This window comes from Fistularia commersonii, chromosome 30, assembly GCF_037954325.1.
Source record: "Fistularia commersonii isolate RoL2024-O1a breed Wild chromosome 30, RoL_Fcom_v1.0, whole genome shotgun sequence".
Lineage (NCBI taxonomy): Eukaryota > Metazoa > Chordata > Actinopteri > Syngnathiformes > Fistulariidae > Fistularia > Fistularia commersonii.
In genome coordinates this window covers 11641647-11784301 of record NC_141313.1, presented here as the reverse complement: position 1 = coordinate 11784301, position 142655 = coordinate 11641647, and the positions used below count along the sequence as shown (strand labels likewise).

General features: G+C 46.9%; 5 protein-coding genes and 2 long non-coding RNA genes across 12 annotated transcripts in view; 3 read left to right on the top strand and 4 right to left on the bottom strand.

Annotated features, from left to right (window-relative positions):
• anln (anillin, actin binding protein) overlaps positions 1-10076 on the bottom strand; it is a 14060-nt gene extending 3984 nt beyond the window's left edge. The window contains exons 1-17 of one of the 2 annotated variants that reach the window (XM_086177768.1): positions 9968-10076; positions 7990-8140; positions 7503-7910; positions 7047-7312; positions 6538-6679; positions 5418-5581; positions 5222-5317; positions 5041-5149; positions 4446-4756; positions 3543-3679; positions 3318-3459; positions 3096-3231; positions 2445-2630; positions 2175-2301; positions 1590-1638; positions 1284-1331; positions 439-471 (exon numbers count right to left, since the gene is read on the bottom strand). In XM_086177768.1, the coding sequence (XP_086033894.1) occupies positions 439-471; positions 1284-1331; positions 1590-1638; positions 2175-2301; positions 2445-2630; positions 3096-3231; positions 3318-3459; positions 3543-3679; positions 4446-4756; positions 5041-5149; positions 5222-5317; positions 5418-5581; positions 6538-6679; positions 7047-7312; positions 7503-7910; positions 7990-8140; positions 9968-9985 (2523 nt within the window). In that variant the 5' untranslated portion in view covers positions 9986-10076. The remainder of the gene's footprint in view (positions 1-438; positions 472-1283; positions 1332-1589; positions 1639-2174; positions 2302-2444; positions 2631-3095; positions 3232-3317; positions 3460-3542; positions 3680-4445; positions 4757-5040; positions 5150-5221; positions 5318-5417; positions 5582-6537; positions 6680-7046; positions 7313-7502; positions 7911-7989; positions 8141-9967) is intronic. The other variant, XM_086177769.1, reaches the window with a different exon arrangement.
• Positions 10077-28340: 18264 nt separating this feature from the next.
• On the bottom strand, positions 28341-41304 carry lrrc3b (leucine rich repeat containing 3B). Its single transcript, XM_086178136.1, has 2 exons — positions 41167-41304; positions 28341-32138 (listed from the first exon to the last, which is right to left on the bottom strand). The coding sequence occupies exon 2, from the start codon at positions 31995-31997 to the stop codon at positions 31215-31217; it is 783 nt and encodes a 260-aa protein (XP_086034262.1). The 5' UTR covers positions 31998-32138; positions 41167-41304; the 3' UTR covers positions 28341-31214.
• Positions 41305-52983: 11679 nt separating this feature from the next.
• On the bottom strand, positions 52984-63229 carry LOC147216437 (uncharacterized). The gene is made up of 3 exons (XR_015109149.1): positions 63208-63229; positions 60761-60921; positions 52984-53274 (listed from the first exon to the last, which is right to left on the bottom strand). It is a non-coding gene; the product is annotated as an uncharacterized LOC147216437 (long non-coding RNA).
• On the bottom strand, positions 60948-63267 carry oxsm (3-oxoacyl-ACP synthase, mitochondrial). Its single transcript, XM_086178075.1, has 2 exons — positions 62137-63267; positions 60948-61609 (listed from the first exon to the last, which is right to left on the bottom strand). The coding sequence occupies exons 1-2, from the start codon at positions 63105-63107 to the stop codon at positions 61207-61209; spliced, it is 1374 nt and encodes a 457-aa protein (XP_086034201.1). The 5' UTR covers positions 63108-63267; the 3' UTR covers positions 60948-61206.
• A 233-nt stretch (positions 63268-63500) lies between these two features.
• On the top strand, positions 63501-76285 carry ngly1 (N-glycanase 1). 2 transcript variants are annotated; one of them, XM_086177885.1, is made up of 12 exons: positions 63501-63647; positions 65373-65487; positions 68087-68287; positions 68860-69022; positions 69758-69977; positions 70248-70369; positions 70688-70833; positions 72040-72150; positions 72227-72412; positions 73319-73504; positions 74369-74546; positions 74626-76285. In XM_086177885.1, exons 1-12 carry the CDS (start codon positions 63547-63549, stop codon positions 74799-74801), a joined length of 1905 nt encoding a protein of 634 aa, XP_086034011.1. In that variant the 5' UTR covers positions 63501-63546; the 3' UTR covers positions 74802-76285. The 2 variants fall into 2 exon arrangements, with proteins under 2 accessions (XP_086034011.1, XP_086034012.1); XM_086177886.1 differs by having other exon boundaries at positions 63509-63647; positions 72233-72412.
• A 492-nt stretch (positions 76286-76777) lies between these two features.
• top2b (DNA topoisomerase II beta) lies at positions 76778-105185 on the top strand. 4 transcript variants are annotated; one of them, XM_086177884.1, is made up of 36 exons: positions 76778-77312; positions 79853-80017; positions 82320-82410; positions 82771-82834; positions 84289-84434; positions 84509-84606; positions 86393-86605; positions 87448-87621; positions 89136-89237; positions 89429-89566; positions 89664-89802; positions 91519-91676; positions 92181-92306; positions 92451-92561; positions 93030-93135; positions 93228-93337; positions 93598-93690; positions 93780-93894; positions 94147-94268; positions 94531-94679; positions 94797-95028; positions 95136-95270; positions 95355-95555; positions 95814-96009; positions 96101-96192; positions 96411-96566; positions 98890-98973; positions 99069-99263; positions 99340-99472; positions 100108-100266; positions 100723-100933; positions 101363-101445; positions 101700-101804; positions 102572-102700; positions 102788-102876; positions 104709-105185. In XM_086177884.1, the coding sequence occupies exons 1-36, from the start codon at positions 77268-77270 to the stop codon at positions 104874-104876; spliced, it is 4833 nt and encodes a 1610-aa protein (XP_086034010.1). In that variant the 5' UTR covers positions 76778-77267; the 3' UTR covers positions 104877-105185. The 4 variants fall into 4 exon arrangements, with proteins under 4 accessions (XP_086034010.1, XP_086034008.1, XP_086034009.1 ...); XM_086177882.1 differs by having other exon boundaries at positions 102788-102921; XM_086177883.1 differs by having other exon boundaries at positions 102569-102700.
• A 97-nt stretch (positions 105186-105282) lies between these two features.
• On the top strand, positions 105283-105781 carry LOC147216433 (uncharacterized). Its single transcript, XR_015109148.1, has 3 exons — positions 105283-105455; positions 105600-105660; positions 105746-105781. It is a non-coding gene; the product is annotated as an uncharacterized LOC147216433 (long non-coding RNA).
• Positions 105782-142655: the final 36874 nt, after the last annotated feature.

The following is a 142655-nucleotide window of genomic DNA, read 5'->3' as shown; positions in this document are numbered from 1 at the left end:
GATTTGTATTTATTTTTAATGAATGAATGGTTGGCTCCCACATTTTCACCTCACCAAATTTGGGCCTCTTTGCAAAATGTTTGGACACCCCTGGCTTGCGGCAAATATTGCATTACGTCCCACAGTGGGAATGGAAGTCTGGCATTAGTGGAGGAATGGCTGTGCGGCCTGTTTAGTCTGGAGACACTGTCCTGGAATGTCCCAGAGACACGTCTCGGTAAGTAATTGAGCTGCCACCGGTTCTGGCAGCCGGAGCAGACACGGGGAACAAACAGGCCCGTGGAGGAAAAGGGGGATGGAGCTGGTGTTAACGAAAATACTCCAATTAAGCGTGTTCATTAGGAGATGTGTGGGAGAAGTTTGACTTCTGTGAACCCACAGCAGCTTTGGGACACCGTTAAATCAATGCAACCTGCGTCCTCAGAAGGCCATACTTACAGCGGTGGCGAAGAACCTCTTTGGGGTGATGGCCTGAGGAGGAAGGAGGGGGATAACAATGACAATGCAGAATAACAAAAAGAAACAAAGTATTTTTCAGAATAAAGTTTCAGCCCAGACAAAATGGGCTTTCTGTTGGATGTAACTTGTTTCCGGCAGGTGAACGGGATCCATTAACACAAATTAATATGACTTATATCTTGGCAAGTACCTATGGTCTGATGCTAAGACGCTAACTCCAATGATGGTTGGACTGGGCCGACATTAATCTGCAAATCGATCACAATTTTTTTTTTACTTGATGCTTTACTTGAGACTTAAAGTGCCAGAGTAGTTGGATTACTTGTTTAAAATGTCTATTTGTCTATCATCCTGTGCTGGTGTCCTTCAGGACAAAGACTGTCAGAGTCAGATGTCAGAGTCATAGGTTGTTTAGATGTGATCAGCGCAGGAAACATTGTGTTGTCATTGCCAATTAACAATTCATGGTATTTTCTGATTACCAGAATGACTGAGCTGAGAAAGAGATGGTGTATATTCTGAATGGGTTGATTTAAAAAGTCCTCCACTTTTCAAATGTAGAGCAAAACCTTGGTAAATAATTCCAGTGAACACGCATTCAAAGATATAATTTGAGAACACTTAAGTGACAGCAGCTTATGAGATCTGTCGGTTTTCAGCTGCGGATAAGGGCAGAGGAGAATATCTTCAACCTTCTGTGAAGATGCTCAAAAGTACAGTGAATTTACAAGTAATGGCACCTCATTTGGTTGCAATGCAATCTCAAACCTCCTTCAGCCATCATCTAAACTTCTCAATGAGGAGCAGAGTAATCGGAAATGTACCTTTGACTTGCTGGGTTTCTTTTTCTTGTCCACCTCACACTTTTGAACCTGAGAAGAGGTCAGTCAACACACAGGATGAGAACAGAGGATATAATCGGAGATGAACATCATCTTCTGTGCGCTGCTCCCTTCAGGGATCTCCACAGCCAATCACCTGCCTCTACCCAACTCTCTCCTCTCAAAGTAGCTACCATCCAGTCCTCTCTCTGCATCCACAAATCTCCTCTCTAGTCTTCTTCTTGTTGTCCAAAACAAACTACTGAAAGCTCAGAGGTGGATTCTACAGATCTCCTGTGAAGCACTCACCAGGCCATAGACGTCGACACAAATCTCAAAGTCACTGGCGACGTCATTTCTGAGAGAGGAAAAAAAAAAAAACAGTGTTAAGACTGATCAAACTAAAGTCCTTCTGCAGATTGCTCTGCTGCCTCCAGCAGCAGTATGGAAATCAGTCAAGATACGTGTGAGTGGTGCAGGCTGTGGAGCAGCTTTGCTTCTCGCTTCTCCATCAAGACGTCAATCATTACTTTTAAATATTTTTTTTTTATTTATTTTTTTAAGTTTTTTAATTCAGGACCAGAATCTGCACATCTGACAGAACAAAATGGATTTTGCAAGATTATTTATGGCATTTGAGATGAAAATAACTCATGACATCAAACTTGAACATACACACATATCAACCATGAAGGTGTCAAAAATACTGCATGCTCCACCCTGAGCTACAGAGTAGCAGTGAGTGGAATCCACTGCAGCAGCTTGAACAGCAGCGGAGAGTATGTTGAGTATAGAGCGTGTTTTGAGTGTGTGGAGCGCGCAGAGTGTGTGCTCAGTGTCTGTTGAGTGCGCATTGAGTGTGTGTGTGTGTGTGTGTGTGTGTGTGAGCCTCACAGGGAGAAGGTGGTGGGGAAGGTGAGTGTGTCGCCCCTGAGGCCGTGGTGTGTGCTTGCCAAGGGCGTGGCCACCAACATGTCCGCTCCAGCGCGGATCGTGATGAAGAAGGAATGTTTGCTCGATTCTGAAGGGACCAGAGAAAGACACAGAAAAAAAAAACATTGGTAATTCAAAGAGAAATAATTCATGAATACATATAATTAATTTGGTGGATTCTGAGTCCATGCCGGGTAGAACCCTCAAAGAGTGTGTGTTGAGGACATTTACCTGGCTTGGTGCCCAGCGAGCAGACAAACTCAGCTTTGAGCGGAAGCCGCAACTCGTTCATCTCCACCGAGCCCAAAGATGCCGAGAGGCCAGTGGCGTCTGGAGCCGGGGGAGGTTTCTTCGCGTCCCCCTGGCTGTCCGCTTTTAGCCGGTCCAGCTTGTCCTTCAGGGCCTCCCTCCTCGCCGCTGGACACGGGACACCGGTTAGTCAGCAGGCCGAGAGCCAGGAACATCAGCAAGAATGTAAAATGTCTTCTCGGTCAATGCCGGACCGGTGGATCCCAGCGGAATGGGAACACTTCCCGGAGTAAAGGCTAATTTACACATCTCCCATGCACACCATCAACCCGCAGCTAGTATTTGAAAAGGCAATTTATTTCCCAGAGTGCTTGGTCTCAGTGCCCCTCTAAGCCCACTCCATCGACTCTGCGCTGTGCTTTTCAAGCTGCTTCTTATTCTGCCTCATCAAAGTTTGCAGCTGCAGAGTACTGAACTGACATGGGCAAATACTACTGTCATTTTAAGACATACTATTCCCAGGCAGAGGTTTCTAATCCTTCTCCAGTTTCTCCAGTCTGGTTAAAACAAAAATGAGCCACTATGATGACTGAATGTCAGAGGTGCTCGGGCTTCTGGTCTAAGCAGCCTCACTTGCTACCAGCAGCAGCCTCTCGGCCTCGGCCTCCACAAGAGACCCCTTGCCGTGCTCTTCGTCCGTGCAGCAGTTGATCGCCCGACTGGCCTGGTGGATGATGGTCTGCTGCAGGTTCAAATCATTCGTCAGCATCTGCGGAGGAGATTTTTTTTTTTGTCAAAACTGGTGTTTAGCAGACTTTGTTTGAGAAGTTATGAAAGTGACGATGAATCCCAGACCTTCATCTGCTGTTTGATGTTCAACGGCCTGGAGCGCTGCCCTTCCTCCATCCTGCGGGAAATGTCCTCCTTTCTCACAATGGCTGCTTTCATGTTGGGCTTCACCGCCTCCGGAAGTCTGGTTGACCTGTACGCATCGATGCTAAAACATACGCAGCCAGATTTATTTCCTGGGACACAGAGGACCAGCAGCTGAGGTGCATCTGCTCACGCTGGACCGCGAACCTGTAAGGAAGTTTGTGGTCCTCTTCGGGGGCCTCGCCGTCACCAGAGGGAGCCGTCTGCACCACACTGATCCCATGGAACTGGCAATTGTCTGGAGAGCTTCTTGTCATAACGAAGGAGCATTCTGGGGTGGACGTCTGCAAAAACACACACCAGGCTGTCAAGCACTGCATCAGATACTCCTGAGTTACCCTAATTTCCAGACTAAAAGCTGCTACTTTTTTCACATGCCTTGAACATTGCAGCTTAAAAAAACGATGTGGCTAATTTATGGATTTTTTGGGGCTAACGAGCTTCACGCCGCGAGAACATTTAACCCTCGGACAACAATAAGATCAATGAAATAGGGGTGAAATTCTGAGGCCGGTCAATTCCGATACCGAAGAAGACGAATTTAATGGTTTTAGTTTGCAGGAGGAAGAGCAAGAGTAATAAAAAGCGGGAATAGAAAATGGATGGACTTTTCCTTGTGTTATTTATTATTAATCTTTTTAATCAAACGTGTTACAGGCACTGTCGGAAAAAAAAAAAAAAAAAACGTATTTGTGTATGTTACGGGTATGTTCTTAATTAAAAGCCAAAAAAAAGTTTCTCTGTAAATATCTCGGGCTACAATGTGGACACCGGCAGCTTACAGACAATTGTGGCCTATGTACACCTGTATTTGAGTTACAGTTAGCTGGTGCGACTTATATTCAGGTGCGCTCAATAGTCTGGAAAATATGATCAATAGGCTCGATTGCAAATGGAGTTAATATAGAATGATAGCACTAAAAGGTTTTGGTGGACACCAAACAGAACCAGGCATAAGTTAGAGTTGGAGGGAGAAAGGGTGCGTCTGGGTTGATTGGAGGTCCACAGATGTGGGACCTTTTAAAGTAATGGGGTTGTGTGGATGCTCACCACCATGCTTCTCTCTGGGGTCTGAACAACTGCAGCCAGAGGAGCGAGCAGGGACATGGAAGAGATATTCAAGGCATCTTCTTCATCACCCTCCTCCTCCTCCTGACTATCACTCTGCTCCAGAGCTTTGTCAAACAGCTCCGTGATCACGGCAGAGGTGACGGACTGATTGACTTTCGCCTCGGCCTCCTTGGCGTCGCCCTGCCTTTCTCCAGCGGTGCTGTTGTTGCTTGTTTTCTTGGCTGCCTGCGTTTCCCTCGCAGAATCGCTGGACGGGGAATCTGCGGGGAGAGCGGATGGGCCGGGACCTGCTGCGGGAATAATAACTGTCACCAACAGATACAGGCATCTTCCGACATTACTCTCACTGAATGTCAAACATTTGCATCCAGCTGTGATACTAATTTCATCAGTTGTCTTTTTTAAATACAAAAACAAACACTCTTTAATAAGCATTCTTGTTTGTAGTATCAACACATGTTCACCACAGATGGAGGTAAAAACAGTGCTTTTAGGTTATAAATGTTAAAATTGTCTTTACAAATCAGTGAAACACGTGCAGGCTATCAATGGATGCCCTTCTGCAGAGGCCTACCTGGAGTGTGTTTGACAGGGCTGTTGCTGTGACCTGTAGACGGTGCTTTAAGTTTCTCCAGAGGCTCACTCGGGGGAACTTTGACCTCAGCAGGTTTATTAAGGGGCTCCTGAGAAGCACATTAAATTTGTGATGTGGAAACTTTCTATCAGATGGATTAAGGTCAGTTTTGTGGAGCTACCTTAACTTCTGGCTCTTTGGTGATCTTGCCAGTTTTGAAGATGTTTTGCTGCTTCTGGCAATGACTTCGTATCTGGGCCAGCTCAGCCTCCCGCTCCTGGAGTGAACAGGTGGAGTTAAAGTGGTTTCTTTTTTTGGGCTTTAAATGACATGCATGCACAGCAGGAAGACAGACAGGATCTGTGAAATCAGCCTACCTTCTTTTTTCTCTCCATGAAATCACTCATGAGGTTGTCCTTTGCAAATATTGCCTTGGTTGGAGATGCCTGTGTCGCTGCGAGGCCACGGCCCCCTGCAGCCGGGCTTCGGCTCAATGACTCTTGGCATCTTTCTCCAACTCGCTCCTGGAAAGACTTTATGCCTGATGGAAGATAAAGAATGCATTAAAATGACCTGCTTGCAAGAGAAAGATAAAAACATCAGGATGGCCCCTTTATAATTAATCCTTTATTAATCCCTCTTGGGGAAATTAGTTTACTGCAATTAACCCCTCATGGATGAACCATGAGCAGTTGGCTGCCGTCCACCAGTGGCAGGGGAGCAGTTAGGGGATCAATGTCTTGCTCATTAACACTTAAACACAATAGGAAGAGCCAGCAATTGAACCAGGAATGTTCGGTTCCAAAGACGGTTAGTCTACCTCCTGCGCCATCCCCCCCCCACCTTTTTTTTTTAAATAATTGAATTTTTTATCATTTCTGATAGCTCATAATCAGTAAAGACATGTCTTAAATGTTCCATGATGCTAACAGGATGCTATCTATTATTTTCAATGATCCAACCTTAAAGAAATGTATTGGGTTTGTATGTATTTTCTCCGTCAAGTCTTTTAATTGAGAAAAAGCTTGATATATCTGAAGTATATATAACCCCAGTGTGGTTAGTCTGCCAATTAAGTTGAGTCATTCTTCCTTGATGAACTGCAGAAGTCCCTCTGAGATACGGTGGTTTTGTTAAATGTCCTCTCTGGCTGTTTGTTTATTCATATTCAGAATTCGGGGTGAACACGGGTGGCCAATGTGAATTTGCTGATTCGGTTTGGAAGCTGAAAGTTTCAACTTTTTTTTTTCCTCTTGTTCACAATCAAACAAAACAAAATTCATGCACAAATCATGTACTTTACACATCCGTATCACCAGCACAGCAGACCTTGTGCAGGTGGAGGGAAGTTAGCCCAGTACCACTCACCCCCCACCCCCAAACTAATACTGAAAATGTAGTTATTACTTCAAGTGGTTTGAGTCCTGGCAGGGTGCAAATTATTTGACCCATCACTCTATATTGAGTTTCATGAAAACAAAGAGCAGAAAGTCTTACTGGAGGCTCCAGCAGGAGTCTTGTCTTGTGAGTGAGCGTGGCCGGCAGCACTGACTCCTGCCAGCTGTCTGGGCGGAGAGGGTTTCACGGTGCGAGGACTTGAAGAAACCACTCTGCTTGACACTGGAGAGCACATGGCCTTCTACAAAAGACAAACAATGGCTTTACGTACTTTAAGTAAATCAAACCATGCACACAAGTGGGGGAGCGGTCAATGAATCCAGACCTAACGAGCCGTGAACCCCTGCATTCTCCCTTTTTATGATGACTGCCCAACACCTAACAGTAGAAGCCGACAAGACTGTTGCTATGCTAATGGCTCAACATGGGCTTTCTCTGAAAAAGACCCTCAAACACATAGCTTTCCAGAACTACGCCAATGCCGGATGACAACTTATGGATCCACGACTTTTCCACAGCAAGTCAAGCAGAGTTTGAAAAGGAACAGAAACGTATATTTTTATGCACATCCAGACTAAAACAAGGATGTTAATTGGCATAAAATCCACCTGAGTAGAGCTGGGTGTCGCGTTGGTTTGAGGACGGGGATCACTCGGCGCAGACGACAAGCCAGGCTTCTCCTCTACCCTCTTCTGGTCCACACTAACTTGGACTGAGTCATCTTCCCAAGATCTGATGGTGGCCGCCAGGTTGGCCAGCCTGCCTCTCCTCTCCAGATACTCGGGGCCCTTAGGGGGATCCGCTGCTTTGGGGATATCTTCATGTTTCTTCACCAGGGGTGAAGGGGTGCTGTCTGGAACGGCCGTGAAGGATCCTGAACACGCAGGGAATTAAGACACAACTTAGGCACTCTGTCAACAATTATTCATTGAAGTTGTCCCTGGAGTTGTTTCTTGTTGTTATCTGGAGCATTCTCAACCACGACCAATGAAAATAATATGAACGTGTGGATTTAAGCAGTGCTCCTTATTTTTCACAGCAGGAGACTCCAAAAAGCTCCTCACCATTGCTATCCCAACACTTCCTCTTGTCAGCCAGTCTCTGCAGACGAGACTTCATGCCAGTGGCAGAAGCCGGGAGACGCCCAGAGGTCTCCACGCTGCTCGATTCCATTGCCTCCACTTTGTCTGAAGTGTCAGTGGCAGGCGTGATCTTTGGCTCCTGTCTTCCAGTCGTCGGCAGCACCATCTGAGACGGGCCGACAGACCTGCCCGCGCTCATTTCCACAGAGGCGGCCGTTCTGATGGAAGCGGGGCCAACCGGGGGTTTCTTGTCTGTGATGGGATCTGGATGTGAAGGGCCCGTGGGCTGTGACGGACTCTGGTCATGGTTCTCTTGTCCCCCTTCATGCTGAAAGTTTTCATCGGAGCACCTGCGTTTGGACGGAGAGGGCTTGGAAGACGCCTGAGTGACTGGAACAAAAGTTTAAACTGAGTGTGAAATCAACGACAAGTCAAACAAGAGACTGTCGAGACGTTAAAATGTTCATACCTTTGTCGAGCACCGGCTCATTGATCACGTTGTTGGTGTCAGCCAGTGGTTCTCTGGAACGCTTGAACATCTGTTGGCCGCTTGCATTTGCTCTCTCGGCTATTTTCCTTTGCAGGTTCTCTCTGCGAGCCCGCGTCCGCTCCAATAGTTTCTGTGGACAGAAGCCACTGACTGTTACTTGAATGATTTATCATAATCAGTCCCCCTCAGTCCCCATTCATGTATCTCAAAGTGTTTATCTGTTCTGTACAATAAATCAAATAAAGACTCCAATCTTGCCTCCAGTGATATCCGATGCCTAAATCAGTAAACATATTTTGAAATCCAGAGAGCCACATCGTTACACATGAACACTTTGATTCTTCACATGGCCTAAAGAGCAGTGTGGAGATCTGCTGACATTTACTTTGGCAATTTGAAAAGAGTTTGGCAGCGACAGCAACATTGGCACAAACAAGAAAAAAATATTCCAGTGATAGTCAAGTCTTCTAGTTTTTCCTCTTTTAAAACACTCCAGTGACCATCAATCAGGACACACTCAGATAGGTCAAAGTGATAAACCAATAGCATGCTGGTGAGTTTTGGGCACCACACTTTAATAACCTTTATGTGGAGACACTGTTCACTATTTATACAGACATTGCCTTATTTTTATTGCAAGAAATTCTGCTGATGTGCCCATTCCCTCCAACACCATAATCCAAATTCAGAGCTATAAACTTGAAACTCTAAAAGCTGCGTTCAGCATCCATTTCATTGCGAGTGCTTGTTTCGCGTCTCATAAACCCTGTACTCACCTAAAAGCTGTGTGACATGGGTTTAAAGCCTTTTTGTCAGACTTCCCGGATAACACTTTGTCTGCATCACACTGTCATAGCATGACACAACTCAAAGAGCAAAGAGCGCATGGAGCAGGACAGTCAGCTTATGGTTATCAGATGCTGCGACGAGATGCATGACAGAGCAAAACAGAGGAGCCCCTTGTACCAGAGATACTGAGAAAAAAATATGGGAAGTGCACCAGTTTGGTTTTTATCTATTTGCGAAAATAGACTCTCTTAATCCAACGTAGCTTGGCTGCATTCCTCGTACAGTGATCTGTATGGCTGGAGCAGCAAGGCAGATTTATAGCACCGAACGTTGAAACGTGGCCCACAACACATTCCTGCAGCCCTACCCCCTCCTCTCACAGTAACGGTGGAAAAACTGGAGTCACACTTCCATGGTGTAACAGCAGGAAGCAGCCACTCCTACCCTCTGGATCTGGATGTGAAGATCCAGTGATGAGTGGGAGGCAGGAGTTATAAACTAGCAGATGTTGTGGCCACATTCATGGCCACATCATGCAGAATGAGGGGGGTGAAGTAATGTCCCCGAAATACATATATGTTTTGCAAGTAAACATAATATATGTTTCTATATAATAAATACAACATAGATTGACTTTACTCCCTGTAAAGTGTATCACAGGGTGCAACACAGGATATTTAACCTCGACAATTTATATTTCATTGTATTTCTTATTCTCCCTCCTTCCTACTATTTTCTATTACTGTAATGTTTTTGCTTGAAACTCTGGCACAACAATTTCCTTCGGGATAAATAAAGTTGTTCTCATCTCATCTCATCTCATTAAACTTCTGGAGCTACACAACCAAGCTAGGAGACTGACGGCGACTTCACCGGACGGACAAACGTACAAAAACACGGGCGTGTGGCATCTTTATTTAAAGGTGCCTTCTTTCAATATGTTAGTTAAATTGTAGATGGCATTTAAAAAGTCGAAGTACTTCTTTTATTCCGGTACCGAGGAGGGGTTAACTAACAAAATATGTTTCTGCGTTGTCGGGCTAGCAGAGGACTAGTATTTTGAATGTATTCGAGGCTGAGCTGCTAGCTAGCAAGCTGGAGGTACCCAACTTTTAAGACGCAGCAAAATAATATAGTAATAATAGAGACAACCTTTATCTCGACTCACCTCGGTAAACGGATCCATTTCGGATGCTCGATCCCACGGCGGGCGAAGATCGGAGGTTAAAAATAAAATTGGACGACGAGACAGGACGGAGGTCCGGGGCTGGCCCTCTTCGCGCTCCCGTGTTTACTCTGACATTCTCGACCGTTCAAATTTTGAATTTTACCTCCGTGTTTACTGCGCAGACTCCAGTGACTGACGTAGGGGGGGCGGCCAGCCAATCAGAACGAGGAATACGGCTTCTTTTGCACGCGCCTGGCCGGAAACGGCGGTGTTACGTCACGACGCGTCCGCGCCCTCACGCGCCCCAGACAGGAAGCCTATTGAGGGTTTAAATTCTAGAAGAAAAACAAACTCATATTTAATGTTTATTTTTAATCCACAAGGACCAACTGTCTGATGTGTTGCCATTCCCGTTGAAATACATCAGAGGCTGAGGCTGTAGTGTTCCCTTTGGTCAAATGATCTCTTTATCGCCACCGTTTACGCCACAAATACACAAACATGTCTTTTACTGCAGCACGGTGTTGATGCTGCTTGTGGGCGTTAAAAAAATATTTATTTGCGCTACCCCACTACTTCCATCCGCTCAATATTTAATACAATCTCCAGGAGGCCTTATTTATTATCATCTCATGATACTACCCAGACATTCAACTGTACATCTGTTATTTCTATTACCATTCCATGCACAAGGTATTTCTTTTTATTTCTTTGTATATTTCGTGAGTCACTTCAGGGCACGAAAAATCAGGCTGGCTCAGACTGTAGGAAGGGATCATCACTGGGTGCACAATATCTGTCACCCTCTTTGCCCTTGCCATGAACATGGTAGTGCAAAAAGCTGCAGAAATGGAGTGCAGAGGCCCATTAACCAGGTCAGGTGTGCAGCTGCCCCCCACCAGAGCCTACGGGGAGGACCTCACAGTCACAACATCATCCGTACCCAGCAGCAGATTGATACTTCAAGGACTGGAGGGGCTTATCAAGAGGGCAAGGAGGAGCTTCAAGCCAACTAAATCCCGGAAGAAAGGCAGAGTCTCGGACAAGTTCTACTTTGCCCCGGATGACACTGCCAAACCATCGATAGATGAGAAGCCAAGAGTTTCGGGGAACTCCTTGACCAGATCCCGTGAGATGGCATTGCCATCCTGTCAGCCATTGAGGAGCTTGAGAACTGGCTCAGCTGAGTGAATGAGTCAAGACTGTAGGGGAAGTGGAAGTCCTGGATCCGCCAGCACAGCAGCCTGCCTTGAATCCCCTGGCCTCTGCTAGTTTATGATGTCTACCCCATCCCATCAGTGGAGTCAGTGGAGAGGAAGATCAGCTCATACCTCCAGAGGTGGCTTGGCTTACCATGCAGCCTGAGTAGCGGAGTTCTGTATCGGGGGGAATAGTATCCTGCAACTCCCCTTCAGCAGCATCATGGAGGAGTTTATGGTCTCCCAGACCAGAGAGGTACTGCACTATTGAGACTCTGAAGACCAAACAAACAGGGTTACTGGCAGTTGAGAAAGTTTCCAGATTGTTGTGTATAAAGAGGGGTGATCCATGGTCTGACGCCGCTGGGACACAGGCACACATCCAGCCTGGTTGGGTCACCTGGGTGAAGGTGTACGATGTGAAACACCCAGTGAACCCAGGGTACATCACTGATGATGCCTCTCAGAGGAGAGACAGGCTCCCTGGCCATGGCACTGTATACGGTAACCGCCCCAAGGCCTCCTACGCTAGGGATTGTGGATTTGAGTTCCATCAGAGGTACACAGCGGAAGTGTGCTGGGCCCCTAACCCAGAAGTCGATGTATCGAAACCATCCTCTGCTACAGCTTCTTTAGCGGCAGCGTGGCTCAGGGCCCTTCCACTTATGGTTCCATCCATGCAGTGGATGTATAACGAAATATGAGAATAATGGTATTTCTTTCTTTTTCAATACACATCTGTGTGTCGTCAGTCATTCATGAACTACACCGTTTGTCCTACAGTCCAGCGGTGATATGGCGAGTAGCAGGCCAAAAGGAGGAGGAATTCCAAGATAGATCCAAGATCCACAGGATAGCACTAGTTTTTATCAGTACACAGGTGTTGAATTATCCCCCAACATCTAACACCGTTTGTGAAGAGCCTCAAACGCCCACATAATGCAGGTAATATGGCTGAAAGACGGGATAAGTCAAATCACTCAACTGGTCCAACCGTTCCTGGCGGGACCACAGAGTACGACTGTAACTTCATGCTGTCCCCACCTGAATGGGCCACGTGGGACATCCGCCACGCTCTGCTGCACCGACGCTTCTTGTGGGACAAATGTTTTCTTACAAGGGGCTGTCCTGTAAGACGAGAAGGGGATTCCACTGTGTTCATTTCAGGACAGCTTTATGTGGTTTCAACAAGCTCAGCAGATATTCACAGCTTCGTCTGAAGTCATGTAGAAAGTCATGCATGTAAAACGGTAGCACGCCTGACCTGGTTCGACCTCTCGCTGATGCCGTCAGCAATGAGGTCCAGCTGGTGGCCGTTCATCCTCCTTCCACGCTCTGGGTGGTTGGTGATCTTCGCTTCTGACATCAGGTGGCGTATGGTTTTTGCCGCTAAGACAAGGATGGATGCGGATCTGAACTCAGGCAGTGAGCTGTGGCCCACAGGAACGGGTCAAGGCCACACAGCAGGTTATCAACTTATCAGCATCACCTAGTGGAGATGATCTAAAACTACACATACCAGGATGTGACGGACATCAGAATCTGAATCAGAAAAACTTTATTTCTCCCAGAGGCGCAATTGGGGGGCACAAGGGGTGGCAGCACCAAAATTGTGAACATCAAGATTTAAATAAATAAATAAATAAACAAATAAATAAAAAAAATAAAATAAAATATACATACATGCATATATATATATATATATATATATATATATATATATATATATATATATATATATACAATTTGCACAATTTTGTACAGTAATATATATATTACTGTACAAATTGTGCAAATTGTAGGAACGCTTGCTCTGCATATATGCAATGAATATATCATGAGTGGACATACCTGGGAAGAACCTTGATTTACTTTCAGCATCCTTTTGCATCATATTTCAATAGTTTACATGCAGTACAGAGCACATTTTGTCTGTACACTCCAAACCAACACTGAAACAACTTTTTCAAAATGGCTTTATCTCCATGGAACACGCATATTTGGAAATCAGCGCTTCAAATGAGATGTAATCATCCCATTCTTGGGAAATTGTTCAGCAGCAGCAGCAAGACATACATGGACAAGACAGTGATGAGCTAAAAATATAGGTAATAAAATAAATTCTGAAGTGTAAGAGTATAAAGTATAATCATTCTATAAAGAAATGTCTCTCTATATTTACCAATTAACAGGAATAGATAATGAGCAAAGCGGCACAATAGCTAATTATAGAATTATTGCATAGGGTTATATATAGGGTGAAAGGGTTATTTCACCTCTGAGTGGGCTTGGCATACTGGACACAGAATACAACTCTTTATTATATAAGTTTGTGGTTGTCTAAATGATCATGGATGTTGTCTGAACAAAGCTGGCTTCTCCTCTACAGCACATCCACTGCATATGTTGCCCGGCCTAATTTGATCAGATAGGCTGGAAGAGCTTCTTCACCTTAGTAACCAAGGAAGCACATCAAATCCTTTGGTTTTAAACGCAGCTTCTATTTCTGTGTGAATCACGTTGATCGTCGCCCGAAATGCAAGATTTGGAGAGATGAAGACGGGGATCCGTTCACGCTGCCAGTGTTATGAGGCGACACCAGGTGTCAGTGTGTGTTCGATAATACCCGCAGCCGGTGTGTCGAATGAATAGTGATGCAGTGGTTACACAAGCACACATTGAGCTCACGCTGGTTTATTTTCACAGAGAAGCCCATAAACACAGGGATGGGGACATTATGTCGGAGGAAATGAGCGCCGCTCATTGTTCCAACACCAGGAGAGTCGTTCAGAGTATTCACCATCTCACCTGCGGAAAATAATGATGATGATGGTTGTTGTTGCTTCATCAGCGCCGTTCTTCTCTGTGCAGCCGGATGGTTGCTTTCATCCCCTGGATGTGTTTACCGTCCCTTTGAATCTGGCTGGTGCGCAGACTCGTCGATGCGTGAGCGACGCCGGCGAGCAGCCGCGGGGAGAATAATGATGCTCAGCGGCACCGGCGGAGGAGCTGCCTGTCATTTCCCAGGCGCAGCTCATTAGGGAGGAGAAAAAAGTGGACTCCATATCAGACCCTCACACTCGGCTGAGGGGTTGCAGTGCAGTTGCAGGCGGAAGGGACTTCATTCCCTGTTCATTTCCACGGGATAAAACCCAAGAAAGAGAGAGCTGCCCTAATGACCTGCCTTCTTCCTAGAGGATTCGGTCGGTTGGCATCGAACACCGCAAGCATGGGTTTCCACGTGTGTCTGGGTGTTAACACATGCGCCTGCATGTGAGTGCACGTTATTCAATGGAGAGGTTGGATTTTGCCAAATCTGTTTGAAAATATTTCCCCCTGGATGCACGACATATTTGTGTGTTTGTTTTTTGATGCATTTGTTCCTGCTCAAGAAGGAATACGTAGTAAATGAACATGCCTTTTGCAAAAGCCCTTCAATGTGGAGCTCATTCACTTAGAATGCTGCAAAGCCACATCAAAGTGCTGCAGAAAATGTAAAAAATATTCTCATCAAAATGAGGCAAACTCCCATGGAAATGGTTGCAACCGTTCTACGATATTGTGAAATGACCAAGAATCCAGCTTGAAATATCAAAAAGTCTGATGAAAACAATGCAGTTCCATCCTGAAAAATGTTCTCAATTTGAGCAAAAGTGAGCAAATTTCACATAAAAGCATGAAAAATTCATGCTCAAAAAATCTTTCACACCAACTTTTCTCTCTCAGCGCTGCTGGTATCAGTAGGAGTCGATCATTTGTGCCTTTTCCTCCCCAGGGCCCCTCTGTCCTCATCTTCCGGTCAAGGCAGAAGGCCGCCAGCACAATGCTGGGATCCGTCCCAGATTTCTGCACCATAAAAAGGCATTTCATCATGTGAAAGAGTGTGGTCCAGACCTGCTGCCCTTGGAAAGGGTCACTAGACCCCTGGGTTTTGGTGCTTTATAAAAATAAAATCGATACAAATAAAATGTGATTTGGTTTAAGAGTTAGAAAGAAGTTTCCAAAAATGATGACATAAATATCAAAAATATAAGGGGCCTATATGTAAAGAAACCAACAAAAGATGACCTGTTACAGGAAAAAGCTCAAAATTGACAAGAAACAACTTTCCTTCTATACTTCCTTCTGTGAATGAGGAAAGATGAGAACAATCCTGTGCGCTGGGCGTCAGCGTTCCTGCCAGCTTGTGGATGAGACGAATGAATAAACGAGTGGCTTCTGCATCAAAGGAATTACAGGATCAGAGTGGAAGGTCTCAGTACCACAACCATGCAGGACTCCTACAGTACAATTGCCTCCATAGGAGAAGACAACGGAGTGCTCGAGGGGTCTGCAAATTCAGTTTCTATGGTTTCTGAGACACGATACAAGTCAGATATCCATTTGCTCAGAGCCAATCCGTTAGGAACTCTTTGCTTGCGTTGTGTTTCAGCTTTAGAAATTTATCAGTGGCTTCTAATGGCTGTAGTGAACACTTTTTTCCAGAAAAGACAGGAATATACGATAACTTATGAGAGCGAAAGTAAGAGCACGCAGAGACTACATCTTGTATCGACAAGGTAACCTGAAAGAGATAAGGGACTGCAAAGTAGTTGTAGGTGGGAGTGTAGCCAGACAGCATAGGATGGTGGTTTGTAGGATGACTCTGGTGACAAGGAAGATCAAGAAGACAAAGGCAGAGCAGAGGACAAAGTGGGGGAAGCTGAAAAGAGAGGAGTGTTGAATGGTGGAGGGTGGAGTTGAGAAAGGCTCTGGGTGGTCAGGGAGAGATTCCTGATGATTGGACAACTACAGCTAATGTAGCTAACCAGCTAACCTGTAAAGATTGGTGAAACAGAGAGATAAAGATGGAGGGGTTGTACAACAGGTCCGGGTGATTAAGGATTGAGAGGGAAATGTATTGACAGATGGTAGAAGAGTGATGGGAAGATGGAAAGAGTACTTTGAAGAGCTGATGAATGTGGAAAATAAAAGAGAGGCAAGGGTAGAGGAGGGGACTATTGTAGACCACAAAGTAGCAGAGAGTAGTAAAAGTGAAGTGAGGAAGTCAATGAGGAGTGAAAGGGGGTGGGTCCTGATGATATACCTGTGGAGGTGTGGAAGTGTCAAGAAGAGGCAGGGGCAGAGTTTCTGACTAGATTACTCAGCAGGATCTAAAAGAGTGAGAGGGTGGCTGAAGAATGGAGACGAAGTATGATGGTGCCCATTTTTAAGAATAAGGGGGATGTGCAGAATTGCAGCAACTGTAAAGGGATAAAGTTCATGAGCCACTCAATGAAGTTATGGGAAAGAGTAGTGAACACTAGACTGAGAGCAGAAGTCAGCATTTGTGAACAGCAATATGGCTTCATGCCTAGAGAGAGTACTACAGATGCAGTATTTGCTTTGGGAATGCTAATAGAGAAATAAAGAGAAGACCAGAGGGAGTTGCACTGTGTTTTGGTAAACAATACTCAAACTCGAGTATTGTATGAGGAAATCTGAAGAGGTAGAGAAGTATGTTAGACTGGTGAAAGACATGTATGCTAACTGTGAAATAGTGGTGCGGCGTGTGGTAGGGGTAACAGATGTTCAAGGTGGTGGTGGGACTCCATCGGGGATCAGCTCTGATCAGGGATCAGCCCCTTCTTGTTTGCAGTAGTGATGGACTGGCTGACAAATGAGGTTAGACAGGAATCTCCATGGACCATGAGGTTGAGGAAACTCAAACTATTGGAGGATTTCAGGTACTTTGGGTCAACAGTCCAGATCAGTGGAGGATGAAGAAAAGAGCTGAAGAGACGGGTGGAGGAAATTGTCAGCAGTTTCAGGACCACCTTTCTAGAACCTGGTGCTTGTTCAGAACTCCAACATCCAGTAGGTAAAACACCCTTTTGTCCCACTTTAAATGTCCTTCCTAATTTTAGATGACTGCTCATAAAAATATACCGGCTAATCTGTGCTGCCCTTCTGGTGGTCGCTCATTGAGGAAGTGTTATCCCAAGTGGATAATGTGATCACGCTTTTTGGACAAATGATCCCACATGCTGTTTACATCCACAAGCTAAACTTGGTTTCACACGGCCGGGATCCGAGCATCTCGCTCCTTTTTTTAACGCCAATGGGCAGAGGTGTTTCTAAGAGCACGAGGATGTGAAACTCATGAGTGGTAACCCCTGAAATCACATGGGAAACCCAAACAACAATCAGAAAAAGAGGAAATGCACACAGCTATTACCAATCGCTTGAATACAGTCGTTTATACAGTCTTTTGGCAGACGCTTCTATCCAATGTGACTCACAGTGGTAATGCCAGGGATTAATCCAGGACCTCATACATGCGAAGCATGTGCTCTACCACTACAACTACATGTTCACGTGTAGCTCAGTGGTAGAGCTTGGTAGAGCTCGGTGTTCACAGCTTTAGCATTACATCCATTTAACAAATGCAGTGTTATTCTATAAGCAAGTATATGACAGGGTGCCGAGAAAGTAGCTCTATTATTGTATAAGGAAGTCCGGAGTGGTAGAGAAGTATGGACGTAGTGAGAGAGAACATGAAGGTAGTTTGTGTGAGAGAGGAGGATACAGAGAATAGAGTGAGAGGAACCTGGATGGAACAGAGGGATGACAGTGAGTGGAGATAAAGAAGGTGGAGGATTTCAAGTATTTAGGGTCAACAGTCCAGGGCGTAGGACAGTGTGTAAAAGAGATGTATAAACATGTTCAAGCAGGTTGGAATGGGTGGAGAAAAGTGTCAGGGGTACTATGAGATAGAAGACTATTAGCCAGAATGGGAGGAAAGGTGGAAGAGACAGTGGTGAGACCAGCCATGCTGTATGGTCTACAAACAGTGACAATGACCAAAAGACAGGAGGTAGAGCTGGAGTTCCCAGAGATGAAGATGTTGAGGTTCTCTTTGAAGAAGATAAGGAATGAGTCCATCAGAGGGACTGCAGATGATTGAGTCATGTACAGAGGAGGGATAGTGAATATATTGGTAGATGGATGCTGGAATTGGAGCTCTCGAGGAAGACCAAAGAGAAGGTTTCTGAACCTAGTCAGAGTGGATATGGAGTTAGTTGTTCCAGATCCAGAGAATAGGGTTAGATAGAAAAGGTAAATTCGCTGTGGAGACCCTGAAGGTAAATGCCGAAAGGACAAGAAGAAGTGTTAATCAGTAATCTAGCAAGATGGATAATTAGTGTTTACGGGCGGTCTGATGCGCTAATTCGCACCATTGAATAGCACTGGTTGATGCAAACACATGAGCTCATGAACATAGCTGTTTTAAGCTAGGTTTCGGAATTTGAGCTAACAGCAGAGATGAACAAGTTGTTTTTACTCACAGCTGTTGCCTTCTGAAGCTCGGGAAAAAGGACTGCTGGCATCTCAGAGAACTCCTTCAAAATTAAATCCACAGAAGCTAGCAACCCCCTTAGCTGCTTTTTTTTTAGACATTTCAAACGATGAATTATCCTTAACTTTTCCACCTATTCTCAACCTGCAGGACAGAGCATGCAGTGACGTCTGCCACAACCAACATGCAATCATGCCCTGTCAAAGCAATAACGACCTGTCGTTGGGAAATATGGAAGCTGGTACTGGCGGCCCCTAACTGTGTATCTAAAGACACATCTCAGGTGCGAGTGCATTGCCGATTCATGAGTACGGTAATCGAACTGGACGTCCACTGAAAAGAGGATGCCTCATTCTATTACCTGAAGCTGCTTTGAGCAGGAGGAGAAAGACCAAAGAAGATAGGGTGCAGGAGGAGATCTCAGGAAGTGAGCACCATGGTCTTGGGTTTGGAGGTGCTGATCCTCATCCCGGCCCTGAACTGCTCCAGTGAGAGCTGGAGATAATGGCCTGATGAAGCCAACAGAACAACATCATCTGCAAAAAGCAGAGACTTGATCCTGCAGCCACCAAACCGGATCCTGGCTGTGCCAAGAAATTCCGTCCATAAAAGTTATAAAAAGAATCGGTGACAAAGGGGCAGTCCTGGCGGAGTCCAACTCTCACAGGAAACAGGTCCGACTTACAACCAGTAATGCGGACCAAGCTCCAACACTGGTCATACAGGGACAGAACAGTCTATACAGTATAACAGAGTTCGGTACCCCGTACTCCCGTACTCCCGTACTCCCGTACTCCCGGAGCTCAGGACTGCCCACAGGACACAGTCAAATGCCTTCTTCAGATCCACAAAACACATGTAGAGAGGTTCGGCAAACTCCTGAGGGTATAGAGCTGGACCACTGTTCCATGGCCAGGATGAAAACCAAATTGCTCCTCCTGGATCCAATGACCCTGTGGACCCTCTTCTCCAGCACCACTGAATAGACCTTACCAGGAAGACTGAGGAGTGCGATCCCCCCTGTAGTTGGAACATACCCTCCGATCCCCACTTGGCCTGCCAGTACCCATCAGCTGCTTCTGGAGCCCCACTGGCCAGAAAAGCCTGATAGTACTCCTTTTACAGTTTGACAGCATCCCACAACACTGGGGTCCACCAGCGGATTTGAGGGTTGTAGCCGCAATGTCCCCTGCCTCTCTCGGGACGTGGTTGTAGTTCTGCCGGAGGAGGAAGTTGAACCTCCTTCTGACAGGGGACTCTGCCAGACGTGTCTTCTCCACCTGGGACCTGTTTGCATTGGGTGACCTTTCCAGGTGCACAGAGCCCATGACAACATAGCTACCATGATCACTGGGACATGCGAAGCCCTCCACCACAGGAAGGGGCAGCTCACAGAGGGGAGTGAAATATCCTCGCTCCTAAATATTCCTCAGTCAACTGTCAGCTGTATTATAAGAAATGTGAGTGTTTGGGAATGACAGCAACTCAGCCACAAAGTGGTAGGCCATGTAAACTGACAGAGCGGGGTCAGCAAATGCTGAGGTAAATAGTGCAAAGAGTTTGCCAACTTTCTGCAGAGTCGTTACAGACCTCCAAACTTCATGTGGCCCTCGGATTAGCTCAAGAACAGTGTGCGGAACACTTCATAGAATGAGTTTCCATGGCCGAGTGGCTGCATCCAAGCCAGACATCACCAAGTGCAACACAAAGCGTCGGATGCTGCCATGCCACCACCAGTCTCTGGAGCAGTGGAAACAGGTTCTCTGGGGTGAGGAATCGCACTTCTCCATCTGGTAATCTGATGGACCAGTCTTGGTTTGACGGGCGCCGGGAGAACAGGACTTGTCTGACTGCATTGTGCCAAGTGTAACGTATGATGGTGGGAGGATTACGAGTTGTTTTTCAGGTTCCAGTGAGTTTCAGTGAAAGGAACTCTGAAAGCTAAAGCATACCAAGACCTTTTGGACAATTCCATGCTCCCAACTTTGTGGGAACAGTTAGGAGCTGGCCCTTCCTTTCCCAACATGACTGCACCAATGCACAAAGCAAGGTCCATGAAGAAATGGATGACAGAGTCTGGTGTGGATGAACTTGACTGGCCAGCGCAAAATCCTAACCTCAACCCCATAGAACACCTTTGGGATGAATTGGAGGGAAAACTGAGAGCCAGGCCTTCTGGTCCAACATCATTGTGTGACCTCACAAATGCGCTTCTGGAGGAATGGTCAGAAATTCCCATAAACACACTCCTGAACCTTGCAGACAACCTCCCCAGAAGAGTTGAAGCTGTTATAGCTGCAAAGGGTGGACCCATGTCATATTGAACCCTATGTGTTAGGAATTGGATGTCACTTAATTTCATATGCGAGTCAAGGCAGGTGAATAGTTTTGGCCAAATAGTGCATGTGTATGTGTACAGGAAAGGCATGACATCATGATTTCATTTCCTCATATGTTTTATAGCAATACGGTAAGAAATCCCACATCGCTTGAGCTCAGCTTTCACCATCCGCCAATTCCTCCATCGCATCGGTCGAGTTAAGAGCCCTTTTATTTCCCATCCTTCCTCCTTTGTCTTTTCTGCTACTCGGCCAAATTCCCTCCTAATGGTCGGATCAGCAGGCAGAACACGCTCTGTTATTGGTGTACGAGGGAATCGATACGAGCCCTGTGTGATCACAGCGCACCTGCTCCGCCAGGCCCGGAGGTTTCCCTCAATACTGCGGTGCAACTTCATCCTGAACCCCCACCCTCCACCCGCTACCGAAGAGAAGGATAATTCTGTAAATCCTGCGATTGTACAACATGGCTGTAACTGCGCATACGGAAACAACTGTGACTCACTTATATCTTGTCTCCCAGCATGGGACGCCATCTTTGCTATCACGGGAACAGCTCAGAGTTAGATATCAAGAATGAAATATAACAGGAATAAACACCACAGAACGGGAGATCATCAAAAGTGAATGAATGGATATATTGATCAATTAGTTAATTGACATTCAGGGGGAAAGACGATAAAATAACACTAAAAACAACTGTACCTGCAAATGTCGGCACCGCTGGCTGAGTTCCCCTGTTCCTCGCGGCGCAGAGACAGCAAGTGTTTTAGTTCATCGCAAAATCACAGGATCCCTACTGGCCTGGCGGTGGTACGGCAGCACCTACAGATGGTCTTCAAATGTGGGCTGAGAAAACTTGCAGAATAACATCCCTAGACGAGGACTCAAGGTCACAGATGGTTTCAGTGTGTTAATGGCAGACAACGTCTTCTGTGATGCAACCGGGTCCCGCGGCAGCCAGGACATGAAACGGAAATATGTTTTCACATGGATGACAATGAGGCCGCTGTGAGTGTGAGTGTGTGTGTGTGTGTGTGTGTGTGTGTGTGTGTGTGTGTGTGTGTGTGTGTGTGTGTGTGTCAAACAGGCAGCAGCTTCAAAGGGGCACGTTGAATTGTAAGCCAAGTAGACATGTTGGTGAGAAACTTTCTTGCACATGCAGTCCTCACTGCGGCACGATATCAACAACAAGCGTCAGACACCTTTTATCACCTAAATTATGTCATATTCTATATTATTTAGACAAACAGCTTTGTTGCTTTATTTGGTCAAATAAGTCAAACGATATTTATTCAATAATTTATTCATTATTCACACGGCTCGTTCTGCAGCCAGACGAGAGCTGGAGCCAATCCCTGCTGTCATTGAGTGAAAGGTGGGGTTCACTGCTCAGTCATCAAATATATTAAAAAAAAAATGTTTAAAAAATGTGAATTTTGCTGATTTGTTTTTCACTATTCATTTAGCATTTTTCCACATTTTCCGGTTGACATTTAAGTGTGAAATCGCATGGAAACCCCTGAAAGAAATTAGCAGCCTGAAAAAGTACCCAGAATTACCTGGATTATGTAAGAATCTACAAGAATATGACAAATACACTACTTACACTATCAAATATTTACTAGTATGAATGTCTGCCTGCAGCGATTTGATAAGAACATCATAATGAAGGGCCCGCAAATGAGAAAGTTGCAGGAAATGGAAAACAACGTTCACTGACAAGTCAAATAAGGGACAAACTCTAAATCACAGCGCAATGGAAAAACAAGTGCTTCGGAAGTGAGTCTCCTTGTTTTTCTCAATGAGGTTTCACACCTCCCATTATTCCCCGTCTCAGCGGGAGCGAGCGAACACCGACAGCCATCGGGTGCGAAAGCGACTAAAAGCGGATGGCGCGGGCAGGCTCCCGTAGGTCGGCCCACATCCTGCAAAGGACGCGGTGTGAAGACAACAGCGGAGGTAAAAACAGAACTAGTGTGGGGGCCGCCGGTGGATCTCAGACTCGACGGGGTAGACTTCACCTCCACGTTACATAACGCCGGCATCAGCCGCACGCATCGCATCGGCGCACGAGCATCTCGACGCGAAAAGGCACACGAAACTGTAAGGTTATGACTAAAAGGCTACTTTGCTCACAGACAGAATCAGACTCCAAAGTCAATGTGGGATATTCAGCTGGATGTTCGGGGCAGCGCCGACACGGGACTTCACTGAGCCCGACCTCTGATGACGGGGGAATGGTTTTATGTCTGTGTGCATGACAGGGTGAATGAATTAACCTCTCTTTATGACATCTTAATGAGAGGTTGAATGGTCGTTGGTCTCTATAGAACATGTGAAGGAGAGGGTGAATGATGGTATGACTCTACTTGTATGACTTGTATGACGTGTGAACGAAAGAGTGAATGGTTGAACCTCTCTACATGACATCTGAATGACACGGTGAATGGTTGAATGGATGTCCTATATAATGTGTGAGTGACAGGATGAATAGTTTAATTATATGACCTCTGAATGAGAGGGTGAATGGTCATTGGTCACTGTAGAACATGTGCATGAGAGTGTGAATGGTGATATAACTCTACTTGTATGATGTGTGAATGAGAGGGTGAATGGCTGAACATCTCTACATGGCATCTGAATGAGAGGGTGAATGTGGTATGTCTGTGTGAATGGTTTTATGTCTGTGAATGAGAGGGTGAAGGGTGGTATGCTTTTAGATGACATCTTAATGACAGGGGGAATGGTTGTATGACACTACTTGTATGACATCTGAATGAGAGGGTGAATGGTGGTATGACTCCGTGGTCCTGTTCCTGTTTGTTTGGTGTTTTTTGGGATGCTGTCAGGGTTACATGAGGAGTCACATTAATATTGAATGAATGGAGGAATTCCTGCCAGCCTCGTACAGCTGCTTCAGTTATCTTGGCTGTCAGACTCACGGGCTGCAAAGCATCTCAAAGAACATGAGACAAGTCACGGTGCTCCAACCATATTGAAAGACAGGTGACAGCCAGGATTGGCTCAATGAATGACTGAATGAAATGGTGAATGGATGGAACAGATGTTCAAAGACAATGATCAGTCATTCATACATGCTTCATCCAAAATGTACAAAAATCTAAGGCATCTAAGAGTCCCAAAGCAGGTGTGCTTGAGAACTGAACGAATGAATGAATGAATCTGATTCAAAATGCAGATCTCCTCTTCGAGGAAGTTTCACAACAAATAGGGCAAATGAGTGATATTTTTTCTTTCTCCATACATTTTGGTTTGTACACACACAGTCCATGTGAAGCAGATTATTTTGATTCTTTTGTAATTTGATTAGTTTTGCATTTTCAGAAACCAGTGTGAGTGAGTAATAAAGAAATGATTATTATTATTTTTATTATTATTATTATCATCAATATTCTCCTCCTGGGTCCGATGTTCAACGACCCATCAGATCCTCTTCTCCAGCATTGCTGAATAGGCCTTACCAGGGATGCTGAGGAGTGTGATCCCCATTAGTTGGAGCACACCCTCTGATCCCCCTTTTTAAAAAGGGGGATCACCACCCCGGTCTGCCAGTCCAGTGGCACTGTCCCTGACATCCACACAATGTGGCAGAGGCGTGTCAGCCAGGACAGCCGGAAAGCATCCAGAGCCTTGAAGAACCCAGGGCGGGCCTCATCCACCCCCGGGGCCCTGCTACTGAAGAACTTTTCCGTTTGCTTCAGCAACTTCAGCCCTGGAAATAGGTGTGTCCGCCCCTGAGTCCCCCGGCTCTGCTTCCTCATTGGATGGCGTTTCAACGGGGTTGAGGAGGAGAGTTGAAGTCGGCAGCGTCCTGCTCTGACTGTACACACATAGCACTGCTTCCCCCTCCTGACCTGCTGGATGGTGGACCTCAATGCCCACTGGAAGTTGTTCTCCATGGTCCCCCCAAACTCCTCCTACGCCCAAATTTTTGCCTCAGCAACCACCGAAGTGGCATGCCGCTTGGCCTGCTGGAACCTGTAAGCTGCCCCACAGGCCAGAAAGGCCCGATAGGGCTACTTCTTCAGTTTGACGGCATCCCCCACCACTGGAGTCAACCAGTGAGTTTGAGGGTTGCCATACCGACAGGTGCCGACCACCTCACGTGGAAGCACGGAACATGGCCCATTCAGACTCAATGTCCCCTGTCTTCCTCGGGACGTGGCTGTAGTTCTCCCGGAGGTAGGAGTGGAAAGTCTTTCTGACGGTGGACTCAGCTAGACATTCCCAGCAGACCCTTACATTGTGTTTGGGTCTGCTAGGTCTGACCGGCATCCTCCCCCAATATCAGAGCAAGCTCACCACCAGGTGGTGATCAGTTGACAGCTCAGCCCCTCTCTTCATCCAAGTGTCCAGGACATGCAGCCCTAAGTCCGACGATACGACCACAAGGTCGATCAAAGAGCTGTGGCCCAAGGTGGGTTGGTGCCAAGTGCACATATGGACACCTTTATGTCTGAACATGGTGTTTGTTATGGACAATCCGTGACGAGCACAGAAGTCCAATAACAAAACACCGCTCGGGTTAAGATCTGGGGGTCCATTCCTCTCAATTGCCCCCTTCCAAATTGCACTGTCGTTGCCCACGTGAGCATTGAAGTCTCCCAGTATATCGGGGGAGTCCCCGGTAGGAGCGCTCTCTAGCAGTCCCTCCAGGGACCTCAAGAAGCATAGCCACAAACAACAGTCAGAACCCGTCTTCCCACCTGAAGGCAGAGGGAGGCAACCCTCTCTTCTACCGGGTTGTACCTCAAAGTGCAGCCGCCGAGACAGGGGGCAATCAATATGCCCACACCTGCCCGGCTCGTCACTATGTTCCAAGAGCCAGCTTCTACAGCCGAGGGTCAGAGCGCCAATATCCCCCTCTACAGCGACCGCCCAGCCAAGCCCCATGGGTAAAGACCCGACCACAAGGCACCTCCGGTGATCCGCATCCAGGAAAAGGACAACTGGGTCCAATGATTTTCTTCTTCAAAGTGCGGGAGGTTCTCCAAGCCACACTTTGTCTGGTCCCTCACCCCGTACCTGTTTGCCTTGGGTGACCCAGGATCACTGGGACACGCAAACCCCTCCACCACAGTAAGGTGACAGCTCTCGGAGGAGATATCATCATTATTATTATTATTATTACTATTATTATTATTTATTTCTATGTATTTCATTTTATTTTTTTATTGAAAATCAGGAAGAATATTACATCATTGGCAATCCTAGAGTCTGAAAATGTTTGAATAAGAATAATAAGAATAATAAATTACATAGAAAAATGCAACAAATCACTTGAAAAATTAGGATTACTTTTTAAAAATAAGCTGAAAATTATTCATTCTGATCCGCATAAAACGTTTAAAACCTATTTTAGGTTCAGGATGGAAAAAGTTTGAACTCTCCTGCCTTGAACAGCACTTCATCAGGTGACGCCCCACTGAAAGCGAACCCTGGGGGGGCGCCCAGAAATACACTCCCCTGCAAAACATCAGACCACACACAGGACCGTTGCTATTTCATGACGTTACATCAAGTGCCAGAGGCGCTCCAGCCGTCACGGCTGCCAGGTGAACACAGGAGGATCACGCACGCGATCATGTCCATGAAGAACTTCCCGTTCGAGAGGGAAAGATCTTCTTCTTATTTAGGCTGACAGGCTGAAGGACACATTGGTTTGATGGCGTTTATGTAAATTTTATAATTTCTGTGCAAAATTCACGCTTTGTTTTTCATGGTGTCATTGTTTGCACACACATACACACACACACTCACACAATCTGTGTCCATATGTTCAAAGTGTCAATATGTTTTCCCTGCATTTTCTCCAAATTGACATTGTTTCTTTTTTTTTTCTTTTTTGAAGAGGTTATGTGCGCCATCCTTGTGCATCCTGCGCTGCCATGTTGCCATGGTGACCAGACACCCTGTCATATCTTTACCTGCCTCTTCAAGGACCGGTGCGCCGACCTTCGGATTGGATTAGTGAAAAGGCTTTGGAAGAGGACCCCGTCCCGGCGGATGCTGTGAATTATAGATGCTGGGAGCGTAAACCGGTCACAGAGCAGATATTCCCTCTCATCTTTCTTCAACACAAGGCTGGGGTGCCATGGGAGAAACTGGAGTCCCGCCCATCCATGGATTTCTTCTTTTCAGAAGAATCCCATATGATCTTTGACTTCTAAAAGTAAAACTTCACCATCTTTATTTTCTTTGACCTGACCCATTCAGGGGCCTCCACAGCCAATCATCTGCCTCCATCCAACCCTCTTCTCACACCCCAGCTCTCTGAACTCCTGTTCTCCTCCCATCAATCCCTAAACCTCCTCTCCGGTCTTCCTCCAGACCTCCTGCCTGGCAGCTCCAACCTCAGCATCCTGCCATCCCTCCTCAGTCCATGTCCAAACCATGTCAGCTTGACTTCATCTCCACAACATCTACCATGTGCTGTCCCTCTGATGGACTCCTTCCTGATCCGCCCCATCCTCCTCACTCTCAAAGAGGAACCTCTGCCTCCAGTGTCCTCCTCAGTATCTCCAAACCAGACACCGTGACTGCTTTGCCCCTCCATCTCCTCACCTTCCAAAGAGACTCCAGGTGATGTTAAAAGAAGCGATGCCTTCAGAGTTGTGTCCATAATGTGCTCCACATGGAGTTTGAGCCTGCTGAAGACACATAGCCTGACCAGCCGTGGATGGATCTCCAGAAACCTGAGAGCCGGCTGGAGCAAGAATGGAGAAATGAATATTCCGTATATTACTTTTGAGCTGAGGCTGGAGCACCATGGAGATGAGTGGTAACCCTGGCGGCGAGCACCTTCACCCGTATGCTGTTACAGCTCCCATCATAAAGTGGCGGTTCCCGGCCAAATTAAGAAACAGTAAACGGCGCACGTTCGGGTTCCCAGCGACGAGGAGCCAGACAATTAAAATGCTGCGATGGAAATTTTCTTCTGAGACATCCAAGTGGGCCTCTGCCTGACGGTGAGGATTTATGAATTCTATATTGGAGGAGATAAAAGAGGAATCACGGTGGAGGGACGCGAAAGACTGAAAAGTAATTTTCAGTCTGCAGATCACGTCGGTCCAGGTGGATTCACCGCAGGAGCTCCGTCCTGAAAACCAGCTATAAAGGGAAGGGAGCTGTAAAAGTTCTGTGGATGTGGACGGGCTGATAGATGAGGTTAGAAAAGAAAAGTTCTTGCACATCCGCTATGGCTGGGTCAAAAAAAAGTTAAGTAGAGTTTGAAAATATCCCCAAATGCCAAAACCAAACAAAAATGCTCCCAAAAGAACGATGATATATTTTACAAATAACACAAAAAAAAAAAACTTTCTCACATGACGTTTCGAGCAAAAAACATAGGCTCCACCCGAGAGAACGATCGAAGCAGCACAGGGAACATCACGGGACAGAAGCTCTGAAGCTGCTGGAACACACCTCCATTCCACACAGTTTGCAGTTTGCAAAGAACAGACACACAGCGATGCATAACTCCTTTATTTCATGTTCTTTATGTCATGCCAGTACAACACAACACTGATAGTCCATGCTATCATCTTCACTCCTACTTGTCGTCACACGTTCACCCCCCTCCCCCCGCGCAGGGGAGGCCATGATATGATACATGTTAACAGCTCTATACATCAACAATAGAGTCTATATGGATTATTTCTTCTTCTTCTTCTAGGTTGCAAAGAAAACGCTCGGCCACTGAGCTAACCCGGCTAAAATCCAGGAATGGGGTTTCCAAATCAAGCGGTGGTATAGGGGTGGGGTGGGTTCAATTAAAGCTAAAAAAATGGGTGAGAGAAGTATTCAGGCACTTGGAAATCCTCTCAGGTCCTTGGCTACACTGTGCTTCCATTTCACACCGAACATGCAGGTTATAGATGGTCCCAGGCCTCCTGGACTAGGGGGATTGTAGCACATTCAACAGTTAAAGGGATTTCAAGTAGTTCACACGATACTGACGTTCTTATTTACATGGTTGTTTTTTTTTCTACTAGCAAATTGTCATTGCAAACCCCCCTAAGACATAACTCTTACAATCATTATTGTACAAATATTTGAACGGACGATAAAAACGGACCGGAAGGCCGCGGCCCCCCCCTGCCCAACACTGTATCCCTCTGTATCCTCTTACTTTTTATGACTCAAAAGTTGGCAGTATTTCTGAAAAGATCTTTTTTTTCTCCCCCCGTCTCAGCGTACAACCCATCTTGTCTGCACTGAATCTTCCACAAAACCGCTGTCCGTTGTCATGGCCGAGATGATTAGTCCACTGATGCAGATGGTGAGAAGCTCAAATGGCTCCAAAGACAAGAGATAGGAGTCAAATTGAAGGATCTGGCATGACTTCAAATGAATTTGGTGTCTGATTAGCTCTGCTGCTGTTTGGTTTCTCAGAGGCAACATTTCAAATGAACCCAAGCTCTGGCTTTCGAATTGAACTCAACAAAGGAGAAGCAGCTGAAGACTCTTCTCAGTTTGCAAAGCATGTACTTCTGGACCTTTGTTGTAACAAAACAAACTTATCAAGAATGCGAGGTTTGTTTTTGTCTCCACACCTTGTTTTTTGGTTGATTAAGGCTGCCGGCATGATTGGAAACAACTTTGTTTTGGTCCAAATCAAGAGCTCGGAGCGCTGAGCGGACATCTGAGGTTCCTTCCTGGGTTGAAAAGGGAGCTCTATCTGCTCACTCTATCTGAAATAGGATGTTAGAAACGTCCAAAAGAAACGGCAGGTCCCAACCCCCTTCAAGGACATTTCTCGTCCTGTGGATCAGAAGCTACAGCAGCTAATTTCTCCAAAGGACTCCTGCTGTTACCCCAACCGAGATCAGACCAGACATACAACTGAACTAGCTCTTCAGAAAGGTCCAAGACCAAACGTTGCTGGCAAAACCAGAGGAAGCGTGAAAGACCGTTAGCCAATCGCTAACATCTGAGCCGTGCACACAAACAACATCTGGCTTAAGGACAAATAAAGACAGATAACTGGAGGTGGACTTGTCTAACAGAAGGTCCTTCACCGTCAGCCCGGCCAACAACGTGTATGGTTGCCCCAGCGTGTTGCCAAAGGGGAAGCGGCAAAGACAGCCCTCGGCCTTTCCTTTCATTCTGACGGATTCTTTTTTGACACTTATTCTCCGTCCGTCCCTCCACCTCTTCTCGTGTACCTCCAGCCCACCCCGCCGCCCCACAAGGGCTTCCAGAACGGCAGCTCCGAGATTTGATTGGTTGGTCGCTACCCTCGGCCCAGGAGGCTCAGCAGGAGCGCCTGCTTTTACGAATCACCCATCTTTTCATCCATTCCATTACGTTCTTCTCACGGGCACTAAAATTGATGTCACGTTGACTTAACCGATAACCGATTCATATCTTCTCTTTATTCGAGGGTTTGGAGAAATTGACAGCTGCAATGGGAACGGAAAGAGAAATGAAATGAAAGCAATTGGTTTGCAACAGCAGAGAGCGACAGTCTGAAGGGCTCATCATGGATTTTCAAAATAAGAGTAAACAATGTATTTAATGATGTTGGTTAATCCTTCCAGAAACACCTCTAAGCAGTCCAACAAGCCTTGTTTTTACTTTTGTTTGTTAGTGTACTGAACCATGAAGGTGTGACTTTGAGTCCACATGTGACAGTTGCCATGGTGAACGCCTGTGGCCGTTGACCTTTGACCTTGTCTACCGAGACCTCCTGGATTTGGAGAGGAAATGCGGAAAGTTTGAACCTCACAGAAACAGATTATCTTTACATTATTATTAAGATTGTTAAAAAAGTCAACCTTTTCTTCCGCAAATGTTTCTTTACATGTTTGAACCGTTATTACAAATATAGGACTTTATGGTCATTTATCTATCTGTGTAGTTATAGAAAAAAAACACGGCTCGCCCATGTTTTTTTCAAAGCATGTCGTAATTAAATGAGTTTTAATCCTAGCGAGGTCTGTCCGATGACCTGGGTTTCCTTTTAGACTCAACGAGGATCTGAGTGGTGACGGTACAATTCTGCGGGACGGCAACGGTGAGATCGGCTAGTGGCGTTTCGTCAGGTATTCCAAATTTCCATCGAACAAAAGTAATTTTAACCTGAGATTCAATTCTCTTCGAACTTCTTCTCGTGTTCTTCTGTACAAAAAGTGTGGGCTCCAGACTGAGAGGTGGCCTTCCTTCTCCGCTTGACAAACCCTCGTGACGACAGACGACATTGACCCCTCCACCCCAATACAAAGACTTCATCGGATTTAGATTTTCCAATCAGCTAAAAGTTTGAAATAGTAAACACTATAAACGCGGGTCCTGTTGGAGAAGTCTTGTGGTGTTCAGAGGGTCGGAGGCGGACGCTCCTAGCGTCAGACGACAGTGCTGATGTCGTCGGCCTCGTCCGGCTTCTTGGGTTTGCTCGGGAGGGACTTGAGGTACTCCAGGTGGCGCCGGGCATCCTCCTGGTTCTGGCGGACGTAATAAACCACGTAGGAGATGACCATGGCGAACCACCCGAACATGGTCACCAGCATGGCGTAGTCTGTGGTCCTTTTGGCCAGGTTGCACAGGTCCGTGTCCACCGCCAGGAAGGGCCGTCCCTCCTGGTCCAGCAGCTCGGAGCTCCTGCAGAGGACGCGGGCGGCCGCGTCGTGGTTGTGCGCCATCCCGCCAATGGCCTGCTGGAGGGCGCAGTCACAATGCCAGGGGTTATCGTCCACGATGACGCGGGCCTTGAGCCGGGCAAAGGCATCCTTGTGAACGCTCGTGATGCGGTTGTGGGAGAGGTCTAGAACCTGCAGCGTGGCCTCGACGCCGCTGAAGGCACCTTCTCCCAGCGTCTCCACGGCGTTGTAGGACAAGTTGAGCTCCCTCAGGAGCCGGAGTCCGCGAAAAGCCTGATCCGGTACGGCGCCGATCTGGTTGTGGTCGAGCCTGAGCAGGACGGTGTCCGCCGGCAGGCTCGGGGGTATCTCCTTGAGCCGGGACAGGCTGCAGGAGACGTTGTGCCCGTGGAGGTGGGGGTCGCGCTGGCAGATGCAGCCCTTTGGACACATGCTGGCCGAGGGGAAGCAGAGGGCCATGAGGACGAGGCTCTGGAGGAGCAGACACATGGGTAGGGAGCGTGACAGCCACAAGTCCAACAGAGTCATCCTGACCGGCCGTCAGAGGCATCCCGCCCGGGGCCACCACGCCACCATGGGTCCCTCAAACACATCGCATGGTCGCAATGGTTCCTCACTGTGGGCCCGCTGCAGACGCAGGAGGGTCCGAGGCTGCGCTCATGCTGAGGCCTGAAATGGCACGAAACACAGAGTCAGGACAAAACCATCATCTCCTCTGGCTTTGGATCTCGTACGTTGCCCGGGAAAGGTTACGCTTTTTGTTTGGAGGCAGCATTCGTCAGAGGCTCTCGTTTCCTTCATGCACGTAGGAGAAACAAATCCTCCGGATCAAAATATGACCATAATTATATTTTCTTTTCTTAAAGCTGTAGCTGGTTTTAATTTGGTTTGATTTGTGTTCTGGCCGTTGGTCTTGATAAAACTCAACCTGCCAGAAACTCATTTGCAAAGGACTCGAGAAGGGGGGCCTGTGTCAGCTGGAAAACAGGGCTGATATTACTGGAAGACGTGAGGACGGTTCACCTGGACTAGTATCACAAGGCCACACATAGACACATCCAACCATTCACCCTCTCATTCACATGTCTGGACAATGTAGGGTCTCCACTGGCATCCCACACGTGTTGGAACTATGGGAGGAACCTGGAGAACCCTGAGGAACCCCACGCATACAAGGGGAGAACATGGATACTCCACATTGGAGGGAACCCAAACAGGGGCCTTCTGGCTGCGAGGAGGAAGCGCGAATCACTGCCATCATAAAGTGAAATCAACATCTACGTCGTCGAGGTCTATGTTCTTCGAACTCAGCACGAGCCAGCCAAGGTCGAGCTTTCAACGGCGAATCAATAAACGTTAATGAGACAAAATGGTGGTGCTCTGCAGAGGGCCGCTGAGAAATGGATGAATCCCTAGGCAGGGAGGGATTCTACAGGCTGGTCGCTCTCAATCACACAAGTGCTGTTGAACCCTGAACCTGGAGCTGCAAGCCTGGCACCACCACACCGGAGGTGGCCAACACGCAGGGCTATTTTTGGTGACGGTGAACGCACGCGGCCGGAAGAAGAGGAGGAGGAACGGGTTAGCGGCGGGTGAAGAATGGGGGATTTTCATCGGCCTGTCTCATTAGCTCCTCTCGTCACCTTTGAGAACCAGCCGTCTGTCTAAATCTTCACGCCCTCTCCATTGGCATGGATAATTACCGAGTACATTCTGTCATGGATACCTTATCTTCTCTTCAGATCTGTGATGTGATGGATGCATCGGCATATAAACATAAATGACGCTATCTGTCCATCCGGCGCCGTGACAACCCGGTCTGGACCGGAGCTGAGATTCATGCTATCTGATCCATCTGAGCCTCCAGAGGAGAACATCATCCATCCTATCACGCGCAGGAGGTAAATGATCCCCACTCATACAGCGCTTTCATCACCCGCCAGTGCCAAAGCGCTGGATCACACATAGACAAACACACACACATACACACACTAGAGCGCACGCACACACACACACACCGATGGCAGCAGAGACCGAAGGCGTTTGCCCCACTGTGATTGGAGGAGAGGCAGGTTCACCCATCACAGGGACGCATGCAGACACACAATCATTCACATCTCATTCCGCTGGTCAGTTCAGGATGTCCGGTGAACCTCCAGCATGTTCATGACAGCAGGAGCCTGTGGGAGTCGAAGCAGGAAGCAGTGACCGTGGAAGTTCTCCAGAAGAATCTCAAATGATGTTGACGAATGCAGGCGCTAACAGGGAGACCTCCACGCTGCCAAACAGAGAGGATAAGTGGCTGAAAATTAGACGAGGGAATGAAGCTACAACAACAGCGAAGGCGCTGTTAGTCACAAAGGTGGCCACTGCAGGATCGCCAAATTCTGGCCTCGCAGCAGCAGCGGCAGCAGTAGTGAGTCACCGTAATAGACCATCACTCCATTGGTGTCAAACCAAACCAAAAACCACCGATTCCTGAACCGGGGGACAGCGAAGAACTGAGAAACACCTGCAGATGATGATCTAGTTTGAAGTTTTTTCCCTTAAGTTTAGAATATCTGGCATTCACACCATCCCAGTAAGGTGCCGTCCATCATCAGCTCCCAGCCGTCTCAATGTCAAGAGCGAGACCCGCGGCGGATCGGACACCCGAGGCGCTTACAGGCGGCCGACGTTCTCCGCCTTTCACAAGCTGGCCTGAAGGACACCTAGCTCCTCTCTGAGAGCAAGCATTGAGATCATTGTTTTTGGGGCGTTTGCAGCAGAGCAGAGGGCCATGCGTTATCACTGCGGTGGCTGGTGGAACAGAGGTAAACGGCAGCCAACGGCGAGGAAGGGAGCGGGCACGGCCTTGTTTGCCACCCAGCGGCTGATATGAGCCGCGGGTGGCCAGCGGCCTGTGACTGGGATCTATTAGAGGCTGTCTGAATATTGCTCTTCGTTAAATCCACGGGCAGAGTCACGCAGCAGAGGCTGTAAACGGATCCGCCTAATTGCACCATTCAGTAGAGATGTTTTTCAGAATCCAAAAGAGGAGGAACTAAAGAAAACATCGCGCGAGCCACTGGTTACACATTTACATCCTTCTCTCATTGTGTCAACAAAAAGGACTCACAAAAACACGAGGCATCCTGTCGGCAACATTTAAACCTAACGACAGACACTACTAATTGTGTTTTATACGACAAGCATTCAGCTGCTACTTGGACAAACAAAACTTCTTTGCTCTCGACAACAAAAGGAACTTGTTACAACACCTCTGCCGGTTTCGCAGCCTTATGCTGTGATCATTTTAACTCTTAGTGTGAGGCGGCAGTGGGGGGGCTTCCTTGTTGAGAGCGCTCATAGTTAGCTCCAGGCTAGCTCCTCCTGTCTGCACTCATGTCCCTGATTGTAACCTCCTTGTGCTCTCTCATTGGACAGTATCCCAAGGGGCGGGGCTTGATCTTCCCTGGCGACTCGCCCAACATTGTTATTTCTTCTAAAAATCCGCCTCGAAATCTTCTCGTCTTGGCAACCGGACTTGAGTTTTGTCACTTGAAGATGTCTTACCCCTCATCTAAGAGGGTTCTTCAGCAAAGCAAGTATGGCATATTCGGCAGGGAGTTGTTGGCCCTGCATCTGGCGACGCCTCATTGCAGGGGTGAGATGTCTTCAAGTGACAAAACTAAAGGCCATTTGCCAAGACAAGAATTCGTCATGACCTGGATGACTGAGAGCCTCCACAGACGTTCTTCTAGGAATATTAAAGCTATTATTGAATCATGTCCATCACCAGCCAGTCGAGGCAGAAGGCCGCCCAGACTGAGCTGGGATCTGTCAGAGGATTCCCGCGTTTCCTCACCGCTCCTGGTGAATTTTACGAAGGGCCATCAGACTACTGGGTGGGGATTTGGAGAACACCTTGCATAGGTGCCCCTGGTGAAGGTGACTCTGGAGGCCTTTGCTGCAGGCCTTTGCTACATTCCGCCATCTTGGAGAGCTGATCAAAAAAGATGTCCTGCAGAAACTATGGACCAAGCACGGTCGCTGGCACAAGAGAGACACGCAGACTTACAGCAGACCGGCATCAAGAGGCCACAGCAACACCGACACCCATTTCCAGTAGCCGCTCCAATCCCCGAATTCATAAAACGACAAGGATCCAAACAGGTGATGACAGAAGAGAACGACACCCCTGTGGAACCTCCACGACAGTGCAGCCGTGCGGAGAAGGTCCGGGATCCAGATCTTTCTCCCTCACTGACAAACCAAACCCTGACGGTTTTTTCGGACGCACTTCTTCACCCGGATGACAAAACAAACACGCAGCTCCTTCTGCTCAGCCACACTATGGAAGAGCCAAGAGGAGACAACCATCTGCTTCACCCAGGAGACCTTCTCTCACAGTGACTTTTCACGACTCACACCTTCACACTCCGTCCGGCTCGTGTCCTGTAGAGCTCAAGCTGATACTACGGGTGTCATCTGGGTGTCGGATGAGCATACACAGCTCAGATCCAAATACTGCGGCTCCATCCAAGTACATTAATATTTCTTCATGAGATCTTAAGAAGTTCAAGTGGTGGATTATTCATCATTTTTAATTCTGACCTAAACTTATTTATTTGGAGCAACCAGTTGCACCCAAAGTTGACTTGACACCACTGAGATGAATTCATAAAGCAGGTGGGAGCAGGTGGAGGAGGACCTACAGAGGTGGAAGTATGACCTGGAAAGGAGAGGAGTGAAGGTCTTCTGAGCAACAAGGAGGACATGTGAATGAGATGGATCCAAGTGGAACCATGAGGCTACAGGCAGACAAGATGAAGATGGTGGAGGGTTTAAAGAACCGAGGGTCCTCAGTCCAGAGGGTGGAGTAAAAAGCAGGTGGAGAAAGAGTTTGAGACAGAATTGAAGGAAAGGTGGAGAAGACGGAGGTGAAGAGCAGCCATGGTGTCTGGTTTGAAGACACTGAGCAGAAGGCAGGAGGCAGAAGTGAACGCAACAGGGACGAAGATGAGGAGGTTCCTCTTTGGGAGTGAGGAGGATGGAGAAGATCAAGAAGGAGTCCATCAGATAGATAAAGATAAAGTCAGGTTAAGATGGGTTGATAAAAAGGAGGGGTGGGGAAGATCTGAGCGGTTAGAGCACATGGGTAGAAGGATGTTGCCAGGCAGGAGGTCTGGAGGAAGACCAGAGAGGAGGTTCATGGATGGAGGGGAGGACGACAGGAGATAGTTGATGTGAGAAGGGAAGGTTGAATGAAGAATTTTAGGAGGGTTGCATTTGAGCTCCACACTGGCCTCCACCAAACCTCACGTTCTTCTTGGAAAGAAAAGTGTCTAAAAAGTGTCCAGTTGTGGAATGTGTCCACACAATCCACAACTGACCTTTGGAGTTTTCTCTTTGGTGCTTGAAGTCCATCATCACGGCCACCTGCCAGAGGAGCAGATAAACAGCTGCGTCCATCAGAGGGGCGGCGGGTGTTTGTGCAGCCGTCTAAGAACTAAGTAAACTAAGAACGTCCTCAGGCGCAGACCAGGTCAAGCCTCCCTGCCCTGGTTAGACAGCTTCTGCTAGAGTCCTTTTCATCCACAGATCCATCCTGGAGCTGCTTCTTGTTGATTGAAGGCCTCGTCTTCAGATCAACAAGACCTGAAACAGGCCGTTCCTGCTCGTCAATGTCTGAGTGATGGACATCACTGATCCATCCTGAAGGATCTCCAATGAGTCCACAATGTGAGACAACGTCCCAGCGGATTCTGATGTACTGTTAAATAACCTCTTCTGAAGCAGCCTGCCAGGGTTTCATATGTTGGTGGAGAATTCTCCCCTGCCTCGCAGAGAGCAGATGTCACAGCTCGAAGCTTTGGCCAAACACACCTCGGAGAACCTTCTGTGGATCTTCTGCTGTGTTTAGGGTTTCAGACGGTGACTTCCTTGAGAGGGGATACCGAGTTTGACTGGCTTAGATTCCTCAGGGGACATTTTGCTTCCGGTCTAGACTCACCTGTCCATGTGGGACTTCAACATCCACACCTTTGTAGCGAAAGAGGCGGTTTGAAAGGAGAACATCTGGCCATATGATACCCATAAGAACCCATCACTGACTTGTCTGTGGAGGTTCTCAGTCATGCTGAATTCTTATTGAAATCTTCTTATCTTCACAACTGGACTTGAATTTCTTCACTTGAAGACATTTCACCCCTCATCCCTCAGGCGTCTCCAGTTTTTCTGTTTTGACAAAGATGGCTTCTTTGACTCCTCTCTGGACCCGACATTGTTGTCTTCAGAAGAATGGCCCTTGTCCTTCAGGGGAAGGTGGACCATGGAATCCTGTCCTTAAGCAGCAGCTCTCCTTTTTTGGTCCATCTGTATGCGCAGAGGTTGTTTGGTCTCTACAATATAGACATCATCATAATCCTCATTGCAAGTGACAGCAGACACCGAATTCTCCATCTTCTGCCTTTTTTGTCCTTGGGATGCACCAGTTTTTGTCTAACGATGCTGTGGGGTTTGAAATGTATATGGTGTTTGTTGAACACCCTTCTGAGTTTCTCCGAAACACCAGCAACATACGTAATGATGATGTTCTTTCGTTTGTTGTTGTCTTCCTCCTGTTCTATATTCCTGCGTCTGGTGGTTTGTGATTTGGCAAAGGCCCAGTTAGGGCGGCCACAGGATCTATAGGCTTCTCCTACGAACTGAAGAAGCCTCTCGAATGAGGGTTGAAACATCGTCAAGTGAAGAAATTCAAGTCCAGCTGCCAAGACAAGAAGATTTCGACAAGAATCCGTCAGCGACTTACACCTGGACCTCACTAACCCCCCCGGAAGCCCTGCCTGGGTGATTCACCTGGCTCCTCGAGGTGTGATCGACCTCCTTCCACGCATCCCCTGTCCTCTCAGGGCCCTCACACACCAAGACTCCACGGACTGAAGAAGTTTGAAGAAGCCCGGATCCAGAGAGGATCGGACGGAAAGAGGGCAGGAGGTTAGATGGAGGCAGGTGATTGGCTCAAGGGAGGAGAAGAATGGATCAACATAATCGGACGGCAACGGACTGGGTATAAATGCCCTGGAAAGTGTTTTTTAGGGCCGGCATGGCACAGGAGGTTAGAGCGGTCATCCTTGGAACCAAACATTATGGGTTGGATTCCCAGTACCTCCGAGCCTGTTCAAGTGTTGTTGAGCAAGACACTGAGCCCATAACTGCTCCCCTGGCGCTGTTCCTCAACTGCCTTCTGCTCATGGTGCATCCATGGTGGGTTAAATGCAGTGGTCAAATTTCACCGATGTTGTACTCTATGTAGAACTGTATGTGACAATGAAGGCATTTCTTCACCTTCTTCTTCTTCAATCTGGTCCCTGTGTTTCACCACACATTCACACACCTCGTGATACTTGTGGTACAAATAACTCAAACAGTGAAGCATGTGTGAACAGACCTTTGTGTCACGCAGATATTAACGAGTCCGGGATCCCATTTCCACGTCGGTTTCCAAACAGCCGAACACGAGGTGAGCTGCGGCAGGGGATCCAAGGTTTTTTTTTTTTTAGCATTGTGTGCAAAGCGAGATGTGCGTTGTGCATCGGGTCAGAGGCTCCAGAGCGACGCCTCCTCAGCACTCCAATTTATCTCTCACCATCTCAAGGATTCCTGCCCTGGATTGTAGGACTTCTCCATTGTTCATTGATTGCACAAACCGGAGGGAACGCAGGTTTTTCCATGCGGTTCACAGGGTCACTGAATGCCTCCAGAGATAAAATGTTGTGAATCCTTCAGATCTCAAGACGGAAGCATATCTGCTACCTTTTGCCTCCGATCCGGGCTGGGGTCTCGGGTCCGACAGAGGCCCAGACTCTCCTCCCACTCGCTCCGGTTCTTCAGGGGGAATCCCAAGGCCTTCCAGGAGACACGCATCCAGCTCCTCTGGATCAGCCGCTGTCATTCACAGCACCGTCTAAAAAATCCTGCTCTGACTTGTATCCAGAAGGATACAAGACCGTCTTCATCCTCAGCTCTGTCCCGCTGCAGGAGACCAGAGACACCGACGTCCAGACCCAGAAGACAACAAGGACCAAGTCAGATCTGGCAGAAGATGAGAAGATGGAGGGTCTACCTCCCACCAGGGGAGACGACCTGCTGACGATCTATCACAAATGTCAGGAGGTATTTACGCCGTGAAAGAAATAGATGTAGGGATAGACCGTTTCTTCTTAGGATCCGAACATGAATAAACACGCCTTCTTGAAAATCCCATCCCTAACACCCTATTCCCCCTCTGGTGTTTGGGACCATTAGAACCTCAGGGAGTGGGCGGAAGATCACCGCCCTCACAGATGGAGTTGATATTGCAAAACACGGCGGTGGTTTTCTCCTCACAGGTGAGAGGTTGGGGAAAGCGGCCATGTGGTCAATATGGCAGACAGATGCACGCAGCTGCCCGCAAAATATAACCGGGATGAGACAAGTAAGTCCAGCATACTTGTTTATGCTGCAGGGTGGCTGCTGTTCTCCACCCCTGCCAGTAGGGGGCGCTACTCGCCTCTGCAGGCAAAGGCCTGGTGAAGCGGAGAAGAACTCCAAAGGATGCGGTCTTCTCACAAGCATTGGGGCTCAGCTGGAAGCCAGGAGGCCTCGCTTGAGGTTTCTGGGATCCAGGCAGGAACCCATCTGAGACCGAACCCTGCCGGGTTTGGACTTCAGGCAAGACCAGAGCCCGAAGCTCCACTGGTCTCACTCTACTCCCCTGCTCTGGATTCAAAGGTCAAAGGAGGTGATGCTGTTTCCAGCCGATTACAGTAGTTCCCTATCAATCACTCTCTAACACACACACACACACACACACACACACACACAACAGGTCAGACCCTCCTGGATCATCGCTGTGTTTTAAGACATTACAGGCAGTAAGCACGTCTGAACTTTCTGCCATCCACCTCTGGCAAGCTGCAGGTCGGAACACCCAGTCGGGCCTTCAGCTGAACCCGGACCCGTTGACGTCGGGCTGGAGGTCCGGAGGTCCGATCGGAACAAGTCCTGCAGGAGACGGTCGGAGAAGCAGCCCCTCCTCCCCCCCCCCGCGCTCTCCCCGGCCTCTCCCACCCGTCTGGGCGACCGTCGCCCGACGCGTCTCGCTAAAACGCAAAGCACGTCACACAAATCTCCATTGAGAAAAGCGCGGTTTAACCGTGCGCGCCCCCGCGGCGGGGAGCCGCTTCACAACACCGCTCCATTTGACCCGTATTTTTGACGTCCAAGGCTGAGGCTAGGGTTCGGCTGGGAGCAGACCCTCTGCAACTTCTCCGCGGCGGTCTGACTGGCCGCTGCCTCCCTCCGCGGCGCATCTTGACATGCAAGTTGACATTTAAATGCCTCTTTAAAACTCCCGGATGATCCAGGTGCGTGTGCGTTTGCATGCACCCCCCCCCTCCCTTCGTCGGAGCGCACCTGGATCGGCGGCCGCCGAACGCGTTATAGGTGTCTCATTGTGCACGGCGTCCGGCCCGGGAAAACATTACGCATCAGCCGCCTCCAAAAATCTCACCGAGGCGAGGACGCGCCGCGGGGACGCGCGCAACCGCGGGGGTCGCAGGTGCTGGAAATGCGCAAAGCCGATTCGGAGGCGCAAAGAGCCAGACAAGACCGGCGGCTGCAGACGGCTGCAGGCGGCGGCGCCGTGCGGAGCAACAGGCGACACCGCTCTCACCTGCGGGCTCCGTCCGTCCCGAGGTTGCGGGGTTCGCTTCACACGGAGACCTCCGGCCGGGTCCTTGGGGCCACTCGCCTCCCGCGGGATCCGCTCTCCGGTGCGGAGGTGAGAACCCGCATCTTTACCTCGGCGGCGTGAAGGCGCCCCGCGAGTGCGCTGACAGGGGAAGGGAGGGGCTCCGGTTGACAGCAGCACCGCCACTTCCGCTCACGGACTTTCACAATAAACTCCTAAGCTTTGGTCGTTGCCACAGAATTGTGGATGCAACACCGATACATAAAAATATTTGTTGATAAGACAGCATTCAAATTATAATTTTATCTGAATTGTTTAATAGTTTTCTAGAAGTCTGTGTAACGTAATGCCAAATCCAATAGATTTTGTAAATAAAACACAAGTATGGGAAAGTACCTGATGCAGAACAGAAAAAAACAATTAAATTGAAACCAGGTTAACCAGCATTCAACTACTCACCTGAACGCCCAACGCCTCTCGATCTCCTGCGACGTCGCTTTGGTGCTTTTATTTTGAAATCCAGATCAGCTGCTTCCTGGTTTAGTGGCATCTGAATTTCTTAGCTTTATACATACGTGATACCATGGACTGGTGGCAGGTAACAGGATTTGATGCTTTCTTAAGTTTACACACACACACACACATACACACACATACACATACACACATACACATACACGCACACACACACACATACACACACACACACACACACACACAGGTCAGTTTTTTGTTAGAAAAACAAATTTCAGGGAAATTGAGATTAGAATCCAGTCATATAATTTAAAAAAACAGTAAAATATGATTTGTAAATGACTTGTCAATATTTATACTGCAGTATAAGTGTTGGACTGATTTGAGAGGGTGATGTTTCCAGTTGTGAAGATGAAACACAACCTGGCTATGGTTCTGCAGCAGAACCCTTACTTTGGCAATGTAAATCCATGACTGTATGCTGGATTGAAATGTGTCTTAGTATTTAAAAAAGAAATAAAGGTCATATAAAACTTTTAAAAACAAACTCTTTTAAAATGCAACTATTTCAAAAACCAAATTAGATAGCGGTAAAGAAAATGACTTTGTCTTATGATGTCAATAATTGAATCATTATAATTCTTCCTCTCCTACAGGCATTTCCTTTCAGGGGTCTCCACAGCGAATCCACCTTCTCCATCTAACCCTTTTCTCTGTATCCTCCTCTCTCACACAAACAACCTTCATATCCTTTCTCACTACGTCCATAAATCTTCTCTTTGGTCTTCCTCGAGACCTCCTGCCTGGCAGCTCCAATTTGAGCATCTGTCTACCAATATATTCACTATCCCGTCCATCCCAACCATCTCAGTCTGGCTTCTTTGACTTTCTCTAACATCTAACATGTGCTGTTCCTCTGACTCATTCCTGATCCTATCCATCCTGGTCACTCCCAAAGAGAACCTTAGCATCTTCATCTCCGCGACCTCTTGCTCTGCCTCCTGTCTTTTTGTCATTGTAACTGTTGCTAGTCCATACAGCATCACTGGTCTCACCACTGCCTTGTACATCTTTTCCATTCTTCTATCACATAGTACCCCTGACACTTTTCTCCACACATTCCAACCTGCTTGAACCAGTCTCTTCCCCCCCTTTTCCACTCTCTCCGTTGCTCTGGGCTGTTGACCCCAAGTACCTGAAATCCTCCAACTTCTGGATCTCCACTCCCTGTAGCCTCATCATTCCAGATTCTCTATTGCTGCAGCTAGCTTTCATTCCTCTCCTTTCCAGCGCATACCTCCACTACTCTTGATTTTCCTCAACGCGCTCTCTGCTCTCACTACAGATCACAATATCATCTGCAAACATCATGGTCCATGGAGATTCATGTCTAACCTCATCCGTCAGCCTGTCCATCACCATTGCAAACAAGAAGGGGCTCAGAGCTGATCCCTGATGGAGTACCTCCTCCACCTTGAACTTCTCTGTTACACCTACAACACACCGCACCACTGTCTCACAGCTAGCATACATGTCCTGCACCAGTCTAACATAGTTCTCTGCCACTCCCGATATCCTCATACAATACCAGAGCTCCTCTCTTGGCACCCTGTCATATGCTTTTTCTAGGTCTACAAAAACACAATGCAGCTCTCTCTGACCTTCTCTGTACTTCTCTGTTAGCATTCTCAAAGCAAATACTGGATCTGTAGTACTCTTTCCAGGCATGAACCCATACTGCTGTTCACAAATGCTGACTTCTGCTCTCATTCTAGTTTCCACTACTCTTTCCCATAACTTCATTGTATGGCTCATCTTCACCCCTCATTAGTTGCTGCAATTCTGCGCATCCCACTTATTCTTAAAAACAGGCATCATCACACTTCGTCTCATTTTTTCAGGCATCTTCTCCCTCTTTAAGATCCTGTTGAATAATCGAGTCAGAAACTCTATTGCTGCCTCTCCTAGACACTTCCACACCTCCACAGGTATATCATTAGGACCAACTACTTTTCCACTCTTCATCCTCTTCAATGCTTTCCTCACTTCACTTTTACCAATGTGTGCTGCTTTGTGGTGTACAATAGTCCCCTCTTCTACCCTTGCCTCTCTTTCAGGCAATCCTTGTCTTGTTGATCCTTAATCAACCGGATCTGTTGTACGTCCTTTCCATCTTTATCCCTCTGTTTTGCCAACCTGTATAGATCATTCTCTTTCCCCTTACTGTCCAACCGAGCATACAGGTCATGATATGCCAATTGTTTTGCCTTTGCTCCCTCTATCTTTACCTTTCATTGTAACTCCCCGTACTCCTGTCTGTTCTCTTCAGTCCTCCCAGAATACCACTTCTTCTTTGCTAACCGCTTTCTTTGTATATACTCCTGCACTTTCTCATTCCACCACCAAATCTCCTTATCTACTTTCATTCCAGATGACACACAAAGTACCCTCCTACCTGTCTCCCTCATAACACTAGCTGTAGTTGTCCAATCATCTGGAAGCTCACCCTGACCACCCAGACCCTTTCTCAACTCCCCCCTGAAAACCATACAACACTCCTCTCTTTTCAGCTTCTACCACTTTGTCCTCTGCTCTGCCTTTGTTCGCTTTATCTTCCTTGTCACCAGAGTAATCCTACAAACCCCCATCCTATGCTGTCTAACTACATTCTCGCCTACAACTAGTTTGCAGTCACTGATCTCTTTCAGGTTACCTCGTCTATACAAGATGTAGTCTCCCTGCGTGGCCCTACCTCCGCTCTTATAAGTTACCCTATGTTCCTGTCGTTTCTAGAAAAAAAGTGTTCACTACAGCCATTTCCATCCTTTTTGCAAAATCTACCACCATCTGTCCCTCTGTGTTCCTATCTTGTATACCAAATCTGCCCATCACTTCTTCATTCCCTTGATTGTCTTCACCAACATGCCCATTGAAGTCTGCTCCAATTACCATTCTTTCATCTCTGAGGATATTCTGTCTCACTTCATCTAGCTCATTCCAGATATTATCCTCCTCAAACTCACATCCCACCTGCAGGGCATAGGCATTGACAACATTGAGCATCACACCTTCAATTTCCAGTTTCAGACTCATAAGTCTATCTGACATTCTTTTCACCTCCAGAACATTCCTGACAAACTCCTCCCTCAAGATAACTCCTACTTCATTTCATCTTCTTGTCAGTACTATGATAGTACAACTGAACGCCTGCTTTTAAGCTTCTAGTCTTACTACCTTTCCACCTGGTCTCCTGGACACACAGTATAACCACTTTCCTTCTCCTTCATGTCAACCAACTCTCCTCTACCTTTTCGTGCCATAGTCCCAATATTCAAAGTACCTACTCTCAGTCTTAGATTCTTGCCCTTCCTCTTGCCCTTCTGTGACCTACAGTAGCCCAATTTCCATTGGTTCCCTGTAGGTCATCGGTACGAGTGCCAGTCGTTGTTAGCTAAGGCCTCGACCGATCCGGTATGATCAGGTTATTATGTTTGATTTGCATGTTTGGTTTTGGCAAAAGTTTTACGCCGGATCCCCTTCCTGACGCAACCCTCTGCATTTATCTGGGCTTGGGAGAGGCTCAGGGAGACACTGGCCTGTGCTGCTCTCAGGCTGCATTCCAGATGAATCCAAATTAATAGGTATTAATTATGATTGATCGGAATGAATCTCAAGCGGCCATGCAAATTATCTGATTAAAAATATAAATCGTTTGATTGCCACAATTATAAAATAAATAAAAGATAAATGTCACATTTTTAAGACTTGTTACTTGTACATTTTACCTCTTACATACTGGATAATTTGTTCATCTGAGCGGATTCCAATATGTTTTACAGATTCAAAAGCCTATGTATTTCAGGAATAAACACACTCACTCACACACACACACATTTATTTCATTGGCGTTCCCTTGCAGCTAACTCTGAGCGGCATAGCCTGCATGCGTAGCATCCACTCACCTGGTCACAGGGACCGGGAGTGAAACCTGATAATCCAGGCTTAGTCGTCTAAAAGGTGACCTCCCTCTTCAACGTTAAACACAAAAGGTGTGTTTGACTCATCCCTTCTGAGTCCCCACCTCAAGGTCGCACTCAAGGTGTGACCTTTTCCTGGCGCTTTCGTTGCCCTAAGCTTTCAAATTCATATCTCGCACTTGAGGATGCTTTACATTGGGAGTCGGGCATCATCACCATCACGTAACATTTGATGGCTATTCAATACAAATGGAGGGAAATGTCAAACCAAGATCACTGGGAGTTAAACCCCCTGCCAGGCAGAGAGCTGAGGCTCAGTGAATGCCACTCACTCTCAATAAGATTTTCATATAAGAGCTGAAATTCTATGGATTCAAACAATGTGAACATTTTGGAAGAAGACAGATTTTGATGGATTAGGATTTCTTCTTCTCCTTTGGGCTTTTCCCTTCAGGGGTCTCCACAGTTAATCCACCTTCTCTATCTAACCCTATCCTCTGTATCCTCCTCTCTTACACCAACTAATTTCATATCCTCTGTCACAATGCCCATCAATCTTCTCTTTGGTCTTCCTCTAGACCTCCAATTCCAGCATCCGTCGACGAATAAATTCACAATCCCTCCTCTGTACATGACCCAACCATTTCAGTCTATGTCTAGAACATCTAACATGTGTTGTAACTCTGATGGACTCATTAAAGATCCTATCCATCCTGGTCACTCCCAAAGTGAACCTCAGTATCTTCATCTCTCCAACCTCTAGCTCTGCTTCCTGTCTTTTGGTCATTGTCACTGTTTCTAGACCATCTCACCACTGTTTCCTCCACCTTTTCTTTAAGTCTGGCTGATAGTCTTCTATCTCCTCGTACCGCTGACCCTTTTCTCCACCATTCCAACCTTCTTGAACCCGTCTTTTCACCTCTTCCACACTCTCCTACGCTCTGGACTTTTGACCCCAAGTACCTGACCTCCTCCAATTTCTTGATCTCCACTCCCTGTAGCCTCGCTGTTCCACCCGGTTTCCTCTCATATATTCTGTCTTCATTTCTCTCCTGTCCAGAGCATATCTCCACTTCTTGCTACAGATCACAGCGTCATACTTAACAGTCGATTACAATCGAGACGGGTTTCCCCCCCATTTTTAGAGGCTCCAATGACATGGCAGCAGAAGGACCGACAACAAAGCTGCACTCCGTCACCATATCTTTAACATCTCTGCAGAGCAGATGAGAGAGAAGGAAAGGACGAGTGGAGATTGAATAACTTCATATTTGCAGACGATATGACTCTCATCGGTAATGTCATGAGGAAGTTGGTGCAGATGGTACATCTGACCAATGTGCTCAGCAAGATCTCCTGAATGCAGAGAAAACCCAGGTCGTATTGGTTGACAAAGGGCGGACAGGAGGTCTCTGCAGATCGAGGAAGAAGACGAGCTTGTCTACCGTGGGTAGACAGCCTGCAGCAGAGGGCATGGGTAGGAATGGGGAGGGAGGCGGTGCAGAAGATGGCAAACTTCTGGAAGAGCAAAGGGATCAGCTCCAGTTTCAAACTTAGACAACTTCATGCAACTGTCCTCCCTGTTGCTACGTATGGAGGCAAGTCTTGGAACAAACGTAGGACTTTTGCAGGGTGTAGCTACTGCGGATACCATGGACAGAAAGACTGTCCAAAAACGAGAGGCGAGATGAAACTCCACAGAGAATCAGAAGCTGTGTTGTTTCGCCAGAGGACACTTCAAGGCAAACCTGAGGAGACGGGTTCGAACCACCGTCTGTCGGAGGGAGCCGTTAGCTGAGCCGTTAGCCACTAATGTCTCCATTCAATTTCACAAGCCACGTTCAACCAAAGAACTAAGCAGTGTTGTGATCAGATCTTTGACCTATCAAATATTGATGCAAATAGTTTTATTGCCCATTAGCAAACATTGATTTCTCATTGTTGGCCAATAAAAGACTGATGTGAGGTGGGCTGAGTTTGTAGGTTTCAATTTCACTTATTTGAAATGGCTGCATCTTCTTGCCATCAAACATTTTATAACTTCACTCATTACTTTTATTCATCATCTCAGGACGGCAATAAGATCCTTGTTTCTTAGCTACTCGCTATCTATGGCGTCATGTGGAAGCCGTCTCTACTTCTGTATTATGAGTAGCATCCCTGAAATGTTCATTAGTGTCAGATGACTCATTCAACAAACATCTCTGGAGACCTTGAGCAGAGCTAAAACATGAAATTGCACACTTCGAACAGGAGAGTGAGTCGTGATTTCTAAGTAGTCCACCTTCCTGTAGCCAGGAGATAACCGCACACTGTAAAACGCAAGAGATGCATAATAAATGTCCTGAGAGCTTTTAGTTTGTTCGATAGGCTCATAAGCTGTTCACCTGGTGCGAAGCTCGAGCAGCATTTCCTGTCCAAATGTCACTGATGGCTCATGTGTTTTCATTCAGTTTTCTAACGGGGAACGCAATATTTACACGACAGGAACGACAGGGGACTTTCCGCTGTCTATGCGATCGCAAATCAACTCTTTGTCGAGTTTGAGGGAAGCGGCCAGTCCGCCCTGCTCCTACCGCCGCTGTCAATATGGCCGTCAAACAAAGTTTAATCGATGGGTAATGCTCTCCGGAAAAGGTCACTTGCACTGATGGAGTCTCAACGGTCGATGTAGGAGGAGTGATGGAGCTCAGAGGTTCGTTACTCCCTTTAACTGGTTGACATTAGACTCAGTGTCTGTTTGCTTATTTATTAGGGCTCCTTTTTAAACAAGAGGGATTGAGAATCCAACATGGCTGCCACGGGAATGACACCGAGATTTGGCCAAATAATCGTCTGTGGAGGTTCTCAGTCATCCAGGTCATGGTGAATTCTTGTCTATATCTTCTTGTCTTGGCAGCTGCCAAGAAGTACTTGAAATCCTGCACCCTCTTGACCTGTAGCTTGTCTTGCTGTGACTAACCTTCATTCCTCTCCTTTCCAGGTCAATTGTCCACCTCTCTTCCTGCCTCACAACAGAAATATGAACAGATATATTCCCAATGCCGCCTTCTGCCAGGATGTAATCCATCCATGAACACCAGAGCTGAGGAAGGATCCAAACATTTGTGCCTTCAAAGAGTAATTAGATATGAAGAGGAAAGGATTACCCAACCATCTCGCCCCACTGACCCGTCGCCCAAGCCCGCCACGGAGGAGCCCGGATCAAACCCTCTGTCGTTCACAGTCACCCATGTTCTCCGCTGAATATCCAGGGCTCATTTGGAGGAGAAAAAACACCTCATCTCTCTCTTTGTGCTTTCTGTACAAATTTACATACATAAACATATATTTATATCTTTATATACCTCTAGCACAAACCTCAGAGGAGAGTGCTCAATGCAAATGCCCAACTCTCAAACCGGCAGTTTTGAACATTATGGATAAAATATCAGGTTTGACAGCATTGGAGGGTGAAGAATTTTATGTGTGGTGCATCCCAGCAGCTTTGCCACCCTGTGAGCTTTGGCAAACTGGCAAATCTGACCTTCTGTGGCAGCACGCGGTCAACGCCACCGCCTCGCAGCTGCAGGATCCCTGGCTCGAACAGATAGAGTCCATGTCATGTTCTTCGGTTTCTTTCACTCTCCAAGAAGGGTTAACTCAAGTCCAAATGTGAGCTAAAGGTTTGAAAACATCTGCACACCAAGAGTGCTCCAAAATGAAAGATAATTTATTTTACATAGAGTAGAGAAAATTTATAATAGCATTATATTTTGAGCAAAAATCTTCAGATACTTACCAAAACATGAATATGATTTTTTTTTTCTCAAACCTTTGTTTAGTCAATATTTTTGATCCAGCCCCCAGCCTTAATCGGGCAGCAGATGTGCGTGTTTTTCTTTTGTCTCAAGATGTTCGAGACCTGCAGTGGGTTACAGCCCTGGTAGAAGGTCAGTTCTTCACCTTCTTTTGTTCTTTTAAAATATATATACACAACAAGGATCTTCTATCTCCTCCTAGCCTCGCCCCGAAGTGAGAAATGGAATATAGCTTCCAGCTCTGTCTGCTGCAATAATTGCATTGTCCTTTTTTTTAATTTGATGGTGGTTTTAAGTTTCAGTTTACCTTTCCCTCTCCCTTGAACAATACGACTGCCTCATATGATCCTGCACGCACAGGCTGCTGAGGCTGCTGTCTTTGTGAATGTACATTCAATTCAGCAGTTGTTCATCTGGTTTGCTGAGGACCTTCAATGAAGTCCTGTATTTATTTATATGCTATCTGTCATATACGATAACTCTGACCGGCCGGCGGTGCATCTGTGCTACCACGAACTCAATACCTTACCCATTTACACAAGTCATTTCCTAACTCTGTTGTCTATTTTATCCTTGTTGGTCTCAGCCCATTCGCATCCTTCTTATTTCTGTTTATTTATTTTAATGTTGTCATTGCTACTGCCACTATTGTTTATGTTGTTTAGTTTTGGTTGTCTATTTTTCACCCTTACTGTATTTTTTTTTCCATCCTGTAGTCCATTCTTATCCTTGTTGTTTTGTTTTTGTTCTCTCTGTTGTCTATTTATCTGTGGATATCTTTTGCTATTTTCTAACTGACTTCTATTTGTCTGTCTATTTATATTCATATTCATATTTATTGACACTATAACTGTTACACTGCTGTGACAAAAGAATTTTCCCCTATGGGGATCAATAAAGTCTTATCTTACCTTATCTTGGTGCATTACCTTATCATTCATGATATTCACCCTGCGCTTATCCCTGCTGTCGTGCTCCAAACATTTGCTTGCTTGTTTACATGTCTGCACAATGTAGGTTGTCCTTGAACCTCCTGCATGTGTTTGGACTGTGGGAGGAACCTGGAGAACCCTGAGGAACCCCACGCAGACACAGGGAGAACATGGAGACGCCACACAGGAAGGAAAATCAGGGACCTTCTGACTGTGAGGAGGAGGAGCTAACTGCTGCCCTGCCTCTCTCCATTATGTTTTATAGATTTTCTTCTGAAAATTTTCTGCATTCTTCCCTCATTATGGTGTGTGTGAGTGTGAGTGGTCACATTCTGTCAAGGTGCAGGAGGTTGTCTAGCAACAAATTTGAATGGAATCAATGGAGAAGCCTTCACCACACAAAGGAGTGCGCTGAGGACGGAGAGCGAGTCAGTAACGGCGCTCAGAGAAGATAAAACCTACCAAGATGAACTGCGTGATGTTGACCAAGGACCAGAAGTTGATCTCCTCCAGGAGGAACCTCAGGAGTGAGACAGTTAGCGATCAAGCTGAGGAGGGGATTGACAGTGGGTGTGTGGAGGTCAGAGCAGAGGCTGTCCAGGCTTTAGTACCCACAGACTGTGGGGAAACTTCTACCATCCATGCTTGGACATCTCCACAGCTGCAGCCTGGAAGGTCAACTGTGGATCCTGAAATGAGCAAGTTCTATCCTGAGAAGAGAAGATGAAGAGGCTGAAGACGTTAGCTGTAAATGTAGGGTGGAAGCTTGAACGCTGCAAGACGTTTTCGTCGAAGGCATTGACTTGGACTCTGGAGCGCTGATCTTAAATTGACCTCCAGAGCTTCCTCTCCATTCCAGAAGAAGCAGAGGGTCGGTTGGAGGCGCTCCATCGCAGATCCACCGCATACCAGATGCTGCGGAGAAAACGTATTTCACCAAAACACAATAGAGGAGACCGGCTACCCCGTCATCTCAGGAGACCTCATTCTTTGAGATGAAGAGGAGCAGATGGTGGACGGCCGGTATCCCCCTCCCTCGCTGCAATCTGTTGGTGTTTAGACGGGGATGTGAGAAAGCTGCTCCCTGCTGGGATCTGGAGATGAAGCTCCATCAAGAACAAGAAAAAAATATCTTTATTTAGTCAATTAATTATGTTTACACACGGTGATCAGCTCGGGTTTCACACAGAAGAATGTGATGAAAACATGAGATACGAGGCTCCGTCAACCTGCTGCCGTCCGACAAGAACCACCCTGATCGTATTTCTTTGTCCAATATTCAGGATGGTTAAGGAGGGAGGAGGAAATAGATGAGAGCGCGGGGTAACGCAAGTGGAAAACCGAGGTCAACCAGGTGACCTCCACGAGGAAGCCTCAAAAGGCTGGGTTCTGCGATTTCAGCGGTGTGACTGGAACCCAGACAGGGATCTGGTATCATCCCTGCGCGTGAAGTTATTGAAGGATATTTGGGGAACAGCGCGACGTCACAAAACCACCACGCTTTCTCTGGGCCTCTGTGAGAAGCAGATGGTGGGAGAGCTGGGCAACCTGGGAGAAGATAAACCCACATGGAGAATATTTGAATGAGCAGCGTGAGACCAGGTTTGGCCCACTGTCGTTTATATCTATGTGGATATTAGTCACATTCAAAGGGTCTCTATTTTCCTGATGCATTCACATAGAACAACCCCCGGTGACTTTGCAGGGTTCCAGCTCTGCAACATATATAAAATACGGATATACAGCGGACCCTCACTTTTTGCGGGAGTTACGTTCCAAGACCCCCCGCAAAAAGTGAATTACAGCGAAATAGAGACATAATAATTTTGATGGTATTTGCAGATATATTAACACTTAACAAACCTCACTCAACCCTTTACGAACCTCCTGCAAGCAGTTATCAACCCACCATCGACTGTATTACGCTTCCTATCCTCTTTTACAGTACACTTAACACTTTCAGATAACTGTAACGTATATTAACAAACTTGCCTTTGTCCTTATGATGCCACGTTTCTTCCTGCAAACAGCGATCCACATGGCCAAAGCGTTTTCCATTTTTACAATTCATTTACTTTGTCTTGTCATCACCCGTTTTGCCGTTTTACTGAAGCTTAAGGTCACCGTCTTCCTAATTTAGCTTCACCTTTCTTAATTTAAGGAACTGTAGATTCGTTAACGCTGTAATGATGGCCAACCTCAGCAAAACGTCTGCCTTCCTTTAACATATCAGCTGCTTCTCTCCACGAACCAATCAACATGAGGAACGGAACAACATTCTTAATCAGCCAATAGCATTCCAAGTATGGATCAACTTAGCCAATGTTATTCCATATGAGATCTCGCATGGGTAAAATGGTAGGAGCAAGAGTTTGCTGGGCTTAGCAAAGGAGATCTTGAATTTTATTTATAAATTTTAGTTTAATTTTACAATATTTATTATTTTCTTAAGCTAGAAAATGGCTATTTCATCACAAAAAAATGTCAAATACTGCAAAAAAAAAAAAAAACGCTACAGAACTATACACGACATGAACCAAATTACGAAAAAAATCTGTGAAGTAGCAAGGGTCCACTTTATTAAAATATAATCCAGTTGCATCTTGGATTGTCTATGTCTGACTCAGGGAGGTGGAATGGTTAAGGAGTATGGAAGCATGAAGAAATGTTGACAGTGAACATACATGTGAATGCGTGAATGGTAATTAAAAAAGATTTTTAATTTTTTTAAAGGCATTTGCAGATCAAACATTGGTTCTATTTGGGAATGACTAAGATGGAGAGGATCAGGAATCCCATCACAAGGACACCACATGTTAGATGTTCTGGACATAGACTGAGATGGTTGGGTCATGTACAGAGGAGGGATTGAGAATATATTGGTAGACGGATGCTGGAATTGGAGGTCTAGAAGAAGACAAAAGAGAAGATTTACGGACTTAGCAAGAGAGAATATGAAGATGCGAAGACGATCCAGAGAACAGGGTTAGACAGTGGTGTATTCGCTTTGGAGACCCCTGAAGGAAAAAGCCCATAGAAAAAGAAGATGATGATCAGACATTGAGTAGGCATTGACATTGGACACTAACCTCCAATCCCATCCCTTTTTTGGTTATTCTACTAAATATTACATTTCTATCTCAAAAATGGACATTCAATATTTCGGTGAACCACCTGTCTGAGCCTCAGGAGCCCTCTCACAGTCCGGAAATGTGATCATCATGCAGCGGTAAAGAAGAAAAAACAACTTTTAGAACTTTAAAATGACCCAGCAAAGCGGCAGAGACGTCTATCTCTGTCTCCTGATGTGTGTGTGTGTTTGCACTCTCAGAGCAACAAACACACTATTGTGAGCTGGAAAGTTTTCTTTTGGGTCATTTTTTATTAATTGCATCCAGACGTTCCATAGGGTTATAAATAACCTGCTGTGTGCCGCCTGTATTAAATATATATGGTAATAAATGTGGAGAGCTGCTCTCAGAGCTCAACTGATGCCTCAATATTTCCCACAGCCGCACTGGAGAGGCTCATCACATTATGCACAAAGATTGCTGCAGTCCTTGACTGAAATCATGGATGGCAACATCTTGTCTTTTGGCCGTTGATGAGCCCTCCCCGCGCTTTAATCACACGCAGTGCCGTGCAAACACTGACAGCCCTGGATATGATCACAACGTGAGAGAAGGCGGATACCAGCGGCAATTCTAAGAGGTGGTGCGCAGATGGGACGGCGATGACGATAATGCTACTGATGACGATGAAGGGGAGGAGGCCAGGTCACATCCCCTCATTTGCAACAGCTACCGTGCCAGGGTCGTGACCTTCAGGTTCAGACCCGGGCGTTTTACGGCCCTGTGGTCGTCCCTGCCCGGCCTGGGTGGGCTCAATCAGAACATGAACGAAAAAAAAAACATTAATTCTGTTAATGTTATACAAGTGTGTTACTTTCATTTAGAAAACAGTGCGTTTTTTGTTTTTTTTTAAGCTCCATGACGTGGGTGCACGAACTGAGACCATTTGATGGCCATGTGATTGATGACAGCAATGTCCGTACTCTGGCCAGAGAAGACAGATGGTTGGAGAGAAGAGTCAAGAAAGCCATCTTTATCAAAACAGAAAAAACATCTTTGAATAGAGGGGGCGCTCAGACCCGACCTTTCACAGATATACAGCGCTGTACTGGGATCAATACCAAGACGGATTTGCACACACGGACCAGGCTCATCTGCACCCTTTGAACAACCAGGAAAGACCCACCACCAGAACCAGTCCCCGGTAACATCCACCTGAGCCTCAGTTCATGTGACCCAACAGGTATCGCTCCTTTGTTTAGCTTTACCTTTTCACATTCCAAAGCAGGTAATCGCACTAAGTTGCTCCTCAGCAGAACAACCCCCTCTTACACCTAGTTTCTGCAGATCAACTCTTCCATTTATACAACAAGCCACCATAACCTAGACTTGCCCAAAAACCTGGCCGTTATCTTCAGAAACTCCCCATAGGTCATTAGCACTGAAAGAGCCTCTCGGATGAAGGGGTGAAATGTCTTCAAGGGAAGAAAAAGTCTAGTGCCCATGAGAATCGACAAGAATGGAGGAGGATACAAAGACTTGTTCGATGAAACTAGTCAGACATTTTGCTAGTACAAACGCAAAACCAACAAGGGTATTTTTATAGAGCTTTGCACAACAAGAAATGCAGCTTTCAAGGCAACTTATGCCTTATCCCACATCGCCAGGAAGGGTATGCTGTTTTGGGACGGACAATTTACGAAGTGTTTGTTGGACTCTGCAGCAATAATATGCTATCATATTACACTAATAAAAAGCACTTTATGCTTTTTGCATTATGTCGATCCATTTCATATCTTTAGCATACTGCTGAACAACTTTTTAGTGTTTGTGAAGGTTCTGAGAACACTGATGGAATGATTATTTTACAATTGTGATAATAATTGTGATATGTCATTTACTGCCTTTTCCAACAGGGCAGAATTCATATTGAGTGGTTATTATCCCTCCAACACTGTTCAGGTTTCTCCTATGGCCCCTTGTAAAAATGACTTGCCCACCCCTGGACTTGAATTGCTGGAAGCTACAGCCTTGCTGGGGCTGTGTTCACGCACCGCCTCGACCAGAGTCGCTTTCAGAGGTAGATAACGCCAATCGGTGTTTCTCTTGCTCTCTCACGGAGGAAATGCGCATGGGAGCCTCCAATTGTTGAGGCGCTGCAAAGATGTGTCAAAGAGACTGCGTGGTAGCTTCAGAGGCATGGAGCTGTGTTGGCTAGCAAGGGAGGAACCATGTGAGTCCACAGCTGACAGGAAGTGCTGCACGGAGGAAGTCTTGAGCAGTACAACTCTACCACTTAAAGTAGCCATAGCCGACCTTTTTTGTGCCAGGGATCAGTTTTATGCAGAGGCACGGGGATTATGACAATATAAACTTTTGTCAGTTCACAGTATTTAATCTGAATACAACCATTACCCTTTGAATGAGGAAATAACAATCATTTTGCACTAGAATAAAAAAATAAATAAAGTTTTGAGGGTTTTATAGCTTCATTAGCTAGCCATTCACTGCAAATAATGCTTAGCGGGCACAGAGCTTATGTATCACCTATTGCGATGAACCCATAACTTAGGTAGGGATCTTGATATTTTCTTTTAAATGCAGCTTTCTTTTTGCCTGCAAACTGTGACGCTTCTGCCATCTCGTAGTTTGCTCGTTTCCTCTCGAAAAAGCTCTCTGGCGGTGGCGGTGTGGCAGTAAGGCGAAGGCGGAAACAGTCATTTTACAAGATAAGATCCGGAGGGTCCAATGAAAAAGCTATTATTTGTGCCAAGAAAAATTTTCTTTGCAGACGGGTGGACCCTCTCATTGACAATTCTTGGAGGCACATGAATCCCCACCCCTTCATTGAAAAGTCCTATGTTAACAGCCAGAGCAAATCCAATGCGGTTGATTTCTCCTTCTGCAGCTCCCAAACCGACATATGCGGTGCCTCCTCCCCAAACTGTGTCAGGGCTGAGAGCTTGAGAGCACCTTTGCAGCTGTGCGGTTTAGACTGTATGGGGACTGAAGTTTAATTTAAATATATCCAATATGGTTGGGTATATTTAAAGGTATTGGGCGTGCCTCCATGCCGCCAGGCTTCGCTTCATCGGAGTCCCAGTGCCTCGGTGAATTTGAATAATATAAAGGTTGAACTTCCATAATTACAGAAAGGCCTGACACTGCGGTCTGGCGGGGGGGTGAAGTCCACCCAGTGGCTGCCAGGCAGTCGAAGGAGGTCTAATTTTAGAAGGCAGTGATAAGCCCGGCTCCCTCTGGGACGGGACCGTATCAAAGGGAGAGAGAATGCTGACTCTGTTGCCATGGCGATCACTATTCGGCTCGGATATCCCTTATTTCCAGGGCAGGGGCAGGAGGGAGGAGGTGGAAAGCGCTGGGGGGTACAAAGGACCAAAGTCATGGAGGTCTCAGCGGCAGGGATCAATAGGACCTGCCCAGCTAATCTGTAACCGATATGGAGAGGACTGCAGGACCACGCCGCGCCTCGCCATCCCATATTAAAACAAAGCATTCCAGAAAGCGAATTCATCTCAAGCGGGTAACCTAAGGCAGAGGGCTGGGCCAGGAAGGGTGTCCAACATGGATCAATCATGAATGGATGATCCAGGTCTGATGGAGCCTCCACCGGCCTGGAAGAACCCGACCAGGTCCCTGCAGCATTCGTGACATGGGTAAACATGAATGACGGGAGAGAACGGCTCCGCCCCAGAGCGAGAACGTCATTGGTTTCCATCGCCAACTGGGTTCTTCCTGTGAAGAGAGGTTTCCTCCCGCAATCCAAAGCTGAAGATGCTGAATGACCCCGGAGGAGGGTCTTAGGGTTGGGCTCGCCAAGCACCACTGCTCTGCCAGTGCCAGTGCCAGTATTGGAACACCTGATTCCCATTATTTGGATGGGTTAGCCAATAGTGTTGGCTAACCCATCCAAATAATGGGAATCAGGTGTTCCAATCACGTCCATGGTCACAGGTGTATAAAATCAAGCACCTAGGCATGCAGACTGTTTTAACAAACATTTGTGAAAGAATCGGTCGTTCTCAGGAACTCTGTGAATTCCAGCATGGAGCTGTGATAGGATGCCTGTGCAACAAATCCAGTCATGAAATTTCCTCACTCCTAAATATTGCACAGTCAACTGTCAGCTGTATTAAAGGAACATTGAAGTGCTTGGGAATGACAGAAACTCAGCCCAAGTGGTAGGCCACGTACACTGACAGAGCGGGGTCATAGGATGCGGGGGCAAATTGTGCCAAGAGGTCACCAACTTTCTGCCGAGTCAATCTCCAAAGAACTTCAAACGCCACATGGCCTTCAGATCAGCACAAGAAGAGTGCGCAAAGAGCTTTATACAATGGGTTTCCAAGGCCGAGCGGCTGTGTAAAGCATGTGGTGTAAAGTGGTGTAAAGCACGCCGCCACTGGACTCTAGAGCAGTGGGGATGCCTTCTTTGGAGTGATGAATCGCACTTTTCCATCTGGCAATCTGATGGATGTGCCTGGGTTTAGTGGTTGCCATGAGGAGAGTACTTGTCTGACCGCATTGTGCCAAGTGTGATGTTTGGTGGAGGGGGATTATGGTGTGGGGTTGTTTTTCAGGAGCTGGGCTTGGCCCCTTAGTTCCAGTGAAAGGATCTCTGAAAGCTTCAGCATATCAAGATATTTTGGGCAATCCATGCTCCCGACTCGGTGGGAACAGTTTGGAGCTGGCCCTTCCTTTTCCAACATGACTGTGCAGCAGTCTGCAAAACAAGGTCCATAAAGACATGGATGACAGAGTCTGGTGTGGATGATTATGACCAGCTAGCACAGAGTCCTGACCTCAACCCCCATGGAACACCTTTGAGATCAATTAGAGTGGAGACTGCGAGCCAGGCCTTCCCGTCCAACAGCAGTGTGTGGCCTCACAAATGGTCAAAAATTTCCATAAACACAGTTCTGGACCTAGTGAAGAGTTGAAGCTGTTATAGCTGCAAAAGATGGGCCCACGTCACACTGAACCTGAACCTTATGGATTAGGAAAGGGGTGTCACGTAGGAGCATATGTGAGTCAAGGCAGGTGAGCGAACACTTTTGGCCGTACCAAATATTTCATCCCCCTGCAGTAAATAAAACTCCAGGCTTTTTGCGGAACTGCCAGCTATTTTTTTTTCAAAACTTTGTGTAGGCGAGGTGATCATGAACATCAATGGAAAATAAAAAAATAGGAATACAGGCATGGAGACCTGATCATCCCGGGCTTTCCTTCCTAACCCTTCCAAAAGCTTGCTACTGCTCATTTGTCAGTGTCAGATTATTTCAAATTAAAATACGGATGAATAATTGAGCTATTCATTAACCGGACTAGATTCCAGAGCGGCTAAATAAAACTTAATTTCTAAAAATGGGCTGGGAAAGACGTTCCCCGGCAGGGCGATCCATCATCCGGGGCCTGGATTTCCATCACGCTATTAAATTCAGCTGAGACAGAACGGCCATTCATCACACATGGGTTCTTCAAGCTGCTGGGGGAGGACATGGAGCGAAGCGCCCGTCTTAGACAGGGAGCCTCCATACTTCCATCTAGAAGGTACCAGTGCGGACTGGCCTCTGAGGTGGTATCGGACTGTTTCAGATGCTGAATGGTTCAGATGATGAAGCTCTCCTTGTCAGCCAGCAGGTGACAGCACAAAGCCAAAGATACAGCAGGCTCAGGTGTTTCATAGTTGCTGAATGAAGATACATTCGCCTCTGGTCTCATTTGTCTCTGACCACACGTCACCCCTGACACTTCCTTCCACCCGTTCCAACCTGCTTGAATGTGCTTCTTCACCTCTCCTCCACCCTCTCCATTGCTCTGAACTGTTGACCCTCAGTACCAAAGATCCCCCAACTTCTTCTCTACTCCCTGGAGCCTCACTGTTCATCATGGGTTCCTCTCATTCACACACCCGTATTCAATCTTGCTGCGACTAACCTTAATTCCTCTCCTTTCCAGGTCATATCGCCAACTCTCTAGATGTTCCTCTGCCTGCTTTTTGATCTAACTAGACATCCCAATGTCATCCGCAAACACCATGGTCCATGGAGATTCCTGTCTAACCTAATCTGTCAGCCTGTCCATCAACACTGCTAACAAGGAGCTCAGAGATGATTCCTGATGAAGTCCCATCTCCACCATGAACTTCTCTTGAATTTTCAGCACAACTCCCCACTGCCTCACAGCTAGCATACATGTCCTGCACCAGTCTGACATACTTCTCTGACGTCCTCATTTAGCACCAGTTCCTCTGTCATTACTGTAGTACGCTTTTACTTTAAAATATGCTGATATTTGAAAAGTATTGGTGAATAATGACCCGGATTATTTAGAAAATGCAGACGTAGCTGTGAAACTTCTACGTTTGCTAGCCTTTGCTCACTCGGAGTCTTCACTGTGAAGGAAGATGGAATCATGGGACACAGAGGGAAGCCATCAGTCCTCAGTGGGGAATGCTCTCCACTCAGCTGGAGTCTTGCAGAGCGACACGCAGATGCAGACAGGGAACTAAACCTCCAACTCACTGAGCTCAAAGGTCATTCCTCCTGCAGAAGGCGGTGAGATGCTTATGTTCATCCAACATGGTTCTCCGTCTTTTTTTAGAAATAAAGTACTTGGCTGCTTTTCTGAGACGTCTTTCATTTGTGCACAGAAGCTCTTTGTGACAGCGACCATCCCACGTCTGCATTCCTTCCATGTTGATTGACGGACGGAGAGCTGCATCACCTGATCGAGCTGTTTTTATTGTTTATGACCTGGAGAGCGGTTTGACCTCATGTGAGAGCACCTGTGACCACAGTGCTTACACACTAACTCCAGGAGAAGGCCTGCGTGCCTCCAGGGCTGCCTCCAGGTAGCTGTATCTTGTCCGATATATGACCTTTGACCTCAGTAAATGCGGTTTTATCTTGTACTGTGATGCTGCTTCCTTTTCAGCTGTCAGGCAGGGGGCCAGAGATCATGTAACCTGTAGCAAAGCAGCGTCACCTACTGGTGAAAACCCCACATCATCATTCACAATGTGTTGCTTTCAAACACTTTTTCCTATATTTATATCCTCTACATCTCATTTTATTTTCTAAATGAAGAACCTTCTTTATCAGCCAATTTTTTTGGCTATCCATTTTCAAAGTCATGAAAAATCCAGAGTAAATTACCCACTAATACACCCTGAGACAAGCCCAAAAAACATGATCTTAAAATAACAATAATAAATAATGAAATCAAGCAGTTTGAAAAAAAGAAATGGTTTTCAAAAAAATCTGGAAAAGAGCCCTTAAAATTACAGAAAATGGCCAGGGTACCTCTATGCAGTGATGGTGTGGCAGGAACCGGAAGTGGTATTCCTGCCAAATACATTAGTCTTCTGGGAAAACGTCTGATGCGCAGAGCTGTCCATGTTCCAGTAGAGGCAGGAGACAGCCGGAGCATGTGTCTGCCAACTGTAGACCATCCCCACCATCTCCTATTTAGACAAGAGCGAGGAAACACTGAACGTGTATGAAGGGTTTAATCTAAAAACAAAGAATTTGGTGAGTTGAATGGATCATCTTTTTAAATGGTAACATTGATGGATTTAGACATCCATGGTGGATTGTTGCAACAATCCACTCATTCGTCTTCCGCTTATCCTTTGCTCAGGGTCGCAGTGAGACCAGAGCAAATCCCGAGAGACAGGGTTCACCCCGAACCGCTCCGCCACAGGGACAGATACAGAGACACACAACCAAACACAGATTTGGCTATAGCATCAAATGCTAGCGAGACACAGCGAGGCATTGGTGCCACCAAATCCAAAGGAGTTGGAGAGGGCAATCCTCCGGCCCTCGGTCTGCCACGGCTGTGCTGAGCAGGGGACGTAGTTGAGGCTGAAGTCCGGCTCGGTGCGGTCCAGATTAAGGGTTGGAGGCAGGATGCCGTGATAGCACGCCAGAGCAGTAAACGCTGCCTCCAGTGCCCCCGCTGCACCCAGCAGGTGTCCCGTGGCTCCTTTGGTGGAGGAGACGGCCAGGCTACTGCAGCTTGGCCCGAACAGTCTCTTGATAGCTGTGTTTTCTGCTGCATCGCCCAGCGGCGTGGACGTAGCATGTGCGTTGATGTACGTCACGTCGGCTGGAGAGAGAGCAGCATCCTTAAGCGCTGCTGACATGCATCTGCAGAGAGGAAATGAGTCTGCTTCAACCTTTGAGGAGCTGTGGACTTATAAAAAGCAACCACTTCTATGGAAATCAAACACCAATGAGCTGAGCCTTTAAAGGTATCATTTTGATACTTTAATTCCTTTACACATTTAACTTTATCATATGTCATAGGTCTGACTCAATCCAATTCAATATTTGGGCAATTGTGGTAATATTCTGCAAAGTGGCCACTAGGTGGTGCTGTTTCATTCTTTTTGTTTTTGTTTTTTTTTTTCCTTTTTTTTTTTTTTTTTAATCATTCATTCATTCAACCATTCATTAGATACAGCTAATCCTACACTTAGGGTCTCCGGGGTGTTAGAGCATCTCCCAGCTGTCAGTCGACAAGAAGTGGGTTACACCTTGGACTGGTTTCCGGTTAATCCCATGTTTTCAAAAATAAATAACACTTTACTTCACCGTGTCAGAGCAATCTGATCAAACATGGTAAAGTGAAAGCACACGTCACACTGCGAGGCCTTCAAAGCATTGAAGCAAACCTGAAAGCTCCGTCTCCGTCCACGGTGGGCGCAGTGATGTGGCTCGCATCTCCAGACAGGCCGTATCCGAGGACCTCCGCATAGATCCTGGCCCCTCTCCTCTGGGCATGATCCAGCTCCTCCAGCAGCAGGATGGCGGCCCCCTCCCCCATCACAAAGCCCTCCCTCTCTGGGTGAAAGGGCCTAGATGCCAGCTCCGGACACTTGTTCCATTTGGTGGCGAGGGCCCGGGCCCTTGCAAATCCAGCGATTGCCAGAGGGCTCACGCAGGATTCCGTTCCCCCTGTAACCATAGCAACTGCATCACCATGAGCGATGAACCTGGCGGCATCCCCAATGGCATGTGCACCTGTGGTGCACGCCGTGGATACGGTGTGGTTGGGGCCCTTCAGTTTGTGCTTGATGCTAATGTGGCCCGCGGCCATGTTGACAAGGATGCGAGGCACAAAGAAGGGGCTGACTTTGTTGTAGCCCTTCTCCTGGAAGGCAGCAGATGTCTGAGCGATCTCATCGAGCGACACCATGCCCATGCCGACCGCCACCCCTGTCATGAGCTGCTCCTCCGGGGTTCTGGGGTACCAACCCGAGTCCTTCAGGGCCAGCTGGGCGGCCCCGAGAGCCATCACAGTAGCGGCTGACATGCTGCTAATCTCTCCTCGAGAGGCAAAGGTCTGGTCCATGAACTGTCCCTCTCCGGAACCCCTGGGCACCAGCGCCGCCACTTTACAGGGGATGGACTTGTAGTCCTCGGACTCAAGGGCCACAATCCCACTTTGGCCCCTTATGAGGCGGTCCCATGGCAGTGCAGAGCCGGTTCCAAGGGGACACACCAGGCCTATCCCAGTCACGACAACTCTACCGCTCTGCTGTGCAGAGCTGACACATCTGGAGGCACCGTTTCCAAGAAGACCAACAATGAACTTCTGTCTTCGCAGGACTTGAGTCCACCAGGCTAGGGATAAAGGGGTCATGCTGATGTTCTTCACACGTTTAGAGCGTGGCTTTGCCGGCTCCCGCCCAAACCGGCAGAGAGATATCAAGAAAAACGGTCAAACCTGTTCAGTAACTTACTTGACATGAGTTGTCACTTGAGGAGAAACAGACTGCGTGAACATCTAGCCCTGCTTTAGCTCCTCCTAGCTAGCTTTGGCCAGGACACCGCCGCCTGAATACATTCACTTTTCAATAAGGTGTATAACTCTTACCCCGCCTTTAGGGGGTAAAAATATGCATTCATTCACAATAAGGTAATTTTAAGCCATAAAAACAGCCACGGAGATGCGGCTTTAGTCATAGATGCACAAATTTAGTCAGGCGCGCGTAGGATAGCTCTACTAAGGGGTCCTATTAGCATTAGCAAGCGCGGCAGGACGCACTTGACTGCCTACCATCGAAGACGCATCACCGAAAATGGCTGCGTCCCCAGCTGTCACAACACTGTGTGAAAATCCAAACGAAGTGTTCCTCGACGTCTCCAAGTTGTTACTCACGTACGCGGACAATATTCTACGGTAAGGTTGTGTAAACGAGCGGGTTTTGCAGTTTCTATGTCACCGATTCGCTGCCGTAACGTTTGGATTTTAAACCTAAACTCGGCAAACAACTGCGTCCTGTCTAATGGGCTTTGTGAAATTTTAAACTTCTTCGGTAATGCATAAAATTCTGCTTTCCATTACAAAGTATGTACCCTGATTCGTCATATCTTTGCTCATAAGGGAGCACTTGGCACTGAACCAAGCAGTTGTGGGTTATCTAGTTGTGTTTTGTGACTGCTGCAGTGAAACCTATGAGCTTGCAGATAAACTGATTGATAGGGAAATTACATTTTCACAATCACAGAACAAAGGTTGTCTCAAAAATCTTTTTTAAGAGGAAGGTCTGCAAGCAGGCTTTTCTCAGATATTAAAAAAACAGCCTCGATCTTGTGTTTAGCGCTACAAGTGTGTTGGGAAACCCAGAAATAATGCACTTTAATAGGTAATTGTGAGAAGTTATGTCCCAGCCTGTCTCTTGTGACATATTTGCATCTTCAAATGTTCTCAACATTCACAAATTGTGTCCATGTTATGGATTTTAATGAAAACAACAAACAAATAACCTTGTTAGTCAAGCTCAACAATGAACATACATACATATCCATTGAAACAAGTCTGACAACATCTCTTATTATTGGAAAAAAAAACAACCAAAATATTCCAATAACAACTTACCCTTCTTTCTGATTTTAAGACATTTTTTTTGCAATATTTTGATCCATTCAATTAAATTGAACAGGAAAAAAAGTTTTGCTTTCGAACCTCAAATGGACACACTTAGAGACACTGCTCCCATGTGCAAAGTTATAAGTAGGTCTGAATTCTTAGTAGCAGAGTAATAAAATCATATTCTTGACGTCTAACAGATGAGGGAAGGATGGAGCAGGAGATGGACAGGCGGATCGGTGCAGCGTCTGCAGTGATGCAGACTCTGTACAAGTCTGTCGTTGCAAAGAAGCTGAGCCAGAAGGCAAAGCTCTCAGTTTCCTGTTAGATCTACATTCCTACCCTCATCCATGGTCACAAGCTGTGGGTAGTGACTGAAAAAAACAAGCTCGTGGATACAACCGGCCGAAATGAGTTTCCTCCGCAGGGTGGCTGGACTCTCCCTTAGAGATAGTGTGAGAAGTTCCTCCGCATAGAGAGGAGTCAGATGAGGTGGCTCGGCTCCCTGGACGCCTCCCATGGGAGGGCTTGTCCATCTAGGGGGAGGCTGCAGGAAAGACCCAGGACATGATGCAGAGACTTTGTCTCCAGGCTGCCCTGGGAACACCTTGGGATCACCCCAGAAGAGGTGGACCATGTGGGTGGGGAGAAGGAAGTCTGGGCCTCCCTGCTCCGGTTGCTGCCCTCGCCACCCGACTCAGGATAAGTGGCAGAGGGTAGATGGATGGATGATTGTCCATAATACGAAAGCGTAGCTAGTTTTTTTTTTGTTACATAATATCTCCTCCACTGGAGAGAAGCTCAAGGTACAGGGATGTGTTCAGGAGGGTAGATGAGCTGGTATCTAAAGCCTTTACCATTCATATGGGATTTGTTGACATCGAGCTCACCTCCCTTGCCATTGTATTTTCTGTATTGGTATTTTACCATCTGTGAATGATTGATGTAATTGAAATCCACTTTCCACTGATGGCTCTGTTCTATCAGTGCACGCCTATAAGCAAACTTGTTCTTGTTCTTGTTCCTTGTTTGCAGGAATCCCAATGAGGAAAAGTCCAGATCCATCCGGATCGGCAATCCCACGTTCTCCACCAAGCTGCTGCCTGTCAAAGGAGCGGTGGAGTGTCTGTTTGAGATGGGGTTCCAGGAGGTGAGCAAACCACTCTTAAAACATTTATAAAGGACATTGTCACTGATGCAAATATACTATAAATCAGTGGTCCCCAACCTTTTTTGCACCACAGACTGGTTTAATGTCTGATCATATTTCCACGGACTGGCTTTTGAGGTGTGGTGGATAAATACAACTAGATAAAATGATATGACCAAAGCAAAAATTGTGCTATTTTTGTAAATATAATAAATGTGAATCCACTGTGTACTTGTATGTAACTTTAATTGCATGCGCCACCAACATAAAAAGAGTAACATTCTCTCTGCCCCCAAACGCTCTCTGGTCGCTATGGTGATGCTTAAACATGCCTTCAAAATAAGATACCACAAAACAAATATAAAGTACATGAAAAATTGGAGAGCTGGTTATGGCATATTATGCAGCGCGGTCTTGGTGTGTGGGATTCACCTGTCGCGATTAATCCATATTTTAAGTCGGTCTGCCGGTGTTGTCTGTTTAATGCAGCTTTCTTTTACTTAGTGGTCTTCTCTCTTCACTGGGCCTTTTCCTCTGTGCAAAGAAACTTTCCCAAGACATCTATTTTTTTACTGGGTTGTGAGTTTAGTATTAGCGTTAGTGAATCAAATGACCGAGACAAGCATCTTGATGTGTGTCAAGAGTGAGTCACAGAAAGATGTAAGCAAGAGAATTCGGTCATTTTTCAAAATACAGCATTGTTCAGACTCGGATAATAATATTGTATGAGGAAGTCTGGAGTGACAGAGAAGTATGTTAGATTGGTGCATGACGTGTATGCTAGCTGTAAGACAGTGGTGAGGTGTGTTGTAGGGATAACAGAGAAGATCAAGGTGGAGGCGGGACTCTATCAGTGATCAGCTCTGAGCCCCTTCATGTTTGCAATGGTGATGGACAGGCTGACACATGAGGTTAGACAGGAATCTCAATGGACCATGATGTTTGTAGACATTGTGATCTGTAATGAGAGCAGAGAAGAGGTCGAGGAAAATCTAGAGAGGTGGAAGTATGCTCCGCAAGGAGAGGAATGAGAGTTAGTCGCAGCAATAGAGAGTATATGTGTGTGAATGAGAGGAACCCAGGTGGAACGGTGAGGCTACAGGGAGTGGAGATCAAGAAGCTGGAGGATTTCAAGTACTTAGGGTCAACAGTCCAGAGCAACTAAGAATAAGAAAAGAGGTGAACTGGAAAAGAGGTGAACAGACCGGTTCAAGCAAGATGGAATGGGTGGAGAAAAGTGTCAGGGGTACGATGAGATGAGCCAGAATGAAAGGAAAGGTGAACAAGACAGTGGTGAGACCAGCGGTGCAGTATGGCCTAGAAACAGTAACAATGAAGAAAAGAGCTGGAGGTCGCAGAGATGAAGATGCTAAGGTTCTCTTTGGGAGTGACCAGGATGGATAGGATCAGAAATTAGTATTAGAGGAACAGCACATTAGATGTTTTGGAGAGAAGGTCAGAGAAGCCAGATTGAGATGGTTCCGCCATATACAGTGGAGGGATAGTGAATATTTTATTGGTAGACGGATGCTGGAGTTGGAGGTCAAGAGATGTAGTGAGAGAGGATATGAAGGTAGATGGTGTGAAAGCGGAGGATAAAGAGAATAGGCTTAGATCAGTGGTTCTTAACCTGGGTTCGATCGAACCCCAGGGGTTCAGTGGGTCAGTCTCAGGGGTTCGGTGGAGGTCAAGACACACATTGGTGATGACATCACTGGCTGCAGGTGATCACGCTACATAGCTTGGCCTATCCGTGCTGCGGGGATTTTGGCGCGCTCAGTTGTAGTTACTTGTGACTGTCGTGATGGTACGTCATGTGATTTCTTACTTAATATTTTAATCCCTTCATACTAATTATGTCGGGCAAAAAAAGAAAGCGGTCGGAAGAACACGTACAATACGGATTCACATGTATGACGGAACGTGATTGGATTCGATGTCCTAACTGCATGATTTGGAATGACAAGATGAGCAATTCTAGTCCAGAACCGGCAAAATTAAGGAAAGGGTTCCTTCAGCTGCATGGAGATAGGAACTACAAGAACATAGCGCTTGCTGAATTCAAGGTGAAGGGAGCCAGATTCGATGAAAAGGCTACTCTGCCCGTTCTTTGTACCCATCAACGAAACGATCCTCGATCCAATAAAGAAGGGTTCGGTGAATGCGCATGTAAAACAGGTAGGGCTCAGTACCTCCAACAAGGTTAAGAACCACTGGCTTAGATGGAGAGGGTTGATTTGCTGTGGCGACCCCTGAAGGGAAAAGCCGAAAGGAGAAGAAGAAGAATAAGAAGACTCAGATAATAAATAAAAATGGAAATAATGTAAGTTATTTATTCTGTCTGTACCAAAAGACCCACAGACTGGTGCTGATCCCTGGCCTTGGGGTTGGGGACCGCTGATATGAATGACCTGGAGGAGAAGATGATCAGTTTCTTGTAGCAGATTATTATTCCATTTCTTGTTTTCAGATCGCTTTTTTTAGGAAAAATCTAAACGAGCAATCAATGCACAGTAATAGCAAAAGACCTTCACACAACTCAGCCCCAGGTGAACTTCAACGATTGGCTCTTGAAGGTTTACCGTTCCTCTCTCTGCAGGCTGAGACCCACCTGGTCTTCCCCCAGTCTGCATCGATGGATCAGCTGAGACTCATCAGAGAGTCCATTGCAGCAGAAAGAAATCAGAGGCTAGGGGGAGGACAGGCCGTCTCCCCCGCTGCTGCCACGCCACGCCTCGGACACCCTGTTGCTGCTCCGGGCCTTCCTGCTGCAACGCCTCTCTCACAACCTCCACCTGTGGTACGGATGTTCTCATCCCCATGCTTGGAAAACTACTGACATTCATCCACGCAGGGGAGTTATCAGTCCAGTTGTCTGTGATGGATGTCTGACCTGACACTCCCCTGTTGAAGTGTGTGATACATGAAGCATGAAGTTTGTAGAATAAGAAGGGGGATTTAGACAGAAAACTCAGGTTAGAAATGATAGTTGTTACATTACCAAATACAGATGGCAATGGAAATGTGGGTCCTTGAGCTAAAAATATCTTGTGTACCTAACTTTCTAATTCTACGGATGTGGTTTTGATTGAAGGAAATGCCACCTCGCTGCCCCCCGGCTAATAACTGAGGCCTGACTATCTGTGGCTACTGGTAATTATCAAATAAAATACAAAAATGGGAGTGATACTTCCTTGACCTTTAATTACATTAGTAATCAACCAAGAGAGCCATGGGGCTTTTTATTGTTAAGATAAGGATTGAGGTTTAGTATTTTAAAACGGATGATCACTACAAAGTGCCACGTTGATCATATTAACTACACATCCAGAGTAATTTACACCCTGTGTGTGTTATTTTGTGTTTTGTCAGGAGAGCAGCATAAGCTTCCTGGTGACCATGCAGTCGAACTTCCAACACATGGCTGTGTACGAAAACCCCAAGCTGCAGGTGACAGCCAGGAGCGCGCTGCCCCAGCAGCAGCTGCTCGCTTCCGCTCAGCAGAAGCTTCGTCAAGCTAAGGAGACTGATCCGGGTACGGCCACCCAACGGGTTCTGGGGGAAAACGGGAAGCTTCGCAGCTGTTCTCTGTTTGCAGTCATCACATGGAAAGTTAGAGAAAAAGACAATATCTCAAGATTCCTCATCAGTGAAAATAAACCAATATACATGTATCTTAGATAAGATAAGATAATACTTGATTGATCTGCATTAGGGGAAATTCATAGGGTCACAACAATAACGATATCAAGAAATATGAATATAAATATAAATAGAAGAGACAAGTGACAACAACAGCAATGATAAAAATAGATAAGTGTGTGTTTATAAAGTGCTCATAAAAATAAAGGGATCGCTAAAATAAGACATCCTAGATCTGAATGAATGACACGTTCTTATTAAATATTTTGTTCTTTACATAGTTGAATGGGCTGATGACAAAATCACAAACAAATGGAAATCAAATTTATTCAACCATGGAGGTCTGGATTTTGAGTCAAACTCAAAATTGAAGTGGAAAAACACACCACAGGCTAATCCAACTTTGTAATGTCCTTAAAACAAGTCAAAATGAATCATTGTTGCTTCCTAAGTGGACAGTTTGATTTCATAAAGTGTGATTGACCGAGAGTTACATTGTGTTTTTTAAGTGTTCCCTTTGTTTTTTGAGCAGTACATGTATGTATGTATGTGTGCGTGTGTGTGTGTGTGTGTGTGTGTGTGTTTGGGTCCCTACCCGTATATATGTATATATCTACTTCCCCCCCAGAGTGCAGACTTGGCCAGGAGGACTTCCTGGTGCTGGAGTTGCTGCGTTGGTTCAAGCAGGACTTCTTCTCGTGGGTGGACTGCCTGCCCTGCACAAGCTGTGGAGGCCCAACCCAGAACGCCGGCTCCCTCAGCGCCAGTGCGGACGACCTACGCTGGGGGGCCCAGCGCGTGGAGAACCACCACTGTCAGCGTTGCAAGCTCTCCACCAGATTTCCACGGTCTGTTTGTGTGTTTGTAAGTGGCCTGATAGTCCAGGTAGATCAGGTAACTGAGGAACCGTCACAGTCAGGAGGACACTGCAGGGCTACTCAGCACGGGAAGGAATTATTATCCTGGCATTTAGTATCTTTGGGATTCAGAGCAGCCGCTCTGAATTGGGATTCGGAGCATTTACTGCACGCACCCCTGTTTGTAATGGCTTCCTGGCTTAAAGTAATAAAGTTTCAGATTTGTTTCCCCCCTTTTTATGCTCCTGTTTGTCCACCCAGATACAACAACCCAGAGAAGCTGCTGGAAACCAGGAGGGGGCGCTGTGGAGAGTGGGCCAACTGTTTCACCCTGTGCTGCAGAGCCCTGGGCCTGGAGGCCAGGTACATCTGGGACAGCACAGGTAGGCACAGCATCACACATCACCGGAGCCCAAGACTCGCTTTAATGCCGAGATAAACGGGATCACCGACAGTTTCACCGTCCCAGGTGAAACTGATGCTGAGAGTCCAGCAAACACTGACATCTCTTCACCTTTTGAATAGAACAGTCACTTTCCAACAACAGGGAGTATTTTTGAAAGATGTGAGGAGCGTCTCCACATACCCTCTGTCAGATAATCTGTAGCTAAGCGTGAATTGATTCAGTATTGATTGAACGTTGTTCCCAGTTACGGCTTGTTCTGGCAGCGTTGGGTGACAGTGGGCTGTTTTTGTTCTAGACCATGTGTGGACGGAGGTCTACTCGCCATCTCAGCGCCGCTGGCTACACTGTGACTCGTGTGAGAATGTGTGTGATAAACCCCTGCTCTATGAGGTGGGCTGGGGGAAGAAACTGGCCTACATCCTGGCTTTCTCCAAAGACCAGGTAAGTAGAGAAAAGTCTGAATTGTCACTGTAGTTTTCAGGGATTTTCTGGTGAAAAGACAAAACTATCAATAAATATATCCTTCAAAAAGAATCATACCTGCGTAACAGAATGTGGATTCTCACAGCAAGTCAGTCAGCACTCCTGTTTGCCATCAGAGCGGGGCTATGTAGACCTTGTAGAACAAGAAATCTCTGAAACAGTCTCATCAAAATACTATAAAATCAGCTAGAAACAAAAAGAGCAGGATTAAAAACAATTTAAAACCAGAAAATCTGCTGAAATCAGCAGTTTGTATTTGCGTGCACTTCATACTTCACACCTCATAGTTGAATGTTTACTGTCTCATGTAACTGTACTTTATAAAAATAAGATAAACTTGATTGATCCCTGTAGGGGACATTGTTTTGTCACAGCAGCGTTACAGTTATAGTATCAATAAAAATGAATTTAAATATGAATGGAGAGTTAATTAGAAGACAATTAAAAGATAGCAAAAGACATCTACAAATGAATAGACTGCAGAGTGAACATCATCAAGAATAGGCAAAAGAATCGAAATAAAAAAGCAAGGGAAAATTAGACAACCAAAACGACAACAAGGATTGGAACATAGTTTGAGTGACAATAGCGATGACAAAAATAAACAATAATAAGCAGGATGTAAATGGGCTGAGACCAGCAGGATAAAAGTATACAACAGAGTTAGGGCATGACTCATGTGAATAAGTGGAGTAGTGAGGTTGTGGCAGGACAGATGGACCTCTGGCCGGTCAGACTTGCGTACTGTCCAGACTGCTGTTCTACAGTCTGATGGCCGAGGACACAAAGGAGCGTTTAAAGTCCACCAAGGTGGGATGAGCCGTTGGCTGAATGAGATGCCCATCAACCACAGGTCATCGTGCAGTTGTGGCAGCTTTCTTTGCTGCTTTATGGCTAAATTGCACTCTGTTATTATTTTGTTAATCTCACGTCCCCGTGTTAAATTGAGAAAAGTCTTCTCCATTCCTCTGTATCTCCAGGACATGCGGAGACATTGACTTAGGATTTTGAAAAGGGCCTCATACAAAGCAAGAATGGCCTTAAAATCCTCCCCAGAAGGGCTGCAGTCCACAGGATTTAGAGAGGAGACATGGAAAAAGGCACACAATCAATGCTACAGAGTTTACTGAAAAGGTTTGCTTTTGTGTGTGTGATGGGGTGCAGGTGGTGGATGTGACCTGGAGGTATTCCTGCAAACACCCAGAGGTTTTGTCCAGGAGGACCAGGGTGCAGGAGGCCTGGCTGTTGCACACCATCAACGGGCTCAATGCCTCAGTAGGTGTCCATCGGTCCATTCCCCCCCCCCCCCCCCGTAACTCTGGGCTGTTTCTCATGGCTATCCACTTCCAAGAAACAGGAATTTCTGAGCTCGGAGAGGAAGAAGGAGCTGACACAGCGGCTGCTGGTGGAGCTGGTGGAGTTCATATCCCCAAAGCGGCCCAAGCCAGGGGAGCTCGGTGGCCGCAGCTCGGGCTCCCTGGCCTGGAGGGTCGCGAGAGGCGAGACGAAGGCAGACGACTCAGGGACCTCCTCGCAGGTAGAGGAGCAGGCCTCCACAGACCTCTCCCTGCTGATATCCTCGCTCTGAAAACGAAGGCTAACAGTCGTTTCTGCTCACCAACATTTTCTATTTGTTTTGATGATGTTAGAGCCAAAGTAAACTGTCATTCTTCAAGCACAGTGTTAAAATATTCAGAGGAAAAGGGAGGGAGGGTTGTTCCAGGCTGCTTTGCTGTTTATTGTTAGGATTCTACTGGCAGAAAGATTGTTTATGTGCTTTCCCCGCGCCCTGTTTGTTTTTTGTAACAGCTGGGAAAACACGTGAAAGGCAAGGAGGAATCTATTTCAAGGCAATGTTTGTTCGTTTTTTTTTTCTTTTTTCTTTTATTTATTTATTTATTTATTTTTTACAAGGCCTGAGTCCATCTTTGGGAAAAAAAGTCCTTGAAAGCGAGTGAGAGAAACACTTTGGAGATCTTTGCGTTTGTATTCAGCCCTGGTCTGCGCTGCATCTCAGAAAGGCAACCGGTCTTCTTTACGAGATTCCATGTGGTCAGGCACATCGGCGGAAAAAGTACTTTTACTGAGGTCATGCACTGAGGTAGATGTAAGTGTTGCTTGTAGTTCTCCAGGGTATTACTACCGGATACTGCTTTATACTGAACTCTCAAGAAGGACCATGCAGAACTACATTTGCTTTTCACTTATAGCTTGAAACATGATTAGGTAGTCTTGGATGTAGATTTGCGGGGTGGGCTGAGGAGCACTGGCTTAGAGTAGCTGGATTGATTTGTCTTGAACTTTATTAACTCAGGTCCTGAAAATGGCTTGTACCTGCATGACACTTCTGTCATTTTTCCGTCAAACAGCTAATAATACAAGGGAAGCTGCTTGTCATTCATGGGTGTTACAAACGTCTAATGAAGTGTGTCCGCGCTCCTAGGCTGTTGGTTATATCTTCACACCCACTCCGACAGAGAAGAGTCACAGGCTGCTGCACGTTCGCTACAGTGCCACCAAAGACCAGTACTGTCGAGTGTCCAGCGACGGCCAGGTGACCTGCGGCTGGGACCGCTGCGTCTGGACCAAGGAGTCCGTCTTCAGGAAGGTGGAGACCGACTGGCAAATGGTAGGTGTCCCTCACACAGAAAATGAGCTTAATGCAATGAAAGATGATACCTTCATCTCATTATGGAGGAATAGCAGACAGTGTGTCTAGAAGGGTGAGGTATCTGATTTTTAATTTACCATAAAACACCAAAACAGTTTACAGTTTTGTTTTTTTTAATAGTTTTGTTTTGTCTTTCATTTAATTGTTTCTCCAGTTTCCTGCAAATTTCCAGGCATTTTGTTGCTAATCATAAAAGTATTTTTGTGTTTTCAGTTCTTTAAACCAAGATGCTGAGTGCATTATTTATAAGAGAAACAGTGCCTGCAATGGAAAGAAGGCAGGGGATTTTTACCAGGCCAGAAAGAAAAGTAAGAGGTTTTGTTTATAACCTCAATGTAGCAAAATTAATGTATTATTAATATATTGTTTACACAAATAATAAATGACGTAAAGAATTTGATTTATTTTTGAATGGAGGATGGTCTGTGAGGAAACTAAGTCACACACACATTGGATATATGTCATTTATTTGTGGTTTCAAATCAAACCTTATCTGATTGAATCAGGAAGTCTCTCAGACAAACATCTCACAAGTATGTTAATAGTGATATTTAGACAAAGACCACACTTGTCTCTGGCTCTTCTGACTGCAAACATACAGCACATGCCATCCAATAGGCTTCCTGCCATGTGTTGTTCGTGCAGGACATGTACATTTTACTGCTCCAGTCAACATTCTTTTCCATGTATCGAGGAGAAATGAAGCACATTTGTTCCAAGGAGGAGATCTCTTCAAGACTTGAGCACCAAGATGTCAGCATCTCCTCAAACTCCCAGAGTAACCCCTTTCCTCTGCTGCCTTGGGTCTCTTTCTCCCTCCAGGTGTACATAGCTCGGACAGAAGGCTCGTCCCTAGGCACAGTCAGCTGGAAGTTTGACTTCTCTCCTGTCGGGATGGCCGTGAAGTCTGTCTCCATCATGGCCCGGAGCCAGACCTTTCACTCCGGGAGAGTCTCCTGGGTCCTCAAAGCTGGCCCGGTCACAACTGCCTTCCCTGGAGGTGTGTCATAGATATCTGGTATATCTCTACCCACGTGACTGATCCCACTGGTGACTTCTTTAATTGTGTCACCCTCCAGACGGGACAGTGCGGTCATTCCAGGCTCTGAGCGGTTCCATGGAGTTCAGCGTCACGGCCGAGCTCAGCGGGGGGGAGGAGGAGACATCGTGGCAGCACTCTCAGCTCTTCAGACAGAGTTTGAAGGACACGGAGGAGACCTCGTTTGAGGTTGTCGTCCACCTACAGGATGCTTAACCTTCAGCTTCGAGACAGGACCTGTGTGTGAGAGTTGAGATTGGATTGAGTGCTGAAGATCCGTCCCACTGTGCTGTGCTTTTCTCTCGTCTCCAATGCAGCGTCCAATTATACCAGATTTTTGGAAGGTGTTTTGGCTGCATTCTTTTCCGGTGCGATAATTTACCCTTAAATCTCACAATTGAACCAATAAGAATCACTGCGACGTTACATCCATTTAAAATTGGAATATTCTTGGCCTCTTCCTGCTTCAAGCTGAAGACATTCATACAGCTCAGTTACTTTGTGTTTTTAAAGTGAACATTTGTTCATCCTGAGTGAAACTGATACTGAGTCTTTATCACACTCATGCCAATGCTAATCACTGATCTCTGTTGTCTGCCGTTAGCTTGAGTACCATACTGTTGACATGTCTGGCCTCCAGCTCTGCTCCACAGTGCAGCGCATTGGAAAGAGATCCGGGGCATTTCCACTCCTGATCAAACGCCAGTTGTTCTCCTCATTTGAGCAGCTGTGAAGACGCGACTAAGGCTGTCACCAAAACAAATGGGCCTGCATCTTGTCCAAGTCTGGTCAACAACTGGTCTTCTTAGTCCGCTGATGGCTTCCTCTTGGAAGACTGTCTTTTTCACACCTGTGAAGCAACACATTGTTTTTAGACACTACCTTGAAAGACATTCATGCACTTTCCTTCTTGTTATTCATGCCAAATGATGACAGACATTAGAAGTTGGTGGTCGTTCTCAGGCAAATGTTGGATAACATTATCAATCCTGGAAGATCCCCAAAATTTAAGACTCCTGAGCAGTACACATAGCATGGGCCTACATGAAACATTACCTTTGCACCGTGGGATCACATCCACTGATGTGATTTAAATTAAAAAGAATTAAAAAAAAAAAGAATCTGCAATATTTGTGGGTTTTCTGCTGTGGTTAAAGGGTAAAATGACAGATCTGTGTAGACTTGATCGTCTTGCATTCAATTTAATCAAAAGTCATGCGGTTCTTTAAAAAGTGAAATCAACTTAACCAATGTCCGTCATTTTAACTGTGGATATATTGGAGACAGCAAACCATGATGTCTGTATTTGGCTGGTTTAACATTGCAACCAGACCATTAGCCAGCCAGTCTCCCACCTCAAACCCACATATGTGGCCCCATACTGTATGCTTTGGATTAACAAACACCTGACAACAGTAGATCAATTTTTCGTCAATTTGCTTTTTTAAATGTCTGTTACCCCAACAGGGACTTAAAGAAACAAAAATACACGAGAAGAATAATAAGAATTTTAATAATACTGAGTCATTTTCTAATGTCTTCTGATTGTCCTTTATTTCAAGTGTTTTTCCCCACATCTATATTTATATAAAGGTATCTGCTTAAACCAAAAACCTGGAATAGTTGTATGTGAATGCTTGTAAATGCTCAGATTCCTTGTTCCTTGAATCCAACCTTTCTGTAAAGACTTTTATAATTTTCACCTTGTTTATTGTATTTGATTTTTTTTCGACAAGGCATCCTCCAGACAGCTTGCAAACAACCAAAAGCTTCTAAATTCAATTGGTGTAAGATGATGAAATCAGTGATGTAGACTGGATTCCTCGCTGTCCTGCATCCCACTTCCTGCCGGTTGAGTCTCTGCATTGTCATCTTGCCACGGTTTAGCGTGTTATTGCAATGGACCCACTTTGTGTTTGTGCGCCGAGGATGGATTGTGCGTGAATGTGCGTGTAATAAAGATATTTTTATTAGGCACAGTGTCTGTAACCCGCCACCCCTTTGCCAGAGTTCGCATTACGTTACACACTGTCTGACCCTTTAATTGTGACAGAATGTTTGCCGCCATCTTGCGTCGAAACTAAAGCACGGCATTTAAGTGTTGATGCCTCCGATTGGACGAGAGTCCGGTTCCTCTGGGAAAGCGGCCATCCGATTGGTTGCCTTGCCTGCAAGACGATTCGCCGTCTACCTTGCAGATGGCGGAGCCGGACGGCGGCGGCAGCAGCTAGCTAACATATCGTTTTTACCTCGGAATGGGATTTTAAGGATTTTATTTTGAGAACCGAGCGGCAAGACTGCTCCAGCCCGCCGTCCCGCCGATACACGGAGAATCGCGGCCGTTGAACGCGCGGCTTTTTTGTACAGTATTTATTGCGAGGCGAGCCGCCCGGTTAGCATCTTTGTTGGAAGTTTAGGCCCAGCGTCACTGTTCCTCCGGTCGATTTTAACAAAGCCGCGATCCGGTGCCCGTCGCTCCGCTTGTTTTGACACCGTCTCCGGGGCTTTTTCCCCCTTCACGGCAGCCGGCGCGGGGGGAGGAGGAGAGACGAACATGGGACAGAGACGAGCCGTGGCGGCCTAACGACTGGGACGGATTTTAATGCGGCGGGGCTTGATAACACGGCAGAATTCGAAGACGCCCGGCAAGCAGCAACTCATATCCTAGGATCACAAAGGAATATGTCCAACGGCGCGGCGGGGAGCGGGGGTCTGGCCGCCTGGATGGTGAGTTACTTTCCGCTCCGGGCAACTTCCAAACAAGTGCTGTGTTGCTGTAGGACAACGCGAAGTTCCCCGCAAACCGTGATCCTATCGCAGCTCAACCTAGTCGGACTTGTCCGTTAAACTCCGTGCAGCCGGGTCTCCATCCCCCCTGCGCCGGCCGGGCTGCTCAGGCCGCCTCCGTCCCGCTGCACGCTCAAGGACAACCGAGGAGTGTTCACTTATTCTTAAAGTTAATTACTGAATTAATCCCCTTTATTATTATTTGTCAAGTGTCTGCATTTTAATGCAGCGTGAACCTAATTTGAATGGCGAGTCGGTTGTTTTGAATGACTAACCGTTGCAGGGCGTCTGCGAACCCCCCTAACTGACGCCTCCTGGGAGAACTTTAGAGAAGTTACTGCCTGCACCACAGCCCCAAGTCTCCTTCTGTGGCACTGAACCAATCATTCAAATGTGTCCCAAACGGGTGAAGATTTTTGGAAACACGTCATGAATGCCCAGTAATCACCTCTACGTTTTAGCTAATGAGACACTAATTTTAACATAAACGTTATTCAAATAAATGACGCTGCTCGTTTTCCTTGTACCCCTGCAGCTTCCTCATTTGGTGACGATTGCACATTAAGTACCGTAGATGATATTTGGGCATGTCTATGTTTACCTCTGTGAGGGAGCCGTGAGCGGCAGAAAGCCTTCCTGTTATCGAATCTGCAGTGTCTGTACAAAAAGAGGGATTTGATTCAAATGATCAGTTGTTTTAATACTTACGAGTGGAATCTGAAGACTGAGGTGTTATGGATTTAGTCGGTCCCACTGGGAACTTAGTGCTCATGAAGAATAATATTTGAATGGCATCAGCAAAATAAATGAGTTTTAAAACGTGACATTTAAACTTTCAAGATCTCTGGTTTTTGGATAGTTTCTGATTTTTCCCTTACAAATTTCTTCTTCAATGAGTAGAGTTTGGCTGTTTCCGCCCAAATGAAAAAAACCTGTTCAGATATACAGAGACTACTGTTAGATGGCAGAGGTTGATTTGCTGTGGTGACCCCTGAAGGGAAAAGCCCAAAGGAAGAGTGGAAGATGAAAAAAACTAGCAGTTCAAAAGTTTCATTTCCAACCTGAACACAGTTGTCATGCAGCTGTGCGAAGTAGACAAACCCCCTTTCCCTGAAAAAGAAACGAAACACCTGAAACACACAGCAACGTACTTGTGGCTGCGTCTCTGTTGGTAAGGGTTGATGGTTCGATTCTCGGCTCCTCCAGTCTGTATGCCGTCCAGGAAGGACTCTGAAGACGCCTTGAACGGCCCGTGAAAGGGTAAATGTAAACCTGTGAAAAGCACTTTGAAACTTCAACGTGAAGAACACGTTGTATAATCGGAGACCAGTAACCACTGTGGCATTCTTCTTCTCTTTTATAAAGCTTGTTTTGTTCCAGGTTTTACTCCTTTGACCAAAAATGCTGTTAAAAGCACCCTGTTAGAGTAATATGAAAGCTGATTCATGTCAAGGACATTAATTGTTCATCGCCCAAACTCTCAATAGATGTCGTTTTATGTCTCGGCCAACTAGTCAATGGTTTCCACTCAGAGCGCTTTCAACACATGGCTGTTCAGTGTTTGACACTGCATTACACTCACATAGATGGCGGCAGTGCAGCCATGAGAGGCACTATCCGGCCCATCAGGAGCAGCCAGGGGTTCAGTGTGTTGCTCAAGGATGCCTCGGCATGCAGAGAGGAGGAGCCGGGGAATCGAATTGCCGGCCTTCCGAGGGGAGGGAAGCCGCAGCCACTCTGACCAGTGGCCAAACCCCAGAAGTCCCCAAATGTATCTACATCAAGAACCCCCAAAACACCCAGCAAACTTGATATCACCAGAAGGGACCCCCCTCCCAGCACATTTTCTGGATGTGTAAGTTTTGTTTTTGAGAAAAGAGGCCGTGTACTCCAATCCCTCTTTACTTTACTCTAAACAAGAGCTGCCTCTTGATTCTTTGTGGGTTTAGCTTTCAAACAGATCACAGGGATCCTCTGCTTCAAACCCTGTATCCCTGCCAGCACAGTGCTGCGACAGATCCGGTCCCGCACAATTGCCTGTTCAAAGGTAACCCATACCTGTTTCACGAACTGATGGAAAGTGGCAGGAAGCACAATTCAAAACGAAACGTCACGTACGTTCGATTGCTGTCTATGCCAGGAATGGAAATATTAGAATTGTGGAAAAGGGAAAAGGAGATATTGCTCTTGCGTATCGGATAATTTGGTTTGTGCAGTTCACCTGAGAGAAATTGACCCAACCTGGATTATTTTGCTTCTTATTGCCCAAAATAACACAATTCCATTTGCATGGAAGAATAATGTTCATTTTTTTTTTTTTGTGCATAAAGAGTGGCAGACATTTATCTTATCAGGAGTTATCGTTTGAGATGGATCTCGATTTGAAGTGACCCACTTCTACCCCGTCCTTTGTGATTATATGGTGGAGAGAGCTTGGGGGTCGAGCCTGTCAATAACACTCCGACTCTCCCGTCAAACAGGAAGCAGCCAATGGTCGGAGCGACCCCGGCAAGATGGAAGGGGCCAAGAAGGACAAGGCAGCATCCAAGCTGTCTGTGGAGAGAGTTTACCAGAAAAAGACACAGCTGGAGCACATCCTCCTCCGCCCGGACACATATATTGGCACGGTGGAGCCCATCACCCAGGTGTTTTTTTTTTTCCAATAGCCATTACTAAAATTTTTTCTCAGTAACAATTACCCGGTGGGCAATGTATGCCGGACTGTGGTAACACTGATACTGAAAAGTTTGTTGTAAACGGGAAATCACTGTATGGCTTCTCTTAATTTTCAAGTTCCTGTCTCACCCTCAGGTCATTATTTGAATTGGGTTCAATTTATATTCTCAGCATGGTACTGAGTGTAGAAATGCAGCTGGTTGTCAGTTGAAAGCCCTGAATTGCAGAGGTCTTAATGTCATATCAGTATATATGTCATATCGGTACTGTGGTTCTTATAATGTTAATATTTTATCCTGATTCTACTGTGATAAGCACATCTGCTGTATATTGTACAGCAACACCTTTCTATATATGAAATTGATTTAAAAAATATAACGCACGCATTAAGTGGACCAATTGTACTTGAAAGAAGGTGATGAGTGCACAGAAGAGTTTGTGTATTCAGTCATTTAAGGCCTCATCACTACCAATCTTTTCACTCATTCAATCATCTATTCCGCTAATCCTGCACTCGGGGGGGGGGGGGGGGGCTGTAGTGTATTCCAGCTGTCATTGGACATGAGGTGGAGTTCACCCTGACACAGACACACACACATACACACAGACATACAACCATTCACCCTCTCATTCACATCACATTGAGACACACCATTCACTATTCAGCTTGTTTGTTTATTGTGCACTTTACTCCTAGTGTGCACTCTATTATTATCTTGTTAATGTCACTGTCACTGTGGGACAGTGAGAAATGTCTTCTCGATTCCTCTGTATGTCTAGTCCATGTGGATAAATTTACAATAAAGCTGAATTTCACTTGGAATGGAGACATGTAACCACTCACTCTCTCATTCACATGTCGTCATGTAGACAAGCAACTATTCAATCTCATTCACATGTCATATAGAGACACCCTGTCATTCACATGTCTGGACAATGTGGTGTTTCCAATGAACCTCCTGAATGTTTTTGGACTGTGGGGGGAACCTGGAGAACACTGAGGAACCCCACGCAGACACAGGGGAAATCATGGCGATTCCCACATGTGGGAATCCAACCAGGGAACTTCTTGTTGTGACGTGGAAGCGCAAACCACTGCGCCGCCCCCAGAACTATCAATCTTCTAGCTGAAATCCCACACCGCCTCTCTGTGCCCACAGACATCTACAGGATGTCTGTCTCTCCTGAGGCAGATGGATGAATGACCCTGATAATCACTTTACTAAATAGGCGATTAATGAAAGGCGATCTGCTATTAATGAAGTGGCGTAGCGCTGGAGACTTGCAGTTGTCTCGGCGGAGAAAATCACCATCCTCACTCGAATCGGGTCATAGTATTCTGTGACAGAAACTAATTAGAACCCACTCGCAACCTAGAATAATGGATTTAAAAAACCAACTTGCTATTATCAGCAAACCAAATCTCATTTGTCAAAAACAAATAAAAAGACAAACACATTCTTCAGAGGCACCTCAGCTACGGGCAGCAGGGTTGTCGTACATTCCTCCATCCTGTCCAAGTCTTATAGCTACATTAATTGGGACAGCACTGCTTGGCTCTCTCCACTCCTGACTGTGGGTTCAGGTGTGCTGTGCCAGATGTTCTCCTTATTGCCTGGAGTAAATAGGACTGCAGGGGTGTGATTACACAAGTACATCTCTGACCCGAAGCCCTGTATTTTTTTTTATCATCTTTGGGCTGGAGTTACAGAATGTCTCAGGCGGAGAATAGACACTTGATCGCATCTTACTATGCTACCCACCTTGATCTATGACGTGGCCACAGTTTTATTTCCTCTATTTTTGCAGTTCTCGATTGTATATGTCTATAGTCTACTCGTGGGTGTGTGAGTGACACTGCCACCAGTGTGGCTGAACTGAATTCACAATACCATCTGTTGTGGCAAATTCTCCTGTAGTTCAGGCCATTTCTTTTTTAATTTCCAGGTAAATGGTAATGCTTTTGTAAAAAGAGTATGTGTGTGACATTTGCACACTGTGCCAGCTCTGTAGAATAAGTATTGAATAAGTAGAATAAGTATTGTAGAATAAGATCACATCTTCCTACTGGGCCTGGCTTGAAATGCTTAAAAACTCAGCTTTGGTTATGTTTATGTTTTTGTATCCCATTATGGCATCTTATTTAAATGAAGCAGCAGTGCTTATTTGCTGATTCCTGAATATGTTAAACTGTTTCCTTTTTTGCGCTCATTCATTTGTTTTATTTTGCTTGCTATGTTTCTGATCATGGTTCGCTTCTGTTTTTCTCAGCAAATGTGGGTTTTCGATGAGGACGTGGGAATGAACCAAAGGGAAATTACCTACGTCCCGGGACTTTACAAAATTTTCGATGAAATTCTTGGTGAGTGAACCCACTTAATGAAAGGCAGGAATACTTTCCCTTGTCCATGTCATTGTTTGTATGCCATGTGTTAGAATGATAAAATATGTACAGAGAAAGGGTTCCAGCAGGAGCTGCCGTTCCCTGTCAGTCTGAGTCCCTCTGCTCAAACTGAATGGAGTTGCAGGGTTTTTATATCACACGTTGATTTCCAAAGTGCTGTATTTCTGAGCAGAGCTCCTGGAAGGTTCCCAGCGCCCTCCTCTTCATCCTGAGCTGGGCTCTGTGTTCTTATTGACTGCCGCGGCATCTCGTATCAAGAGTTGTTTTCTCAGCTGGAGGGATATCATGTTTACACATTTGCACTGTGTCTCCTCGCAGTCAATGCAGCTGATAACAAACAGAGGGACAAGAACATGACGGCCATTAAGATCACTATTGACCCGTGAGTATCGAAGTATAAAAGCATGAGTTTAGGTTGTCTGTGCTTGCTGGATTTTAGCCCAGACCATTGTGCTAAACCAGCAGCCTCCTTCCATCCAGCTCATTATTGTATGGGGGTTGTGGCACTCCTCCCAGCCGCTGCATTGTTTTAAATGTCTGAGAAATATATGTGGTCTGTGTTGGACATGAACCTGCTAGTGTTCTTCATGCAGCGGATGGATCCAGAGTCCTGTGAATAATAAATGTGTAGCAGGTGATGCCGGTTAAAGCCATGGATCTGTTTGACACTAGAGTATAAGTCTGCGCTGAAATGCGCTGAGCTCTACTTTTAATATGCCGTTCACCTCCAGACTGTCGACCACACCTGACTGCTTAAGCAGCAGTGCGTCCTTCAACTGAGCTGCTCCTCTGTAGTGTCCCTGATGTATAAATGATCTCATCAGCCTCCAGGCTTTATAGACAGCTTGATGCTCCTCTTAGGAGAACATCAGCGGCACTTTCTCTCTCTCACACACAAACCAAGCAGCAATATTTTCCCCCAAAATCTATTAACATTCTTTCTATGGGTGCAGCATATAACTGTTGCACTCGACAGACAGGTGGAGCGTACAACTGTTTAACAATAGGCACCAAATCAACATATGAAGAAGTGAATTTTGTTCCTTTGCAAATGTCTGAATAGTTGCTTTAAAGGAAGGATGTGGCAACAACCATGTGAGCCAATCAGTTATGACATCTGCCCACCAGTCAGCGTCCCTGCCTCCCTTGGCAATTCAAGGTTGAATTTGTTTTTATAAACATTAGGCCATAAAACTCACAGTAGTCCCAAATAAAACTGAGATCTTCTTTTTTTCCAATTCCTAATCTGTCCATTTTCCCAGTTAGTCGAGGCGAGGATCCTTCTTCTGCTCCAAGTCCACATTTATCCTGTGGTGAATGCAAAACCTGTAGAGTAATGTAGACCAGCTTTGCAAACACTGAAGACATTTCTTAAAACATAAATTCAAATGTACAGATTTTCTGCTTTATGATGCAGCATTATTGTTTGGTTGTCTTCGAAGCACAGTTTGAAGTCGTTTGTGTCTTTCAAATGCCCCGTGGTAAATGTAGATATGGACTGAATAGCTGTTTTGGAAAAAAAAAGTCACGGTGGTTGCAGTGTGTCTTATGATAACAGTTTAATTAGAATCTTGCCATCTTCGCTGATTTAATGCATTACAGTGAAAGTGAGAATTGTGCCATAATAACAGCCACTCTGTCTTGAAATTTATAAATCTATATCTGTCCAAATGATTGCAGCATGGTGATTTTGAACCAGAAGTTCCTGCATAAGAAGTTGTCAAAAATCAAATGATGTAAAACCAAACATTACGCCTTTGAGGCCTTGACTTGCATTGTGAAAGTTGGAAAGCTTGTGCATTAACACCGTGATTTCCTCCGCTCTGCTTCTCCCAGTGAGTCCACCACCATCTCCATCTGGAACAATGGTAAAGGAATCCCGGTGGTGGAACACAAGGACGAGAAAATGTATGTCCCCGCACTCATTTTCGGCCACTTGCTCACCTCTAGTAACTATGACGATGACGAGAAGAAGGTCACGGGTAAGAGACCTAACCCCTTCTGTCGGTGCCCTCAAAGGTCTTCGGTTCACTGCTAAGTCAGTTTTTGTTTGCAGGTGGAAGGAACGGCTACGGAGCCAAACTCTGCAACATCTTCAGCACCAAGTTCACAGTGGAAACTGCCTGCAAGGAGTACAGACACAGCTTCAAACAGGTGGGCTTGCTGCAGTCACTCAGCCAGTCCTTCAGCTTCTTCGGCACAGACGAGGCCCGGCATTACACTGTTGCTTCAAAGGACCACCATGCAGGATCAGGTGGTGTCTTGCAGATGTTCTGTAGTAATAGAGTAGACATTTCAAATATGACAAGAATGTTTGAGATCAAATGTTATGTTTTTAACTAAGCCCTCAGATAGACGTTGTTCACTCAAGTGTCCTGGTCCTTTGAAACCAGAGGAAATACTCATTATTTTCATGTTTTCGTGCAATAGAAGAACTTCCTGTCCCATTCATGAAAAGGCAGAGAGCAAATAGCAGACCACAAAAGGTTGAAAATAGATCAAACCCAGGCACAACGCTCCGCAATTTTCCTGCCAAGCAAAGAATTAAGGCTGAAGTTTTAAACGTATTTCAAAAGGCGGCGGGGTAAAAAGGTGTCTGGATATCTGTGAGAAGAGGCATGAGTTTCAATGATTTAGACGATTCCTAATGGTCTCCTGTGTAGGATGCGTATTACAACAGTCACTCTGGCTTTTGGAGGTGTTCCCACTTACAATATTGTCCAAGAGCATTTGGTAAAGCATTAGAACCTAAGTCAAGGCTCACTGCGAGCTGCAGGGGACAAACTGCTACAGCGTTCAAGCATTTTGTCAGAGCCTCTCCCGTCCGTCACATGTGAAATTGACCTGGTATAGGGGGGAGCGACAGAATGATGGCGTGTGCCCCACCGTGATATTAATATTGATTATTAATTTTGGGGACACAGCCTTTAAACACTCCAGTGTTGGTATCCTACCAGTTCACCTTGCGTGTAGCTGCAAGATAACGGACGTGTGGAAGGGTTTAATACCACAGATGCTCTGCATCAAACTTTGCATTCTTACAAATTTCTAACAATACCATCATCAGCTAGGTTTTTCACTTCAGCGTCCCGACTAGGGAAGTAGTATTGGGTCAAATGATCCATCAGGACTTGGTTTTATTACCTCACATGGCCTCTGATACAATTAACTGCACATTTCAATGTACTTGTGTCACATGTAAATGTCAACCCGATGCGCAGCTGCTTTACCATTTTGAATCATTTTTTTCCAGTTCTCCCCCTTTGAATGTACATTGAACAAGTTTAAGTGTGACTGTTAGATTGCAGCTGGCAGATGAAAGTGTTGAGTGAATTATTCCCTGTATTGACAGGGAGTTTGATGTGCGGTTGTGTCCGAGGTAAGAGTTGGTGTTTTATTGCCGTTTGTGGGTTTTACTAAGCACAACTGTGAAGCCGCCGGGTGGTCTTTAAAGCGCTTCAGCACTAAATGCACTTCACTTCATTGAGCGGGTGTTAAGAGTGGAAGAGATTCATGGAGATCATGGTGTGATGAAGCTAACAGAACCACATCTGCAAAAAGCAGGGACCTGGTCCTAAGGACATTTTCTGGACACCTGCAAATTTGCAGCTAATTTTTAGACAGGTTCTGATGATTTTCACTCAAATTCATGGCATGGGGAATTCTGGCTTTATTTTTAGACTATATCATGCTGATTCTATTTTCTCTTCCTTTTTTGCACATTTTTTTAAACTACTGAACCAGTGGGTTATTTATTCATGAACTATGTTCCAACTGAAAGGTACATTAACAATAAACAATAATGAATAAGTATCACAATTATGAAGTATTATTGAAACTATTTTCAGAATTCTATAGTAATTAATTGTACGATGTTTTCTACCTGGCCCTGTCATCATGTTTTATTTTGTTTTATCATTATTATGATTACTGCATTCAGACATGGCAGAACAACATGACAAAGACTGCAGATCCCAAGGTCAAGTTTTTCGACGGGGAGGATTTCACCTGTGTGACATTCCAGCCTGACCTGTCCAAATTCAAGATGGAGAAACTGGACAAAGACATCGTGGCACTCCTGACCCGCAGAGCATACGATGTCGCCGGCTCCTGCAAGGGGGTCAAAGTTACTCTCAACGGCAAAAAACTACCTGTAAGTCTCGCTCTTTCAGACCATATGTGGAGTGACATTGATAAAATGTACTTGTCATGTGGAGCAGATCTGGACCGCACACTTTTAACATAAACCCAACATTTCCCCAGTGAGCTGTGAGGAAACAGCACCTGGGACAGATCCCACCGCAATGTGGACGGCCATCTGCGTTGACCGGTCGGGGACAGAAATAGCTAGAGATCAGGAGAGAGATATGAAGCAGTGGTGTGATTGATATAGGGCAGGGGCTAATGATCTGCGGCTATTAATTTTAGTACTGCTAACAGCTACATGTAAAGAGTTGACCTGAGATGATACAATAATAGCTTGAATATTCATAAAAATAAATAATGGTGGACGGCTGGTGAGATGCTGCATTGGATCAGGCGACAACCATGTAGAACCTGTGAAATAAGAGACCTATCGGTATTGAGGACTATAGGAAGTCCAAATTATGTTAATATACAACTTAATATCTTGATGCTCCAGGTTAAATTTTGTATTTTGGCAGGTATTCCAGCTGAATCGTCTATGAAAAAAGCCTATCAGACTCATTTCCATACACTATTGTGACACATACCGTATTGTTCTGGGAACTGATACAGCTGTGAAAGGCAGATATTTTTGCTGTAATCTCATTGATGAATTGATAAAACTGTCTTTTAAACCCTCCCTGTCATGACTGTCAGCTTGGACTAGAAGAAAAGTGCAGATAAAATGAAGATACTCAACTGTTTTTGAAGTATCCCCATCAAGGGCCTTCTATTTTTTCCTCTCTGGAAGAGGCAGGTGAATAATGAAATCCCGCCCCAACACGTATTTTGTCTCTCCTGTCACTGAAGGTTAATGGATTCCGCAGCTACGTGGATCTGTATGTGAAGGACAAACTGGATGAGACGGGTGTGGCCTTGAAGGTGGTGAACGAGTCTGTGAATGAGCGATGGGAAGTTTGCCTCACGATGAGTGAGAAGGGATTCCAGCAAATCAGCTTTGTGAACAGTATTGCCACCACCAAGGTACGTGACTCTCGACAGGGATGGCATTATTATGTAGACAAGGTTACATCTTCAACTTCATACAGAGGAACCCTGACTTACGAGTGCACCAACTTGGGAGTTTCCTGAGATCTGAGCCTGTGCTCAGTGGATCTTTTGCCTTGAGTTAGCAGCTAGCAGGATGAGCCTTTGACGCCCAGGTGGCCGCCACTGTCCTGGAAGTGGCATTTAAAGGCAGGGGGACACTCCACCTCCACTAAGCAGCTCAGAGAGATTCATGAAAAATCAAGTGTGTGTGTCGTGGACTGGAGATGGAGAAGTTGTTGTGGGTGGGATACGGTAATGGAGAGTATCTTCTGTGAGTAGGAGACGTTCACGGGGATTCGGTGCAGCGGACTGCGGGAACGTGGACAGACGAGGCGTTAGAGGAGTCGTTAAAAGGCGGTTGGGGACGATTTGGTTTATGGTTTTAGAAAGCAGAGCGGCTATACGCCTTCCATAAATGGAGCTTAAACATAAAGTCAAGCAAAGAGTGCAGGTTATATTTAGTGTAGCTTAAGTTTGTAGCCAGTTGTAAATACCAGTAAATAAAACTGGTTTATTTATTTACTCTCTTATGTATAACTGTATTTTTTTTCAATTTTTTTGTCATTCAAAACAAAAGCATGAGTTTAGAATGAATTAACAGTGTTTCAGTTCATTTTTATGGGGAAATTTAATTAGATATGTGACGGAAAACCAGTTACGAGCTCGTTCACAGAACCAATTCCACCCCTAAGTTGAGGTGTTTACTGTATTTGTTTCCTTCAGCAAAGCACACAGGCATGCCATCCTTGAATATTCAGAAGAAGGCAGCATGTCCTGACAGAATTCTATGTTGCTTGAGGAAATGATTAAAACCCTCCGCAGAAGTTTCCAAAATCCCATGGCTACCTACAGTGAAGGAATATGACGTCAAAACCTTTTCCCTACTGCATTGATCTGGAACAAGTAAAACATCTCAGTTCAGCACATTGACCCGGACAGAACATTACAGTCGCATCTGTAAATAAGGAAGATATTTTTGATTTAAAAAAAAAAAAAAATCATCTGGAAAGTGATGCAATGGTAGAGGGTTTGTTGAAAACGTCCGCTGAATCACTCACCTTGAGAGGAAGACCTGGAACATCCTTGATGTGGATAAAGGCAAGGCTTTGATAGCACTCGAGCACCGGAGGAATATGCCAGCATCTGGCAGCTGGTAGATCGGGCTTTATCATCAGCTGAGCGACAGCTGTGACAACAAGCAGCCCTCGTTCCTGCCTCATCTACGTGTCTGACTTTGGATGAGACGTTGGATTGTAGGTTTCTCTGTCCTCTGCCGTGTGGGATTGACCCACAAGGACACACAATGGAATTCAAGACGGTCTTCCCAGTTTCCAGCGGTCTTCTATTCGGGCTAAATATCACCCGGCCTCGTCATCGTCAGGGTTCTGAGTGGATAAAATGTGGGTGTGTGTTTCGGTGTTTGAGCAGAGGGTTTGTTTGCATCCCAGGGTGGCAGGCACATCGACTATGTGGTGGACCAAATTGTGGCCAAGCTCATTGAAGTGGTGAAGAAGAAGAACAAGGCCGGGGTGTCTGTCAAACCTTTCCAGGTGGAGTAAACACGTTCGATCCATCAGTTCTCTTACCTTTTGACACCGGGGGTCTCTGCATAAATATTTTCACTGCAGACTAACACAGCTGGACATTTTCAATAATGTGCACTTTTACTCCAGATCCATTGCTCCATGGAGTGCTCTTCACCCTAAACACCCCAAACTGACCCTTGTTCCTCTCGCTCCAGGTGAAGAACCACATATGGGTCTTTGTGAACGCCCTGATCGAGAATCCCAGCTTCGACTCTCAGACCAAGGAGAACATGACGCTTCAGACCAAGAGCTTCGGGTCCAAGTGCCTTCTGTCTGACAAGTTCATCAGGGCTGTAAGGAAGAACTTTGACCTGGCCTCTTAACACTTTCCAATTGTGTCCGGGTCCTGGCACGGGTTTCACCACAAGGCTCGGTGTTTGTTGTCCCCAGGCTACCAACTGTGGGATTGTGGAGAGCATTCTGAACTGGGTGAAGTTCAAAGCCCAGACGCAGCTCAACAAGAAGTGCTCGTCTGTGAAGCACAGCAAAATCAAGGGCATCCCCAAGCTGGACGACGCCAACGACGCTGGTGTGTGGACAGTATGATCATTCATTACAGAAGATAATACTATTATTGATCTTCATAGGGGAAATTTGTTTGTCACAGCAGTGCAACAATAACAATAATTATTGTTAGAAGAGACAATTAAAAGGACGAAGACAACAACTAGGATAAAAATAGAAAAACCGAATGAGGACATGACGTGTAAATGAGTGAGGTAGTGAGGTCGTGGTAGCACAGATGCACCTCTGGCCGGTCAGAGTTGTGTGTTGTCCAGACTGCTGTTATAAGATAGGCTGTATTGATCCCACGGCAGAAAAATTCAACTGTCAAGTGGTTTAAAAAAAAAAAAAGGAATGAAAGGGTAAGATGTATAAATTTAGTATAGAAATAAATAATGTACAGGTGAGTGGTGGTAGCAGTAGGTGAGATAGTCCAAAAAGATATTTTTGGGATGCCTGTAGGCAGCATCAACCCCCTGCTCCGTTCAGACATGTTTGTTGTGTTGTGCAGTGTGACAGATGGAATGAAGGACCTGCGGTAGCAGCGCAGATGCAGCAGTCTGCTGCTGAAGGAGCTACTTCAAGCCCACACAGTGTCAGGCAGAGGGTGGGAGGGATTGTCCATGATGGATGCCAGCTTGGCTAACATCCTCCTGTCTTAGATAGATATAAATCCTCCTTTTGACCGGCTCAGACAAAGCACGCATTCAAGCTTTCAAAGACCCAAGCCTACTTGGGTCTTTGAAAGCAGCATTGAAAGTAATGTTTGTTTTGTTCCCATATGTCATGTACTTGTACCTTATTCCCCTTTCAGCTAGTATTTAGCCAGATATCAACTTTACCTCCTTCCTCATTTGTACAGCACTTGGATGGAAAGTGCTTTATAAGTATTGTATTTTCATTTTTTTTTTGGCTTGTTATCAAGCATCCAGTGTAATCTTTGAAAGTCAAAAGCGGGATGATGCTCCCACCCTGGAGCAGAATTGAGCAGATACTGTGCTGGATCTTATAGAGTCAACAGGTGTAGGAAGCTCCAACCATAAATGGCGTCTGCCTTCCAAATTCTTAGCAATTTTTTCAGTATGCAGTATACCCTCACTTTTGGCGAGGATTACATTCCAAGACCTCCCGCGAAAAGTGAATTTCGCCTAAATAGAGGCGTGATTTCGATTGTATTTACAGATATATTTACCTTCAACAAACGTCACTCAACCTTTTACGAACCTCCTAGTTTGTGAATTGCTCAATGTTCCTGGTTGTGGTTCGTCATTGCTGTCGTCTCCCTCATCACGCCCTTCTTCTGGTGCAGTAGCTTTAATAGTATCATAGAGACTCCTTGCCTTTGTCCCTATGATGTTTTTCCTTATGAGATCTTGCGTGGGTACAATGGTAGGAGCAAGAGTTCATGATGCTGAGTATCTTTGTTAAGCAAAGGAGATCTTGTATTTTATTAAATTCATAAAATGAATTTTACTTAAATTTTACTTGAATTTTTACTGTTTTTTTCTTCTCAGGCTAGAATATGGCTATATCATTACAAAAATATTTTTCAAATCCTGCAAAAAAACACTAAAGAAAGCTAAATCATGAGAACAGAATTAGAAAAAAAAACAAAGTAGCGAGGGCGTGACAGCCGAACCGAAAAGGGTCCACTGTAGACAGTTTAGTACTGCATGGCTAGAAATACTGAGTCGAAGGGTCTGTGGACATACCCCTTAACAAGTCACTGCATGTGTTCCAGGTGGCAAACACTCCTCCGAATGCACGCTCATCCTCACCGAGGGAGACTCGGCCAAGTCCCTGGCGGTGTCCGGGCTGGGGGTGATCGGGCGAGATCGTTATGGCGTGTTCCCGCTGAGGGGGAAGATCCTCAACGTACGAGAGGCAACACACAAGCAGGTATGGAACAACAGCGACATGGCAGAATGATTCTGAACCTGAAATAGAAACGGGGGAGACCTTTTTAAGAAAACAAAGCTAATCTTGGTCTTTATTCCTTGTGTTGAAACACCGGATGTTTATTATTGTCTAATCGATCATGGAAATAGAGACCTTGTGCTTATATTTTAATTCAGGGAGTCCCAGTGAGCATTTCGAGATGAAGTGATTTTACCACAACACATCCCGCGGATTACCTTGCATTGATTTACAAAATCATTTTTTTAATCGGCTTCCTACCCTTGTAATTGAAATGTCAATGAGAGGAAGTGTCGAAGGAATTGGTTCAGATGCCCCTATGCCTGCTGTTGTAGCTTAAGCTGGGAAAGTAAAGGAAGATTTGGGGATATTTCCTTCAGCGTGAATGCCGTTTATCAAGTTCATATTCATCATTTCAGTCTGTTTACAGTGCAGGAATTGTGACCTTGTGTTTAAGCGCGGTGTCTTCATGCTGTTTTGACACAGATCATGGAAAACGCAGAGATCAACAACATCATCAAAATTGTTGGCCTTCAATACAAGAAGAGCTACGAGGACCCGGAATCTCTGAAGAGCCTGCGCTACGGCAAGATCATGATCATGACTGATCAGGTGACACCCCTGCACCACACACACGCACACACACACACACACACACACTTATGTTTGGCATCTTTCCTTGTCTGTGGAGTCTTGACCTGAGCAGCGCCCCTTTCTTCCGGCTCCATCCTGATCCTTTTTGTCTTTCTGCTCCAGGATCAAGACGGCTCCCACATCAAAGGTCTGCTCATCAACTTCTTCCACCACAACTGGCCCTCTCTACTAAAACACACATTCCTGGAGGAGTTCATCACACCTATTGTCAAAGTAAGGCATGTGTGTGTGCCTGTGTGTGCGCACATTCTCCAAGACCCCTTATTTATTATTATTTCCTTTTTATTACCCACATCTCCTACTGTATTCCCTGCACAAGGCATTTCTCATATTTCCTTCTATATTTTCACAACTGTACTCTTATTATATATACATATATTGTGCATAGTCTTTGTTTTATTGGTATCTATATCCTTTATTTGCATATTTTTGCTATTATTACTATTTGCACACTTTTCTACCCTGGAATGCTAATGTTACAATTGAATTTTCCTGTCCCCTGGTCCATGAAGTCTGTCTTATCTTAAGCACCATTCAGGCTGGGCTAATTTCAGGTGTGATAAAATGTGTATAATAGGTCATCTGTGACATTAGCTCTTCAAGGAAGAAAAAAACATCACCCGTGTTTGAAATATGTGATGTGTGTTGTGTAACTCGACGGGCGCCAATGTACGTTTGCAGGCCACCAAGAACAAGCAGGAGTTGGCTTTTTACAGCATTCCAGAGTTTGACGAGTGGAAGAAACAGACAGAAAGCTACAAATCCTGGCATATAAAGTACTACAAAGGTTTGCTGTTTTTAATTGTTGAAGGAAATCTCTCCTATAGAGATTCTACCTTCAGCTTGGTTGCTTAAACATGGTGGCATTGCACGTTGCAGGTTTGGGAACAAGCACAAGCAAAGAAGCCAAGGAGTACTTTGCGGAAATGGAGAGGCACCGCATCATGTTTAAGTATAGCGGAGCAGAGGACGACGCTGCCATCACTTTGGTCAGTTAGACGGGATCTCACACTGCTGCCCGCATAAAATACTGTGTGTGGGCAGTGTATACTACTTTTAAAGTTCAAGAAATTGTGACGGTCTTGTTTTGTAATGTCTGTTTTAGGAAACTCAGTTGTTCTTGGGGAATTGCCCTTGATAAATTAGCCTTTTAGTCAGCCATAAACGAGATCGCACTGATAGATTCATTATCGTGGAAGCATCAGAGAGACACATATTTATTTATTTATTTTTGTGTTATTATTCTCAGGCCTTTAGTAAGAAAAAGACTGATGACAGGAAGGAGTGGCTGACCAACTTCATGGAGGACCGGCGGCAGAGGCGGATGCACGGCCTGCCAGAGGTTTGAACCGGCATGACAAGCTTAGGAGAGCAAGTGACGAGACATCAAGGCTTTAACGTGATTTTGTTCTTCTTTTTGTCCTTCTCCAGCAATACCTGTATGGAACCCAGGCGAGACATCTGTCCTACAACGACTTCATCAATAAGGAGCTCATTCTCTTCTCCAACTCTGACAATGAGAGATCCATCCCCTCGCTGGTGGACGGTTCGTGCTTTTCATATGTATTTCTTTTTTATTTTTGAGGCTGATAAAACATAAATGTCTCCAGTTTCAAAGGATTTGATTCAAAATACAAAATAGACTATTTTACTTAAGAAGGATATGTGTATCCACTATTCTCTGCCTCGGTTCTGTTATTTGCTCTTGACTAAATAATAATATGAAATATGTATTTTTTTTTTTGTTCTCGGCTCCGCTGTGACTGTGGATGCTTCCGGTGGTTGTGTGTGCGTCCAGGCTTGAAGCCGGGCCAGAGGAAGGTGCTCTTCACCTGCATGAAGAGGAACGACAAGAGGGAGGTCAAGGTGGCACAACTGGCAGGCTCAGTGGCAGAGATGTCGGCTTACCACCATGGAGAGGTACTCCAGCTCGGTGAACCCCCTAGCTGCACACAGCTAGGAATGCAAACACAAAAAAATACACTCTGACACTTAAGATGTAAATGAAAAGGTGGGCTGATGAAAGTAGCCTGCCTGATTGCAATATTCACATCTATAGATGCTAAGAAGAAGAAAGGCAAACAATTCTGTCAGAACAGGCTTTGCCTCCCCGTGAAATGCCTACACGAAACCCTTTCTTCAGCCGCTCATTCGTGATTCTGTATCCTGTCCTTTTATGTAGCAAGCGCTCATGATGACCATCGTCAACTTGGCTCAGAACTTCGTGGGGAGCAACAACATCAACATCCTGCAGCCTCTGGGACAGTTCGGGACCCGCATCAATGGAGGCAAAGACGCCGCCAGCCCACGTTACATCTTCACCATGCTCAGGTGACGCTCCGCATGCACATTTGATTGTCTTTCCTTCGCCGGTCCTAATACACTTCACGACTTATGTTTACATTGACCCCATTATTTTAAATTACCCGTTGCATCTGCCCACCCCAGTCCTCTTGCCAAGTTGCTGTTCCCTGGCGTTGACTCCAACCTCCTGAAGTTCCTTTACGACGACAACCAGAAGGTGGAGCCAGAGTGGTACATCCCCATTATCCCCATGGTGCTGGTGAACGGCGCAGAGGGCATCGGGACAGGCTGGGCCTGTAAGATCCCCAACTACGACCCCCGCGAGATAGTCAATAACATCAACCGCATGCTCAACCACCAGGATCCCCTGCCAATGGTAACAATCAAACAACATTTCAAAACGTTTTCTTGTAGCCTTGCATATATTTCGATGAATATACATGTCACGCCGTCTTATTGTCTCATGCCATTTTTCACCCACAGCTTCCCAAATACAAAAACTTCAAGGGGATTATCCATGAACTAGGACAGAACCAGTACCTGGTCAGCGGCGAGGTGTCCGTCATCGACAAGAACACCATCGAGATCACAGAGTTGCCTGTCCGGACGTGGACGCAGGTATGTTGCCAGTGGCGAGCAGGGCGCCCAGCTGTGTATGTGTCTTTCCTCGGATGGTAAACGGTGCCCCTGCTCCGCTTGCAGACGTACAAGGAGTCCGTACTGGAGCCCATGTTGCAGGGCACGGACAAGACGCCGGCGCTCATCAGCGACTACAAGGAGTACCACACGGACAGCACCGTCAAGTTCCTTGTGCGCATGTCGGAGGAGAAGCTGGCTCAGGCTGAAGCGGCCGGACTCCACAAAGTCTTCAAGCTGCAGTCCAGTCTCACCTGTAACTCCATGGTAAGTCTGCATCGGTACGGATGAACCAGGATAGATAAACACAGCATTAACAGATGGTTCTACTCATCCTTATGGTGTTAGTGATTTTACAGATTTGCTGGAGATTTCCTCTTCATTTCAGGCAAAAAATTTTTAATACGTAGTTTACTCTGTCTGCAGTTATTTCCTCACATTTTAGGTGATTATTCTCGTTTTAGTTATGCTGTGAGGTGATTTGCAACTGTTTCTGCTGTTTTCTCACTGTGCCGCCATCCGCAGGTGCTGTTTGACCACATGGGTTGTCTGAAGAGATACGACTCAGTGCAGGACATCTTGCGGGAGTTCTTTGAGCTGCGTCTGCATTACTACAAGCTGAGGAAGGACTGGTTGCTGGGCAGCCTGGGTGCTGACGCCGCCAAGCTCTCCAACCAGGCGCGCTTCGTGCTCGAGAAGATCGAGGGCAAGATTTCCATCGGTAAGGAGGCTGTGATATGTTTAAGTTTTCCTCACCTACGCTCCCCCAGAGAAGCAAACGTAGACGTATGCTTTCCTCTGTGTGCACACAGAGAATAAGTCCAAGCGAGAGCTGATCCGCATGTTGGTGCAGAAGGGCTATGAGTCGGACCCCATAGCCGCCTGGGCCAAGGCTCAGGAGAAGGTAAGGACCGCTGATGGTCTGGCCTCAGCACCCCCCGTTAATCAACAGTATTAGACGTCTGTGCTTTAAACGTAACATTGCTGCTGATCCTCGTCATTGTCCACCAAAGATAGGAGACTGAGCTGACCATCATAAGTCAAAGCTCGTGCCCTTTGATCAGTTCTGCTCCACCTATTCCACGTCATCCCTTCAGAAAGGTTTCTGTGTTTGTGACACAGAGTCAGGAGGAAGAGGACCAAGACGGAAATGAAAGTGACGGATCCATTGACTCCGGCTCCACATCGGGGCCCAACTTCAACTACATCCTCAACATGCCTCTGTGGTGTCTGACCAAGGAGAAGGTGGAAGATCTCCTCAAGCAGAGGGACCAGAAGGTATATGTTTCATACAAAGGCCAAGGTTTAAGGTATTCAAATAAATACAAAGGAACCCTGACGTACAAGTGCATCAACTTAGGAGTAATCCAACGAGGCCGCCGCTGTCCAGGAAGTGGTTTTTAAGACAGTGAGAAGCCTGCTGCTAGCTAGCCCAAAGACAATCATGGAAAAAAAGGGAGCAAGGTGTGCATGTGGTGAACCCCACCGTGAAGAGATGATGAAGTTGTTGTGGATGAGATGCGGGTGATAGAGAGCATTGTCTGTAATGTCTGTAATAACAATAGAATAGAGAACGACAAGCTAAACAGATGTCTGGTATGTTGATGTCACATATTAACAGCTATTAAGAGATAACTTGAGCATAAACAATATAACATAACAAGTTTACTCAAACACTCCAAATAAATAAAGCCATTGAATTTTTCATCCTCTGTGTCACTTCTGAGCAACTCAGCCAACTCCCGAGGTAGACAGCGCGCCACTCCTTCCTCTGTTTAGCTGTTTTTGGGACATGGTTGTCCGTGCGTTGATTGACAGGTGGTTGTGTAGCATGAAGTTGTAAAGAAAGTCCTCCTGTAAAGTCATTTATGTTTATGGCATTTGTTCATGGTGTGGAGATGTAGCTACACCTTTGACAAGCCTCTCCTGGCAGTACGTTGTTCAAGCACCCATTTGTGAACTTGTTTTCTAGCTGTGGCCATCTAGCTTTTAGCCTGCGATTAGCTTTTTTTTTTGTCCATTTGTTTCCTTCAATGCAGTGAGATTATCCTGCGCTTCGGCTGCATATTTCACAATTCTGCAGCTTGTAATCTGCAGAATATGATTTTCCTTTTGGGGGCATTTGTGTTCAGTCTGTCTTAGTTCTTTAGAAGTTGATGTTTAAATTTAAAATTTTCCGTGGTACCAGAGTAGCAGATACTGGCACACGAGCCTAGAGCGCACTCTTGCAGCTGTCAATATGAAAATAATGAACATGCGAAATTACCGTACATATTTCAATATACAGTGGGGCATAAAAGTATTAAGTCAGCCACCAATTGTGCAAGCTCTCCCACTTAAAAAGATGAGAGAGGCCTGTAATTGTCATCATAGGTCCACTTAAACTATGAGAGACAGAATGCAAACAAGAATTGGTCAAAAACAAAAGTTCATCTCAGTACTTTGTTATATTTTGTTGGCAATGACAGAGGTCAAATGTTTTCTGGAAGTCTTCACAAGGTTTTCACACACTGTTGCTGGTATTTTGGCCCAATTCTCCATACAGATCTCCTCTAGAGCAGCGACGTTTTGGGGCTGTTGCTGGGCAACACCTATTTTCAACTCCCTCCAAAAATATTCTACAGGGTTGAGGTCTGCAGACTGGCTAGGCCACTCCGGGACCTTGAAATGCTTCTTACGAAGCCAGTCCTTCGTCGCCCGGGCGGTGTGTTTGGGATCTTTGTCATGCAGAAAGACCCAGCCAAGTTTCACCTTCAATGCCCTTGCTGATGGAAGGAGGTTTTCACTCAAAATGTCACGATACATGGCCCCATTCATTCTCTCCTTTACACGGATCTGTCGTCCTGGTCCTTTTGCATGAAAAAAAGTGCGACTTATAGTCCAGAAATTATGGTAATTTTTTACATGCCATTTCGATCCTAGTCCGCCCAAATGAACAAATATGGTCTGTGTCATCTCTGGCTGTGGAACTCCTTGTATAGAAATAAGAAATCCCCGCTGATTCTGTAGCTTCACTTGCAAATCCTCTTGTTCTTGCCAGCCGGCGCGTCAATCACATTCCAGTTTTTCTCCATGTGTTTGGTCTCAATTCTAACATCACAGACTCCGTTCTCATCTCCACAAACCTGCCCACAGCTGGTCTAGACATCTTGACATCCAGAGTAGAAATTAATTTAGCCTTGTCACAACAGGGAGAGGACAGACCTCCTTTCTTCTGCATCCAGTGTGCCAAAAAAGGACATTTGAATAATTGAAGAGGACTGTCTTGGTGGGGTTCCTGGAGGAAATCTGCAGACGTGGTCACCAGGAGTGCCATGCAGACACTTTTCTCTCGAGAGTTTGACCATCAAGAGCAGGCAGGCATATTTCTTCAGGTTATAATTAGCCCTGCAGTCGAGGTGGATAAGGTATTTTGGGGCATCCTGCTCCCCTAATGCGGTGGAAGGTGGAGGTATGGACAGCACTGAGGTCTTTGCCTACTTTCTTCTCCTCAGGGTGGACTGAACCCAACACAAAATCAAACTGTAACCTTAGATTTGTCTTGATGAACGAGTCATTTTTATAAACGCACTTGACATCTGTTCTGCGATTGTTTGTCCAGAGAGCAGAGCTGAACGACCTGCAGAAGAAATCCCCCGACGACCTCTGGAGGGAGGACCTGGCAGTTTTCATTGAGGAGCTGGATGTGAGTTTTTTTGTTTTTTTTTGTCTGTGATTGATCAAACTGGTTGATGTCGCAGGGGGTTTGTGAGGAACTGATCTGGGCTATTGTTCCGGCAGAATTTGGAGGCCATAGAGCGAGAGGAGCAGAGCATTGGGAAAGCCATCAAGCTGGTGAAGGGGAAGGTAGGCAAGCCCAAGGTGAAGAAGATGAACCTGGAGGAGACCATGCCCTCGCCGTTCGGCCGCAGGATCGAGCCTCCCACTCAACCTGTCAGATCCGATGCAACCAAGAAGCTGACCAAGAAGAAGAAGGTGGCCCGCGGACCTCGCAGATCTGTGGATGGAAGGGTTGGAGTTCAGGTTATCACAGGCTTGTGTTTCATCTCAGAGCGACGATGTAGCGGTCAAGATCGAGTTTGACGATGAGGCTCTGGGTGGTGAAGGAGCGGCGGCCGGAGCAGGAGAGAACTCTGTAGGGAAACCCAAGGCTCCCCGTGTGAAGAAAGAGAAGAAAGAGCCTGGTAAGAGCCAGATCCTTTAACTTCATGACATCTACACTTTCTCCATGGGGAGAGCTGGCTTTACACTCCCCTTATCGATGTGACACCTCAGACAGCCGCATCATCTTTTAATATCAGTCATGCTCCAGAAAAGCCTAACGCAAATCAAGATATTCTAGATAACATCATAATCCAGCAGCTGGCTGATGTAGCCAGAAGGTCCCTGCTTGGATTTCCCAGGGGTCCTTTCTGCGTGGAGTCTCCATGCTCTCCCACATCTCTCCATTGGAGACCCCAAATGGCCAGGTGTGCGAATTGAGGGGTGAATGGCTAGCTGACTGTGATTGGACAGGTTGAATCGCCTTCTCATCCAGTCACAGTAGCTATAGGCTCCCAGGATAAGTGTTGAATGAATAAATGAATTAATTTTCAAATCCAGAGAGGCTTTTATGAAACGACAACTTGATATTCAAAATCCTCCCAAAATTCCTGATTTCTATATGTCACTTCAGACCCTTTTTAATGTAAGCATGAAATATAAAAGCAGATATATGAGAGGCATCACAGAAACATGGGACTTTTCACCAGGAGTGGTGAATCCTGATTATTATCATCATCATCATTCAACCTCTTAACGTTGTCTCTCGGCATCGCAGGAGCTCCCAGGGTGAGGAAGCCCCCCACGCCCAAAGGCACCACCCCGAAGAAGGTGAAGAAGAGGAACCCCTGGTCCGATGACGAGTCAAAGTCAGACAGCGACCTGGAGAACAGCGAGCCCATCATCCCCAGAGAGACCAAGTCCCAGAGAGCATCAGGTGAGCTTGCTTTGGAGCCTAAGCTGAGGCTGAGTGAGAAGGTGGCGGGTTTCCACTCGCAGATCAGCTGAGCTGACTGTGTCCCCGGCTTTACCTCTGCTTCCATATTAAGTCCTTTTTTTCCCCTTCTCATTGCGTTGCCTGACTATTGGGACATGTTCTTGGGCGTGCTTGTTTACTTTCACTTATTTTCATCAGACCTCATCTCCCCGGGCCTCCACGGCATTTTAGAAGCAGAGTAATGGGATGTGTAAGCGGTTTGACGGGACCCTCCGTCAGCCGTCGGCAGCGCCTTGGCTAATGGTCTTTAAAAGTTAACGCTCACTGGTCCTGCAGATACCCATGCAAATCTGCCTCGGGGAGTGGGGGGTACCGCCAACGCGGAATGTGACGCAACACCACTGCAACCCGTTACTATGCCCACCATAAAACAGCCATTCCACCCCTGTCTTTCAGCTTCTAAGCCCAAGTATACCTTCGACTTCTCCGAGGAGGAGGAGGGCGACGACGAGGAGAACGGGGATGATGAGGACGCAGCCTCTTCCCCGGCAAGGACGTTCAAAGACGACCTGACTGCGCCCGAGGCCAAGGAGCGCTACGACAACCACGAGGAGGATGAGTTCGAGGACAACGAAGACTCATACTCTCCACCCAAACTAAAGACCATGTAAGATCGTCGCAACAGCAACGTCGCTCAACAACACTGTGAACTAGAAACTGTTGTCTCCATGTGCATCTCCAGTCTGTGGGTCTTACACACACACACAGTGTTGGTTGGTTTTTAGTTGCATAAAAGTACAGATGTATGTTTTTTTTTTTTTTTTTCCTTTTTAGCGTGGATAAATATGAATTTAATTATCAAAGCGTAAACAAAGCAGGAGTGGAAACTCATTATCCAGACATACAGAAGTAACGATGCTCTTCCCGGAGCTATTTTCCTTATAGTTCTGGAGTTATTTCTCTACTCCGAGTACAACTGTTAAAATATGTATTTGTATATGCAGATAAAATACAGGATTCTGGGTCAAAGTGTGAAGGCTGAAGGCTGTTGTTTTCACACTGCATGCTTTGACCAAGCCTTGTGTTCCTGTCTCAGGTCTCCACCAGCAGCCAAGAAGAAGGAGACAACCAGCATCTTCACATCCAAATCTGCCTTTTCTGACAAAAGCAATGACAGTGGTGAGCGCTCCGCTTTGTGATCATTGTCACCAAATGCCCTGTTGTTTATTCTAAGTTTTTTTTTCTCTTAATTTCTGTCTAGTTTCACAATTTCTGTTAAAGCTATATCTGTATGACTTGATGAAAAGTCCAATCAGCTACTTCGCATCTCCGTCTCGCTCTCTATCACGCACACACACACACACACACACACACACACACACACACACACATGGATGTGGTGGCTAACAGTGTCTTTGTGCCACGTCCCTCAGATGTCTCCAAGTCTGACAGTGACGACAACGACGACGACAACGGCCCCGCGTTTTCCACATACTCCAGCAGCTCTGCGTTTGACAAGCAATCGCCAGCAAAGAAAGGTAATACCCTGCTGCATCCACTAGAGGGTGTCAAAGTGGAGCTAGGCAGGTCTGCAGGCAGACCGCACCAGAAGAAGTCAGAGGCAGGACGTCTGACATTATAATCACAGCGCAGCACGTCTTTGCATCAGCATGTGGTCCAAAATATCTAATCTACATCACGCCCCTGAAGAGCCCTTTTTAAACTCTAAAAGCCTCTCGTGAAAGTTTGAATGATCCTTATGATCTGGGCCTTCTTCAGTCCGCGCAATTCAGAGTGAACAGTCTGGAAAAGTGTATCCCTGCACAAGCAGATTCTTATTTTGAAGCTGGACAAGTAGTAAGGAAAAACAAACAAAGTAATAAGCATCTTATTACGAGATATAAGCAGTGTGGAGAGATGTAAACAGATCTGTCAGGATGTGTAACTTGATAGAAAAAAAGCGTAAATGTAAACTTGCATTCAGAGAAAGTGCAGACTGACATCTTAAACTGGAGTTCGAACTCACATCATGCAGGCTGGATGCAGAGAAATGAAGAGAATCGGGAAATAAACAGAAGAGTTGAGTTAAACGGGCAGTAGAATGCAGCGCTGGTTGTGCTGGATGGAAAGTACAGAGAGGCAATGAAAAATATTTCGAAAATGAGTGGTGACAGTATCAAAGTCATTAACATCCAGTGGCCTCTGCATGAAGCCTAGATCAGCTACTCCATACTCTGTCCAAGATGCGGTCAAATATGGGGAAGAAGTCGTGTTAATAACAGAATTTCCTCGTGATATCTAGCAGCTAAGAAAACTTCGGATGCAGCTCCCAAGCCCAAAAAGCCACCGGCACCCAGAGCAAAGAAGGCCGACAAATCCATTTGGGACTCGGACTCAGACACGGGGTCCAAGAAGCCAGCGCCGGCCCTCAAAGGTCTGCCTCCGCTGTGACTCTCCTTCAGTTCACACGCAACGCGATGAGGGGGCCAATCATTGACCGCTGTGGGAAAACTCTTTGCAGGCAAAGGGAGAGGGAGGAAGAGGAAGGGCTCTGGCTCAGAGGATGACGAGTACAGTCCCATGAAGAAGGTGGCCAAACCAGCAGGCAGAGTGAGTGTCCTCACCTACCCTCAGCATGAGCACGGGAAAGGAAAGGTACCGTTTTAAAAGCACACTGAAATAGCACATACTTTTTGGAAGTAACGTGTCTCTGGAGGTCCTCAGCCATCCAGCTCATGGTGAATTCTTGTTGTGGCAACTACACTTGAATTTTCTCACTTGAACTAAATTTCAAGTGAAGAATTTTATAAATCATTTGTTCCCCATGTCTCCATTTGTCCCGCAAAATAACTCATGATATTTTGCTCCGAAGACGTGAGGAAAATGGTTCGAAAGAGATGAAAGATGGTCAGTGGCCCTCGTGAATTTGGGCCCAAAAGCTGAAAGTAGGAGTTAGTTTTACAGATGACCTCTGGATCTTGGGTCGCTGTTGATCATGGTGTTCCTCCCAGGCAGGCTAAATAATCAAAAATAAATTTTAGAACGTGGAGGGTTATAGAAGACCATCAGCCTTAATGAAAGGAAAGGTGGAGGAGACAGTGGTGAGACCAGCTACGCTGTATGCTCTACAAACAGTGACAATGACCAAAAGACAGGAGGCAGAGCTGGAGGTCACAGAGATGAAGATGTTGAGGCTCTCTTTGCGAGTGACCAGGATGGATAGGATCAGGAATGAGTCTGTCAGAGGAACGGCACATATTAGATGTTATGGGTCATGTACAGAGGAGGGATCGTAAACATATCGTATTTTGTGGACCATAAGGCGCAATGTCAGTGAATGGGTCTATACATACATTATGCATCGCATTATGAGGAGCATGATAAAACATACACTATAGAAAACCAAGCAAAACAGTCAGTTGAGTTGAACTTTATTCATCTCATTCATCTCTCTTTGTTCCCTCGGAAATTCTGTTTGGTCTTGGCGCAGTTCATCTCATTATTCATTCATTCATGTCGAATTCTTTCTCAGGCGCTGTATTCCCATCATCTAGTGCATGACTTATAGCCCTAACTTTGAATTCCGCTTCGTAAGCATTTCTCTTTACGAGATGCAATTTTTGGGGTCCTCATACACACAAATGTACAGTAATTTTCTGCTGAGGCACAGTACGTACCGGTATTACAAAACGTGGCGCACTACTATGTACTGTTCTCTGATTTGTTTATGGTTGCCAGATAGCAGACGCCTGACGTTAGTGTGAGGTTGGACCAACATTGTATTCCAGCAGTACATAATTAGTTATTTAACGTTGTCTGACATTGCAACCCATATTCAACCAAGGACCGACTTTAATACAACATCCCTGTGTCCTGTGGGAACGGTCAACAATGAATCAAGCAGAGCACCTTCGTTGCTTACCAAAGTTACATTACAAAACATTTTGACAAATTTTTGAGCACAGTATACCCCATAGAATTGGTTGGAGGTGAGTAAGCACAATAAGAATTTATTCATGACAAACATTTTAAGGTGTACGGACGATTTTTGAGAAAATTAAAGGATTTTATGTTCACCTTATAGTGCGAAAAATAGGGTATTGGTAGACAGATGCTGGAATTGGAGGTCTAAAAGAAGACCAAAGAGAAAATTTATAGACGTAGTGAGAGAGGATATGAAGTTAGTGTTTGAGAGGAGGATACAGAGAATAAGGGTTAGATGGAGAAGGTGGATTTGCTGTGGTGACCCCTGAAGGGAAAAGCCCATAGGAGAAGAAGAAGGAGGCTGATCAGCTCTGGGTCCAAAGCATATTTGTCTTCAGTTTTCTTTGGTCGAACGTGAGCTCTGCCGAGTCCTGCCCTCAGACCTCCCGTCCCAGGAGCCTTCATGTCCGACTCTGGCCGTCCTCACTCCGTTAACCCCCGCCTGTCGCCCTGCACAGAAGCCCGCCAAGCCTCCGTCTGACGACGAAGATGACGACAGCAACTCGCTGAGCACGGCCAACGCTCAGTCCCGTAACCGTCCGGGCCGCGCCAAGAGGGAGGTGAAGTACTTCACCGAGTCAGACAACGAGGAGGAGGACGACAACGACGATGACATGTTCGACTGAAGTTTTTACCACGTCCACACACTCTGCCCGTACGAGAGCCCCCCTCCTCCCTCGGTGTCCCCACAGACTTTTGTACATCTTTCTTTTTTCATTAATGGTGACGTTGAATGATTTTTAATGTGTAGTTGTTTTAACACTTTCTATTACACGTATACAGGTTTCTTTTTTTAATGCTCATGAAATGTCCTGTATTTGTCCGAAGCGGCTTTTAGAAGTGTAGACGGCTGTGCTTTAGCACAATTTAATTGTTAAAATACTATGTAAGTTTTTGTTCATGAAGTTGAAAGTAAATACGAAATGTTCACTGGTTTCTTGCCTCTGGAGTCTTTCCTGTTGGCTTGCAGCCACCACTGCCGCCAGGTGCAATACTCCTGACGTTTCATGCATGCGTTTATTTAGGTACCAATTGGACACAAAGTCAACAATTTTAATCACTTCATTCAGAAAAATAACACATTAAGAAAATTACTGCATTTGAGTCACAATTTTAATCTCTGTGGAATGTTCCTCATTCACAAGTTTCAGGAGGAGACATTTCACCGACATCAGCGCAATTTGGCAAGCCAGTTCCAGTTTGAGGTATGTATTCTTTGGAGTTGCTGAATCTCAGGAGCACCTCCTCCCTCTGTCATCTCGTCAACGCTAACACCATAGAGCCAGCTAGGTCGGTAGCTTTGTGATAACTTGCATGTCACTAATGTTAGCTTTTGCACTAAATCGCAGGTTACCAAAGAGCTTTGTACTAGCACATGCATCGCCAATTTTGGCTTTGTACAGCACAAAGGTCAGTAATGCTAGATATGCTGCGGAAGGTAAGGTTGCGAAGCATCCATCCATCCATCTATCTTCTCACGCTTATCTGGTGTCAGATCGCAGGGGCAGCACCCGAGCAGTGAGGCCCAGATCTCCCTCACCCCTGTTACATGGTCCAGCTCCTCAGGCAGGACCCCAAGGCGTTCCCAGGCCAGCCTAGAGTCATAGTCTCTCCAGCGTGTCATGGGTCATCCCCGTGGTCTCCTTTCAGATGGACAGACCCGGAATTCCTCCCCCGGGAGGCGTCCGGGAGGCATCCTGACCAGATGACCGAGCCACCTCATCTGGCTCCTCTCTATGCGAAGGAGCGGCGGCTCTACTCCGAGCTCTTCCTGGATGACCGGACTTCTCACCCTATCTCTAAGGGAGACTCTGGAAACCCTGCGGAGGCAACTCCTTTCGGCTGCTTGTATCCGCAATCTTCTTCTTTCGGTCACTATCCACAGCTCATGACAATAGGTGAGGGTGGGAACGTAGCTCGACCGGTAAATTGAGAGCTTTGCCTCTTGGCTCAGCTCCCTCCTCACCATGACAGGCCGCATCGCTGCAGACACCCCACCAATCCGCCCGTCAATCTCCCGCTCCATCCTTCCCTCGTGAACAAGACCCCAAGACCCCAAGACACTTGAACTCCTCCACTTGGGGCAGGACCCCGTTTCCGGTTGAGCACCATTGATCTTGGATTTGGAGGTGCTGATCCTCATCCCGGCCGCTTTACACTTGGCTGCAAACCGCTCCACTGAGAGCTGGAGATCATGGACTGATGAAGGCAATAGAACCACAACATCTGCAAAAGTAGAGACTCGATCCTGTGGCCCCGGATCCCCTTGATGCCCTGGCTGTGCATAAAGATTCAGCTCATAAAAGTTATCAGCAGAATTGGTGACAAAGGGCAGCCCCGGCGGAATCCAACTCTGACCGGAAACTGGTCCAACTTACAACCAGCAATGCAGACCAAGCTCTGACACCGATCATCCAGGGACCATATAACGGGGTTCTGTTTGCTCATACTCCCGCAGCACCCCCCACGGGACTTTGGGGGGGTGTTTCTGCAGAACATGGCCATGCGGACTCACTATCCCCCGCCTCCCTCGGGACCTGGTCGTAGTTCTGCCGGACGTGGGAGTTGAAACTCCTTTAAACAGGGGTCTCTGCTAGACGTTCCCAGCAGACCCTTACATTATCTTTGGGTCTGCCAGGTCTGACCGGCATCTTCCCCAACCATCGGAGCCGGCTCACCACCAGGTGGTGATCAATTGACAGCTCTGAGGCAGCGAGGCAGAAATGTTTAAATGCAATTAAAATGTGATGGATCGATTGACTGATTGAAAAGCATCGAGTGAATTCGTTTTTTTTTTTTTTGGAGTCCCTCCCCTAAAAATAATACTGTTTCAACCAAAGCAGATAGTTCCTTCCTATTTCATTCATGAAATCATAAATCATCATAATAATACTTAATTATATATAAAGATTTTTGAAGAGCTCCTGCCGTCATAGTGCTGTAGCGCTGTTAAGGGATAAGATAAATTACAACATTTTCATTTGATTTATTTCTCCTGCAGACAGCTGGATGGGGTTAGAAATGTCAATGTTCATTCACTCGCCAGACAATTTAGTCTCTACTGCACTTCCATGTTTTTCCACTTTGGGGGGAAACCAGAGAGAGTCGCCATGCAGCCCCCCATTAATGACATTATTATTGTTTATTATCATTTTTATTACTGTTTATTATCGTGCAGTACCAGTCACAGACCCAGCAGTCATTTTTTCCCGTCTGACGATGACGTCCTCATGTCTGGAAACGCAGCGAGTCGGTGAAGTGCACATCCTGTCTGCCGATGCAGGGCTGTAGAGACGGAGCGGGGAATTGGCAAGAATGAATGCCATTTAAACAAAGACAAAGCGGCGGTGGATGTACACGCTGCCAAATCAGTTTCTGCAGATGAATCCCAGCTCAGACGTCTGAGGAGACTTTCCGTTGTGCTGAAAAAGTAACGGGACAGTGGAGTGAAGCATCAGGGGGTTCTCGGCCGAGGTCACCGCACCCGCAGGGAGGCCACATCGACAAAGAATCGGGCCTTGAGCATCACATTTGGCCCCAATTCACAAAACTAACTTCAGGCGAGGACCCTAATGGGGCTTTTCAATTCTCTGTGTTTTCACTCCCAGCCACGTCCTTGCCTCTAATAATTACCTCGACCTCTGGAGGGAGGGTTTGGCAAATTACATCACTTCCCGTCTGTCAGATCAGGGCCAAAACCTGCACTCTGCTTGTTGGCTTTCAGATCGTAATCGTCCAGTTTCGAGTAACAAGTTGAATGCTGACCTGTACTCTCTTGGCTCCTCAGCCAATCACATTTCTCACAGGTGAAGGCAGAACATGCTTTCAGACCCAGGATTTGACGTTCTCACACTTTTCCCTGTCAGATGCTGTCTACCAGGACTGCCAAAGACAGGATGGCATTGCTGAGCTTGAGGTGGATTACAGTCAGATTTCCCCAGGGGGAGGCGTGGGGGCGCTGCCATAGCAACCATTGGGCGTCGGAGCCAGACGGGTGGAAGGCGAGGGAAAATCGCAGGCGGTAATTAACAAAGCAAACTGTCTCATTCATGGTGCCTTCACATTCTGCCGTGGTGCCTCTCGTGTGGAGGACACACACAAACACCTGTGGTGAACTACAGGAAGCCAGCAAAGCTTTAACCGCTGAAGCAAAGCACGCTGGGAAGACTCTCCAGCAACACGTCACTATCTGAAGTCCGACGTCTATTGATCCAGAGCCCCGATTCTCAAAAGAGGAATTTAAAAGAAGAAAATCTGGTATTTTGGGTCCACTGTTGGACTTTATCTATGTTTTGAATATTTCTGTCAATATGGGTAGCTCCAGTGTGGAGCGCTTCCCCCTCCTAGCGAGAAGCTCCTTGCTGTGTGGAGTCTCCATGTTCTCCGTGTCTGCATGGGGTTCCTGCAGGTTCTCTTGATTCCTCCCGCAGTCCAAACACATGATGGAGGTTCACTGTACATGAAGGTATGTGGATGAGAGAATGAAAACCTCTATCCCAGACCTGGCAGACCCAAATGTAACATGAGGGTCTGCTGGGGATGTCTGGCAGAGTCCCTTGTCAGAAGGAGTTTCAACTCCTTCCTCCAGCAGAGCTACAACCACGTCCCGAGGAAGGTGTAGGGACATTGTGTCCAAATGGGCCGTGTTCCGTGCTTCCATTGTCGAGGGGGCAGACCAGAGCTGCGCCCATGATGCGGTCGGCATCTGTTGGGGCGGCAACCTTCGAACCAAATGGTGGACCCCAGTGGTGAGAGATGCCATCAAACTGAAGAAGGAGTCCTATCGGGCCTTTCTGGCCTGTGGGGCTCCAGAGGCCGCTGGCAGGTACCAGCAGGCCAAGCGGCATGCAGCTTTGGTGGTTGATGAGGAGAAAACTTGGGTGTGGGAGGAGTTCGGGGAGATCATGACCACGACTTCCGGTGGCGTTGAGGAGATTCTGGTCCACCATCCTGGCAGCTTGAGAGAGGGAAGTGGTGCTCCGTCAACACTGTGCACAGTGGGAGCAGGGCGCTGCTGACCTCAACTCGAGATGTAGATCAGTGGCAGGAATACTTCCGAGACCTCCTTAACCCCATTGAAACGCCTTCCAATGGGGAAGCAGAGCCGGGGGACTCTGGAGTGGACACACCTATTTCGGGGGCTGAGGCAGTCAAGAAGCCCTTCAATAGCAGGGCCCCAGGGGTGGTTGAGGTCCGCCCTGGGTTCCTCAAGGCTCTGGATGCTGTCGGGCTGTCCTGGCCATTTCCGGTTGGCGTTGGACTCCGTCAGGGCTGCCCTTTGTCACCGATTCTGTTCATAACTTTTATTGACAGAATTTCTAAGCGCATTATTGAGTCGCTGCTTTTAGCAGATGATGTGGTTCTGTTGGCTTCATCAGGTCATGATCTCCAGCACTCACTGGAGCAGTTTGCAGCCAAGTGTGAAATGGCCTGAATGAAGATTAGCAACTCCAAATCCGATACCATGGTGCTCAACCTGAAACGGGTGGATGCCCACTCTGGGCCGGGGAAGAGGTCCTGCCCCAAGTGGAGGAGTTCAAGTATCTCGGGGTCTTGTTCACGAGTGAGAGAAGGATGATGTCACGGGACGGGGGGCAGGCTCGGAGTGGGAACCACACCACCAAGGCTGAAATCAGGTCGGAACTCTTTATTTAGGTAGAGCAAGACGAGGGGGACATGGTGGGCCGAGCTACAGGGTAAGGGTCACACACTGGCAGGGTCTCTGGCAATTCCCCGGCCCCGAGACAGAGTCACACAAGGCTGGGTCTCACAAGGCTGGGTCTCAGGCGGAGACCCTGCCTGTGACCTTGCCTGTGACCCATCCTGAGACCCTGCCCAGGGCTGGAGGATTGGGGGACCCTTCCTGTAACTCCGCCTGGGACCCAGCCTTGTTCCCACTCCGAGTCTGCCTCCCGTCTCGTGACAGATGAAGCGTCAGATCCACGGGCGGATCGGTGCAGCGTCTGCAGTGATGTGGACTCTGTCTTGTGGTGAAGAGGGAGCTGAGCCAAAGGGCGACGCTTTCAATTTGCCGGTCTATCTATGTTCCCACCTTCACCAATGGTCACGAGCTGTGGGTAGTGACCGAAAAAACAAGATTGTAGATAAAAGCAGCCGAAATGAGTTTTATGCGCAGGGTGGCCGGACTCTCGTTTAGAGATAGGGTGAGAAGTTCGGTCATCCGGGAGGAGCTCGGAGTGGAGCTCCTCCCTCTGCATAGAGGAGTCAGATGAGGTGGGTCGGTCATCTGGTCAGGATGCCTCCTGGACGCCTCCCAGAGGAGATATTCCGGGCATGTCCATCTGGGGGAAAAACCACGGGGAAGACCCGGGACACACTGGAGAGACTATGACTCTACGCTGGCCTGGCGAATGCCTCGGGGTCCCCCCAGAGGAGCAGGACGATGTTGCGGGGGAGAATGGGGTCTGGGCCTCACTGCTCTGGCTGCTGCCTCCGCGACCCGACTCCCGTATAAGCGTGAGAGGGTGGATGGATGGATTAATAAAGGAGGGATCATAAAACATCTGCCAAGAGCCATTAAGTGTGACATGCAGTTCTTCAGCCTCATGGTAGGGGGTGCTTGTGATTCCAGGGATTCTTCTTGGCACTCCTTGGCTTATTTGGTGAATAAACTAATCTGTTTGTTAATCTGATGGTGATGAAGTCAGTGCTTCACCAGCCATGAACCTCACCGCATGTCACTGCCTTGGAGAGCCAGAGCTAACATTTCAAAAAGTGGGCTGGTATAATCAAGGATTCCTGCTTTTGGTCCCAATTATATTGAGCATAAAACAATATTGGGCAGCAAACATGGCTGCCCTCCTGCGTTCTCCCACCAGGTGCCTCATATCTCCGTCATAACATCCCCACATGTGATATCCTCCATGATAAGACAGTCGTTCCCCGGCGACTGTGGTTGTGTGTCATTATCTGCTCTGTGTTATTGTTTCCCGCACCGCCCTGGCTATAACCCCGCCGACGGCCCCATCGGGCCGCCAGCCCGGAGCAGACGGATGGCGCTCGCGAGCCCGCTGAGCTTCACCCGGCGCTTGCCGGAGTAGATAAGGGCCGGCACGACACAGGCTGCTGCGGCCCGACACCCTCCTGCGATGGGACGACACGGCTTCTCTCAGCGTACAGGCTTGAACGGTATCTTGTAGGCCTGGAGTCGATGCCCCAGAGGATCTGCGGAGGGAGGAGGACGCGTTCCTCTAGCAGAGGATGAATCCTTCAGGTTCTCCAGGGTAACGGATAGAAAGTAGGTCCTTATCAGGACTCAGACTTTTAATCAATAATAATGATCATCTGTTATGGACTTCTATTGATTGATCCTGTGTCTCCTGTGGAGACCTCAGTGAGTAGATATGCCGTGGCTGATTGACGAGGTGACACATCTCCCTGCATCCGGTTGCATCTTGTGACATTATTCATGTGTGTGTGTTTGTGTTCCCATAAATAGAGCTTCTGATTTGATGCTGAGGTTCTGGAAGCACAAGCTTCTCCCACATCACCCCTGCCTTGAAGAGCAGGCTGTGAGGGACACCATAGAAGATTCCTCCTCCATTGACATCCACTCATGGAGGCGTGCATCTTCTCGCTCCAGGTACTTCTGTCAGCTTTGTATCTCCACGGCGTGTGCGCCTTCAGCCCCTATGTTATCTTCTCACCTCAGCTTAATGATCACTGTGGTGCAGCCTCGTCTCAGAGCTTCCACAGAGCTTCAGGACCAAGTGGTATTCAATGGCTGTGTGTGTGTGTGTGTGTGTGTGTGTGTGTGTGTGTGTGTGTTTGTGTGTGTGGCTGAGGGAGCTAGACATATTATAAGCACAAATTCTTGGAACGAAAAACATCTGGGCCCTGCATGGCCTTCAGTATGGAAGAGATGATAATGATGATGAGGATGAGGATGAAGACGATGATGGGCTGCAGCTGCTTCACAATGGCCAAGACTCGCTTGTTATCTGTCAAAGATTATTACTGATCATTCCAATCATATATTATTTTTAGTTAGAAGGTACCTGGCTGGATTCCCACAGGGTTCCTTCCTGTGTGGAATCTCCATGTTCTCCCTGTGTCTGCGTGGGGTTCCTCCAAGTTCCTCCCACAGTCCAAACATATGCAGGGGGTTAGTGAAGGAGGGTTGTATTCTCGTCCAAAGAAACTGTGATAGGCTCAGTCCCCTGAAACCTTCAGTGCACTATCAGAGGTTTAGATAAAAATACTGTTGTCTTGACACTTGACGTCAAATGAGCAGGTCCTCTGCAGGTGTGTGTCCTCTGCAGGTGTGTGTCCCCGCGGCCTTGTGTCCTCTGCAGCCTTGTGTCCTCTGCAGCTGCTGTGCGTCCTCTGCTGGTGTGTGTCCTCTGCAGCTGTGTGTGTCCTCAGCAGGAGTGTGTCCTCTGCAGCGGTGTGTGTCCTCGGCAGGAGTGTGTCCTTTAACGACAAGGAGATCCTTCACATAGGAAACTCCTTTTACGCAGGTCGTCTTTTTCTCATCGCCCCTGATTGTGATCAGGTAAAAATGTGCGAGATGATATTGCATCTTCTTCCATGTAGGACTTCAAACTTCAGAGTTTTATGGTCCACTCCCTGTCTCTGGCCTCAGCCACAGAATGGAAGGAGGTCACTTCCTGGGATTCATAACCTCCAGGATGGACCGCACCAACGGCAGCTTCTGAGCGGCCAGTGGGAAGCCGCCGCTTCTTGTGGCGTTGAGACGGACGTAACGGCCACAACTACAGAGAGAAGTTTTCCTCCGAAACACGCGGGTGAATACCGGCGCTGAAAATGTGAGCCGGCGTCAGCGACTCTGCAGGAGCGGAGAAATTCTTTGAGGAGGAGCGAGCTGCGCCATCGGCGCCTGAAATATGACAGACATTAGGCCCGGTGAGCTGACGCCGCACTCCGGAAAGAAAGATGCAATTTTGTAAATATCTGTGTGGAGAGTGGAGAACTGGAAGGGGGAAAAGAAGCCGAGTGAAACCGGGTTCTTTATTCATCGGCTACGGCTTGCAAAGCTACTGCATTAGGTTCATTCTCAGGACCTCTGTGATCCGAGGCCGGCCAGCTGCTGCTTCAAGATGGAATGGAGTAGATGTTTACAAAGCATCAGATGGACTCATCAATATTGATCTTTAAGATAGCAACAAAAAAAGTCTGCTTTCAGTTTAAAGTTTTCCAAAAGTCCGAGGTCTTTTTTGGAAAGTGCGAGACGGAGCCCCCGCTTTCCCGGAGCCATGATTAAAAATGGAAGAAGATGGGCGAGCGGGGAGATTGACAGGCCCGGGCAGCGCAGGCAGAGGCCAGCACAAGGAGGGGAAGGAGTTTTCCCCAGGCGGGATGATGGGCCGCTTCACCCTCTTGCCGGAGGAGCAGCGGCGTGGAATACGATGGATCATGCAAAATATATAGTGTATCAGAAACCATGTCACCCTGCCTGTGGAGGACGTTTCAGGCTTCTTCACTTTTCAGAGCTGAAGAGACACACCGCTGTGTGATCTTCATCCTGCTGACGCTGCTCCAGCAGGCGTGCACGGACCAGGAGGACCTGCAGGGGCGAGAAGTGTTCCACTTCTTTGGATTGAGACGCAGCATCCACCAGCCAGCACCCGAAGGTTCACGATGAAGATTAAAAAAGCCTTTCTCTGAGAATGGCGGATTTACAGAGATTCAGGGTTTACAGAGATTCAGGGTCAGGGTCACTTTCTTTCATTTATGGACGTAGCGAGAGAAGATATGAAGGTAGTTGGCGTGAGAGAGGAGGATACAGAGAATAGGGTTAGACGGAGAAAGTTGATTCGCTGTGGCGACCCCTGAAGGGAAAAGCCGAAAGAGGAGGAAGAAGACTTTCTTTCATTCATTCATGCATTCTTTCTGTGGAGGCTAATCCTGCACCGTCATCCCAGAGGCTTCTTCAGTTCTGAACTGGCTGATGGATGCTGCATCTAAATCCAAAGCAGTGGAACACTTCTCGCCCCTGCAGGCCCTCCTGGTCCATGCAGACCTGCTGGAGTGATGGAGGCAGGAGGAAGATCACACAGCAGTGTGTCGCTTTAGTTCTGAGATCTGAAGAAGCCTCTGGGGGCTGAAACATCTTCAGGTTAAGAAACTCAAGTCCAGTTGCCACGACTAGAAGATTTGGACAAGAACTCATCATGACCTGGATGACTGAGAACTTCCAAAGCCAAGGAGTGAATGCTTGTATGTCTGTATGAGGTGTAAATTAGTCCAAAGCAGTGGAACACCTTCTCGCCTCTGCAGGTCCTGGTTCTTGCAGACCCGCTGGAGCGGTGGAAGCAGGAGGAAGATCACGCAGCGGTGCCTGTTGCCGTCAGCCGTCAGGGAGGAGATTGACACATTCGGGCGCTGACAAGGGCGATAAGGAGCGGAGCAGATACCTTGTCAGACAGAGGAGCATCCACCTCTCCAGCACCATCCACCATCTGCAGCCAGAGGAATGCATGCTCAGCCTTCAGCGCTGATGGATACCGCATCTTCAGCACATCATGAACGTGCTGATCGTTGGAAGGGAGCACGGCTCCCTCTGACTCCACTGTTTGGTCAGTGGAGCTACAGGGAGACATCTGCAGATGTTCTGCAGCTTTCACTGTGACACAGGCTTTGGACTTCACGGGATGAAATTGCGGAAAGCTCTTCCACCTGCGTCACCACCTGCGTCTCTGCTCTGCACCGGCTGGAGGTCCCCAGGTGGACCAGCCTCCTCTGAGCTCGAAGCTTCTGCCGAGGAACGCCACAACAATTGCTGTGCACTGCTCCTTTGCAACACCTGTTTTCATTTATTTTATTTTACTCTTTAAATATAATAGAATTGAGAATAGAATATTCCTTTAATTGCCACACAGCAGGTACATTTCAAGAAATCAAACAGAAATTGTTTCAACAATTAAATTATTTTTATATATGTATATATTTTCCATTCTGGCCTTTTTTTTATTATATATATATATATATATATATATATGAATTCCATTTTTTTAAATTGGATATTTATTTATTTATTTCACTTATTTAATTTTTTTCTTCTTGTCTTTCTATCTTTATTTTATCTTTCTTTTTTTTGAGTCTTATTTTTTAATGACTCCCTTTTTAATTTTAATTTTCATTCTGGTCTTTTTGATCATTTATATCATTTTTTTCAATTCTAGCCTTTTTTTTTATTTCTATTCTTGCTTTTTTTCATTCTGGCCTTTTTAAAATTATTTTTACTCTCGTTTTTTTTTTTTTAATTTTTTAAAGTCTTTTTTTCCCCAACTTTATTTTCATTAACCAATACATCACTGCAAAGTCCCTGTGCGTGAAAACCACTTGGCCAACACTTTCTGATTCTGACCAGTATCCGAAGGCATGAGTTGTCCCATTCATTTCCTCCGCAGACGTTGTTGGGAAAGCTCTGTGCCAGAAAATGTTAAATAAACCGGATTTGGGTTTGACTGGAAGACCAATGGGCTGTGTGGACCTCAGCCTGGGTGAGCAGAAGATCATGGAGGAAAAGTTCACATCTCCATTTTCATCTACACAGCTGATCCTGCTGTCTGGTTGGAGGGAGGGGGACCGAGCCCGTCTCCGCTGTGATTGGACGAGAGGAGGCTTCACCCTGGACGGGCCAATCACAGCGACAACGTAGCGATGTCCAAACTTCCACCCTCCAATTAACCTGTGTGTGTGTGGACTGTGGAATTTGTTTGGACTGTAGAAGGAACCCTGAGGAACCCCATGCAGACTTGTGGAGAACATGGAGACTCCACGCAGGAAGGAACCCTGTGGGAATCCAACCTGGGACCTTCTGCTGTGGGTTGAAGCTCCAAGCACGGCTCCACCATGTCCATCTGCAAACGTAAAACCAACAGGTCTGCAAGGAGACACCAGTGTACCTTTGGACTTTGGTAGATGTTTCATTCCATTTGTTTCATTTCATGTGTGTGTGTGTGTGTGTGTGTGTGTGTGTGTGTGTGTGTGTGTGTGTGTGTGAGACGTCCAATAAGTCACGAGGCCATGTTTGAAAGTGGACATCTTTCTCCAGCTGGAGGTCAGGGGATGGAAAGCAGAGGCAGGACCATCTGGATCCTCTGGACCAGGGTGAGTCTCAGGCTGGTGGTCAGCCTCAAGTGTGTGTGTGTGTGTGTGTGTGTGTGGAAAGGTGAGGACCTGCAGCGTGCGCAAACATGCGTGGAGGTCCTCCTGCAGGAGGTCCTCACCAGGTCGGGGGAGCATCCGCACCTTCTCCCCGCAGCAGGTCCAAGGATGCGGGGTTGCGGGTTTGAATCCGGGGGCGGAGGAGCGCCGTGTCCGTGTCATGTGGTCTGCGGGTGCGTGAGAAGCAGCGCTCCGCCGCGCGCACTTCAGACCCGCGCCGCGGCGCTGCGCTCCACGAACCGCTCCACGCACCGCGGCGTCTGCACGCCGTCGGGTCGCGCCCCCCTCCAACATACGCGCACACCCACGCCCCCCCTCTCCCGCCCAAACCAGGACTCGCCTCCCGGAGGACCCCGGCTGCTCCTCGGCTCTGCGAGAACCGGAGGACCGGACACCGGAGGAGGGGAGTGTTCCCGGGCGGCTGCGGGATGCCGGTAAGTTCCCTCCCCGCGGGAAAAGTTGCCACCGGAAGCGTCCTCCGCGCGGGTCCGCGTCCTGTCCGGGGTCCGATGTGTGTGTAATTGTGTGCGCACGGATCGATCCGTGCGCGTGCGTGATGAGGTGATTGCGCTCACCTGTTGCCCCCCCCTCTCCACTTGTCATCTCTTTGATATTGGACTTCACAGTGACGTGCGCGGCTCCGTGCGCGTCGCCCCCTTCCACAGGACGCGATTGTTCTTCGCGCCGGGGGGGGGCGGGGCTCTCACGGATACCCGCGCGTGTGCACGTGGGCGCGCCCCCGTGGCTCGTCTCATCTCCATTCATGTCTGCGACCATCAACCCCCCGCTATGATGTCTCAACTGGTTCGGAAACTCCCACGGGAGCGTGCAGTCCCACGGGGGCGCGCACCGATGACCTGTCAGCCTGTAATGAAGCCACTATGCGCGTCACCTCCGTGTGTGTGTGTGTGTGTGTGTTTGTGTGTGTGTGTGTGTTTGTCCATGGAGTGTCAAACTCAGAGCTCTGGTGTGTGAGCAGATGGATGAAGGTGTGACGGTCTGCTGAAGGTGTGGTAATGGCCTGATGAAAGTCTGCTGAAGGTCGGATGAAGGTGTGAAGGTGTGATGAGGGTGTGTTGGAGACCTCGGCTCCACATGCAGTTTCCTTGAGGAACTCATGGAGAAGCTGAATGCTGAAGTGAATCGGCATGGATAAACAGCTTCATCTCCATCTGCTCCTTCCTGCGGAGACTTTCTGCCAAATCAGCTCTTTATCCGTTTAACCGTTCTCCATCTCCGCGTTCCTGGGCCGAGAAGCTCCGCTTCTGCTCCTCACAGGTTTCAGCCTTCAGGTGCGAGTATCATGTGATTACCGCCGTCAGTCAGCAGGTGGCAAACTGCTCCCAGGGATGGAGGAGATCCATCATGGAGATGTTCTGGTGCTCCCCGGCCCGTCCGCTGCCGTCTCTTTGTCTGAGGGCCTCAGGGAGTTGGAGGGGGAGCAGACCTTCACAGCTCCAGCGTGGGGTTGTGTCCCGCTCAGGTCTGCCAGATGACCTGACCCCTGATCTTCAGTGAGGTCCTCCAGAACATCTTCTTAAAGACCCTTTGTAGAACAACCTGTTACTTCACTGTCCTCACTGGACGGGATCTGCTGATTCAGAATCATTTCCAGGCTTCTCAAGGAATATCTGTAGATTGTGGTTGAACATCTCCGTGGGGCTGAGCTGACATATGAGGGGACTTCTGGACACTTTTGTTTTTTTTCCCAGGAGTTAAAACCCTGACCCGTGTCAGGACCACTGTCCAGATCTCTGCTGAACATCTGGGGTTCAGGGGCTTCTGGTAACAGGTCTCCACAGATGGTCACCTGGACTGATCAGAAGGATTTCAAGCCTTCGTAGGGCGTTTGTCCACCTGGGTGGAGGAGGGGGAGCAGGAGGAGGTGGAGGTGGAGTAGCAGACATGTCAGAGGCCACATATTTTTCCAGGAGTGGTGCTGTGTTTGGAGACGGTCCCATTCTTTGCATACCAGTGTGGAAGCCCATGGAGATGCCTGCAACCCCCTCCCCAACATGTTAGTCCCCCCAGAGAGGTGAGGTTCCTCTGGAAGCCATCAGCCACGTGTTGTTGGGTGTGTGAGTTCCACAGTGTTTCGGGTTCTCTCCTGAGGACCTTCTCTGACACTGTGGTGGCATCAGCCATCATCTCTGGAGAGGTCCTGCTGGAAAGTGCCCTAGACTCTGAGGATGACTTGAGAAGCATAGCAAAGTTCTCAGCTCTGGTGGACAACATCTCCCAGCATATGGAGAACATCAGTGCAGCACCGAGCAGCTCCTCCATCCATCCATCCATCCATCCATCCATCCATCCATCCATCCATCCATCCATCCATCCATCCACCAATTAATTAATTCACCCATTCATCCATCCATTCCTTCATTAGTTCATTCACCCACCCATGCACTCTTTCCTTCTGTCATCCATTCATTCATCCATTCCTCCCTTCAACCATCCACTCATCCATCTATTTCTTCACCCATCCATCCCCAAGTGTTTATCTTTTATATGTTTTATCGATTGAAGGGCTATCTATCTATCTATCTATCTATCTATCTATCTATCTATCTATCTATCTATCTATCTATCTATCTATCTATCTATCTATCTATCTATCTATCCAGCCATCCGTTATCCATCCATCCATCCATCCATCCATCCATCCATCCATCCATCCATCCATCCATCCATCCATCCATCCATCCATTGATTAATTAATTAATTCATTCATTCATTCACCCATTTACCGATCCATTCATTCATCCATCCATCCATTCATTAAAAAAAAACATCTCTGAACAGAGGAGGGACCTCAGACACAACCTTTCACAGATGTATAACGCTGTACTGGATCAATAACCAGATGGACCAGGACCTTCTGCACCCTCCAAACAACCAGGAAAGACCCAGCACCAGAACCAGTCCCGGTAACTTCCACCTGAGCCTGGGTCCATGAGATCCAATAGCTTTCACTCCATTGTCTTGCTTTACCTTTTCACATTCCAGTCCAGGTAATCCACAAAAGTCACTCCTTTGTCCCAAACGAACAACAGCCCATTAGCGTAGCATTAAACCTAGTTTCTGCCCATCGACTGTCCCGCTTACACAACAAGGCTCCATAACCTAGACCCGCCCACAACCTTGGAAACCCTGAATAATCCTCTGGGATGAGGGCTGAAACGTCTTCGAGTGAACAAATTCAAGTCCAGAAGATGTGGACAAGAATTCATCATGACCTGGATGACTGAGAACCTTCACAGACAACGGAGATGTAGAACTCCCGTTTAGTCATTCACGGGTTATTGTCCCCCCCCCCCGCCTGCCATAGATACCGGCATCTTATCAGACTAACGAAGCTCAGCAAACATCCTGATGCAATTTTTTATTTCTTTTTACACGAGGCTCACACTGAGAAATCAGTATGCTGCTTAAGTTCAATCTTCCACTGAACAAGATATCTTTCATTCATTATTGATGTTGTGTGAGAGGAGCTTTCCCCTGAAGGCACACTAGGATTCCCATAGCCAGACTCGGCATCAAAGGCTTCTCTATAATCTAGTCTTCTCTCTTTCTCACCCCTCCGCTCCCTGACTCTCCACATTATACGCCCCATCGTACTCATTTACCGCTTCACTTTGCCATACGTCTTTAATTATGCTATCACTTGTAGCAGATAATAAATGATGGTGGATGAACAGTGCAGCAGCTGCAGCGTGTGATATCCTTATTAGAGGCTGCGCTCTCCGCGAGGAAGGCCGGGCCAGGACGTCCGGCCCGCCGCCTAACGTTCGCGCCTTTCTGCGCGGCTTTGTCCGCCACTGTGCACGACACGCCGCCATCGAACACCCGCCAGGTCCCAAAGGTGTCCCAGCTCGGACTGCAGAGCTCGGAAGGTCATAGGAAAGACACTTGTGTGCTTTGGTTGGACCGACTGGGTTTATTCATTCATTCAGTCACCATCTACGTCAGTAATCCTGCAGTCAGGGTCGCGGGTGAAAGGAGACCAGGACACAACATTCACCATCTCACTCACTTATCCACACATCTGGGCACTGCAGGGTCTCCAATGAACCTCCTTCCCGCTGAGCGGAGGTACAAAACACAGAGCTGCACCACCACACTCCATATATATATACATATATATGTATATTTATATAAATGTAGTGCATTATATGCACAAGATGTTTCTATTAAGCTCCTCTCTACCTGCTGAAACATGCTTGTCAGCAAAGCTAAGATTTACTCAATATTCCTATTTTAGTCGGGATAGTTGGGATGTGGAGATGGTGGAGATGTTTGGGATGGTTGAGATGGTGAAGACGGTTGACCCCATGGACTCAGCTCAGCTCTGAATGTTGCAGTGTTTCCAGTGCAGAGGTGAACTCTGACCCGTGTTGCTGACGTTCCTCAGCAGCCTGATGAGCGTCAGCAGCAGTTCCCCCCCCTGCCTCGCCTGCGTCTTCACAGGAATGTCACTCCAGTCGGTTGAACGTGTTCACGGCATTCCTTCTCCTTCTGTAGGACATTAAACGTGCTGCTCCTCAGGCAGAGCACCACGGAGGAAGCCAGGTGTCGGGGAGCAGACGAGCCGTTTCCAGACGCCTCGTCTTTTTATTTTTTGTCTGGATGGCGTCTCTGGATGTGGGTCACGGGATTAGCGGCTTTGTTTACGGCTGCCGTTTGACAGCTTGTACATAAATGTTTTGGTTGCGCTGTTGTCTGTTTGTGATCCCCCACGTCAATCTCTTCGCCGTCAGTCTTGTATTTAAGGGAGAGGGGAGTGAAAGAACCCATACACTCAGCTGCACACTTTAACCTCGAAACCGCGTGCCGAGCAGGAGGAGAACCTCCTCTTCACCTCCACACTGTCCATCACCCTGCAGACAGCGCTGGCACCGCTTATACCTGAGATACATTTCATTTCCCCGCGATCATGCAAAGGTTCTGTACTGAGGCTGAATGTTCGGAGATGTTTAGCTTTTAGTGATCGGAGCAGATGTGAGTTAGGAGTGGCAGGAAGAACCTTCGACACCTACGTGGACGCAGCTGTGGCATTTAAAGACAGTGAGACGCGCCACCACGGCTAGCTTGCTCAGAGAGAATTATGGAAAACACGAGCGAGTCGTGCCTGTGGTGGACTTGTCCATGAAGAGTTGGAGAAGTTGTTGTGGGTGAGATATGGTGACAGAGAGCATCGTTTCTGAGAAGGCAGGAGACGTTTACGGAGATTTGGTGCGGCGGATGTAAGAGTCGTTCAAAGTCGGTCAGGGACGGTTTGATGGTTTAAGAAAGAGGACCGTATTCAGTCCATCCATAAATGGAGATTAGACATAAAGTGGAGCAAAGTTACATTTAGCATAGCATTGTAGCATTAAGTGTGAAGCCAATAAGCTAAGGAAAGAGCACCAGATGACAAACTCCTCACTTGCTCCACAGCTATCTTTGCCCCATACTCTCAATAAAAACACTTTATTTCTTTACATTCTCTTTTATCATGTATTATTATACATTATTTGTCATTTATGCTATATCATTTAAAAACATGTACCCGGTAACAAAACGGGGGGCTGGAACGGCCCAATAGCGTTTCAGTCCATCTTAATGGGGAAATTACTTCGAAACATGAACAAAGTGAGTTATGAGCTCGTCAAAGTCTGCAGAACGGCGAGAAGATACATGCCAACAAGAATCTAGGAGTCTGGGGGCGTGGTCAGTCTCTTCATCCTTGGCTGCATCTCACGCCAAGGTCAAAGCAGCGTCAGTGCAGATGATCTCTATTCTCAGAGACGTTCCTCAAGGACAAACACCAGTGTTACAGTGCGGAAGCTCCACTCTGAACGCCTCTCTAGATGTTTCGAGCTCTTTCTCCTGAAGCCTGGAGGCTACTGCTGCTTTTTTGTCAGCTCTGGATTTACCGGTGGATCCTCATCCCCACCCTGCAAGGGGTGACCAGGAGGATTGGTATGAGTTTCCCCCACATCCAGAGGAACCAGATGAGGAGGAGACGCTGGAGGGACAAGGAACGCCTGGCGATTGAGATGAGGACGAGCGTGCTGGGAGAAGATGCACGGTCGGGTGGATCGACCCCAATGCGAGTAATTGAAAAACGACTGAAATTCCCAAGAAGCGCCGCGGCTCTGAAGTGCACGTTCCGCCAAACCCCACACATTTAGGACGTTCTGAGTGACGCTCTTTGATATCCCACGTCGAGAGGAGTGAAAATACTCTGGTACTTTCACTCAGTGAGCTTCCTGTGGAACCGTTTGAACTCTCCCGCTTTGAAAAACCTGAATTATTTGAATTATTTAAGCCAGTGTTTGAGGCCGGCGTTGGGGTTTTGCAGCAGCTGGACCGAGTGACACCTTGAATATGTGTGAGAAAATAACGGAAGACCTCACAGGGAACCACCTGGGAACCTGGGCTTCTGACCCTGGGCGCGGGACGGGGATCATCCATTTCCTCAAGATGTTTAACCTCCAAACCGGGATCGTTTTGAATGAATTACTCACACGTTCGAAATCCCGTGACCTGGGTCCATGAAACCACGGTGACTTAGTGTGCTGGAGGAGGTGGCGGAGGAGGAAGTGCTGACTCTTTCATGTTGCCTTATAACTATTTTAACAGGGAGGAGAAGCTGGATCTCTGCAGCTTCTGAGAAGTTATTTGAAGGGCACGTTAGCCGAGTTTAAATACTGTTTCATTTGCATGGCTAATGGCTCGTTCCCAGCTGAATAATCTTCCTGGTTAGCGAGGGTCAAGCCGCCGTCATAACGCTGTCACCATCACGCTGCCACCATCAGCCCTGTGGTGTCCGCCGCTGCCTTTGGAGCTCCTGGCTGGAGCTGGAAGGCCAGGATTATTTGGGCTGATACCAGTGGAGGATTATGTCTGTAAATCAGAGGAACTCCAGGTGGAGAGGTGTCCTCAGTGAAGCCTTAAAGGTGCCCTCACACCTCCCAGAACTTCTCCCAGGGTTTCCTGCTGTCCTCGGGTACTGGTGGGGGGTTCACCTACCACGGCTGTCGTAACTACCACGACAGGCTGTCACCTCCATCGCAATCGTTCCTTCAGGATCTGTGTCGCGGAGTTGTGGCTTCTGGAGCCGATCCCAGATCCGATCGGCCCAGAGGTGAGGTTCACCCTGGACCCCCACCAACAGGGCCAGATATAGAGACATCCAACGATACACACCTCTGGACAATGTGGGGTCTCCAGTGAAACTCCTGCATGTGTTTAGACTGCAGGAACTTGGAGATCCTGGAGGAACCCCATGCAGACACCAGGAGAACACGGAGAAACTGGAAGGTACCCTGTAGGAATCCAAGCAGGGACCTTCTGCTGTGAGGAGACGCTCCAGTTGTGAAATTTTAACGTGACCCTCCTGTCAACTGATGTGAGAGGCCTTTCCCACCTTCTTGCCGTCCAAGCTTCAGCTGCATGTTGAGGAGCAGTTGACGTTCTTGTTCAGCTCACTGCTGCATTCCAAAGAGCCTCCTCTTCCTCCTCTTTGGTGGTGAGAAGGATCCAGAACGGCGCCGCTGGCGTCAGGAGTGCATGCGTTCTCGCCGCATGGCGCTCAGAGATAATGACGCTTCCTTTCCTGCCGTCACTCCTTCTTCTCATCTTCTCTTCGCCAAACATGCCTTTCAAGTCGAGGTGTTTCTTCTCACTCTTGCGCGTGGAAGCACAAATATGTATGCACACCAATGCATGTGTGTGTGTGTTAAACACACTTTCTTTAAAAATGTCAAATGCTTTATTGACACCCCCACTCACACCACCTGAAATGCAGATCTGTTGCTGAGGAGCTGCAGGAGCTATAAGAGCCTCCACGGAGCCCTGAGGCTGAGGCCTTCTTGGCCGCCACGCTTTTCTTGCATCTTCCTCCTGGACGGCAGAGTTTTAACCTTTCCACCTTATTAAATACAGATTTCTGGAATGAGGGTGAATGAGGGGGAGGAGGAGACGGGTCAGGAGGGTCAAACATGTTCTAGCACCAGTGTGATCTCCTTTATGGTTTCATACACAGACTCTACATGTGGCCTGTGATTGACAAGTCCTGGGTGGGCCTCTCGTCCAATGACAGGCGTGATGCAGAATGAATGAATGACATGTGGTTGCTGCGGTAAGTCCGTCCTCATCAAAGATGTTGGTCGTCTTATGACATTCATCATGATTTCTGATGTTGAAAACATAGAGAAACTCCAATTTCAGCAAAGACGCATGAAAAACAGAAGGGTGACGCCGTCCAGGTGGGGCAAAGCACCTCCATCTCCGCCGGTGAGGCTTTCATTTACTTCTCCTTCAGTCAAAAACAAGCACAGGTAGCTTTCAGTCACTGCAACAGATGGATCAAACCAAAGGTGGACTGGGATGGACCATTATTAGAAGCGCCACTGGGGAAGGAAAATAGGCTCCGGGTTTTTGCTTTGAGCTCTCGCCTTCCCCCGGATGAAACGCCTGGTCGTCTCCCGGCCGACAGCTGGAGACCTTTCTTCTCCAACTTCATCTGTGGATGTGGAGACACAAAGGGGTGGATGGTCTCTTCTGCCAGGAAATCTCCAGATGTGCAAAAGCACAGCTGGAAGGAAGAACAACAACACCGGCAGATGTAAGGCTTCCTCTGCTCCTGTCAGATGATGTCAGAAGTGCTTGATGGAACCTGGGGAGGATTTGAACCAAACCTCAGTGCAGAGGAGCAGAAGGACCCACCAGGCTTGGGTTCACCCTGGATCACAGAAAGGTGTGCAATCACCCTCTCATTCACACACCCGGACAATGGAGGGTCTCTATGTACCTCCTGCATGTGTTTGGACTGTGGGAGGAACCAGGAGAGCCCTGAGGAACCCCACACAGATGCAAAGGGAACATGGAGACTCCATCGAGAAAGGCCTCCTGTGGGAGTCCAACCAGGGACCTTCTGGCTGTGAGGAGGAAGCTCAAAAAACCCTGAAACCCTGCTCCTTTGCGCTGCCCTAAGTCGCCCTAAGTCCTTTGCCTATGTCGCTTTGGATAAAAGCGTCTGCCAAATGCAATGTAATGTAATGTAATGCCCGTTTCCCAGCCATGATGTAAATAAAGGTTGCAGAATCACCATTGGAGACCTGAATGTGTGCGTGTGAGAGTGTGTGTGTGTGTAGTTCCCAATCATCCCAATCACATGACCTGCACTGCTGGCTGCTGTGTACTTGTTGCACCTGTGTTGATATTTGTGTGTGCTTAGGGACCAATCCTTGGCGTGTTCGTGTTTCCCCACGACGCCTATTAGCTGGATGTGGCGCATGGCGCTCTAAAATCGGCGTTTAATGGAAATGCTAGCTGGCGCCACCGCCGGAGTGACCCGGCCGGGACCCAAATATGCAGATGATATGAGAAAGTATCCGCATATAATCCTATTAGCTGTTGCGTCCCACACACCTGTACGCCTCAAAGCCTTATCGTTAGCTAACCGGATTCACGGCATCCGTATTTGTCATGTTTGTTTCCGCCGTACCCGTATGACAGCCGGACTCCGCTCGCCACGCATTGTGTTAGCGCTCACTGCCAGTGAGTGATGCTTCACCTCGCTCTGAACCTCCCACGGTTGCCAGTTGCTGCTGCTGGCAGAGGGAAAGACCGCGCGGTGCCAAGCGTTTGTACCCGTCCACCGTGTCTGGCGAGAGTGGCGTCCCTGGCAGCTGGCCTCCCCCCTCCGACCCCCTTCCGCTGGTGAAAGACAACAATGATAAGCGGGGACAGGGTGGGGCTTCGCCGCGGAAATCCTCTTCCTCTTCCTCTGTCCGCCGAGCCAGAGCCATTCAGGACGTCCCCGCACTCCTTAATGAAGACGAACAGAGAGAGAGGGAGATGAAGTATCTCAGCGAGCATTCTCGTACACGCCGCATTCCAGTTTTTTTTTTTTTGTTATATATGTTTTTTGCCAGGGTTCAAAGCAAGGTCACGACCGGCCGTCCACTGCCGTGGACGAGGCCCCGACACGAGGAGACACTGGTCCCAAACAAAACCAACATTTGTCATCGGTATACAATACTACACATGATTATAACATAGAATATCATAGAATTAATCTAATATGTGATTCCAATGCAGCCTCAGGGCGGCACGGGCCGATGTCTCCCTGACCCGGTCCCACGCCCGGATAAATGCAGAGGGCTACGTAAGGAAGGGCCTCCGGCATTAAAACTTTTGCCAAAAGCAAACATGCGAATCAATCATGATAACCAGATCATACCAGATCTGTTGAGGCCCGGGTTAACAACAACCGCCAATGGTACCGATGACTTACAGGGAACCAATGGAAACTGGGCTACTATAGGTCAAAGAAGGAGAGGAGGAAGGTGTGTTCAGAAGCCGAGAGAGAAGAGGAAGGGCAAGAGTCTGGGACTGACAGGAGGGACTTTGAATATTGGGACTATGACAGGAAAAGGTAGAGGAGAGTTGGTCGACATGATGCAGAGAAGGAAAGTGGATATACTGTGTGTCCAGGAGGCCTGGGAGAAAGGTAGTAAGGCTAGGAGCTTGGGAGCAGGCTTTAAGTTGTACTATCGTGGCCCTGACAAGAAGAGAAATGGAGTAGGAGTTATCTTGAGGGACGAGTTTGTTAGGAACATTGTGGAGGTAAAAAGAATGTCAGATAGACTTATGAGTCTGAGACTGGAAATTGAAGGTGTGATGCTCCATGTTGTTAATGGCTATGCCCTGCAGGTGGGATGTGAGTTTGAGGAGAAGGAGGATATCTGGAATGAGCTAGATGAAGTGAGGCAGAATATCCCCTGAGATGAGAGACTGGTAATTGGAGCAGACTTCAATTGGCATGATAGTGAGGGGGGATGAAGAAGTGATGGGCAGATTTGGTATACAGGATAGGAACGCAGAGGGACACATGGTGGTAGATTTTGCAAAAGGGATGGAAATGGCTGTAGTGAACACTTTTTTCCTGAAAAGGCAGGAACATAGGGTAACTTATAAAAGCGGAGGTAGGAGCACGCAGGTAGACTACATCTTGTATAGACGAGGTAACCTGAAAGAGATCAGTGACGTCAAAGTAGTTGTAGGTAAGAGTGTTGCCAGACAGCATCGGATGGTGGTTTGTAGGATGACTCTGGTGACAAGGAAGATCAAGAGGACAAAGGCAGAGGAGAGGACAAAGTGGTGGAAACTGAAAAGGGAGGAGTGTTGAATGGTGGAGGGTGGAGTTGAGAAAGTGTCTGGGTGGTCAGGGAGAGCTTCCAGCTGATTGGACAACTACAGCTAGTGTTATCAGAGAGACAGGTAGGAGAGTACTTGGTGTGTCATCTGGAAGGAAAGTAGATCAGGAGAGTTGGTGGTGGAATGAGGACGTGCAGGAGTATATACAAAGAAAAACGGTAAGGAAAGAAGAAGTGGGATACTGAGAGGACTGAAGAGACGAGACAGGAGTACAGGGAGATACAACAGAAGGTGAAAATAGAGGTAGCAAAGGCAAAACAAATGGTGTATGATGACCTGTATGCTCGGTTGGACAGGGAGGAGGGAGAGAATGATCTATACAGGTTGGCGAAACAGAGAGATAAAGATGGAAATGATGTACAACAGGTCCGGGTGATTAAGGATAGAGAGGGAAATGTATTGACAGATGCTAGAAGAGTGATGGGAAGATGGAAAGAGTACTTTGAAGAGCTGATGAATGTGGAAAATGAAAGAGAGGCAAGGGTAGAAAAGGTGACTATTGTAGAACGCAAAGTAGCAAGGAGTAGTAAAAGCAAAGTGAGGAAGTCATTGAAGAGGATGAAGAGTGGAAAGGCAGTGGGTCCTGATGATATACCTGTGGAGGTATGGAAGTGTCTAGGAGAGGCAGCGGTAGAATTTCTGACTCGATTATTCAACAGGATCTTGGAAGAATGGAGACGAAGTGTGATGGTGCCCATCTTTAAGAATAAGGGGGATGTGCAGAATTGCAGCACATATAGATGGATAAAGCTGATGAGCCATACAATAAAGTTATGGGAAAGAGTAGCGGAAACAAGACTGAGAGCAGAAGTCAGCAATTGTGAGCAGCAGTATGGATTCATACCTAGAAAGAGTACTACAGCTATTGCTTTGAGAATGTTAGGGGTCTCCATGTTCTCCCCGTGTCTGCGTGGGGTTCCTTAGGGTTCTCCGGGTCTGATGCTAATGAGGCAGCTGCAGAGACAGATTTCTGACATTCCCGACATTCCTGCTCCATTTTTGTTTCATACAAAACGGAGACTAAACTGGAGACGGAAACTCCTCTGTCTGTTGTCACGGATGAGTAGACTCTGAACGCTCCTCCTCTCAATCTGCACATGACTCAGACTTTGTGAAATCAAGATGTTTTAATCTCAAGAGTGGATTCTGATGCAATTAGCATAAACACAATTATCCCCATGAAGATGGAGGCCCGTTAGCTCAGCCCGGAGCTGAGAAGGTGGCGGACGATAAGAAAGACCGAGCTGCTTCTCAATCGTCCTGCACTGACCGACCCGAGCGTCGATGCCCGTCCCGATGTCCTGACCCGTTTCCATGCGATAGTCGTATTTATATTCTCAGCTGTCGCTTGCAGATCCTGGCTGATCTGCCTGCAGGAACCTACACTCACCCCCACATAAAGCCATTCATAGAATATTCTTCCCACTCCTGTCTCAGTTCTGAGATCCTGCATCCCACAGATAACAATTACTCGCTATCAGCAGCATCTCTGAGGTTCTCCTTACTCTCATTCTTCTAATTATTGCAATGCTATTTGCAAAATTGTGGACTAGTTCATCCTTGTGTGTATCGTAGCTTTGCAATCTGCAAATCGTTTTTTCCCAGTCTCTGTAAGCGTGTAAATCGTATTCATTTGGCAAAGTGACAGAAAATATGTCGATTACAATTTGATTTTTGAGTTAGGAAGAGATGAAAAAAAACAATGAATCCTTTCATGGCCCTATATTTGTGTTTATTATTTTCCTAGGTTGTTTTCGTATTTTGGTTGAAAGTAATATGAGACCCCTGATGAGGAATTCATCCGTTCACAAGGGGATTTTAGGCGATTTTGTGACTGGATTTTTGTGTTTTCATGTCAAAACACAAAACTTAAGCAGAGTTTCATCCGCCATTCGACGCAAGGACATTTGCAACACCTGAAAATGGAAGTCAGTCAACGACAGGCGACCATTCAGGACGCAGGATTCGGTCGACCAACACGAGAATAGAAAACTAAAATGACAACAAGGACAAGAACATAATAGCAATGACAAAAATATACAGGATGCGAGAAGTCCATTGGTTTGTCCATAGGTTCAACTAGTCCATTTGTTCAGAGGGCTAATGTTCAGCTGGGAGTCTCCTGGTCCTGGTTTGGGTTGTTGGCCTCTGCAGGTGTATGTGTGTGTGTGTGTGTGTGTGTGTGTGTGTGTGTGTGTGTAACTATTGGGACGTATCTCAGCACAGGGTTGTCTGTCAACATGCATGCTGTTGATAGCATCGCTGTTTGCTGCTCCGCTACCGGCTTTTGTCAAACATCGGGACACATCGAAAAATGTCTAAATGTAGAGGGGAGTTAAGACTCTTATCACCTGCCAGCAGGATGTTTGAGGAAGGAGCCCATGCTCTCTGTTTGAACAGTCATTTCTAAGTGCAAAGTAAATTTACTCATGGGTGTCAGCTGAGAACGGTGCTGTGGAGCAAAACACAGGGCCCCACAAACACCATCACCGAAAAGAATAGGCTCTCCCTCGCGATATTATACAGTAATTTCTGCACGCAAAAAAAAAACAAACCACACAACGTGAACCAGGCCGACTAATGATTCTACTTGGAGTGAATTCAAAATATGGTTTCAGATTTCATGCTTTGCTCCTCTGGTTCTGATCTCGAAACCACATCGCTGTGCTCCATCCAAATATTTAAGGCTTACGGGAAACGTTAATTCACTCCCGGCAAATAGATGCAGGAAAAAACGGAAACATCGTATTAGCATAAACACAATATTTTATTAACACAGAGCGGTGCCTGTATGTTAATCATCAGCGGAGCAATATTAACAGCGCCACTGTGCAGCTATAAGTACTTCCAAATACACAGGTTGACCCAAGCCTGAAGGCTGTTTTCTAAACCCATCAATGCAGGCAGGGGATGGCCTGACTTTGAAATGTCGTACAAATAGCCCCGTACACTGCTTGACTTTTCCCTCTTAATGCAACACATGCCAGATTTACACCTTATTAGCGTCTCCTCACATATCCTGCTGCAGTTTTACCTGGATGTACCGCGTCATGCGGCTCTGTGAACACGAGGGTGAGGGCGTGACGCCGAAACTACCGGGAGGATGTCCTCTCCCCGGGCTCGCCGTGGCATCGTAACTTGAGCTGCTGCGCTGCCATTAATACCCAAGGGCAGCGAGTCAACGCTAATGGAATGAAAACACCCAGAAAAGTGGTGTCAGATGAAGGTAAAGGACCTCACACACACCTGGCCTGCTCAATTCCTGCGACGGTTCGGTTTGAAGGGCAAGATTGAGAATCGCTTGTTGTCAGGCAAATACCGTCGTTCACTTAGTGATGTTAAAATATGATGTGGACATCTTGTGAGTGATGGCCGCCTCCGGTGTACGACCGACGAGTCCCGCGGGAAATGACACAGACCATTTCCAGGGCCTCCAAGCAGACATTATGCAGCTCGATGGCCAGAATTGCCGTTCTGCCCCCGTCTCCACATCCTGTCCCATCGCGGCCGATGACTTCACTCCCATCCAATTTACTTCCAAGGTGTTACATTCTCGACGGCTCGCGGAGCAATTAATATTAGCATGTACATTCACGCCGATGTCTGCTACGGATGACGCAATACTGCTCCGCGGCAGGGAGAGCGAGGATGGAATATATTCCACAACGCGAGACATCTGGAGTATCAGAATATTCACCAATTTTTTTCAAGGCTACTTTTATGGCTACCTGCAGAAACCTTATTCAGTCATTATTAGCACCTTATTCTATCACTGTTGTTGGCGTTTGAGGGTCCATCCATCCATTTCACTTCACCAAGGAGGTGTCCTGACCAGATGCTTAAGCCTCTTTATCTGGCTGCTCTGGATGCTGAGGAGCAGTTGCCCTACTCTGAGCCCCTCAGAGCCTGCAGGGGAAACTCATTTTGCCCATTTTTATCCATCACCCCCTGGTAAATCCTTCTCCACCAAGACAGACTGTTGACAGGCGAACAAGAGAGATACATGAACCACTTGTCCATCCCCGGCCCAGAGAGGGCACTCAATGTTGCCATGATTTAACAAACTGAAAGCAGAACATTATGAGCGATGTAACACCAGCGAGCGTACGACAGATGATGAGCAGGGGGGTGACAAATGTTGAGCAGGAACTAGCCATAAATGGGACTACTTGCTCATTAACATGCTTATCAAAGTGTCACGACTAGCTGGATGTCCGAGGCGGACATCATTGAGAGGAGTTTGATGACGCAAATGCTGGGAGGGTGAGATGATAGCTTCCTGCTTTCCGTCCAGTATGGAGGGAAAAGCTTGTAGACCCACGATCAGAACTCCTCCGCTTCTCAACAACCTCTGTAAGCTCCGAGCTTCAGCGTCCTCGCCTCCCCTCCAGCTGACCCGCGGCCGGCGGAATCCATCCCGTCCTCGTAGGCCTCTGACCCCCCCTCCCCCATACCCACGCCACCTCGTTTCCAGGCAGTCCGGTCACGTCGGCGGCCCCGGGAGTCCTCCAACACGGCGCAGATCATCCGGCGTCAGGTCGCTTTGATCTCGCAGAAGCAGCTTCTCCGGGCCAAAATCCATACCAAAGTTTTCAGACTTCACAATGCAGAACCAATCCTGCAAATGATGGCGGATATAATGGGGGCTTTTCAAACAGTGGTTTTCACCTCTTTCGTGAAATGGACCCCGCGGAGGTATCTGAAGAATGAGGGCGGGGGGGTGGGGGCGTGGGTAGGGGGGGAGACAGCGTACTCCTGACCGGGTGGCCGACGGAATACAAATGGCTACTTTCATACGTGACCCTGGAGAAATGTGTTTCTCTTGTGCACCAAAGGCGTAACGATTTGCCATAAAGACGAGCTTTTGACAGCAAAACACTGGCTTCATATTTATTTTCCCCGCAGCACTTAGCCTGCATCCTGGGGAGACCAACGGTGTGTATGATGTGATTAATGATTAACTAGAGTTTTATTTATCCGTGTGAGCAACTGGGGATCTTCCTGTAGCATGGAGTCTGTAAAGGCAATGCAAGAAATGAGAAGTATTATATGTATGTGTATGTGAATATATTTATGTTAATACATATTTATGTATATATAAATATTTTACACAATTTTGTTTGAACATAATTCTGATTCTGCGCTCCTCATATTTTCCTTTTAACACTGTGAACAAATAGGTGGTGTGAAACAATTTCTGTGTAACTAAAAATCAAAAAAAAAAAAGAAAGTAACAATAACCTTAATTATTCACTCATTATCTGTATGGAGCAAGAGGCGAGGTTCCCCCCTGGAACCATCACATGGCCACTCATCCAACCATCTACCCTCTCACTCTGGACAATTTAGGGTCTCCATGAACTTCCTGCACGTTCTTGGACTGTGGGAGGAACCTGGAGAACCCTGAGGAACCCCACGCAGACACGGGGAGAACATGGAGACGTCTTTTCTTTTTAGCCTTTGCACTAGCAACTGTGCCATCTAGTGCCCGTGATGAGTGAGTAGCCGTATTATCATGATGGCTTGTGTTAATTTTAGATCCATGATTTTTAGTCCAGAAGACAAACATCTGGCGAGCATGAGACTAGAGGAGTTTAACAGGGGTGAAAAAACAACATGTGATAGAATAACAGATCAGTCTGGGTGGAAAGTGGAACCCAAACATCTTTCCTGCCCTGTAAGTGCTCGTAGAGCTGCAGTAATAAGTATGAAGAGACTCTCTTAAGTGAGGCCACTTCATAAATCAAAACATCTCACAAGGATTTTACCACAGACATCACCATTAAAACCTAGCAGGATTCGCTGGCTGAATTTTAAGTTCCTCCCTTTGGGAAAATAAAAGCGGAGACAAAAAGTGATGCAGCATTAAAGCGAACTCTGCCTCTGTGGAAGGTCACCACCCTGCGTGAACGCCTACCCCGCATCATCTCACTGCCACCAAAAATAGAAAACCTGAATTCTCGCATCAGGGCGGCTCAGCAGAGCAAAGTGTCAATCATCTGCAGCAGCCACGTCTGTCTGCATGCAGGAGTGGATTTAATCACTTCATCAGGACCACCAGCAGGCACAGACTCACTGACATGGGTTTTAATTTTTTATGCATTTATACATTTTAGCCAGTGATGTGGAAATGGTCCAGATGAGTGAATGGCTGTGTGTCTCTGTAAGACGTGTGAATGAACAGGTGTCTATATGCAACCCTGTGATTGGTCCAGGCTGAACCCTGCCTCTCATCCAACGATAGCTTTGATAGACATCATTGATAATGAATGAATGACCCAATAATCTTCTTTTCCTTTGGGCTTTTCCCTTCAGGGGTCTCCACAGCGAAACCGCCTTCTTCATCTAAAACTATCCTCTGGAGCCTCCTCTCTCACACCAACTAACTTCATATCCTCTCTCGCTACATCCATAAGTCTTCTCTTTGGTCTTCCTCCAGGCCTCCTGCCTGGCAGCTCCACCTTCAGCAACCTTCTACCCAGATCGTCACCGTTGTTTGAACATGAGCAGAGGAGTGTTCATGTCCAAACCATCTCAGTCATCACTTTGTCTTGGTCATACATGTCCTGCACCCCTGTGACAAATTCTTCTTTTCCTTTGGGCTTTTCCCTTCAGGGGTCTCCACCGCAAATCCACCTTCTCCATTTAACCCTATTCTCTATATCCTCCTCTCTCACGCCACCTAACTTCATATCCTCTCTCACTACATCCATAAATCTTCTCTTAGGTCTTCTTCTAGACCTCCAATTCCCACAACCGTCTGCCAATATATTCATTATGCCTCCTCTGTACATGACCCAACCATCTCAGTCTATGTCCAGAACATCTAATGTGTGTTGTCCCTCTGATGGACTCATTCCTGATCCTATTCATCCTGGTCACTTCCAAAGAGAACCACAGCATCTTCATCTCTGTGACCTGTCTTTTGGTCATTGTCACTGTTTGCAGGCCATACAGCATGGCTGGTCTCACCACTGTCTCCTCCACTTTTCCTTTCAGTCTGGCTGATAGTCTTCTATCTCATAGTAGAATGAATGAATCAACGGTTGCTACCATCATCAGATCCCTCCCTGTCTTTTCTTGACACTGACCCCTGCTGTGTTGTCGGCTCTGAACTTCATTTCCTCTCAGTAGTAGAGATGGCTTTTATTGGTGTGTCCTGGCATATTTGCAGCCCACATCTGTGTTGTGATCATTACCTGGCTGTGCTGCTGTATGGTGTCCAGCGCAGGGTTAGCATGAGTGTGTGTGTTTTCACACATGGTGTGCTGTTGTGTATAAGCTCTTCTGACCTTGCTGCTGTTTCTTCAATTTCCACCACTCATCCTCAGTCAGACCTTTTAATGCTGCGCATTGATCAAGCCAGGATTGAAATAAAACTCCTCTCCCACTCCTGCCACTCTATAGATTTCCCCTCTGCTCACACACACACACACGCGCACACACACACACACACACACACACACACACACACGCACACACACAAGCAAAACACACTGATGAATTGCATGTTGCTGGAGATGATAGATCGTGACCTCCGCCTCCCCTTTGCTGTTGTCATTGTCCCGCGCCATGAAGGATGGACACGCACACACAAACCAATGATCTTTTTCCCATCCAGCGCTAAGCTGTGGGCCTGAATAATTCAATTTGTATCCACCAAAGCTGCGTTTGTCATAGCTGCGGTGAGCTCCCAGGCTCCTCGGCCGCCATGCTTTGCTTTGATTCACTTCATAAAGTGCAGGTTCCAAGGGATCGGCACATGAGGGGGAGAAGCCATGATGGAATTTCACAGCACTCGCTTGAAATGCAATTTTGCCCCATGTTTTTTTTTTTTTTTCACCCTATCCATCCAATGACTTTGGCGCTTGTACAAAAGATGCTCGCCAACCGGGATGGAGGGTGATCTTTAACTTCTCCACAAGGCACTAAATAAGATACCGGTGTCCTACGCAAGAACAACTAATACTGATTTACTGTTGTTCCCGTCCTCCTGGGGCGTCATGAACATTACATCACGAGCATACCAATGTTTCCCACCGGCCCTCTGCTTTCAACAAAGCTATAAGTCAGAGTCATCAACTTCATCGGATCCCTGTGACGTGGAAGGCCGGCTCTGCTAGTTATCCAGGATTCTCAAAGTCTTGCGGTTGTCAGCTTTGTAATCTGTTCACGTTTGAGTCTCGTTGCCCAAAAGTGACCGACGTGGCTCCCGGGGGGAGGAGAGGACTTCTATCCTGTGTTCAAATCCCCCAAAAGCTGGATTCCGACCATGATGATCTTCCAGCTCCATAAAAATGTTAAAAATGTTTTAACAGATGTGGCGTTCCTGCCGGCAGTAGGGGCTTCGTAATTGGCCTTTTTTGGGGGTCTGGAAATCCATGAGTCCTGTTGTGTCTTCTCACATGAGCTCATTCGGAAATACCTAGACAAATTACATTTTAATCCCACCTGTCCACAGCCGGTTTACTCTTGGCTTTTGGGAGCCTGTTTATCAAAAATGTTGACAGCAGACCAAGGTGCGGTCTGGGGGGGTTCACATATTTAATTCAGGATTTGATCAAACTAGATATTCATAAATTCCAGACAAAGTTTGCAGATCTGAGAGGGCGGATGCGACGGGCAACACTTGGTCTTCAGTCCGTAGAAAAGGAAACCAGGCAGAATCGACGTGCCGATTCTCACCCTCCTCTTTTCACGGAGAATGTCCGGTCAACCGCCCAACCACGCTGTTGTGTTGAGGGCCGATCAGAAATCTCTGACAAATCCCCTTTGCAGCTTTGCGCTCATCCTCTTTCACATGGATTGCACTTGATTTTTATAGCCGCTGCTCCATCAAGGTAGATTAGATCTACGCCGCTGCATTGAGATGTCAGTGTCAGCGTGAACGTCCTCACGTCCATTGCACAGAAAATAACAGTCAGAGATGTGCCGAGTGCTCTTAACGTGACGAGCGTAACAGGCCTGGAGGAGATCAGGAGAACCTAGCCACGGATTCCATGAGAGAAGGCCTGAGCAGACAGATAGGTGAAGGGCCGCGTCCTCCTCAGTGGTCTCTGGGTTTTGTGGTGATGGACGAGGAGGGCTTGGTGTGAGTGCAGTCCACTGTGGGAACTACTGGGAATGCTGCTGGGCGCCATCTTCCTAGGTGGCGGGGTTGGTGTTAAAGGGCTTGAGATCTGGCTTATGAATCGGGTCAGCCAGGAGATCTTTTACCAAAAAGATGTCCTTCGGGAGTCTTCCATCATCCACCTGCTGGACACGTCTGAGCCAGTACTTTTCTCCAACCGCTGCTTGTCACATGCTGTCCTTCCAGGTGATGCTCTTTTTGCAAATGGAAGCTGCTGAGCCTCCACCCTTGGTGCACGTTTGCGGTCAGGGTTTCGCTCCCACCTGAGAACTTGCTGCTGCTCCACACTATGGGGGTGAAGGTTTCCAAAGCTGGCTTTCCAATGCGGCCGTGGACTTCGCCGTTCACTCATATTATCTGATTTTTGGACCAGAGACAAATCACAACTGGATTCATGGGCTCACCTTCTCGGCACAAACTTCAGGCGGGATCTTCTTCCAGCGTTGTGGAGCCTGTTGGTTGGATCTCTGGCTTCTCCTGTGGTTGGGCAAACAATGAAACCCCAGCTGCTCCATTGGAGTGTTTGAACGGGCGAATGTGATCCAGTGCTAAGCGCTGTGGTGATGAAAACCTGGATATACGAGGCAATCACTTACCATCTGCAAAGCCTGGTCCAGCTGGGGAGCCCTCAAACTGGATGATGAACACATTACTACTTCATACGTCATTGCTTTCCAGTGGATTCATGTTTTCGCAGCTTCTCCGTGCCGTGTGACTCCGCTCACTTCAAATGTTAATTTTGGACTCGCCACTTTGCGACCGTCGCTCCACCGTTCGGACAGAACGTCCTGAGAGAAAACCCGACAAGCGTCATCGAGGTCCCATACCTCCAGACCTCCGCAGCCTCCCGTCCTTAACATTCTTCTCACACAGACCATCAGGAATATCAGCGCAATGATGACTCCTCCACGCCTTCACGACGCCTGATGAAAGAGAGGTGCAATATCCCAACTGTTCATTTGCATGAGATGCAGACGTCTGCATGTCCCGTTAAAAGAAAATAAACCGCAATAAACAATCAACTTTTAATATGATGTAGCGCGACAATAACGTGAAGAGCACCAAGCACTTTATTCCTGAGATTACTTGGATATTATATCCAAGGGAAAGACTTGTGCATTACAATTACATAAACCTTTGCTTTCTATGTCTCCTTTTACAGTATGAATACTTTATGGATCTGAAAAGCCCCGCCTCTGCCGCCGTGTTATTTACTGCCGCTCCTGCTGTCTGTGTCAGAGTTGCGGCAAGAGGCTGCAACGAGTGAAGATAAAGTCTTTGAAAGATAAAGTGCACTGCTTGTGAAGAACAACTCAATAGCTGTCAGTGCGGCGGCGGCGGCTCTGGAGCGGGGCGGAGCTCAGCAACAAGCTCAAACTCTGCGGAGCGCAGGAGCTCAGACTCCTTTGTCTTCTCTACGCAGATTTTCATCTGTAGATCTCGCTGCTCCTTGTTTCACACGTCTCCCCCCATGAAAGACTCCACGGAGCTTCATCCACAGATTAGCGTTCGCCATCCCGTCCCCAAATTCATGTGCTTAAATGGTGCATTGTTGTGTTTTGACGGAAGATGGACTGAGGAGTTAGCGTTAGCCTACCGCTACCCCAAAGTCTGGGGAACAAAGAGCACTGTCCTGTTTTCTGAATTTTCCGGAACCGCAGGCTCCGCTGTGCTCGGATGAGTGAGGCAAGGATGCTGTCGCACACACACTCTCACACCCAGACACACACAAGCACACAGACACTGCAATACGAAAGGCTAAGCGAGTGTGCAGGCGGAGCCGGGCGAGCACGAAACAGATTTTTCGCACGTGAAATTCAATTCTGCACGCTGGCAGCCCTTGCAAACACAACCCAACAGCAGCCTCAGCATTTCGCGGAGTTTAGGTTAGAAGTGAGGAAGTTGTGGAGGGAAACCCGAGACAAGGGCTCGCAATCTGCAAACTTCCCAGTGACTGATACCTGACCTTCAGCGGTCTTCCGCCTGAGTTTGATGGTGTTTCTTCCTTTTTCTTGCTTGTGTTACCTGCACTGTTAGCGCTAGCCTATGCTTGCCGGTGAGACTCGATGACTGGGATTCCTAACCGCTTCACGGGAAACAATGGCGACGCCCATGGTTTTGAGTCTACAGTTTCCAGAGGTGTTGGTAAGCTGAGCTCAGACGCACTGAGCTCGATGGTGTGATGGACCTTTAGCCTGGCGGACGAAATACACCCACTGAGGATTTTTCCCTTTTAATATCCTATAATGAATTAATGCGTTTCAAAAAAAAGGAGATGTTCTAATTACATGTGCCGAATTGGTCGTCATCCATCGGGCCCCACGGAGCCAACGGCAGATAGGCCTAATACTGCATGGAAGGGATTATGTATATTTTTAATGGGTTTTTATGACAAAAGTGTTTTCCAGAGCTAATGTCGTGTGTGCGCATGTGCATCGCTGAGATATCTTCTATAAATAACTATAAACCTTTCTGCCTATGTATATCTGCGATCAGGTGACCTGAGAGTCTCGCACTGCACCACCGTGTAGCCGCCGATGCCGAACTACTTCCGTCCCCCGCCGATGATTGGTGTCCTATTTAAATGAGCATTATGGTATGAGGTTTGCACCTGGAGCGGGGATGGGAGATGGATGACACCGGGGAGGTGGCAGAAACACTGCTCCGGCTGCCCGATTTGTCAATATGAGGGTAGCCGTCAAAGCCAATCGATAGGGGGAGGCGAGAGCGCTCATGCCAAGCGGTTATAGTGGCGTAATTGATAAATGTCCCATTTGTCAGTTCAAATGTCAGCGCTGGATTTGCCTTCACGCTGGGATCAATTTCAGATTTGGAAGGGACACTAAATAAATGCAGCGGAACATGAAATAAAAAAATTAAATAAAAAGCCAAATTAAAATATATTTTAAGCAAATATTTCCTCCTCAGAAATAGGCACCCCTTTTTCGTGTCTTTTAAACTGAATCAAAGTCTTCCATGTCGTCCAGGTGCCATATGATTCAATATCTAACATTTTTATCATCACATACGTTGTAGGAATACGATGATTCAACCAATTCAGTGGAATTCCCCTCACAGCAGACCAAAGAACAGAAAATAGAAGAACGGGACCTCGATCGTCCGTCAATGGGGAAATTTCAAATGGCAAGACAGACAACAACCGACAATAACACAGGACAATATGACACACATCAGTGTGGGGGGGGGGCACATTAAAAACAACACAAGCAGTCAGTAAATTATTGTGCACCATTCATTTAAATAAATACTGTAATTTCCAGACTATTGAGCACACCTGGATATAAGCTACCCGGGCTAAAAGTAACTCAATAATTCTATGTTTACATATATAGGTTGCACTTGTCTGTAAGCCCCAGGTGTCCACATTGTAACATGAGATATTTACACAGACTTTTTTTTTAACTTCTAATTAAATACATACTGGGATTTTTTTTTTTTTTTTTCCAAACAGTGGCTGCAACATGGATGATGAAAAAGATGAATAATAAATAAGACAAGGAAAAGTCCATCCATCCATCCATCCATTTTCTATCCTTGCTTTGTCCTACTCCAGCTGATCACTATCTTGGTCCTCCTTCGGTGCGCTGAAACCATTAAAGTCGTGTTCTTCACCGTCAGAATTGAACGGCCTCACAATGTCACAGTAATTTCATCGGTCTGATGTGACGAGGCTAAATGTTTTGGCAGCGTGAAGCTCGTTAACCCAAAAATATCCATAAATTAGCCGCATTGTTGTTTAGGCCGCAGTGTTCGAAGTGTGTGAAAAAAGCAGCGACTTATAGTCCAGATATTATAGTAGTCTTCTTCTTCTTCTTCTTCTTCTTCTTCTTCTTCTTCTTCTTCTTCTTCTTCTTCTTTTGCTTTGGGCTTTTCCCTTCAGGGGTCTCCACAGCGAACCCACCTTCTCCATCTAACCCTGTTCTCTGTATCCTCCTCTCTCACACCAACTAACTTCATCTTCTCTCTCACTACGTCCATAAATCCTCTCTTTGGTCCTCCTCTAGACCTCCAATTCCAGCATCTGTCTACCAATATATTCACTATCCCTCCTCTGTACATGACCTAACCATCTCAGTCTATATCCATCCTTTTCTTCACCCATTCCAACCTGCTTGAACCCCTTTCTTCACCTCTTTTCCAAATTCTTAGTTGCTCTGGACTGTTGTCCCTAAGTACTTGAAATCCTCCAACTTCTTGATCTCCACTCGCCTCACCGTTCAACCTGGGTTCCCCTTATTCACACACATATACTCTGTCTTGCCGCGACTAACCTTCATTCCTGTCCTTTCCAGAGCATACCTCCACCTCTCTACATTTTCCTCAACCTGTTCCTTCTCTCACTACAGATCACAATGTCTTCTGGAAACATCATGGCCCATGAAGATTCCTGACTAAGCTAATCTGTCAGCCTGTACATCACCACTGCAAACAAGAAGGGACTCAGAGATGCTCCCTGATGTAGTCCCACCTCCACCTTGAACTTCTGTTACCCCTACAGCACACCTCGCCACTGTCTCACAACTAGCATACATGTCCTGCAGCCGTCTGACATACTTATCTGCCACTCCAGTCCTCCTATTATAAATGTTGCATGCAAGCAGAGGGTAGAGGTTGCATTCAGGAGGCCGAAGGGGCCGGAGGGGTGGATCAGGTGGATGGAGCTGCTCTCTTCAGCATGCTGTGATGCAGCTGTCAGGAAGGTCTCAAAGGAGCGTACATAAAAGGTGTACATGATGGACGCTGAGGCTCCGGCTCCTCTCAGTTTGTGGAGTTGCAAGTCGTTGTATTGCTGTGGCGCTCCTCAACACAGCATGTCTGATGCTTTGCTGGGTGTAGGCTCTCCTGAGGTCCACAACAATCTCCTGGGTCCTCTCAGAGAGAGTTAACTGGCAGGCTTTTGAAACCGATGTTAGCTCCTCTGTGGCCATTCCCCTTTTTTGAATCTTCTGCGTAGCAGCTCGTCCTGTAATGGACTCATTATTCCAACATGTGTTTTCACTCTGATGCCAGCGTAATCACCGCGATGGATGCGCAGCTGAAGACAAATGTTCCTGAGATCAATGCGTTGCTCCCTCTGCGCTCCGTCTCTCCCAATTTTTGTGCTCTCACTGAAAGTAACTGGTTGGAGAAACCGAACATGTAGCTGATCGCTCAATGATTCCCAACCGATTGTATCTTCTATTCATTTGAGTTTATGAATGCGGGCGTTTTCTTACCCGGCACTAAAAGCCAATGATCTTGCGTCGTCCATGTGTGTCCCCCGCCCCAGGTGAACGCTGCAAGGAACATCATTTCTGCTATGGATGGCTACACAGCATCATGGAAATCTGTAACCACGTGCACCTTAATGCTTCCCATCCATTCTGGAAATGAATCATGCAGCAGTGGCTCCCTCGAATGCGGTTATTTTCCAGAGCTCCTTGTCAGCGCTGGTTTTACACCAGACTCTCCAAAAACAGTTCCTAGATGACTTTGGACCGAAGCTGTTTCAATTCAAAACATGCTGCATACTAGTTTGCTAGCAGCAGCTCTTCCCGGCGCAGATTTGAGGGACACCGTTTTAGCGGGCAGTTCTGAGCATTGATTTGACGGTGCCGTATCAGACATAATTAGGTCAAGTACCTTGGAAAGTTCATCTTGGTCCCAGCAGGGTTTAAGATGCTCCTCCAATGGAGCCTGCTGTTTTTTTTTTTGGATTAACAAAAGCTCTTTTATTACCCTTTATTTGTATTTAAATCTCAGCGCCAGGTGTGGAAATTCTCTTAAAGGGTCACGACAGAATGCAGTTGATTTTTCCATTGGTTTTGATAAGGCAAGTGTAGAATTCATCCAGGCTGAGAAGATCAACTTAAATCTGCATTTCGGCGAAGATGGGATCAATCCCAGACAATGG

Coding starts and splice junctions, on each gene's coding strand:
- ngly1 (XM_086177885.1), top strand. CDS start 63,547: ATGGCTGCGTCCCCAGCTGTCACAACACTGTGTGAAAATCCAAACGAA. Junction 68,288..68,859: donor TCTCACAACCTCCACCTGTG/GTACGGATGTTC, acceptor GTGTTTTGTCAG/GAGAGCAGCATAAGCTTCCT. Junction 72,413..73,318: donor ACTCAGGGACCTCCTCGCAG/GTAGAGGAGCAG, acceptor CCGCGCTCCTAG/GCTGTTGGTTATATCTTCAC.
- oxsm (XM_086178075.1), bottom strand. CDS start 63,107: ATGACCCCTTTATCCCTAGCCTGGTGGACTCAAGTCCTGCGAAGACAG. Junction 61,610..62,136: donor GACGGAGACGGAGCTTTCAG/GTTTGCTTCAAT, acceptor TCCTCTCTGCAG/ATGCATGTCAGCAGCGCTTA.
- lrrc3b (XM_086178136.1), bottom strand. CDS start 31,997: ATGACTCTGTTGGACTTGTGGCTGTCACGCTCCCTACCCATGTGTCTG.
- top2b (XM_086177881.1), top strand. CDS start 77,268: ATGTCCAACGGCGCGGCGGGGAGCGGGGGTCTGGCCGCCTGGATG. Junction 98,974..99,068: donor TTTTCATTGAGGAGCTGGAT/GTGAGTTTTTTT, acceptor TTGTTCCGGCAG/AATTTGGAGGCCATAGAGCG. Junction 100,267..100,722: donor CAAGTCCCAGAGAGCATCAG/GTGAGCTTGCTT, acceptor CCTGTCTTTCAG/CTTCTAAGCCCAAGTATACC.